The sequence below is a fragment of the Schistocerca cancellata genome, chromosome 4 (assembly GCF_023864275.1).
Source record: "Schistocerca cancellata isolate TAMUIC-IGC-003103 chromosome 4, iqSchCanc2.1, whole genome shotgun sequence".
Lineage (NCBI taxonomy): Eukaryota > Metazoa > Arthropoda > Insecta > Orthoptera > Acrididae > Schistocerca > Schistocerca cancellata.
In genome coordinates, this window is record NC_064629.1 from 521,431,800 (window position 1) to 521,564,514 (window position 132,715).

General features: G+C 39.5%; 1 protein-coding gene and 1 long non-coding RNA gene across 5 annotated transcripts; one reads left to right on the plus strand and one right to left on the minus strand.

The window, feature by feature from the left end:
- The first annotated feature begins 27,912 nt into the window (after positions 1-27,912).
- LOC126183370 (uncharacterized) lies at positions 27,913-31,377 on the plus strand. Its single transcript, XR_007536725.1, has 2 exons — positions 27,913-31,007; positions 31,083-31,377. It is a non-coding gene; the product is annotated as an uncharacterized LOC126183370 (long non-coding RNA).
- On the minus strand, positions 31,335-119,084 carry LOC126183369 (alpha-1,3-mannosyl-glycoprotein 2-beta-N-acetylglucosaminyltransferase). 4 transcript variants are annotated; one of them, XM_049925298.1, is made up of 12 exons: positions 118,826-119,084; positions 117,594-117,722; positions 108,399-108,507; positions 105,282-105,367; positions 103,372-103,599; positions 102,991-103,129; positions 75,201-75,441; positions 74,972-75,076; positions 74,708-74,798; positions 68,626-68,796; positions 50,752-50,882; positions 31,335-33,425 (listed from the first exon to the last, which is right to left on the minus strand). In XM_049925298.1, the coding sequence occupies exons 2-11, from the start codon at positions 117,699-117,701 to the stop codon at positions 50,769-50,771; spliced, it is 1,392 nt and encodes a 463-aa protein (XP_049781255.1). In that variant the 5' UTR covers positions 117,702-117,722; positions 118,826-119,084; the 3' UTR covers positions 31,335-33,425; positions 50,752-50,768. The 4 variants fall into 4 exon arrangements, with proteins under 4 accessions (XP_049781255.1, XP_049781254.1, XP_049781253.1 ...); XM_049925297.1 differs by having other exon boundaries at positions 108,399-108,510; positions 118,088-119,083; XM_049925296.1 differs by having other exon boundaries at positions 108,399-108,510; positions 118,826-119,082.
- Between the last annotated feature and the right edge of the window lie 13,631 nt (positions 119,085-132,715).

The following is a 132,715-nucleotide window of genomic DNA, read 5'->3' on the forward strand; positions in this document are numbered from 1 at the left end:
AGGCATCAGTCATCATTGCAACAAGATGGCGCAAACCTGTCTGATCTCTCGTGTGCTAGACGGTCACTCACAGCTGTGACTCTTGCAGTGTTGAAACATGTGGACATTCTCATTTGAAGTGACTGACAGATCAGAGCCAAGCACCTTGTTGCACAACTGGACATCTCTGTTGGTATTGCTGAAACCCTCATCCACTAGTTGGTGTGCTCAAAGGTGTGTGTCCATTGTGTTCCTCGATGTCCACCAGAAGACCGTGAAGAGCAATGAAGAACCATCTGTGCAGAACATCTTGCATGTTACAAAGCTAAATGTGTCAATTTTTTGTCAAATGCATTCACAGGTGATGAAGCATAAGTTCATCACTTTGAACCAGAAACACAGCCGCAATCAATGGAGAGGCACCACACCACCACTCCTCCAAGGAAAAAGTTCGAAGCTACACCCTCAGCTGGTAAAGTCTTGGTGATGGTTCCCTGGTACTCTGAAGAGGTTATTCTGTTTGATGTCCTCCCTTATGGTGCAATGACCAACTCTGAATTATATTGTGCTATCCTTACCCTTAGGAAATTGAAAAAATGATTTCAACATGTTCGGCCCCCCAGAAATTCAGACAAGCTTCTCCTTCTTCTTGGCAGTGCAAGACCTCACACCAGTCTGAGAACCTGAGAGGAACTCATAAAACTTCAATGGACTGTTCTTCCTCACCCACCTTACAGCCTGGATCTTGCACCTTCTGACTTTCATCTGTTTGGCCCAATGAAGATTGCACTCCAGGGGAAGCAGTACCTGACTGATGGGGAGATTATTGATGCAGCAAGATTTTGGCTCAGACATTGACCAGTAGAGGGGTACTGTGTAGACATACAGGCCCTCCCAATATGATGGTGTAAAACCGTTGCATTGAACGGAGATCATGTTTAAAAATAGGGTTTTGTAGCCAAAAGAATAGGATAGGATCAGAAAAAAAGTGTTGCATTACTCATTGAATGTCCCTTGTACAAGACACTCAAGACACAGCTCAGCTGGGAAATGTGTTCTTCCTGCCATTAGGACAACTGAGATGTGGCAGAATCTCAGAATATGTCTGGAAATTCATAATTGTCTTCTTACATCCTGGAGTAGCTAAGAATTGTCCTACTATTTCCACTTGATATTTCCTTGTCACTTCAATCTCTGGGTATCAAACCCCAGTCTTTGGATTTGTAGTCTAGTGCTTACTTATCATGACACTGAGCTACACCTGCAGCAAACATTTTCTTCCTCAATGAAGAACTGCTCCAGAATATGATTCCATAAGACATTAGTGGATGAAAATAGAAAAAGTAAGCCAATATTTTGATATCTTGTGTTTTATGCGAGTTCAGTGACAGTCCATTTGCAGAGAACTAATTAACAATTTTCAATGTAATTTTACACTTTTAAGTGTTGAACATCTCCAGCAAACAGAACTACACACAACAACAAAAAGTTTTGCATCACCTCGGTTCCGAGAGTTCCGGAACCTGTGCAGAAAATTGGAATAGAGATCAACATAAACTTTATTTCCGCCCTTTTTATTGCTCACGAAAACAACACATTGCATGTTGAACCACCATACAGCAAGACCTTCAGAGGTGGTGGACCAGATTGCCGTACACACCGGTACCTCTATCCAGTAGCATGGCCTCTTGCATTGATGCATGCCTGTATTCATCATAGCATACTATCCATATGTTCATCAAGGCACTGTTGGTCCAGATTGTCCCACTCTTCAACGGTGATTCGGCATAGATCCCTCAGAGTGGTTGGTGGGTCATGTCGTCCATAAACAGCCCTTTACAGTTTATTCCAGACATGTTTGATAGGGTTCACATCTGGAGAAGGTGCTGGCCACTCTACTCAAGCGATGTCGGTATCCTGAAGGAAGTCATTCATAAGATGTGCACAATGGGGGTTCAAATTGTCCTCCATGGAGACGAACGCCTCGCCAATATGCTGCCAATGTGGTTGCACTATCAGTTGGAGGATGGCATTCACATATTGTACAGCCTTTACAGCGCCTTGCATGACCATCAGCGGTATATGTCAACCCCACATTATGCCACCCCAAAACAGCAGGTAACCTCCACCTTGCTGCACTTGCAGTGTATCTAAGGTGTTCGACCTGACCGGGTTGCCTCAAAACATGTCTCCGATGATTGTCTGGTGGAAGGCATACGCGACACTCATCGGTGAAGAGAACATGATGCCAATCCTCAGTGGTCGATTTGGCATGTTGTTGGGCCCATCTGTACCGCACTGCATGGTGTCGTGGTTGCAAAGATGGACCTTGCCATGGACATCGAGAGTGAAGTTGTGCATCTTGCAGCCTATTGTTCACAGTTTGAGTCATAACACAATGTCCTGTGGTAGCACGAAAAGCATTGTTCAACATGGTGGTGTTGCTGTCAGGGCTCCTCCGAGCCATAATCCATAGGTAGTGGTCATCTACTGCAGTAGTAGCCCTTGGGCAGCCTGAGTGAGACATGTCATTGACAGTCCCTGTCTCTCTGTATCTCCTCCATGTCCAAACAACATCACTTTGGTTCATTCAGAGATGCCTGGACACTTCCATTGTTGAGAGCCCTTTGGCACAAAGTAATAATGAGATATGATCAAACCATGGTACTGACTGTCTGGGCATGGTTGAACTACAGACAACATGAGCCATGTACCTCCTTTCTGATAGAATGACTGGAACTGATCGTCTGTCGGACCCCCTCTGTCTAATAGGTGCTGCTCATGCATGGTTGTTTACATCTTTGGGTGGGTCTAGTGCCATCTCTGAACAGTCAAAGGAGCTGTGTCTGTGATACAATAGCCACAGTCAACGTCTATCTTCAGGAGTTCTGGTTACTGAGGTGATGCAAAACTTTTTTGATGTGTGTGTATTTCAGCTCCTAGGGTATACTATGGTACATTCCTGATGTATATCAGTTACTCTCATAGTGTAGATGATAGCACACAAGACTGCTCAGCCTTTGGCTTGAGTCCAATCCTTAATAGTGACTCGTGTCCAATTTTTGTATCACTCTCCTGTTTGGTTTTAGCAAACCAAAGAAATGACACATTTGGTGACACCATCTCTTTTATGTACTGATATATTCCTGTAAATGTTGTGTGACAGAGTGAAGAACTCATGCTGGCAGTGTACAGCAGTGGGTGGCCAGAGTGCAATGCTGCCTTGAAGCAGTCTGTTATCATCACCATGATGAGGCTGCAGTACCCACTACAGATCCGAGCTGCTTCCTACTGCACTCTGTCTTTGGAAACACTTACCAAGGTACACTGTTAAGTAACACAATCTGCTGCACATAAAAAGTAATAGCAAATGCGAGAGAGAGAGAGAGAGAGAGAAAGAGAGAGAACGATCATATAATGTGTGTAAAGAGTAAATCTCATAGCTACTCACTTTAGTTGACTGATGGTAGACCGAGTGAGGAGGCGCAGTGGTTAGACACTGGACTCGTATTCGGGAGGACGACGGTTCAATCCCGCATCCCCCCATACTGCTTTAGGTTTTCCGTGATTTCCCTAAATCGCTCAAGGCAAATGCCGGGATGGTTCCTTTCAAAGGGCATGGCCGTCTTCCTTCCCCCTCCTTCCCTAATCCGATGAGACCGATGACCTCGCTGTCTGGTCTCCTTCCCCAAACATCCAACCAACCCCAACCCCCAACTGATGGTAGACAGTGGGGTATCTGATGGTCAGTACCTTTCCATTTCTCTCCTACACATAAATGTGACCATTGGTGACATCTGCAACACACAATATTTGTCCACTTCCTGAGTGACAAACTGCAATCACAGAGAGTTGGAAGCTCTGGACAGAAAGAAGGGCCATGTGTCAGTTTTAGCCCAACACTATTATTTGAAGGAATGCATTCCTGACAAATGCTCATATCAAGTTTTCATAATTTTCATGGGACATCAATATTATATTACATTTTCATGTGTTCAACTTTCTCCATCAGGGCTGATTATAATACTTGTATCACCACCGAAGATATTTATGGATATACAATCGTAGATCATTTGTATAAGGGTTGGTCAGCAACAGTCTGAAAACTTTGTAAGGCTTATGCAGGATACATTGTTGTGAAAAATAATTGTTAAGAAAAGAATACTATACATTATGCTGTTTCTGAGTTAAATAGCATTGACGTTAACCAGTCAGGCCATTGCACACACAAATACAAGCAGCCCACCAAAGATGGTGTCACCAAATGTGTTATTTGTTTGGTTTTCTATGACCGAACAGGAAAGCGATACAAAAATTGGATGTAGGACAGCAGTGAGGATTAAACTTGAGTCAAAGGCTGAGCAATCTTGTGTGCTATCATCTACACTGTGGGAATAACTGACACTAACAGTACCTGGCGACCCACTTGAATTTGAGTCTGATTGCCTAACTTCGATACTAATTCAATTGTAAACAGCACAACATATTGATTTTTTTTCCTCACAGTTATTTCTCAGTACAGCTTACCATTCAATATCATTACAAGCTTTTCAGACTGTTTCTGACCACCCTGTGTAAGAAGAACAAGAGCACACTCAATATAAACTCCTGTGGTACTCCAGTAGTGATTACAGCGAAACCCTTACTTTACGCTTCTGTGCCGTCCATACTTAAAAAGCCCAAAATTGAGGAAAATTCAGAATTGAAGAATAAGTTAAAATCCCCCTAAAAACATGTGTAACTGGCGTATACAATTAAAAATGGCAATCCTCACTAATATTTTGTATAAAATCTGTCTAAGTGAAGGAAATTAAATGCACAATGCAATGTTTATACAATAATTTGTGATAATGAATTTCATCAGCTCTTAAAATGTCACAGATTGAAACAGCTGGTAAAAACTCATAAAAAATCGAAACTGGTATAAGGTAATCAAGGTATTTTCAGACTTGCTGCAACCACAAACTATATGTTCAAAATACACATTTTTGAGAGTCATCCTTTGTGGTCACCTAGAAAAAAGCAAAAATTGATGATCATGTTGAATTAAACCAAAAGCATCACAGCAGCTAAGTGGTTAAATCATGAGCATAAACGTAAACATCTGCTTAATGACGAACTTTGTAACTATTAATGTCATTGTTTGATACTTTTCTTACAAGCTGCATTTCATGTGCTCACCACTGTCAAAGTGTTATTTTAGGCTTGATGAGAGAAGCAGAGCTGTGAAAAAAATGAGTTTACTTCCCCAACTGACGTTACAACCTTATTAGAAGTTGGCTCAGTGAATTTGTGTACACTGTGTAAAATGTAAATTTGAAAGATAGCTCAGGTGCTTCATGCTTCATCACTGGTGCCACTCTTTACAATCTTCAGTGTGTGGTGCAAAGTTTATATGGGAGTAGTATATGTAGTTGTTGCAACTGTATTGTGTCGGATTTGAAAATGAAAGTCTTTAAAATGTGCTATCGCAAAACCCTTGTTCTATTTCCATGTGACATCTCTGTCATAGCATGTCATCTGCATAAAAAGCATATTTTCAGCACTGTAAGAATGCTTTCACCCCTACCTGCATTCCCATCATTGAAGGGCCAATACCACCTCTCCACACATCCAGTAGGTGAACTCATTTTAGAGTGTTAGTGTGGTGTCATGGTTGCACTGGCTGTTGGGTGACTTAACAGGTAGCCAACCAATAAAAGTTCACTAGATGATGTTTCCTTGATTATAACTGAGCATACTCTTCAAGATTCAGTGTCTGAATTTAAAAGGTTGACAATTGATCTTGTTGCTGAAATACATGAAAAAGATGAGACCGATTTATAAGTGGGACAAGGAAAGGTGGTGGCTGGGCCCCTTTGTCACATATTGTTTTGGTCCAGAACACTTAACATTGACTGTCTTGTTTTTCCATTACTGCTGAAACCTAGCAGTAGTTGTATCATAATTGCACAGTGAAGCTAAATGTTGCAAGCTGTGTTCGCAACAACGATTGTGGATGTAAATGTAAATGTCGTGTGACTTGGGCCTCCCATTGGGTAGACCATTCGCCGGGTGCAGGTCTTTTGATTTGAAGCCACTTTGGCGACTTGCGTGTGATGGGGATGAAATGATGATGATTAGGACAACACAACACCCAGTCCCTGAGTGGAGAAAGTCTCTGAATCAGCCGGCTATCGAACCCAGGCCCTTAGGATTGACATTCTGTCACACTGACCACTCAGCTACTGGGGGAGGACACGATTGTGGATGACATCAGCATTTCCTCTTTCATTCAAGCACTCAAAGTTGCTTTGCTGCATAATCAGGTGTGTCCTGTAATAACTATAACCACCTTTAGAGGTATTATGTTTACAGAAATTTTCTCTATAATAAAGCTAAACAGATACCAACTTCTTGAATATTTCAGTGAGGATAATTGCCCCACTGGTTACCTTTTATACATTTTCAGTTCACCTGTACCCAACGTAAATTCAATATTTTTAAGTACCGGGTGATCAAAAGGTCAGTATAAATTTGAAAACTGAATAAATCATGGAATAATGTAGATAGAGAGGTACAAATTGGCACACATGCTTGGAATGACATGGGGTTTTATTAGAACCAAAAAAATACAAAAGTTCAAAAAATATCCCACAGATGGCACTTCATCTGATCAGAATAACAATAATTAGCATAACAAAGTAAGACAAAGAAAGGTGATGATCCTTACAGGAAATGCTCAATATGTCCACCATCATTCCTCAACAATAGCTGTAGTCGAGGAATAATGTTGTGAACAGCACTGTAAAGCATTTTTGGAGTTATGGTGAAGCATTGGCATCGGATGTTGTCTTTCAGCATCCCTAGAGATGTTGGTTGATTACGATACACTTGCAACTTCAGGTAACTCCAAAGCCAATAATCGCATGGACTGAGGTCTGGGGACCTGGGAGGCCAAGCATGACGAAAGTGGCAGCTGAGCACACGATCATCACCAAACGATGCACGGAAGAGATCTTTCACACATCTAGCAATATGGGGTGGAGCACCATCCTGCATAAACATCATACGCACCAGCAGGTGTTTATCAGCCAGGGTGGGGATGGCATGATTCTGTAACATATCGGCATACCTCTCACCCATCACGGTAGCAGTTACAAAACCAGAATCATGCATTTCCTCAAAGAAAAAAGGCTCGATAATGATAGATGAGGTAAATCCAACCCATACCGTGACTTTCTTGTCGTGCAATGGAGTTTCCACAACAGTTCTAGGATTTTCGGTAGCCGAAATTCTGCAACTATGGGCATTGACAGACCCTCGGAGAGTGAAATGAGCTTTGTCGGTCCACAACACATTACTCAACCAATCATCATCTTCCGCCACCTTTTGAAATGCCCACACCGCAAATGCCCTCTGCTTCACTAAATCCCCAGGTAACAGTTCATTATGCCAATGGACTTTGTACAGATAGCATCGGAGGGTACGCCTAAGGGCCAACCAAACAGTAGTGTATGGAATGCCGGTGCGACGTGCGACTGCACGAGCACTATCTTCCCCATGCATAGATGAACCCGCTACAGTCTCCATTTCTTCCTGAACTGTCTCAGCAGCATTACGCCTTGTGCTCCGTCGGCCACTACGGGGTCTATCGTCTAAACAACCCGTGGCATTGAACTTTGAAATCATTCTTGCGACAGTTGCATTTGTCAACAGACCTTTACCCATTCGAATCCCCTTCCTATGGCAATAGGATTGTAGTGCTGAACTAGCACATTCCCCATTCTGATAATACAGCTTCACTAAAAGCGCCTTTTCAGGTAACGTCAACATGCTGCGACTGCTGGTGCATCTGATTCTCTCTCTCATTACAGCTCCTTTTATATATGATTGTAACACGCAGTCACTGACATTTTGCTGTCCAGTGCCATCTGTCGGACATTTTGTGAACTTTTTTCTTCTTCTTCTTCTTCTTCTTCTTCTTCTTCTTCTTTTTTTCTTCCCCCTTAGTAAAACCCCATGTCATTCCAAGCATGTGTGTCAATTTTTACCTCTCTATCTACATTATTCCATGGTTTATTAAGTTTTCAAATTTATACTGACTTTTTGATCACCCGGTATATTAACCTGACAAAATGACAACAATGTATCTATCATTTTTTAAATAATCCAGCAATGTCACATAATTTTTCACATATCAGTACATATTGCTTTGTTCACCCTCTCATCCTCAGACAGAGGAAAATCAGGGGCATTCTCAGAGAATTATTAGGCAGTTGGCAAAGTCACAAAAAAATATGTCACTCTCGGCTGGGAGAGTGAAATTTAGTTCATGTAATTGGAAATAATTTATTCCTCCACACACATTAGCTCTGTCTGTCTATGTGGTGCAAGTGCCACACATTAAGTGTTCTGTTTAGTGTATATGAGTGAAAACAGAGTGCAACGTCATATTTGTGTTGTTAACGGTGAAGGAGGGAGAGTGGAAACCTCTGTTAGCACATAACTTACTCTTTCAAACAGCTGCTGAGCTTTGTTTTTCCATTTATCTCCATCAACAATCTCACAGCCCTTGCATTATCAGACAATGAGGAGAGTTTTGGAAAATAAGACAGGAAACTGACACATGATTTGGTGGTGAGGATCTATAGCAACAACCTTTTCTCCTTTTTCTGACTAAATAGTTAAGATGAAAATAGTTTCCAACACCAGGAATAGAGAACATATGCTCCAGCTCATGCAAAACCACACTTGTGATGGAGGTAGGCGCTGCATCCACATGTTTATCCACTGAAACACATCCTTACCCCTGGCAATGCGATATGCATGAACATCATCCTTCATATTGCAAAAATTGTGAAAGCCAGCATTGAAGGCTACATTATAAATTGGATTTTGCCACTGGAATGTGTTATTTGGTCGTGCCAGAGACTGACTGAGATAATATATATTTATCAAACATCTGACATAGTCACTACAGCAGGACTTGACATTCAATACAAGATCACAAAGAAAAGTCACCTTGTGTATCAAAGTAACACAATACAGGTGTATATCATGAAATGAAAAGAGAAGCTGATGGAAGTTGTGTCATGAATGTATGCTAGTGTCAAGAGAGTCCATGAAGATGATACAGAACAGAACGCATCTTGTTCACCAAGTGGAACATGGGGTGAAATACCATTATGATGGAGTGATGAAAGGGAGTGAATGGCTTTGGGTGTATGGAAGATCATCTAGGGAAGAAAGTGGCAAACCACATTTTTGCCCAAATGTGAGTGACATTTGGATTTGTTTTTACCACAGACTTCAGGAAGCCTTTAAGAAGAAATTCATGCCAAAATCATACATATTCAATTGCCCACAATGTGCCTTACTGGAAACCTCTGAGATTATCAAGAACAATTCACCAAGTATGCAAAATAGTATCCACACAATCTGGATGAAATGTGTGATTTGTGGCAGGAATAGTGGGATGTTGATGTTTCCTGCATCCGAAAATTTGCACCAACAGTTCCACAATGATTCACAGCTGTCAACAAGACTTACACATTATTTAACTCAATATTCATAAGCTCGTTTGTGTGATTGCTAATGAAATTATGAGCAACAATTCTGTTGGCTATAAAGATATAATTTTAAACATACTGGCAGAATAAAACTGTGTGCTGCACCAGGACTTAAATCCAGAGGCTTTGCCTTTCAGTGGGAAATGCTCTGCCAACTTAGCTATACCTAATCTGCCAGGAAATTTCATGTGAGGGGACACTCCACTGCAGGGAGAAAATTGGTTCAGTATATATGATTTGTTTCCGTGTATGGCTACTTGATAGCCATTAACAGATTAATAAAGAGCACAGTGAGTCAAATTTAATGAAAATAAACATAGTAGTGTCTGACACTACTCATGTCAGTAGTGAAACAATCTTAAATTTAACAGTAAAAGAGTCCTTTTCATCTAAATTACACATGAAACTAGATTTTAATTTTAAAAATTCATCTTAGAATAGAAATAGTTGTCCAACATACAAGATTTCCACACCAGTAATAGGGAACTGAACTATTTTGTTTTGTGTCCAGTGATCATATTTCATGGCCTGTATGCTGCTGAATTCTCAGAACTGGAACAACACAGTAAATATTTAACTTCACAAGAAAAGAGAACAAAAGAGAAAAAAACTGTAGACCTATCAGTCTTTTCATTGTATGCCGCAACCCACTGGCTCCACAGGTGTGTGTGTGCTTGGAGGGTGGTCTCTCAGTCTTATATCAGTGGTTAGTAGTAGTCTGCCTTTGTATCACTGATCAAAGATGGTACAAAATGTTCATGTCTTTCTCTTTTTTAATATTTCTTTGTGTTTCCCTTTCTCTCTCTTAAGTTGAAACCATTCCCCCTGACATTAATAAACTACTTAGGTTATGTCCAGTGATCATATTTCATGGCCTGACAAACTTCACCTTCATCTCCATCTACACAAATTTCACCAACAGAATTTCACCTCAAGGTAACGGGGACAGTTCATAAACACTTCAGAGTATGATGTTGGCAGTGACAAATGCTCATTAAAATATTGGTGGAGTTTACATATTTGCGCCTTTGTCTAGATATGAAAATCTCCAGCAAAGATTGATTTCACTCACAGACATTGTATTTTGACTCCACCTTGGAGGAATCCCTAAAAAATTACATCGTTGGTTTAAGTATATACATTTTCCCTAAGTGTACTGTGGTTTCCTTTGGAGGAAATAATTGAATGATCAGCAGTTTATATCAAATTTCATTGGTTTCAATGTCTAGGATATGAACCATTTCTACTTAAGATTAGCCTGTGCTTACATATATTCAGAACACCTCTCAATTTGTTGACATGACAATGCTTTTTATATCATAACTATGTTAGGATGCTGCAGTACTATTCATAATGTAGTTATAGTCACAAGTAAGGTCTAGTCTTTGAATTTAGGTAGTTCACACAGGGCTACTTTAAGCCTCAAGCAGAAAAAGCTGCCACTTCAGGCACCAAACTGAGAGGATTGCCAGAGGCACCACAGCTGTAAGACTTTTATACAGGATGCATCACAACTAGTAGTGGCCACTTGGGGCACCAAGCTAAGAGGGATCCCAACAGTGATGAAGTGCAAGATTTTTATACAGTGTGCATCACAATTATTTGTGAAAACTAACATGGGTGAAAATCTCTGACAGGAAATGGGAGAAATGGATGCACCAAATGATAAGTCACTTAAGCTGCCAAGAAGTTTCATATCAGCGCATTCTCCACTGCAGAGTGAAAATCTCATTCTGGAAACATCACCCAGGCTGTGGCTAAGCCGTGTCTCTGCTATATCCTTTCTTTCAGGAGTGTTCTTTCTGCAAGGATTGCAGGAGAGCTTCTGTAAAGTTTGGAAGGTAGGAGACAAGGTACTGGCAGAAGTAAAGCTGTGAGGATGGGGTGTGAGTTGTGCTTGAGTAGCTCAGTTGGTAGAGCACCTGGCCGTGAAAGGCAAAGGTCCCGAGTTCGAGTCTCGGTCTGGCACACAGTTTTAATCTGCCAGGAAGTTTCACATCAGTGCACACTCCGGTGCAGAGTGAAAATCTCATTCTGATAAGTCACTTGCTTAGAAAAATGTTTATGAACTGGCCCTGATTTCATATGTCACAGATCAGGTGCAAAAGAGATTACAATGATGTAGAATGAGTCAGTTTCAAGGGTGTTTAAAGGAATTCAATTATATACATGTGCACATGCTGCACATCTACAGGGTGGCCCAGGAGGAATGGTCAGTATTCAGGGATATGACAGGAATGATCACTCAAAACAAAAAAATCTGGTAAACATGGGCTCCAAAATGCATATGTTAAGAGCTATGAGTACTTCATCTACAATGCTGTAAAATAAAACTCTTCTACTGCAAGCTCTTCCCTTTCCAAATTTTGAGATGTGGTAGTGTGAATGAAAAGAAGTAAGATAACATCCATTAAACATGAACCCTAAAGTGCATACCTTAAGAGCCATGAGCACTTGTTCATCCTCGCTACTATGAAACACATCTCTTCTACTGAGCAAGTGCTCTAGCTCTTTATGGATGCATTTTAGAGCACATGTTTACTAAACAAGTTTTTCTTGTTTCGGTCCATTCTACTTCCTTGAAAAATATGGAAATAAAGAGCCTGCAGTAGAAGAAGTTTGTTTCACAGTATCAAAGATGAAGTGCTCAGAACTCTTAAGGTATGGGCTGTAGAATCCACTTTTATTACATTTTTTTGTTTGCAGTCATTCCTCTCATATCCCTTAATGTTGACCATTCCTCCTGGGACACCCTGTATAAATGACTAGTGGCATACGAAATAGTGAGAAACCATGAAAGTCTCTTCAGGAGTGCTGCCGGATCCTAAAATCAACTTGACTTGATATTTCAGCAATCCAACTGGTCACCATCCTCAGGAGAATGCTGCTTCGCTGAAGAGTCCCACTGAGAACTGACACCAGGCTGCAAATCGACATCCTATATAGGCGACCATTCAGCACGCGGCGCGTGCGCCGCCCATCACTGTTGCTGTTTCCAAGATGGGAGTTGGCGCTGCCCTTAGAAGAACACTGGCAGCAATGATATATTGCACTCAGGGCTGCACTGAGGAACATTCAATTTTGATGTGGGATAGTACAGGATTCCACATCCTACTAAGATTAAATCCATTGTTTCTGTTAATTAAATTATCCGCCAACCTAATTTCAATCGCCTCTTTATAGACACTGTTCCAAAAACCGGAAATGTTGGCAACTACCACATTTTTGTCAAATTTCATACCATGTCCCTCATTTAAGCAGTTGTCTGCTACTGCCGATTTTTCTGGCTGTTGTAGCCTCGTATGACGACGATGTTCCACACACCTGTCAGGAACTGCACAAATCGAATGGCCAACATAAGCCTTCCCACATTGACACAGAATTTTGCATACACTGGGTTTCCTAAGCCCCAAATCATCTTTCACAGAGCCCAGTAGTGCCCTAATCCTAGAAGATGGACAGAACACACTCTTAATGCTAAAATTCCTTAAAATTCATCCAATCTTAAGCAATATGCTTCCAGCATAAGGAATAAAGGCCACTGATCTATGTTCCTGTTCATTCACCTCTAGTGATGGTCCAAACTCCATAGCCTGATGAATCTGCTTCTCGGAGTATCCATTTTCCTTCAAAACAGCTGTCAAATGCGCAAGTTCTTGGGTTAAGCTGCCCGTGTCGCAAATGGCATATGCTCTGCTTACCAAAGTCCTAAGGACGCCACTGCATTGGTGTGATGGATGACAACTCTTAGAATGCAGATAGATGTGCAGATAGATGTGTGTGTGGGCATGAACACAGTGTCCCAAAGTTCCATCTGGTTTTTTATAAACCATAATGTCTAAAACTGGAAGCATCCCATTACTTTCAACCTCCATGGTAAATTTAATGTGGGGACGAAGACAGCTGAAATGGTCCAAAAATGTACTAAGAGCATCACGTCCATGTGACCAGATGAGAAAGGTATCATCCACATACCGCGCGTGAGTCGTGCTTCGGTAGCTCAGATGGTAGAGCACTTGCCCGCGAAAGGCAAAGGTCCCGAGTTCGAGTCTTGGTCGGGCACACAGTTTTAATCTGCCAGGAAGTTTCATATCAGCGCACACTCCGCTGCAGAGTGAAAATCTCATTCTGGAAACATCCCCCAGGCTGTGGCTAAGCCATGTCTCCGCTATATCCTTTCTTTCAGGAGTGCTAGTTCTGCAAGGTTCGCAGGGGAGCTTCTGTAAAGTTTGGAAGGTAGGAGACGAGATACTGGCAGAAATAAAGCTGTGAGTACCGGGCATGAGTCGTGCTTCGGTAGCTCAGATGGTAGAGCACTTGCCCGCGAAAGGCAAAGGTCCCGAGTTCGAGTCTCGGTCGGGCACACAGTTTTAATCTGCCAGGAAGTTTCATATCAGCACACACTCCGCTGCAGAGTGAAAATCTCATTCTGGAAACATCCCCCAGGCTGTGGCTAAGCCATGTCTCCACTATATCCTATCTTTCAGGAGTGCTAGTTCTGCAAGGTTCGCAGGAGAGCTTCTGTAAAGTTTGGAAGGTAGGAGACGAGATACTGGCAGAAGTAGAGCTGTGAGTACCAGGCGTGAGTAGTGCTTCGGTAGCTCAGATGGTAGAGCACTTGCCCGCGAAAGGCAAAGGTCCCGAGTTCGAGTCTCGGTCGGGCACACAGTTTTAATCTGCCAGGAAGTTTCAGATGATAAATACTTTGCCAGGTTATAAGTGGGTGCACCCAAATTACTAACAATAGGGCATAGAGGAACCCCTTCCTTATGCAACTTAGGCAGACCATACAACCTAGGTGGAACGGCAGCACTAGAATGAAGTTTCTTATGTAAACCTTCAGACAACAAAATCTTTTTCAACTGTGAAAGTGTCTTGTGATTAATCCTTTCTGTGGGGTCACTAGATAGTCTCCTGTACACTGGGTCGTTGAGTAGTAAATCCATTTTTAGGACATAATCATCCCGCGTCATTACAACTATGGCATTCCCCTTGTCAGCTGGTAAAACTACTTCTTCATCATCATTCCTAAGGGAACAAATGGCTGTCCTCTCTGCAGAAGAGATGTTATCCCACGGTTAACAGAGACAGTGGGTTTCCTCTTAGCAGGACATGGAATCCTGTACTATACCACATCAAAATTGAACATTCTTCAATGTGGCCCTGAGTGTGATATATTATTGCCACCGATGTTCTACTAAGGGCAGCACCACCTCACAGTCTTGGAGACAGCAACTGTGATGGGCGGCGCATGTGCCATGTACTTAACAGTAGCCTATATAGGATGTCGATTTGCAGTCTGGCATCAGTCCTCAGCGGTACTTGTCAGTGAAGCAGCATTCTCCTGAAGATGGTGACCAGTTGGATCACAGAAATATCAAGTCAAGTTGATTTTAGGATCCAGCAGCAAACCCGAAGAGACTTTCATGACTTATTATGCCAGGAAAGCCTACAAAGTCACAATAGTGAAAAATGATTTATTTTAATAAATTATAAATTCAAATATGTCAATTCACTGCCTTGTTTGTCTTTCACATTTTCAAATATATGACATGCAAAACTTCTTCAATCTAGTTATTTCAGAAGCTTCAGCATAACCTTTTTTCAATTAAAATTCTCATCTGTATGTAAAGTCTAATTAGAAAGTTTTGATCTATTCCTGATGAACTTAAATAAATCCATTTTTTGCACGTGATGTAGCAGTTGTTATACATTATCAGTAATAATTATTCACAGTCAGCCACCTTAATAGTACTTGATACAATTCGACTATACTTTCAACTGTGTCAAGTACTATTAAAGTTGTGTAAGTTAATTGCCATCTTTAGCAACTGTAATAAAAGTCTTATTCAGACCAGACATGTTTCACTTTATTTTAAAGCATTTTCAGCTAAATGTGTCTGGTCTGAATAAGACTCTTATTACAGGTCCTAAAGACGACAATTAACTATATGACTTGTATATGTGCGACTGTGGGAAAAAAAGCCAAAAATCAAAGAAAATAACTATTAAAGTAGTTGAATGCAAATAATTATTACTGATGTTGTACTGTACTTATCAGTGCTGTCTGACTCATTGTTTTGCAGAACTAAATATACAGTATTCACCCAAAATCATGGAAAAGAACTCTATAGAATTACCTAGTCATTCTTTAAAAAATGTTACTTATCATTTCCTGTACAGTTTTATGTCCTTTGAGACAGATTGCAATATTTGACTCGTTTACAAAAAGGACTAGCTGTGCTTGTTGTTTTGGTAATAGAGAAGTTGTTCACTTATAAGGAACAGTAGCAGTTCCAGTATGAAACCCTGAGGGGCAATATTTATGATCTCACCAGAGTGAGCCTACTTTCTCCTGTTTCCTTTAATTGAATTACTTGAAGGTAAAACTTACCGTATGAAGCCATCAGTAGACGTCCGTCAGAAAATACATAATATAACTGAGGAAGCAGTAGCTTTTCTTGGGATAGCAGGCTTTCTTGTCATTAACTAGGCTACATTTGGCTAACAAAAATACTTTATCAAGCAAATCAAGCAATATAATGATATTTTATTGTTGTACAGTGTACAGATGAAGTTTTTGTTATTTGTTTGTAATTGTTAATGTACACTCCATTTCATACCACATCCCTGATGGGATCTGTATAACATGATGAATGAGTACATACATTTTCTCATTAAATGTAGCATATTGTAACTATTTCATGCACTGTCACTTTCAACTAACCTCAGTTTATCTAGTGAAATGTAATGATTGACACAGTTAAATGTCTTATGCAAGACAAAGGAAACAACACCTATTTCTGTGTAGTGTTTGTAGATTGAATATGTAAATCATGTTCTGTACTGAGTAACTCTTTTCAAAATCAAACTCTGATTTACAAACTAAGAAGTACCCCAGCTCATACAGTTAAAAGAGAATTTAAATGATTTTAAAATAAGGAGATGCATGTGTTCTAAAACTCATTTAGGTTATTTATCTGTAAAGTTCTGCATTTGAATACAACAATGTTTGATGGCTAATGAATTTAAAGGCAACAGATGCACAAGTTACTGAAGGAACAATATCTTGCAACAAACAATGATTTACAAGACTCATGAATCAGGTTTTACTTGGCATAAAACTAAACATTTGCTTGAAACAATATACAAAGTGTTCTGAAACTTTTCATCCAGATTAATACAGGAGAACATCAAAACAAATATACATATCGTCCCTGGCAGCAGTTTCTGATGCAACAGATGATTTGCACTGGAGGTAGTTTAGAATCCTAATTAAGTAGTGTCATCCACTGGGAATGCTTAAAAATGCGACCTTGTGTGCACACGTGGAGTACATTGTCAGTTTCAAGATTCCTGGCATGTTTGCAATAGTACCAGCAGTGACAGCAATTCTAGAGATGAGGTCTTCTTCCGTTTCCACAACAGTTTCATAGACCACCTCCTTCATGTGTCCCTAGATGAAGAAATCCAGACATGTGAGGTCAGGTGCCCTGGGTGGCCGATCCATTGATTCCCGAAGGTGGCTCTAAGATGATCCCTCACAGCAGCGCTGAAATGGGTTGGCACTACATCAAGCTGGAAGTAGATTCTTTGTCTAACATTCAGAGGTACACCCAACTGGTACAGACAACCATCCATATACAGAACAGTTTTCGAACATCAGTATACATTCCCACTCACTGACACCGACACACAGCGTACATCATTGGCACTATCAAAATATTCCTTAACATCACAAGTTGACTTCAGAGACCACATGTTCCTTATCCAAATATATTTGTTTTGATGTTCTAGATCTCCTATATTAATTTGAACAAATAGTTTTGGAACATCCTGTATGTTGACAAATGCAGAACTTGCAAAGTAATAGTTTCTAAAACAGAAGTTGCTGTGTTGTATGTTCTACCTTTACGGTGGACTGGAAAAGTATGAACACTTGATCAGTGCAACATGTGGACATAACATCACATCCGGTGTATCCACAATGCAGTAGTCCAGACTCAAAAGCCACAGTGAGCACATTACCCAAATCATTCCCTTGAGCTGTTGGTTGACTGCTAATGTTACTGCAATAGCCAGCATTTACTTCATTGATGAGCCAATTAATTGGAAGCCAATTAATATAATGGGTATAGAGCAAAAGGGGAAATGGGGTCAGGTCAGAAGAAGAATGTAGAGACACCACAGTTTTCATTATTTCTCCATTACTCAATACAATGTTGAGAAAGGGGGAAAGTTTCTTTCTCAAAGTAAAAACACTATTTTCTGTGTGTATTGCCTTGAATGATAGCCAGGTGCATTCTCTAACAGCTTATTTTCATTGATTAGCAGTGCCTGAAATCAGTGCCAAGGAAAATCGATAGAGCTTGGTAGTATAAGAGTTTGGGGTTGGATTAGGGACAAAATTGGCTGTGCTCTTTCAAAGGAACCATCCTTAAATTCCCCTTAAATGATTTCGTGAAATTGCAGGAAACTTACATCAGAGTGGCCATCCTCTTCACAAATGCATGTCCAGTGTCTTTATAGCTTCATCACCTCACTTGGTAATTTGCTCTTGTTCCCTTGTGCATGGCAAATTCTGGTAGAATTTACTTCCATTGCTTCATATCCTACAATACTTCTAATTATTGATTTCCTCTCAGAAATATTAGTTCTTCAAATATGGTGAGCATTTTAAAAATTACAGTAATTTTGATACCTTGCTTTGGGAAAAACTTGATAATAATTCATTGCTCATTGTTTTTGCTATTGATGATAGTCACATGTCACAGTATGACTTTTGAGAAGCCAAGCAAACATGTATTCCACTGTAATCAATTTGCTATTTGGTCACTATATACAGTGCAAGAATAATTCTAGTTTAAATATAATTCATCTCCATATTTCAGTCACTTGTAGGCTGAATATGTCATGCCTTACTCTTCAGGTCCTTGTACAAATGTGAAACACTGGCTGAAATCATGTTTGAAACTAAGAACATAAAGATTGTCATTCATATCTTTAAACTACATTTTTGGGTTGATCATGGAGGATAAGAATCATCACAGGTCCCATTCAGGACTTTTACACCCTACCTCTCACATAAAACCAAACAAAATCACAAAGAAAAAAGTACAGAACATCTACCATAAAACATTACAGTAAATTAGAGATAAGTATGTTCACTGTTGAAAACTCTTTTTCTTATTGCCATTTCTTACTATTCATACCATCTATAAAATTGTGCTGCAAGAAGATTATTGATAGCTAAGCAACTGATCATACTCTAAGGTTTTGGGTTCAAACATAATCATAAGCACGCAAATCACTTTCTTGTGAAGAAACTTACAATATCATTTTTACAGTGCCTACAGAGGCATAACAGTCATCAGCAACTGAAGACAGTAATACCATATAGAATACACAAACTGTAACTAAATTCTTGAGCTTCTGGAATCCAAGATTTCATTTTACTCACCAATAATGAAGATTCTACATTCAAAAATTAGTATCTACATTACCATTATTCCACATTGTCTGCTATGTTGATGAGAGCAAATGTTTATCTGTCCTTACTATTGTCTTATGCATACCTGCTGTATTTTGTAATTAATATTTATGTTTTTATTTTCAGATCCTTCATACATCTTACACATTTTTCACATTACTACGTCAAGTAAGTGAAACACAGTGACATCCAAAGTATACAAAGGGATATAGATTATTCTGCATAAAAAATCTTTAATTATTCTGCCAATAAAAGGCATAACTCTCTCTCTCTCTCTCTCTCTAACACACACGCACACACACACACACACACACACACACACACACACACACACACACACACACACACACAGAGAGTAGAACTTTTCTCTGAATAACACTAAAATTTTCATAAGACAGTATTGTATCCTGATGAAAATGATGCTTCAGAGCCACAAAATACATTATTACACTCATTTTTGCACTCAAGCATAGCTTTAGTTTGTCCGTAATTCTCAGTCTCAGCACTTAAAACTAAAGATCATCATGAGAAGTGAAGTACAAGAAGGGAATGCTGTTGGTTGAGTAGAAATAAAGGGGTTGGACAAAACTAAGGAAGCATTGGGAGAAATGAATGCTGGACCATAAATGCAAATGCTTACCAAGCCTACAGGTTGTGCTGTTGTTTTTTACCATGAATGGCACCTGTGCAATATCCTCAATATGTTGCAAGCACCAGTCATGGTCAGAACAGTGCTCTGTGTAGTTGTGAGTGCATTATTTCAGAGCTAAGTGAATTTGAAGGTGGGCAAATTGCTGGTGCTCATATGGTGGGTGCTTCCGTAACCAAAGGAGCCAAAGCATTTGGTGTCTCAAGAGGCACCATATTGAAGATTTATACCACATACAGGGAAAGCAGAAAAACATGACAATGCAGACAAAAGTGTGTGTTTTGTGATCATGACAGTCACTGAACAAGATTGTGACAAAAAATTTGAGGACGACAGCTGAAAAAGTCATTGCAGAACTGAATGTCGCCCTTGTGAACCCTGTCAGCACTAAAATAATGATTTTATTTAACCCTTGTATGTAGCACATGATAACCTAAGACTGGTTATATTTCTGTGACATTATAGATCAAAAGCCAGTAACCAGTAGCGTATGACATCAATACAAATCGACTACTATACACCCACAAATATGTAGGAGAAACATTGATTTTAAGAAAACCTCAACTGCTAATGAGACTTTTTGTAGGTACTATGTCAAACTAGGTTCTTCAGCTACCATAAATTAGCACGTGGGAAAATGTACTAAAAAGAAAGAACTATGCACTCCTCCTTACAGCTTTTTGCTAACTTCAATAGTCATATGAAACAGTAGAATACAGCAATTTAGTATAACATTCCTCCTATAGCAATAAACAGTAGACGTATATTTGTGAATTTCACAGTTATAATGTCATATCAAAAATCAGACTACAGGAATCAGGGAGAGATGATACTAATGACTGATCCCTCCCTGTTAATTTCCAAACTAAGTAACTTTTGGTTCCTATTTTAACCCTTCTTTAAACAAAATGTTTAATGAAAGTGGGCTATGAAACTTTGTACAATAGGTGCCAGAGTAAAACTGGTAACTCTGTTACAGGTCTGTTTCTCAGCCAACTTACATGATGGATTCCTGTTAGATTTCTCAAAGTCACAGTCACAGGAGCATATTTACATGGATAAAATGCCTGTAAGCAGTATAAATTAGGAGTAGTTGTTAGATACATACTGAATACAGTAAATACTTTATTTATAGCATATTCAGTAATGGGCTGCAATTCTCAGACAGCTTCAAGTGAAAAACTATAACACAAAGTGAGCTTGTGTGATTTACAGTAACTTTTTCTCTCATATTAGACATATTTCTCAACTACATATTTATACTGCTGCATAAAGATGAGACATTGTTTAAAATTGTTACTAAAAATCCCAAAAAGTTCTTGACCAACTTATTTCAGAATTTTACATGATATTCTAATAAATGTTTGGACAGAAATGAGCTGCATATTTTTAATAGAGCAATGTATAAGTATATATAATATATAAAAGGGAAACATTCTTAGCAAAAATCTCGAAAAGTCCTTGACTTATTTACTTCATACTTTTACATGATGCTCTAATAAATATTTGGATGGGCATATATTATTTGTTTTTTCTAATATATATAATATATAACACAGAAACCTTGTTAGCACAAATATCAAAAAGTTCTTGACAGATTTACTTCAAATTTTTACACAAAACTCGCACAAATATTCCAACAGACATAGAGCATATATATTTTTAAACACCTATAACAGATTTTCTGTTAAGATCAACTGCAAGAAAGAAAATTAAAACTACGCAAAATACTGTCATTGAAGCTACTATCCTCACCCATCCAGCAGCAGGAGAGGGTCTCTCTCGTACACCGTATACCAATGATCCCAACAGATTTACCCACTCATTCTAAGCAACTTGCAGTTCCCAATCAAGGTTTTGTTTGCAGTAACAATAAACAAGGCTCAAGGTCACACAGGGGGAAGAGGAGATGAACAGAGAAAGGGGGAGGAGGGGATCAGGGTGGGAGGAAGGAAATGGATGGGGGGAAGGGGGGAATGGATAGAGGTGGGGGGAGGGGAAGGATGAAATGGACAAAGGAGCAGGAGGAGGATTCAGAGAGTTGAGGAAGGAGGAGATGGACAAAGTGAATAAGGGAGGAGGTAATGGACAGTGAGAGGGGGGGGGGGGGGGGGGGGGGGGGGGGGAGGACAAGGAGATGGACAGGGAGATGGGGAAGAAGGAGATTAGGACATATATCTGATTCAAACACATATTTAGCTATTGCAAAGCATTGCCGGACTTGCTATATTAACATGCTGATTGTCACAATGGTGCCGCTGGCCACAGCACAGCATCACACTTGATGCCATGTGTCTGCCGGTGAAACATCCACTGCTATGCACGCAGCAGTCAACATGTTAATGACAAGGGTTTCTGTGCTAATCAGCAGCGGTCTCCAGATTAAATGTGTAAAATCACTTTTGAATCAAAGTTGCAGTTCATGCAATACATCTTTCATATTTCTTAATTTTATTTCATCTCTTACTTTATGTTAATCAACTTTTCTATTCCTTTATGCACAAAACCATGATGTTTAAAAGGTTTCTCGTACTCTAATAGGAGGTTGCTGGTCAAAGTTAGGACAGAAAAAAAATACCTTTTCAAATATGGGCAGTTACACTTGCACTGCAAAATTTCTGTACTTAGTGTCAAAATTTCTGTATTTAGTGGGGCTTCCTGCTGAAATTTGGTGCTGATTTTGTACTTGGTTAAGCTGGGTGTATTTTGTAAATTGAGTTTCATATTAATATCAGTTACAGCATTTGTACCAACTGTCTTCTACAAGGGAATACCCAAATGAAACTGAACTAATTTTTTGGTCGTCACAGCTTTTGTAGTACCATGTTTTGCCACTAGGGGCACCTAGTGTCAGTATGCCTGGTGTCATCACTGAAGGAGTTCAGTAGTAGTTTTGGCAGAGTTCATAAAGACAACTTTTTTGTGTCATTGTCGTTTTTGAAATGTTTGATTTTCATGAACAGCATACTGCAGTGAAATTCTGATTTATGCTCACAAAAGTTGAACAGAAGCTCTTGAAATGTAACAAACAGCTTACAAGGACAATTCTATGGGGAAAACTAAAACGTTTGAGTGGTTTTCCCATTTCAAAAATACTGAAGTGTCAGTTCTACATCTACATCTACATACATACACCACAATCCACCCCACAGTGTGTGGCAGAGGGTGCCTTGTACCACAACTAGCATCTTCTCTCCCTGTTCCACTCCCAAACAGAACGAGGGAAAAATGACTGCCTATATGCCTCTGTATGAGCCCTAATCTCTCTTATCTTATCTTTGTGGTCTTTCCGCTAAATGTAAGTTGGTGGCAGTAAAATTGTACTGCAGTCAGCCTCAAATGCTGGTTCTCTAAATTTCCTCAGTAGCGATTCATGAAAAGAACGCCTCATTTCCTCTAGAGACTCCCACCCGAGTTCCTGGAGCATTTCTGTAACACTAGTGTGATGATCAAACCTACCAGTAACAAATCTAGCAGCCCGCCTCGAATTGCTTCTATGTCCTCCCTCAATTCAACCTGGATAGGGATCCCAAATGCTCTAGCAGTACTCAAGAATAGGTCATATTAGTGTTTTATAAGCGGTCTCCTTCCCAAAATTCTACCAATGAACCAAAGACGACTATCCGCCTTCCCCGCAACTGCCATTGCATGCTTGTCCCACTTCATATCGCTCTGCAATGTTACGCCCAAATATTTAATCAACGTGACTGTGCAAGCGCTACACTACTAATGGAGTATTCAAACATTACAGGATTCTTTTTCCTATTCATCCGCATTAATTTACATTTATCTATGTTTAGAGTTAGCTGCCATTCTTTACACCAATCACAAATCCTGTCCAAGTCATCTTGTATCCTCCTAGTCACTTAATGACGACACCTTCCCGTACACCACAGCATCATCAGCAAACAGCCGCACATTGCTATCCACCCTGTGCAAAAGATCATTTATGTAGATAGAAAACAACAGCGGACCTACCACACTTCCCTGGGGCACTCCAGATGATACCCTCACCTCCAATGAACACTCACCATTGAGGACAACATATTGGGTTCTATTACTTAAGAAGTCTTCGAGCCACTCACATACTTGGTAACCAATCCCGTATGCTTGTACCTTAGTTAGGAGTCTGCAGTGGGGCACCGAGTCAAACGCTTTCCGGAAGTCAAGGAATATGGCATCTGTCTGATACCCTTCACCCATGGTTCGCAAGATATCATGTGAAAAAAGGGCGAGTTGCGTTTTGCAGGAGCGATGGTTTCTAAAGCCGTGCTGATGCATGGACAGCAACTTCTCTGTCTCAAGGAAATTCATTATATTCGAACTGAGAATATGTTCAAGAATCCTGCAACAAACCAATGTTAAGGATATTGGTCTGTAATTTTGAGGATCCCTCCTTCTACCCTTCTTATATACAGGCATCACCTGCATTTTTTTCCAGTTGCTCGGCACTTTATGTTGGGCAAGATATTCGCGATAAATGCAAGCTAAGTAAGGAGCCAATACAGTAGAGTACTCTCTGTAAAACCGAATTGGAATCCCATCAGGACCTGGCGATTTATTTATTTTCAACCCATTCAGCTGCTTCACAACCCCAGGGATGTCTATCACTATGTCCTCCATACAGAAATCTGTACAGGACTCAAACAGCAGTATGTTCGTATGATCCTCCTGTGTGAAAGATTTCTCAAATGCTAAATTTAAAATTTCAGCTTTCGTTTTGCTGTCTTCCATTCCAGGCCAGACTGATCAGTGAGTGACTGGATGGAAGCCTTCGACCTGCTTGATGACAAACCTCATTCTGGTTGTCCTTCCACAAACTGAACACATGAAAATATTGAAAACATTCATACAATCATCAACTAAGATCAACAACAGACCACTGAAGAAATTGTGGAGCTGTTGGGTGTAACTTGGAGTTCAGTGCAACGAATTATGACAGAAGATTTGGGAATGAAAATGGTGGCTGCCAAGTTCATGCCACAACAGCTGAATGAAAAGAAGGTCATATGGAAACATGCTGTGCTTTGAAAGAAGAGTCCAAAAATGATTCAAACATTTTTTTTAAAAGTTATCATAGATGAAGAACAATACTGAATCAAAAGAACAATCAAGCCAGTGGAAGACTTCAAGTTCGTATCACCCCAAGAAAGCTCGTCAGGTGAAATTACAAATGAAAACAATGCTGATTTTTTATTTCAATGTGAGAGGAGTCGTCCATTCAGAGTTTGTTCTGCAGAGTCAGACAGTTAATCAGGCTTTCTACTTGGAAGTTTTGAAAAGACTGCACAACAATGTTTGGTGGAAGTGGCCTGATTTGTGGCAGTTGGGCGATTGGTTTTATCAGAAATGTTATGACCCCTGTTCCTCTCCCCCACCCCTCCCTCCCTCCCTCCATACTCACCTGACCTTTTTGCTTCCTAGAATGAAAACAGATGCGAAAGGAAACTGTTTTGCTGATGTTGCTGAGGTACAGAAAAAAATGACGGAGGCGCTGTCATACGCCACAAAAGATGAATTTAAACAATGTTTTGAAAAATGGAATAAAGGATTAGACAAGTGAATTTGGGCAAGTGAAGAGTACTTTGAAGGGGATTCAAAGTTTGTGTTTAAAATGTCACTAAATAAGTTAAAAAAAAGTTTGGTTTCTTTTGGATACCCCTTCGTACATGAACCATTCCATATGTATCTAACTGAGGTTGTGTTGGTATCAGAACAATGTTAACAGTTCTGCGTATTGTAAAAACAGAAACACTGACTGAAATGGAATTCAGGGAAATAGCGGTATTGTCTGTCATACACACTAATTTAAATCCACAACACTGCATGCCATTAGAAAAAAAAAATGTTAAGCAATTTATTTCAGTGACTTGCAGACAATGGGTCATTTGCAGCAGGGAGAAAGGGTCACAACCGACATAACTCAGTTCCATTGCAGGGAGTGAGTGTTCAAAGAATAGAAAATATTCCTTTAACAACTGTGTGAAGAATTTCAGCTGCTGTGGGCATCAACATGCAAATGAAAATGAGACACATGGAAAAGAAGTTGTTGAACTATTTATTATTTCAAGAGTAATCATCATAACAGTTAACATATGTATCCCACTGAGAGACAAGATGATCAATGCCTTCATGTGAAAATGTTTGCAGTTACCTATGGAACCATGGTTGTATCATGGCTTGCCCCTCTTCATCCAAAGCAAATAGACAGTCACAAATGTCTTTCTTTAGGGCTCCAAAAATATGGAAATCACATGGAGAGAAATCTGAACTATATGGAGGATATGTAAAAGGCCTCCCAGTTAAACTTCTGCAGTGTACTAGGAAGCAATCTCAGTAACACGTGCACAGAAGCAAATGAATAGTGGGTCACTAACTTGTTGGTAAGTATACTTTAATGGACACATTATCAACAATTTGTTCACAGCAGAGAATGCTATCCTTGCACAGGGTGATTTATGCATGACACAACACAATTACACTTTCAACATCTCAGACGATGGTAGCACACCAAAACTTTTAATTGATGACAGATCCACTGAAGAGAAAGCAGAAATGGCTCCCTGTTTATATGACCTAAAGCCTTTGGATTTATGGCTATATGTAATTTAAAGACATTCATTGGTCTCTGACATAGATACAAACCACACACACCAAGTTCAAGATTATTGGAAGAAAACTGGATGATGTGAAAAAGAGGTAGTAACCAAATGGAACACCATTTGCAGTTTCCACAGGTTGGCCCACATATAACCTAGTTTTCGTTTCCAGGCAGAAGTTTATTTTTATTTTTATTTTTTTTCTGTTGCTGACCATAATAGTTTTTGCAAGAATACGGGGAGCTTTTTAAACATACTGTATGTGTGTATTTCAAAACATCATACATCTACTACACAGAAAAAAAGTATATTCCTTCTTGCTCTACCCAACAATACAAGGTAGCCCATTAATGTAGGCGTAAGACACTCCAAAGAACGTATCAACTTTCAAGTGGATTACCATTGACAGTTAAGGTCCCCTACTGTTCTAACTGGAAAGACATGAATGACATCATAAAATATTCTGCAGTTATCCTCTCACTTCTAAAACTGGAAATTCTGGACTGACCCTGGACCCTATTTTCCTGCACAACAGAAACTTTCATAAAAATAAAAAACTAAATCCCTTACAATTCATTCTCTCTCTCTCTCACCCCCCTCCTCCCCCTCCCCCGACACACACACACACACACACACACACACACACACACACAGAGAGAGAGAGAGAGAGAGAGAGAGAGAGAGAGAGAGAGAGAGAGAGAGGGGGGGGTGGTGCAAGGGGGGGGGGGGGCAGGGGGGATGAGTTACTTCAACCAAAATGTACAGAACAATTTGCTGACTGTTGTTGACACTGTTCTTAATTATACTCTTCCTGATGATGAATTGAACAATCTCATATCCTCCGGCATCACTTTCTTTAAGTCAGTTTTTTCTGATAATGTAGTACATTGTACAGAACTATTTTACTTTTAAATGTATCAAGTCTCCAATGCCCTACACAAACGTTTGCAGACATGCTATGGAACCAAAAGCTACAAAGTGGAAAAAGTATCTCTTATTTAGGAGAGAATAAATAATCTGATTTAGTTCAGTGTTTTTGAAGCAATATACAGAAAACCGATAGATACAATTATGTGTGGGGTTCTCACACATACATTTTGTTTAAAAAATGATTAGCCACACTTTGAGTATATTTAATCACTGATGAAATTTTTTATCAAGAACCTATCAGAATTTGAACAGTATTTACAAACACAACATTAGAAGGAAAATTGACAGGGTTACCTTCTAGTGAATGTAATGTTGGTACAAATAGGCAAGAAACCCAGATCTATAAAACTCTTTCCAATCTACCAATGGAAATGACATCCTGACGGGCAGCAGAATTATTTTTAAAATCAGACTGAAGTTGCTTCTCACAGCCCCTAAATTCTTGATTAAAAATTGGTAGTTAGTTAGAAGCATGTCAACAGACAATATGTAGCCATACAAACATATTGGTTTTAGAAGTGTGTGCAATAGCTGTTCCACTGACTTGCTGTACACACAACATTTATTGTTAATGTTATCTATGAAACATGATTTACTAATTACACCAGATAACCCTTGAGGTCATCAATAGCACTGAATCTTAAATACTAATAAATAAACTGATGTGGATGAGAGGATAAAGGACACAAATAAAACTGAGTAAAAAAATTACCATGAACTGTTTTATTTCTGATTCACTTCACACACAGTGGATATACCGTCCAACTAATTCATTCACAAATGTAGTTTCTCCAAACACACACACAGTGATCACTGCAGTAAAGATTCTTAAGTTTAGTGCCTTGGATTAATGACAAGTGACTTGTACAATGGCCCACAGCATTTACTGTTATGGTAATAAATATAATGTTCCTTCCCCACAAAATTATGGAAAAAAGGTAAAAGAAACACTGCTGAACCTTAAAATTCTACAAGCTTTGTAGCTCCTCCAACATTTTATTTCCTGGAGCTGAACAAGATAATTTTAATTATTTTGTTTTTATCTTTAACGTAACGTAAAAAACATTTATAATATCCAACAGCACACAAATGAATATGATCATCAAATAATAACACAGCAGAAGTTACCTAAATATTGCTTTTCATAACTGCAGCATTTCTTTCTTTATATGCAGGATCTCTCTCATACATTACAAAAACAAATCACACACAAAAAACAATGAAGAATTATGTAAACACAATACACTGTTATAAATTTGACTGGGTAAACTTACACACAATTTTAGACCAACAATTAAATATCTGAGCCATTAATCAAAGGGAAACAATAATTACTTAGTGAAAAGGATAACATAACAAAAACTCAGCAAGCAACATGAGATCATCAGTAACCTATTTATATAAGGTTTTCGATAGTTAATGTATTCATTTTATTTACAATAACAATTTTTAGAAAAATAAATTTATGCAATGATAACCAACAAGAAATTCATTATAGCAGCTGTGAAAATGATATGTCACACAAGAATTTATATTCTTGTTTTGGAAGTTTTGCACTTGCTAAACATACAAACAGCAGACACCTGTCTGATGACATTGCTGGTAACAGAAAACTTCACAAGGAACTATCACTCAAGAAACATAGCTCTGCTGTTCTTGTAGCAAGAAAGATTGTTAATAAACATGACTGAAATAATGTTTCACAAATACAGTGGTGGCTATGACCAATAGCACTGGCTATTACCTAGTATCAAATTTTAATGCAACACTTAATCCAAAGTTTAAAGGTGGTGACCTGAATCATAGTACACACATACAATTCTTCACACTAGTGGTCCACTTTTCCCAGAAAATGACAATTTCCAAAAATACTGGACAAGCATACAAATTATAAAATGACAAATGAAGATCTACAAAGATATTTCTCAATCAGTATGGAAAAAAAATACTGAATACCGCTGATGATCATCATCAGAATATTCTCCATAAACATCAATTACATGAGATGTTAAAGAAGCTCTAAAAGTTATTGTAAGAGTACTTTGCATTTCCAATACTAAATGGTGATATATGGATGGTAAACAAACAATATATTTACTAATGCCTAGCAACACAATTTTTGTCATTAAGAACTGGCAGAGAGGAGAAAGAGGTGAAAGTAGCTCAATTATTGCAGTATTAACAATGTCCATTTTTGTGATGGACATCTGAATGCCAAAAAGAGAATATATAAAGAGATGGTGACACGGAACACAGAGATTTATCCGTCATTTATAAAACTAGGTAATTAACAAGGAGTGATGTAAAAGGTAACAAAACATTCCAGGAACGCCCATAAGTAATTGTAACAAACAGATAACCTGAAAAATATCATGTCATTAGAAAGAAAGAGAGGAAGGAGCAATTTACAATGGGCAGATTATAAGGATGGTAAATGAACCTCAACAATTGTGTGTTCTGTGATTCTTTAAGCTGCTTTCTTTCAGCAACAATATTTAAAATCTGAATGAATTAGGAAACTTTATATGTGATGTTTGCTGCAATTTTCTTTTCTTCCTGTGTTTTCTTTCAGCATGTTATTAATGAGCCATAATTCACCATTCATAATATAATACAATATAACCCAATATTTATAACATATTTGCACAGTTTTCATGGAAACTCACACACACACACACACACACACACACACACACAAAACCAACCACCTATAGCACAACTGCAAATTCAGACACAAAAATAATAACCAATAACAATTTAATAAAGTCTTCATTTTGCAAAGTACTGCTACTGAACAGACCAGTCTTATGTTTTACCAGTTTTCACTAGACCTATTGTCAAGATGAACAAAGTAGCTGTAAATGCACTACTATGACCAAAACATGAGAGCACACACAATGATGTGATACACATTCAATATTAGTACAGGGGAATAAAAGTAAACATAAGAGAAGACAACTTCTGAGCTTAAAAGGGAATAATGTCTCACCATCATGTGTGTGTGCATACATGGCTAGGAATGATTTTGATATGCAACGCAAAAATTATATTACATAATAAGGAACTGTAACACCACGTGTTGTGCACAGTACCACTACCAAATTAATGAACATGGGTGGTCACAGTCAAAAAGTGATAAGCTTATTTCTCTAGGTGCGACATACATTTTCTTAAAAACTGAAAGTGATGTTTAACAGTGCAAATATTCAGCCCACACTTGGTAACACTGATGAAATAAAAATGTTTCCTTTTTCATCCATAAAAGGATAACGTCATGGAAGTTTTCTGTAGCTAATTTTAAATTTAAAGGTACAACTACCTGAAAAATAATAGCTTATCAACTACTATATTGCACCAAACCAAACAAGCAAACATATAATGTTGTACCATTAAGTATACTTAAACCACAAGACAGGTAACAAATGAATTACTATGAAGTTTGCATATTACCCTTTGCTGCACTTTTGTGACAATTTTACCCAACAATTAACACAGTCTCTCCCACCGTTTTCCATGCCTTTCCAAGCTGCCATCTCTTAGTGAGTGTAGTGAACATATTTTTCAACATTTGCTCCTGCAATTTCTATTAATTGACATTTACTTTGAACAGTCTGCTGCTATTTCTTGTTAGTTTTAATAATTTTCTCTGTGTCTGAAGTGAGCTTTGGTTAGTTCTTCATGTCAGTCTTGTTAGCCACAATGAAAAAAGAGTGCTCAAGAGTGGAAAATGACAACAAAAAATTATATCATTGACAAAGGGAAGAATTCTCTGTGGCACTACAAAAATCAGTATGGGACATACTGTTTCTGTTCAAACTACAACACAGCTAAACATTTAGAATGTGATTCATTTAAGGTCTCATTCCTTACATGGAGAGATATAGTTTGCCACTATCTTTATTCAGCTACAGAGTTCCTATTGTATTAATGATGCCTCTGTCAGATCTGTAAAAAAATCACCAAGGAATCTATCAATCTCCTGTTGTGTGCACCACTACGCATTCTAGAACTGATGTGTTGCCACTGGAACTGTAGTTATTACCTTAATCATTACACTCCATATACAAATGAGATTTGTTGTCTCTCTTGCCAAATAAAGTTTTCAATTCAATTTCTTTACATCAAGTTTTAGTGTGTGTGTGTGTGTGTGTGTGTGTGTGTGTGTGTGTGTGTGTGTGTGTGTGTGTGTGTGTAATGATGTCATCAGGCACTCAGCGACCCAGTCTGAATGCTTACTAGTACATGAAATGTGTGCCAAAATATATGACATTTCCTTTCTCTTCTTCTCCTTCACATTCTTATCACATTGTACATCTCCTCCTGCCAAATGAAGGAAAGCAAGGATTCCTGTATAACACCATCATGTAGTAGAAAAGAACTCTGCTCAAAATGTTCTGTTTTAATTTTGAGAGGATCCTTTCAGCAAGTAACTGTTCCAATTGGCAGATGCATTTAGAAACATTACTATGACACCTTTGTACCTCTGACAACAAGCAGAACTTCTGTAACTATCCAGAATAATAGCAAACATAAGGAATGTTTTGCTTCTCTTTATGTGCTGACATTAATTTAAAATATTTACAATTCCTAGGTAAACTGACACCCAATCAAAAGGCCTTTAGTGGATTACACATTTTACATCAAAGTTTGAATATCCCTGTAGCAGTGTTCATTAAGAAGTATGATACTTTAATGTAATGCACAGGCTTCCTGTATGACCCACATTAATAGCACTACTCAAATTAGTCCCAAAGCTTGCGAAAAAATAAAGACCAAAAACTGCAGTGCAGCCTAACTGGTCTATTGACTGTTTTGGTCTTCTACATATATGAAATGTGAAAAAGAACAGGGAGACTTGAAGGAATTAAGCAGCAACAAGAGTGGAATGGAGACACGAAGGAGAGGAGGCAGGGGGCCAGTATGAATTACAGTGAGATATGGAGGGGTGGAGGGGGGAGGGGGGGGGGCGAGGGTAAGAAGGAGGGAAGGCGAACAGAAGGAGGATCTAATGTATTCAAAAATACATGTGGTGTGGTTTCATCGAAGGATAATCATACTGATTTACATATTTAGCAAGCCATACTGATAGGTAAAGTTTATATCCAGAAAGTGAGACTGTATGGTTAACTTTTGTACTCAAATACCCCTAAAAAAGCTACATTGTAAATTACAGCACAAACTGAAAACGATAAATCAGTTTGTTAGATCTGTTGTACTATCATTTCATGGAATCACTCAGTATAAGAGATGACATATACATGTTGTATTTTCACATACATAGATCAGATTATAGAGCTGACCAGCAGCCTCTCGTGCAGCAAAGGTAATATGACACGTACATCAGTAGATTTTAAATGCAGTATATGGCAAAGAGTTTTAGTCAGTTTTCTGGTGGACATCAAAGGCTATTAAAAAAAAAGTTTCATGTTATTTATCATGAAGAAGCACATCAGATTCTCGAAATCAGAAACTGAGGTTATGGTTACAGTTACTCAGACATCAATTTTGTCAAATGACACATCATTAAATAATTCTGCAAAAGTTACAATGTAGTTCATACCTTATTTCATACGTGAATTAAAAAAAAACTCAATGCCAAAATACTTACAATCTATTTTAAAATATTAACACACTTTGCTAAAACCTTTCGCAATCTCCCTGCCCACCCCGTTTCTCTCCCTTACTTCATAGTACATTCAAATTTAATGTAAGTACAGATGACTCTACTGTTGTCACACAAGTTTTCTATTAGAAAATAAGCTACCCCACTAAAGCAAAATGGCAGGTTAATGATGTACCTAAGTAGTGTATCACTGAAATTCCGTCATTACAAAACTCATACATAAATAGCAACCCACAGGGCCTAGGAATAACCAGATTCTGAAAACAGCTTGTTCTGCAAAACAGAGACTGGTTTAATAGAGAGAATGACAGCACCTATATGGTCTGAGGGACAATTTCACATTACATATCACAAGCTTTTAGCTCCACAAAGCATGAACCACATGCCCTTTTTAATTATTTATTTACTTGTCTCCCCAGCACATTGCTTTTAAATTTACAAAACAATCATTTAGGCTCTGTTCAACATTCTTCATCTACTGCCTGCAAGCAGATCACCACCACAGTATAATTCTCGGAAGAAACAGCATCAGCTCTGAGAAGCCACGTCAGGACCTGGAGGTGGACTTCATTGTCGACCACAATTTTCTCTATAAACCAGCCACCTGCAAACAAAATTTTTACTTTTATAAGTACAATTTTGTTTATGTATCTACATAATGGATTCAAATTATATAGTCAGCAGTCATATACAGATCAAGCAGAACAATGAGCACTCCAAGGTCAAGTGGAGAGCATGTGATAGAGTAACTGTGACTTCAGAGCAAGGTGAAATGTGGCAAATGACAACCTGTATGTCTATTACTGTTTAACCTATGTCATTATCAGGTCTATAAGATATACAAAAAGTTCTATCATAAAGTAAGAAATTGTGAATCCCTACCACTACAAAAGCAAATTTAAATGTACCCCATTATCCACTTTTTCAGCAAATTATCAGAGTATCTAGACTCAGACTGAAAATTTCAGTGTTTGTTATAAAGCTGTAAGAAAAGTAATAATGTAATATAAAGAGCACTCAGTATTTATAGATGTAAAAAAGTTTTCTCTGAAAAACAGCATTGTAATCATGTAAATCTTAACCTACTAATAGCAATAAACAACAGCTGTGTGATAAAACTGAGGAGGCAACAGCTTTTGTCAAAGTAGCAGCTTTCTTATTAATTTACTTAACTAATTTTAGATAGCATAAGCATGAATAGCACTAAGCTGTAGAGCAAGAGTTTATTGTTAATACAGTACACAGATTATCTTTCTATGGTGTCTTCATCTCATGTTAATGTATACCTTGACACATTCCACATCCCTGAAGGTGTTTCTTCTTGATGTGGACCACAGAATATGATGGATGGATGGATGGATGGATGGATGGATGGATGAATGAATGAATTAATTAATTAATCTCAGATACAAATGGAGCATGCATGGGAATATTGTGATTTGTCTGTAGAACACTGGAAATGATTTGTTTTGTGCCAGCTTGTTGATAGTCAGTAGACACATGGCTTTCAGGAGAATGCCTTCAAGACACATGTACACATGTAGGAGCTGTATTGCTAGACTACCGAGGATTTTTATATGGGCCTCTTTAAGATCTGTGGTTGTTACACAAAACATCATAAGAGCTGTGGTTTAAGTCATTTAGCACGGGGCAACTTTTACAGAGGCAGAGCTTCTGTGCCATTTCAGTTGGAGACTCCAAGTAGCTCTGGTTGAATGGGGAGTGAGGGAATTTCAAACACTCAGCCTCTGTGGCCCCAGGGTGGCATTGTTTCCCCAAATCCCACATACATGGCCAGGCATCTATTTCACTTTACATACTTTTTGATATGCTAAATATAATGATAATTTGTCACTATGGCCTCAAAAATAGCAAACAGTGTGTTATCATAACCATATTAACCAATAAGATACAGGTATCAAATTTTTTCTTCTATTTTAAATTAAACTGTGCTGTTTGTTGGTTTCAAAACAATAGCTGTAGACAACTTCTGCTGCTCTTTATGCATTCTCAGTAAGTTAGTACATTGTCAACTAATTATACATTAATAAAAATCACTGCAGTCCTAAAATTCATCTACTCATACAAATTTATAAGACTATCATACTAAATATTTTGTGATCAGTATAAATTAAATAAATTTTTGTACTTCGCTCAAATCTACAAAATGGAAATGTCTTTCTTGGCGAAGGATTTTATTCTGGAGACAAACGTCAGATTCCAGGTGGTGCATATTCAACCCACCATAGGAATAACAGGAAAACTTAACAATAAATACAATTTTACTAAATAATTTATTCACAAATATTTTCACATATATGTATTCATTTTTCGTACTTCAAGATTTCATTATTTTCTTGGCCCCTCATCACTATTATAATCTTTGTAACATTTCTTTACATAATTGTGGAGACTACACTTTCCTCCACCTGTGTCTCAGGACCCCACACTGGCTACATAGTTTGTTTTTGGTGCTCTTCTTTCTCAAAAAACTGCCATACAACCATTTTCATATTTCACATGTAGAAAAATTATTATTTTTCAGTTAGAGATGGAATAATATTCTCAGACTTGATCAAGAAGAATCTGCAAATCAATATAAATTTCAATATACATGCTTCTCTCTGTTCAATACATTCAGCATATGAGAAAATAGTGTCAATGTCCATCTGCTGTCTTTTGTCAAATGACTGCCTCATTTCTTTCCCCACTGCCTCTTGCAGATAACTGCAGGGAGCACACTAGTTGGCAGCTCTAATTTACTCATCCATTAACCAAATCAGCTATCTAGCTATATTTAGGTCAAGTAGCTGTCATTTTATTTGCTCTGGCTGGACCCAGACTGCTCATCTGCATCTACAGCAGCACCAAAAGTAACCAGTGGGCACACAGTACCTGGTACTCCACATTACTCGATGGATAACTGAATCCACTGACCAGCTCTAATGTTAATATCATTGTTGATCACGTACATCTCTCTCTGACAGACTCCTTCCTCATCAGTCACTTTATTTTTAAGGACACCTATCTATATCATAGGCCCAGAATCACACTACAGAGATTTGAAGAGCACTGTGATGAATTTGAGTTTATGCTCTATGTAGTTTATGAAAAACACCCCAAATCTTTTTTCTTTTTTTTCCTGTCCATCCAGTTGTTATCTTAAACTGCTTTACATATCAGGTTATCAACTGGTTACATGACTTCAGAGTCACTTTGTACTACTTTATACTCAACTGTTAACTGTACATTAGTTTTGTCAAATTATAACAGATCTCAGGCCTACTTCCAAACATACTCTATTACATTCTTCCACTCATTGTTTAAGTTTATCTTACCTCCCCTAGAGGTAAACAGCATGTTATCTTGAAACAGTGCAATCTAGAATCTTTCCATCTGTTCTTATGGCACCTCTACTAATAATTCATTTTTTTCCCATTTTGAAGTTAGTTACAATCATTGGGTACAAGTAGTAAATGCCCAAATCTGTCCAAACACTATTCACTCTATCACACTATATTTCTTGCTAACTCAATTTTTCCTATGATAATTGTTGGTCAACTGGTTCCAACAGCATATTTAGTTTTATTGGAAACTTTATTAATTAAAAGTAATGAATAATTGAACTTATCGTAAAGACATGTAAGGATAGATTTTGTATGAACTAATCAGTCACTTAGACACATAAGTACTACTCATTAGAAAGACTAGCATCCAAACACTGTAGTAACATAATTTTAATTGAAACTAATTAACTTATGAGACAATTAACATTAAATTTTGTAAGCACCTAGAGTTTCCATTGTGAATTTAGCAATTGTACTTGTTACATTCCAGCTTTTATCACTGTACTTTTAGTGCTCAAACTCTGCTGGCATGAACATCATCCTCCATTAAGAAGAGTAGGACGTCAAAAATTTAAAAAAATTCAATTTTTCAAAAATATGCCTATTATGTAGTGCACATCTTCCTGAATAGTTTGATGTACAAAACATATATATCTGAGAGATTATAAGGCATGTTATTTGGTCTTAAGTGTACCAAGATGCAGCACCACACCCCTTTGCACAGCATTCTTCCGTCGTTCATAAGTGTATTTCGCTCTGTAGAATTTGAATGTTTATATTTGCGCCAGAGATTGTCATACATGAAACAAAAGACTATTGATATTGATACTTTCTCTGCTGCTATCGACGTGCATTGTTTTGATCATTGATTTTGTTTGTTCTCTGTTTTGAAAAGCTTGCAGTGTGGTGTTGTGAATTTCAAAACAATTTTCATTTGGCTGCGTTGTTCATTTGTGGCATATTATCACACAAGATGCCTAGAATTCATTGCTTCAACCGTAATCAACGTCACCAGGGCAACAGATACACAGTAAAGGGGGCTATAACAAATGTTACACCAGTGTCTCAAGACTGCAACCTCTCAGAGCCAGTAAAAAAACCACTGCCGAGTACTTCAAGAAGGAAACTTATTTTTGGTGCAAATGGAAATGGAGTCTGTGAATCTGAACATTCATGTCATATTATTGTTGATGTTAACATACTGTCACAGTTAATATTGGACAACGTTATCTGCAAGCATTGCTTTCGTTTGCAGTGTGTTTCTGTGGTGGAAGATGAGAGTGCCAGGAAACGCCTTGGTATGAACATATCTGTGATATGCAGCAAATGCAACATTTGTGCATCTTGCACAACATCTAAAATCATGAACAAAGGTTATGAATGAATTTGAGAGTAGTATATGGCATGTGTTGAATCCTCCACCTCCTCCAGCAAGTTGCAGAATCATCAATGAAAAGTGTTGCAGAAGAATCTATTATCGAAAATGATGGTGACAGGGCCATAGTGGCCACTTTTGATGGTACCTGGCAAAAAAGAGGGCACACTTCATTGAATGGTGGTGTTACAACATCTGCTGACACTAACAAAGTACTACATGCTGAAGTGTTGAGCAAATTTTGTAATAGCTGCATGAAAGGGATTCCAGATGATCAATATAATATGAACTATAAAAGCTCAAGTGGAAGGGCAGTTTACCAGATCTGTTGCCTCCCGTGGCCTGCGATATGTGAAGGGTCTTGGTGATGGTGATAGCAAAGCTTTCCTTGAGTTTCAGAAATGTGATCCATATAGAGCTGAGACTATTGTGCAGAAGTTAGAATGTGTGGGATGTGTACAGAAAAGACTTGGCACTAGACTTGGAAGGTTGAGACAAAATTTGTTAGGAAAAAAATTATCTGATGGGAAGGGAATAAAAGGGAGAGGGCGACTGACGGATGCAGAAATTGACAAGCTACAGACATATTATGGCCTGGCAATAAGAAGAAACACAGGGGACTTGAAAAATGTGAAGCAAGCAGTTTGGGCCTTAAACTTCCACAAAATGTCCACAGATTATAACCCTACCCACAACTTTAGCGCAAAAGGAAGTGAATCATGGTGTGTGTGTGTGTGTGTGTGTGTGTGTCTACCAAAGGTCAACTACTGGTGGTGAAGAATATCATCACAGGAATTCTCTACCAACTGCTGTAATGGAAGCCACCAAACCTATATTCAGGGACCTTGCAAATGAAAAATTATTGAATAAATGTCTTCATGGTGGTACCCAAAATCCAAATGAAATTTTTAACCAATGTGTATGGGATAGATTGCCAAAAGCCATTTTTGTGGGAAGAAATGCACTTGCTATTGGTGTTTACGGTGGAGTTTAATGTTTTACTGATGGTGTGCAAAGCAGGAAATATGTTTTAAAGAAAATGGGAATTAAGTCCGGAGTGCATTGCATCAAAGCTTTGTATGCTATCGGCGGAGAGCTTGTAGTGGAAGCAGATAAATCATTTTTGGAGGTGATAAAATCAAGAAGAGTGCATCATAGGAATGTGAAAAGAAAGAAAACTGATTTAGAAAATGAAAAAGAACCTGCTTATGGTGTTGGGCTGTACTAAAAGAATGCCAAATACAAGCAGAAACTTTATCAGCCATTTTCTGCAAAAAACAAATTTCTGTGCTTAGGTAAATGTAACATCCAAAATAAATATCCTATTACTTTCAAACTTGGTATGCTTATTAAACACAAACTCCTTAACGCAAAACTCTAGAATTTTCCAAATCCATTAAAAACTGTGGTAAAAATTAAATAAATTCTAGAGTTTCACACACCTGTAAGTGTGGTTTGTATATTGTGCAAAATTCATTGAAGAATATCTCTTACTTATGAAGAAAAGTATACCTATAGCAACAAATGCAGCCAATAGTAAATGAAACAAATGATGAAATTTCACATGTAAAAAAAAATTATTTTATTTCTGGACTTCCACTGCTATGAGTGTGAATCCTGAATCCCTTCTGGTCATATTGACAAAGTTTTATGAATTTATTTGTAAAATTATAGACAGTGGAAATTAAAATGTCCTGTGGTGCCTTTCCTGATCCAAGTCGGCCTATTCGTCTGCCTACCACCCTTAATCAATCAAGCAAATAATTATAAATGTGCATAAATGCTTAAAAGTCTGCAAATGGTGTATGTACTAGTAAATGATTGTTCCCAATGTTGACAGATAAAATGGTTACATGAACTTTTACAAGGATGTTCTGAAAAGTAATGTCTCCAATTTTTTTTTCTTTTTTGTTATAACTTAAAATGGTTACATGAACTTTTACAAGGATGTTCTGAAAAGTAATGTCTCCAATTTTTTTTTCTTTTTTGTTATAACTATTAAGGCTTTTTATATAAAATGAATGTTATTGATATTCTACATCTTTATTCTTCATGTTTACATATTCATTTCTCCAAATAGTCACTCTGGTGATGAACACATTTCTCCCAAGAGACCAATTTGTTGATACTGTCACTGTTCAGTGTTTCCCTCTGCTTGCACCACTTCATCACTAACAAAGTGAAGCCCTTGAAGGTGTTCTTTATGTTTTGGAAACAGATGCAAATTGGATGGGGGCAAGTCGGAACTTTATGGAGGGTAATCACTGACAGGGAACCCAAGGCATCAGACTGTTGCAGATGTCGCAGCACTTGTGTGTGGTCTGGCATTGTCATGCTGAATGGGAGGTTGCTCCAAGTGTGGATGAACTCTTCAAATTAGAAACTTGATTACAGCATGCTGTTTCTCAGGCACCAACATAGTTGCATTACACACTGCTGTGTTACACACTACAATTTGGACCACAGTAGTGTTAGAGGGCTACAAATATGTGTACATGTAGAATCAAGATGTAGAATGTTAATAATGTTTGTTTTATTTTTAAAAAAGGTGCAGAGTTTTCACATAAAAAATTTGGTGGCATTAGTTTTCAGCATACCCTCCTACATTTTATTAACTCACCACATATCTACATCTACATCGTTACTCTGCAATTCACACTTGGTGCCTGGCAGAGGGTTCATCGAACCATTTTCATACTACTTCTCTATCATTCCGCTCTTGAATGGCGCATGGGAAAAAGGAACACCTAAATCTTTCCGTTCAAGCTCTGATTTCTCTTATTTTATTATGATTATCATTTCTCCCTATGTAGGTGGGTGTCAACAAAATATTTATGCATTCAGAAGAGAAAGTTAATGATTGAAATTTCATAAATAGATCTCGCCGCAAAGAAAACCGCCTTTGTTTCAGGGACTGCCACCCCAACTCGCATATCATATCAGTGACACTCTCACCCCTACTGTACAATAACACAAAATGAGCAGCCCTTCTTTGCACTTTTTCAATGTCCTCCGTTAATTCTACCTGGTAAGGATCCCATGCCGCTCAGCAATATTCCAGGAGAGGACAGACAAGTGTAATGTAGGCTGTCTCTTTAGTGGGTTTGTCGCATCTTCTAAGTGTTCTGCCAACAAAGCGCTGTCTTTGTTTCGCCCTCTCCACAACATTATCCATGTGATCTTTCCAATTTAAGTTGCTCATAATTGTAATTCCTATGTATTTAGTCGAATTGACAGCCCTTAGATTTCTGTTATTTATTGTATACCCAAAATGTATCGGATTTCTTTTAGTACCCATGTGGATGACAACACCACACTTTTCTTTGTTTAGTGATAATTGCTACTTTTCGCACCATACAGGAATTCTCTCTAGATCATTTTGTAATTGGAATTGATCGTCTGATGATTTTACTAGACGGTAAATTACAGCGTCATCTGCAAACAATCTAAGGGTGGCTGCTCAGATTATCACCTAGATCATAGCAAAGGGCCTATGACACTACCTTGCAGAACGCCAGATATCACTTCTGTTCTACTCGATGATTTACTGTCTATCACTATGAAAAGTGACCTCTCTGAGAGGAAATCACGAATCCAGACACACAACTGAGACGATACTCCATATGCACGCAATTTGGAAATCTAGGAATATGGAATCGATCTGAGATCCCTTGTCGACAGCACTCATTACTTCATGGGAATAAAGAGCTAGCTGTGTTGCACAAGAACGATATTTTCTGAATCCGTGTTGGTTATGTATCAATAAATCATTCTCTTCAAGGTGATTAATAATGTTCGAGTACAGTATATGCTCCAAAACCCTACTGCAAATTGAGGTCAGTGATATGGGTCTGTAATTTAGTGGGTTACTCCTATTTCCCTTCTTGAATATTGGTGTGGCCTGTGCTACTTTCCAGTCTTTTAGGTACAGACCTTTCGCCAAGTGAGTGGTTGTATGTGAGTGCGAAGAAAGGCACTATTGCATCTGCATACTCTGAGAGGAACCTGATTGGTATACCATCTGGACCGGAAGACTTGCCTTTCTTAAGTGATTTGAGTTGTTTCGCAACACCTAAGATATCTACTTTTATGTCACTCATGCTAACAGCTGTTCTGGTTTCGAATTCTGGAATATTTACTTTGTCTTCTTTCGTGAAGGAATGGAGGAAAACTCTATTTAGTAACTCCACTTTAGTGGCATCATCATCGGTGACATTTCCATCGCCATCGCACAGTTACGGTATTGACTGTCTTTTTTTTTTTTTTTTTTTTTTGCCACTGGTGTACTTTACATACGACCAGAATCTCTTGGCGTTTTCTACCATATTTTGAGACAATATTTCATTGTGGAAACTATTAAAAGCATCTCACATTGACATCCGCACTAAATTTCGAGCTTCTGTGAAACTTAGCTAGTCTTAGGGATTTTGCGTTCTTCTGAATTTGGCATGCTTTTTTTTTTTGTTGCTTCTGCAACAGTGTTCTGACGTGTTTTGTGTACCATGGTGGATCAGTCCCATCTCTTATTAACTTATGTGGTATGAATATATCTATTGCTGTTGATACTGTATCTTTGAATTTGAGTCATATCTGGCCTACACTTATATAATTAGCTGGGAAGGAATGGAGACTCTCTCTTAGGAAGGCATCAAGCAAATTTTTGTCTGCTGTTTTAAATAGATATATCTTGCATTTATTTTTAGTGGTTTTGGTTGATATGGTTTTGAGCCTCACTACAATGGCCTTGTGTTCACTAATCCCTGTATCCGTCATGACGCTCTCTATTAGATCAGGAATATTTGTGGCTAAGAGGTCAAGTGTGTTTTCGCAACCATTTAGTACAATTACGGAAGAAGTTTTCTGTCGACCACCGGCTTTGAACATGTATTTTCGCCAACAAATCGAGGGTAGACTGAAGTCTCCACCAATTATAACTGTATGAGTGGGGTGCTTATTTGTAATGAGATTCAAATTTTCTTTGAAGTGTTCAGCTATCATATCATCTGAGTCAATTATTATTTTGGTACAGATGTTGAGTATAACATCTACCCATAGTAATTTGCAGGAACTATCTATTTCAACTTCACTAGAAGATAAACTACTACCAACAGACACAAACACACCACCACCTACCTTATTTAATCTATCCTTTCTGAACACGGTTTGCACCTCTGTAAAAATTTTGGCAGAATTTATCTCCGGCTTTAGCCAGCTTTCTGTTCCTATAATTATTTCAGCTTCAGTGCTTTCTATCAGCGCTTGAAGCTCTGGTACTTTACCTACACAGCTACCACAATTTACAACTACAATACCGACTGTTACTTGGTCGATTTTCGTTGTTTCTTTACCCGGTACCCTTTGAGACTGGAGCCCTCTTTGATCTTTTCCCAGACCGTCTAACCTAAAAAACCACCCAGTCCACACCACACAGCCCCTGCTACCTGTGTAGCTGCCTCCTGTGTGTAGTGGACACCTGACCTATTTAGTGGAACCCGAAACCCCACCACCCTATGGCGCAAGTTGAGGAATCTGCAGCCTACATGGTCGCAGGACTGTCTGAACCTCTGATTCAGACCATCCACTCAGCTCTGTACCAAATTACTATCTTTACATACAGCTCATCCATTAACAAAATGTAACCTATCTGTTTTCCAAATGATTATGTAGTAACCAAAATACGACAGTGTTCATACACTAGTCTTTATAACTCCTACCTCACCCCAAAATCCTCAGTCTGCACCTGGTAATCTTAGAGGCAACTTCTATGCAAAAGTTCAGGAACTTGAAGCTAGTTAGTATTGTGTAGAAGCCTGTGCCCACTTATTTTATGAGCAACATCTTGGTTGTGTTCTGCAATTATGTACTCAGTTAACATATATGTGGATGTTTGTTGCCAGTAATCACACATTCAGTATACCTGTGTGATCAATTAGCATCTGAACTGTATTAAACATTATGAATTTTACCTTGAGCCAATACTGAACAATACAGTGTTTTAGGTAACATTTGTTTATTTGTGTCACCTATCATAAGACATGGAGTACTGGTAGCTTATGTACATACTGAAGTCAATATGCTCAGCTGTACGTTGTGTCGGAGTCTAGCTGTGACTGTTTACTGTAAATATTCTGCCACTGCCATACTGATAATTAGCACAGCGAAAGTGCCTACTTGTAAAAGTTGTTATTTCCTGTGAGAAATGGAACTGCCCATCTTATTGTATACATTGATGATAAATGTGGGAAAAAGCACATTAGTTAAATGTTGCCCAATGTACATCAATGGAATATTTCCCATAATATCAGCTCTACAGCAATCAAATTAACTTACTTCAATACAACTCCAAGTATAGAATACGGTTTTGCAGTTAGGTTAACTCACACTCAGCGAAAGAGTGGTGGTTCAAATATGTTCATGTAACTCATTCCTCCTCCTTTTTCCCAGTTTAAGAATCTGAAAACTTCCTCTAGCACTTCTGAGAATGGTTTTGGTAATATGGAATTTTCAGGCTTCACCTACAAACAACAACAACATGGTACAGCAAAGAGCACCCCTGCATTGCACCATCCTATGCAAACCTATACATGGGCCACCTAGAAGAATCCTTCCTAACCATCCAGAACCCTAAACCCATCACTTGGTTCAGGTTCACATCTTTGTGATCTGGATTGAAGGTGAGGACACCTTCTCCCCCATTCACTTCAGCTGGTCCTCCTCAACCAAACAAGCCACCTTCCTCTATGCTGACCTCCACCTCAAAGATGGCTACATTAGTACCTCCGTACATATCAAACCTACCAACCACCAACAATACCTCCACTTCAACAGCTACCACTCATTCCAGACTCTGATGTCCCTTCCACACAGCCTAGCCACCCATGTCTGTTGCATCTGTGGTGATGAGCAGTCCTTCTCAAAATACACCAAGGGTCTCACTGAAGCCTTCACAGAATGAAATTACCCTCCCAACCTCGTACAGAAAGAGATCTCCCATGCTTTATCTCTTCAGTCACCCACCACCTCCCAAAGCCCTACTCTCTGGCCACAAAGGAGTATTCATCTCATGACTCAAGACTGGAGCAACTGAATCGCACTCTCCACCAGGGTTTTGTCTGCCTCTTGTCGTGCTCTGAAATGAGGAATATCCTACATGCTCTTCTTCCCACCCCTCTCACAGTAGTAGTCCGCTGCCCACCAAATCCACACAATATCCTCAACCATACTTACTCCACCTCTGCTCCCATCCCCTTGCCTCATGGCTCATATCCCTGTAGTATACCTAGATGCAATACCATCCTTCTACCACCACCTACTCTAGTCCAGTCACAAGCATCACCCACCAGATCAAAGGCACGGCTACCTGTCAAAGCAGTAATGTGGTCTAAAAGCTAAGCTGCAACCACTGAGCTGCATTCTACATAAGCGTGGCAACCAACAAGCTGTCTGTCCGCATGAATGGCCACCAACAAATTGTGGCCAAGAGACAGCTAGAACACCCAAAGGCTCAGCACACTGCTCAATGCAATGTTCTTCACTTCAGTGACTGCTTTGCAGGCTGCACCATCTGGATCCTTCCTGCCAACACCAGCTTTTCTGAATTGTGCACGTGGGTGCTCTCCCTGCAAAACATCGACGTTCCAGTAATGCCTCCCCCCCTCCTCCCCCCCCCCCCCCCCAATCCTGGACTCAACCTTCGTTAGTCACTGTCCTTCACCCACCAATCCCCTTCCCTGCTCCCACTACAGCACTACACAGTCTTCTATTCCACCAATGCATCACAGAATCTTTACTTCTCTCCTTTTCCACTCCCTGTCCTCCCTCCCCTCTCCTCCCAGTCTGGCCCCTGACTGCACCTACCTGCTTTACCCTGTCCCCATAATGTCCCTGTCTGCTCCCACAAGCAGCACTTTACAGTTCCCCACTCCTACCATGCTTTCCCTCCCTCTCCCTGCCCCAGCCTCCTCCTTACACACACCACCCAGATTGCTTCTCCCATCAAGCTTGTCCAACCTCTGTAGCAAAACAGTGGTTTTTGTGTGTGTGTGTGTGTGTGTGTGTGTGTGTGTGGTGTGTGTGTGTGACTAAAGTTAATACAACACAATCTATAAAGCTATTATGTACAATGTTTCTGAGGGAAATACGATCGGAATTTTTTTTTTTTTTTCTTTAGAACTCATTGTTCTTTGATAGTATCTTTCTGCACCTGGACACTTATGGCAATACTCACATACATTTATTGCATTACTCCATGAGCTTGGTGCCTCTCTGACGATGAGGAGATTAGTATTTAATGCTCTTTCAACAATGTGGTCATTAGAGATGGAGTACAAGCTCAGATTGGGGACTGATAGGGACGGAAATCAGATGTGACTTTTTGTAGGAACCATCCCAGCATCTGCCTTACACAATTAGGGAAATCACAGAAAACCTAAATCAGGATGGCCAGATGAGGGTTTGAACAGTCATCCTCCCGAATGCAGGTCCAGTGTGCCAACAACCGCACTACCTCACTTTGCTCTCTCAGCTGGGTCATTTACAAAATTGTTTAATAACTAGGTACAGAATGTTGAACATCACAGAAGTTCTTCTTCCGTATCAGTGCACACAATGCTGCAGAGTAAAAATTCATTCTCAAAACAATTCCCCAGGCTGTGGCTAAGCCACCTCTCCACAACATCCTTTATTCCACGAGTGCCAGTCCTGCAAGTTATGCAGGAGAACTTCTGTAAAGTTTGGAAGGAAAGAGATGTGGTACTGATGGAAGTAAAGCTGTGAGGGTACGTCACTAGTTGTTTTGGATAGCTCAGACAGTAGAGCACTTGCCCATGAAATACAAAGGTCTCAGGATTGAGTCCTGATCCGGTGCACAGTTTTAATTTGCCAAGAAGTGTCATCTGTAATATTGTTATTAATGTTCTCATTCACACTAAAGTCTACACCTGAGTTTCCTCCCAGTTCCATCCTATTTGGTGCTGATGACATGCCAGCACAGCCTTCAAGGCTTCAGTCAATATTGTTGTTTCATAGTCAGCCAGTCTTTGTATCAGTGAGTTACACTTAGTACAGCTGTCTGGAGTGTGTCTTGGTAAGCAACCAATTTGCACTATCGGTAGTAAATTATCCTATACCAATTGAAAAAAGAATTGTTATCCAGTCACGAAGCTTTTTAATGTGGTTTTCACATCATTATTATGAAAGGTTTGGACAGTGATGATATCTAATCAGCAAAAATGACAGTCCTTTCTTGATGTTATATCATGGAAATACTATGAATGGGTCAATAGTTCCCATGAAAAATCAGTTAAATTTTTTCCTCATTACTGCAGCAGAATGAAATCTGGTGTTACCTACATCAATAATATCTTTATGGGCTACAGCCACTGGTCCTTTGTTGATGAGTTTCCCTCTCAGTCTATCATACTATTCACAACAGAGGTCAAATATTCACTGTCTGGTTATGTGCAAGTATTTTGCACAGGCTATTCCTTTTGTAAAATCTAATCACATTTTTTTTAAAATCTGTACAATATGCTGGTCCCTTTTTGAAGTTTACAGGTGTACCATACCTTGATGAACTGCCACTGCTGCACAGTCAACTTCTGTGGGCCGCATGTTGATGACTGGGGTTGCCAATGACTATTTGGATTTTAATAGTACATATATGGAACTCAGTGGAGCAAATCCCCTGTCAATTGAGTGCTGCACAACCAGTGAGCAGTCATACCATCTAGAACCCTCTGTCTGTCATGTCTACCTATGCTTACTACATAAAGCAGAGCAGAGGGAATAGCATGAGTACAAAACGCTGCCATTGAATACCAAAAGCATCAAAAAAGGCTCATATGAACTGATAAATCCTATCACAAGGTGGTACATAGTGGATGACAGTGTCAGAGTAACTCAAAATCCATGTGTAGAAGACATCCCATTTGCCAACAGGTCACTGTTCAGCCCTGTGTAGAGGTATTCACACACAAAAAGTACTTGCAAGGGATGAAATGGTATCCTTGAAACACCCATAATCACCTCTTACTGGCACATTATACAAAATCTACTGTCCAATCAAGTACATTTGGGTGTTTGCTTGGCGTACCCCACAGATGAGAAATACCTTCAACAAAGTAATTAAGCAATTGTGTCAGAATGGTTTGAAGAACACTCCACGGGCATGAGGATGCTGAGTAGATGTATCCAAAACTGAACCAGGCACATATTCACCCCCAAACTTATCAAGATATCGTGTGTGGACCTGTAACTTTTCTGATCAGTGTATGTTTTGGAAAAAAATACCATCATTTTTTAATAGAAGAGTCCTGTACAAAGGCACTTAATTTTTGTGGATGGCTGTGTTCAATCCAAACCTATGATCATTCTTGATGTGAAATGCAGTAAAAATGCACAAAATGGAAGATATAAAAAGTACGAAGGGGAAGTATTCGAGGGAACAGGTGAGAAGAAAAAAAAAAAGAGACATTTGTCTGTGTGTGTCATGGGTTTCTACATTTCAACTATTTATGCATAGTGTATATCAACTGTGGAAGCAGCCATGTAGTTGCCTAAATTGTTGTAGGAAACCACATCACATTCAGAATGGCAAGTGTAACAGGCCAAGCATCATTTGTCAGGCACATGGATTTAACCTGAGTCTGGTCATCTCCTTGTTTCACAGGTTAGTGCTTCATATGTTAACAGCATATGAGCACCTGGCCTAAAAGGTTCTCCTGCTTAAGCAACACACATAACAACTTATTCATACTGCACTTGATCTAATTAATTGAATGTCTGACATACTTCTGTTACAGGCTTCCATCCAGTACTATAAATATATTCGGGCATCTGCTAATAAAGTTTATTTCTCAACAATATTTGAGATACATCCTGTTATTTCCAGCAAGATGATAAGCTGTGTTCGGTCTTGCAAGGACAATCTCTCTAAGTAACAAAATGATATAGTCATAGGATTAAGTAACTATCTAGCGTATGAATTTTGACTTGTTACATTCCACTCAATCTCTTTCACTCATCTCAGATAATATGCCTACTTTTGATCATGTAACAGGTTTCCCCGCCAAGAGTCAACAGGCGACTTCTCCAAGGTTTCTAAATCTGTTTCAAATGTTGTTTTTATGTTGTACATAACAAAAACTGTTCATATGTTTCAAGTGACACCCAGCGTCAACTGAAAAAGTAATTTTGATTCTCATTTCAAACAAAATGCTGTGTTAATTGTAATTTGGTGTGTTAAATTAATACTAAAACCTAAACTTGGTCTGGTGTCATAATTCAGTGCAAGGATATTTACTGAGACAGAGAGAAAACATTAAGAATATTGATTGCATCCAGCACTAACCATGCTGTGCAGCGCTAACCTGTCAATAATTATCCTTCAAATGAATATAACAATAGACCAATCTGAGGTTGCTCCATCAGTTGATAGACATAAAACCATAATTTAAGGCAACATCTTGTTTGTTATAATAACCAAAACAAGTTTTTTCTTCAACATTGGGCATCACATGCAATACGCATGAGCAGTTAAGAAAAAATAAGAAACTGCCTCAGAGTGCAATTAGACTCTCTTCATTTTGTTACACCACAATTTAACATATTTGTTACATCACAGGACAATGTCTCATTGATGTTAGTTGTCCTTCAATAATTTGCACCATCAAACCAAGGGCTTATAAAACCAGTCAAAATATTACACCCTCAGTAGTAAGGGTTTCTTTTCGTGCGTGGTACAGTGTGTCCTTGGTTTGTCAAAACACACTGTTGAAGGACAACTGATGTCAGTAAGACATGGTCCAAAGATGAACATATTACACAACGATTTGATGTATATGCATCAGTTACATCTTATGAGGACACTAGAAGCAGCCTTGAAATCAATCATGGCATAATAAAATTAAGAACATTAATTGCAACCTGAGACAGTTTTTCCTTTTTTCCCAATAAATTATATGACTGCAGTCCACATAGCCCCAACAATGATGGAAAGTTTAAACATATAAACATACTAAATAAATTTTGTTTGGGCTGGCTCTATCTATACACTGCAAACACAAAATTGGATATATCAACAAAAACACCGGAGAAAAAAGGCGTACAATGACTGAAAGAAGGGCTCTTATAGTCCGATTTGTGAACAATGGTGGTCTGTGCAGGTCGATGCATGGCTGCTGCATGCAGTGTTGCCAGTGCCAAGTAAGAGTTGTGGTACATGCAAACAGGGGCTTTGTGCTAGAAGAAAGCTCATATCCTGCAAACTATGTCCCTCATTTGCTTAAATAGAATTTATCACTTATCCCAATCATCTCCCATAACAACTTGTAACTAATGGAATAAAAATTCACTAAATAACTCATTACGATCATGTTAAACATTCACATTGGCTACTACATTCACAGCAGCACACTGAAAACACTACTCAATGCACACTGGCTGCCAGAGAATGTGTGACGTCAGGTGCACAGAATGAGACTGAACTCTACCATCCCAAGTTTTATTATGTATTATTTTGTTAGATGCCTATTACCCCATTTACAGTTTTTTTACAACACTTACTTCCATATCCTGTGCTTTAAAGACGTTTCAGTCATCTCCAAAAATCTCATTTTTAGCTTCACACAATAACGTTGCATCTGTTACAGGCACGATTTCCTTTTCTCACAATGTAGAGTGGAAACATTTCTGTCATCCTCCCAACTGACATACTAACAAAAAACCTTATGTGTTCTTGCTCCCAATCCCTGCCAATCAAGACTGACCACCAACTGCCACATAAGCATCCCAATGTAACCTTCCCACAATACAGCACCTCAAATTTCAATTCAACTTCCTTCAAAAAATTCCATGACACAACACCAATATCATAGTGTTGAAAGGACAGCTGAAGAGCTTTATCATTTTCAGCACTGCCATGTGGTCACTTGCAATCATTATATGGCAGAAGCTCTCTAATAAAGAGTTTCATGAATGATCCTCACCTCTTCTGGTCTCCCTGTCTCTTATATTATACAACCTGTTCCATTCCTGCTTAGGATTCCATAGCATGGCCTATCAAACCCGGCCTGCATAGCCTTCAGCTTCACTTATGATTGCTTCAGCTTCAAAGTGTAGTACGTCAGACATACAGATTCTCTGACAATGTGAATTCAATATCAGAGTCAAAAGATATTCATTTAAGAAATTATATATTCCACACTCACCTACAGTCTCCCCTATGCTAGCTCCACGTTGGATCGTAACTTTTCCAGTTGGCATTTGGTGCTAAATATACTCTCCTGCCTTTGTACATGAAGCTCACAACACCACGATATCCAGTACGTGGGACACCACTCTGCATAAACATAGTTAAGTGCATTAACAAACCTTCAAATATCTGTCTGGAAATAAATTCCAATAAATAACTAAAAACTTCATGTTCAGGCAGCCACTCATTCAATAAATATAACTAAGAAGGAAAATGAGTTAGATTTCTCTGAACATTTATTAACTATGCTGGTAGTGAGCAACAACAAATATCAAAACCACAAAGCTAAAATATAAGTAACAGATACTAAGCTATAGTGTTTTCATTATTATATTACAAATACAAACCAAAGAATAAAAATTGTAAATAAAAAGTATTGGATAAAAAACAACATGTTCAGATATGATACTGGTCAAAGTATTGAAAAGCCAAAGGAAGGAGAGTGGCTCTATTTAGATACATAAACATTCATGAAAACTGTTCAGGTAACCAGCTGAATGGCAGTGTAAAACTGTTATGCTTCAAAATGTTATTCTAACAGGTATCCGCAAGGAGGGGCATGTCATCCCTACCCTCCCCCAACCCCTCAACCTTGAGTCTGGAGTACAGAGGTTTTAGTCATTGCATAATTATCATACACCATGGATAACTTTCACGTCTCCAGTATATAACTTTTTGTGTAACTGCCAAAATTTAATTCTTGTGGCATAACATCTCTAAACAGACCAAAGACCAACTCATTTATACCACCCCCCCACCCTGCTTTCCCAGGTAAACTTCTGCAGAGAGCTACAGTCACACTCATCACCTTCTGGTGAAATGTCAAGGCAAAAACATGACTTGCAATTGCCCTCTCTCCTTGAGTGCAAGCAGTAACCCAAGATACAGTGGTCTGCCCCCTGTCAAAATTTTCAGTTGGTTCATACAGAGCCTGAACTATCTAGGTTCCACTGCTTTATGAGAGCCACTTTATTTGTGACATTTTTCTACATTTGCCTTTTCTTCCTTCTGAGATTACAGATACATGGCAGTTGTGGGTTTAAAGGAGGGACTTGTTGGTTCCCTTCCACAGACTACTTACTCCATTACCTCCAGGGATGAGTCCTCTTTGGACTCATCAGTCAACCCAAGAGATGACCTAATGGCTTTGAAATTGCACTTTTATATTTTTGTTTATTTGTGTGATGAATATCTTTCAATAATTGTCATTTTGGCATGCTACTTGTATTTTATGACACACTTTTGTTGTAGTGAAGCTCTCTCGATATGGACATATTTGTATGGGCACACGGCAGCAAGGTCTTTAGCACCTGCATGAAAACAGATTGAGACGAGTGTCAGTAAAATACACAAAACAGGAAGATAAAACAGCACGTAAAACGTAGGTAACAAAAGTTGGAAAACTATGGGCACACCTGCACAGAACCATGGAAGGAAGTATTGCATCGGTAGTAAAACATTAATGACACAGGAAGAAAGTGGTTAAGGAGCTACAACAATACAGCAGATGGACAAGGATGGCTGACCACAAGAATAAAAAAAGGAGAAGCCAGGCACCCTGCAACTCACTAAAACCTCCAGCCTTAAAGTTTAGGCCAGAGTCCAGACACATCATAAAACTTTAAAACCTTAGTCACACTCCTCTCATCATCAGCTAAAATAGAGAGTAGATCCTCCCAATATTTGCTTCTGCCCTTGCATCACAATATAAAATGCACTCCATTAAAATGTGGTGAATAGAGATGTGCACGCCACAAGCATCACAAAATGGGGGATTGTCTCGTAGTAGTAAAAAGCTAGTGCCCAATTCTAAGACACGTGAGGGTCACTTCATCCCACCTGAGAAACTGGCAGGAGGAACGCCACAGTCAGGTTGTTGACTTAACTAAAAGCAGCTTATTGGCCATCACCGCCAGCCATTCCTCATCCCACAACTGCATGCACTCCCTGTGCAGTGCAGAAACAACAGCCTGCAAGGGAATGGGAAACTGTGCCACGTCCTGTCCTCTGTAGGCCTCCTTGGCAGCCCGATCAGCCTCTTCATTTCCCCATATACTTACATGACCTTGCATCCAGCAGAATGACACATGCTTACCCTGCCATTGGAGGAAGTGCAGTTGGTCAATATATCAGCCAGACCAACCCCTCAGCTGGGTACAGGTTCTGTAACGATTGTAAGACACCAAGGGAATCTGAGTAAATGAGAAACTGTTTGGCCCGAATACGACACATCTGCTCCAGTGCCTTCAGGATTGCATGGAGCTACGCTGAGAAAATAGTATACTCGTCAGGAAGGCAAATCCTGGTGACATAGTTGGGGAACACGACAGAGCAGCCAAGGGAATTCCCTTGTTTGGAGCCATCAGTGTACACTACTGTGAAACCTAGATGCATATCTAAAATGTTAAAAAAGAGAGATTGAAATGTAAAATCTGACATACAATCTTCCTTAAAATTCATTAAGTCTAAAATAAGCCTGGGCCTCTGGAGAAGCCAAGATGGAAATCTGCTCCCATTGCGATGTAAAACATGAAAACCGGCCACACCATCTCGAGAAGGAAATCCTGTGCACGAATCCCATTGGGCCTCACTGACTGTTGCTGGTTACGAAAAAGCCTTTCCAGTGGAGGTTGGGCAATGGTATGGTAGGTGGGTGTGTAAGGTATGGGCAGTAATTATATACCTGGCGCATGGTAAGTAGCCCTTGCCTGATGTCAAGTGGTGGTTCACTAGCCTCTGCACAGAGGCTACGTGTGGGGCTTGTTCTGAATGCCCCAGTGGCCCACCGAATCCCTTCATGGTGCACTAGGTCCAACATCTTTAAATAAGAAAGTCTTCCAAACCCATACACCGCGCACTCATAATCGAACTGAGATCGCACAAATGCCCTGTAAAACAGGAGCAGACAAGTCATATCTGCTCCCCACGTACTGTGGCTAAGACGTTTTAAAATACTTAAAGCTGTAAGTGACCATTTTTTTCAGGTCCTTAAGATGTGGTAATAACGTAAGCTTAGAGTCAAATATCAGACCCAGAAACCTCACTGTATCTTTAAAAGTAAGGACAGTGTCCCTCATCCCCAATCCAGGAAAGTTTAAAATAGAATGAGAATGGTTAAAAAGAACCCACACAGATTTCTCGGTAGAAAACGTAAAACCAGTTTTCTGCATCCATTCATCCAAATGTCGAAGAGCTTGTTGCAACTCAAGTGTTGTCGGTTGGTTTGTGTCGGGGGGGGGGTCATCCACAAACAAGGAACACTGGACAGGGCTTTTCACTATGGACGTAATGCTATTAATAGCTATGGCAAAGGCAGTCACACTTAAAACACTACCCTGAGGGACACCGTTCTCCTTTTCAAAGCAATCATGCTTGGTACCTAAAATATCATGGTGAGAGGAAGGGCTGAACAAACATGGGAAGACAACCACAAAAACCCCATTCATGATGTTGCTCCAGGACAAGATGCCTCGAAGTAGTATCATAGGCCTCCTCAATGTCAAAAAATATGCCTACAAGGTGATGCCGGCATAGGAAAGCCTGTTGTATAGGCGCCTCCATGTGGGCAAGATTGTCAAAGGTGGAGTGATACCTACTGAACACACACTGAAAGTGACTAAGGAGTTGCCTGGATTCTAAAGATCCAGACAAGGTCGGCGGTTGACTATCCACTCTACAGTCTTCCCCATGCAGCTACAGAGGGCAACACTATGGTAACTACTTGAGCATGTACAGTGTTTCCCATGTTTTAAAAGAGGAATTAAAATTGCCTCACGCCACAATTCGGGAAAGTGACCTTATGCCCAAATGGCATTACAAAGTGCGAGGAGGATATCTTTCTTTCACCTTGTGAGGTGCCAGAGCATACTGTAATGGATTCTGTCATGACCAGGGGATGTGTCACAAGCCACAGACAATGAAGAATCCAGCTCCCACATGGAAAATGGGCAGTTTTAATCTTCATCACAGGTGGACTGGAAGTCCAAACTGGAAACATGGATCCCGATTGGCTGTTGCAGTAACTGTAGCAAAATACGCCATCATAGTCTGGGCAATGTCTCATGGATTGGTTTGGAGAGTGCCGTTCCCCATTACAGCGCCATGGGGCACCTGCTTCCTCTCCCAGAAATTCTCCTGATGGCCTCTCACACAACAGAACTTTTTCAAATGATTAATGGTGTTCAGGAACTGTTGCCACGACCTTTTCTTGCTCTCTCAAATAATTCAGCAACACTTTGCCCTCACCACCTGAAAGGCTGCAAGATTTTCTGCAGTTGGCCGATACTTGAACCTACACAGAGCTGCACACTTGGTACTGATTGCAGAGCAGCATTCGGCACTCCACCAAGGGATAGGTTGCCTCATCTGTTGTTGCGTGGACTGTGGAATGGATGCTGCAGCAGTGCGGAGGATCATTTTGGTAATATGATCCACCCATGCCCAAGCTTGTACAGGATAGAGTAGCATGGAGAGCTGCATCAAACCAGTCTCAGGACTGAAGACCACAACAACAACAACAACATGCCTCGGCATTCACACAATGTTCAGACTGGGCCAACTGGCTATAAAATGTCCAGTCAGCTCTGCCCAGCACCCATCGTGGCAGTTTCCTTTCGGGTTCCACCCTGTCTGGCAGGTGAATCTAGATTGGGAAGTGATCACTTCCACGCAAGACATCAACCACTTCCCATTGAGCAGTGTGAGCAAGAGCTGGAGAGCAAAGTGAGAGATCAATAGCAGAGAACGACCCAGTTGCTGTACAAAAGTGAGTGCTCTGTCCCACATTTATGCAAGTATGCACAAGATGAAAGTAAAAGAAACATATTGTCAACAGATGACACACGTGCGCTGATACAGCGACTGCTTGTAAAGTCATTGTAAGTGACAGAGGCGAGGAGTGGTTGTCGGTACTGAGGAAATTACATACGCTTCCTTTAGCTCTGTCCCCCATCAGGTCGTCCTGTTTGAGGAATAGTAGTATAGCCAAACCAATGGCTGTAAAATTTGCTGGCATCATTCATACATAGCAGAAAACAACATGCCTGCGAATGCAAGAAAACCTGATTTAATGGCACCACAGTATCATTTATCAGAAAAAGTGCAATTTTGGGGGAGGTGGGGGAATGGGCATTGGCATAATGAATGAATGTCAAACTCCGACAGAGGTGACCACATGTATAAATATCCATAGTATTTGTCCTCTTATTTATAAGACAGTAGCAACAAGTTATAATATACATTCAACAACCATGAGGTTCAGACAAGAATGGCCAGTGGCTATGAAAGGCACCAAAAATCAATATTTGGAGTTACACAAGGAAAGGAACATGACCTAAATAAAGCCCGCCTAAACACTGGGCAAACCTTGCTTCAGCCACCAAAAGGATTATATCATTAACTACTGTTTTGAGAAGACTTCATGAAGCTGATATGTATATGACACAATTAACTACACGAGTGCATTCACAGCTTGCTGAAGATCTGCAGCGGACACACCAAAGTGGGCACTGGATATCTGACCAATGGAGGACATTATGCTACGCCAGAACCAATTATTATCTGACAAATATCTGTGAAACGAATGGTTTTAAAATAAACTTTGCCTCTGTGGGAGGCAGTATGTCATTAGATGTCTTTTTAAATGGTACTGTGACTGTGTAGACTTGACATGAATTATGTAACATTTCAGTCTAATAGGTGACTATTCCATAGTACAGGACAACAATGCTTCACCACACAGGGTTCACCTGGAGAGCAAACGTCTTCAACATCAAGAAACATAGTGCACAGAATGGTCATCATTATGAGCATCATCTGAATCACACATAGGATATTTGAGATGCTGTGGGAGGCATGTTGGTGTTTGCAGTCTTCTCCCAAAGATCTCTGGCACACAGAGAACAGTTATACAAGACAACAATCAGTTTTTATTAATCTCATAATCACCATAAATAATAGCTTTACGCATTGCTGTATTGCTCCTTTCAATAATCACACACCATATTTAAAATGCTTCTGCTACATCACAGTGATATATCCACTTTCAAAACTTTTTGAAGTCTTAACATAAGTTCTTTATGTCTGAATTACGTTTCTGGGGTCTCGCATATTAATACCATCTTACCGCCAAATCACACAATTGGCAGTGGAACATCAACTTTCCATGCAATGCCGATAGCGGTCATGTGGGATCCAGCAGATCCATTAGAGCACACCCACTGAGCCACACCTTCAGCAACTCAGTACTACGAGTGCCCTCTGCAGCCGCAATACTGGGCAGCTGGTGGCAGCTGCTCAGCCCTGACAAGATCTAGATCCAAGGCACTGTTGTCATTTTCAATGAGGAATTCTGGAGCAAGCAGTCTCTGTTTCTCCAGGAAAGGTAGCTATGTCACGAGCTGTGGTGTACACACTGCAGTGTAGCGATTAGCGCCACTGGCTGGTGTGTTGCTGGTAACCGGCACAAACCTAACCACCTGTAGTTATTTGCTATTTAGTATTTATCATTTCTGAAGCTTCTTGAAATAAATTACATTTGGAATGTTTGTACATTCTGTATTATTCAGTGTTTGTATAAACAGTGGCACTCTCCGTCCATGAGTTCAGTTTTGTTCTGGCTGTACACTGGTGTTTGTAAGAAACGTGCTTTCAGTACAAAGTGTTGTACTTCGTCAATGACCGTTTTCAGGTTTGGACCCTATTGTAGCTATGATGTGACAATATCCTTTTAAGCAAATTGTTATGTTATGGTGTAACAGCAAATGTCACACATGATTCATATCATATGTGTTCGGCACGAAACATAGGGGTGTGAACAGGAAAGAGTTTTGTATTAAGCTATTTGTTAGCAGCCAACTGAAAACAAATTACATGGAGTGTCACCACAAGATTCTACCTTAGGGCCATTATTTTCTCTTGTGTATGTTAATTATCTTTGATCTTTAACATTACTAGACATTGAGTTTATTCTGTTTTCCGATGACACAAAAATTGCAACAACCAAATCTAGTTTTAGGAGGATTGGCTCATGAAATTTTCATGAACAACAAAAGGTTGCCAGCCAACCCTTTGTCACTCAACACTGAACAGACACACCATATTCACCTCATAAGTTTTAAGATATTTCTCTCCAGAATATGTATAAAATATGATGACTATCAAATAGAAAAGGTTGACAATGTTGAATTCATAACTCATGAGGAATTCAGTTGGGAGCAACTGCTGCAGCACCTAAACATGTCTTTATTTACAATGCAGATGATGACAGACACAGAAGGCATAAAAATTAAAAAAGCTTGCGTACTTTCACTGCATAATATCATATGGGATGATTTTTTGGGGTAACTCACCATGCCAAGCATGTAGTTTGCATTGTGTGTGTGGTGAATTCAAGAATGTCCTACAGAGGCCTGTTAAAGGTACTAGAGATACTAAATACAGCTTCCCAATAATGAGCATGTACGGACAGTAGTAGAGAAAGCAAACGGCTGACTTCAGTTAATTGGGAGAATTTTAGGAAAGTGTGGTTCACCCGTAAAGGAGACCGTGTATAGAACACTAGCGTGATCCATTCTTCACTACTGTTTCAGTTTCTGGGATTTCCATTGGGTCAGATCAACAGAAGAAATATGAGAATTCTGAGGTTTGCATCTAGATTTGTTACTGGTAGGTTCAGTCACCAAGTGAGTATTACAGAATTGCTTTCTAATCTCAAATGCAGAGGGGAAATGATGTTACTTTGGTGAAAAACAGTTGAGGAAATTTTTATAACTGACATTTGAAGTTGACTGCAGATTCCACCGCCATCAACATACATTTCAAATAGCAATGCGTCATTTTTCCCTCAATCTATTTTCGAAAGCAACAAGAAAGGAAATAAGTAGTAGCGGTACAAGGTACTTTCATGAACCATACACTGGCTTTCAGAGTATGTATGTAGATGTAGAATATATTTCTTCCTTAATAAAGTATGTCAAATAATGTATCTCTTTTGCAAACTAACACCTCAATTCATTGAATCAATACTAGAAATAAGACTAATTTCCATAGAAATTTAAAATCACTTACTTTGGTAGAGAAATGTGTTGATTATTCAGGAATACACATTTTCAACAACTTGTCAGCAGCCATACAAAAATTTAACTTCTAATAAAGTTCAGTATAATAGGAGCCTACAGTACTTATTAGTGGGCAACTTCTACTACACTGACAAATTTCTTAGTAGAACTGCTTCATGTATACATTATTATTAATGTCAAATACAGTGTTACACAAGATCTGATTTCTGCAAATAGTGCAGTAATGTGATCAACATGAATAAGTGCCATAAACTGATTTTCTGAATGGTGATGTGCAGCTACAATAGCCTAGGAATTATCATAGCCAGCACAGTGTATTAAACATTTATGAGATTTGTGACAAGTTTGTTATTACTTCTTAAATGAAAATACTGTGGCACCAAAACATACAGTAATGAAATTTCTGGAGTAAATTTGTCTAGATAACATACTTAAGTGATTAACATTGCAAGATAACAGGTTAATGTAAGCATGAGATAAGCCACTGCAAATGTGAAATGCTGGTACATTAAAAAGCGGTGTAACTGCCAGAATGTTGAATACAAGCATGCATTTTGTTGTATAGGTGCCACATGTCAGTTCCGAGGATGTAGTTCCACGCCTCTTGCACTTGATTGGTCAATACAGGTATGGTTAATGCTACTTGTGGATGACACTGGAGTTGTTGTCTGATGTCCCATATGCACTCAACTGGAGACAGAGCTGGTGTTCAAGCAGGCAAAGGCAACATGCTGACACCCCATAGAGAATGTTGGGTTACATTAGCAGTATGTGGATGAGCGTTATCCTGCTGGAAAACATCCCCTGGAATGCTGCCCATAAATGGCAGCTCAACAGGTCATATCACCAGACTGACATACAAATTTTCAGTCAGGGTGCGTGGGATAATAACGAAATTGTACCCCAAACCATAACTCCAGTTGTAGGTCCACTGTGTCTAACATGCAGACAGGTTGGTTGCAGGTCCTCAACTAGCCTCCTCCTAACCAATACATGGCCATCACTGGCACTGAGGCAGAACCAGCTTTCATCAGAAAACATAACAGACCTCCACCCTGCCATCCACTGAACTTTCACTAGACATCACTGAAGTCCCAAATGAAGGTGGTTTGGTGCCAATAGAATGAACACTACAGGGTGTCTGGTTCGGAGCTGTCCTTGAAGTAACAAATTTGTAACAGTCCGTTGTGTCACTGTGATGGCAACTGCTGCTCAAATTGCTGCTCCATGTGCATTAATATGCACCAGAGCCATCCACTGAACATGATGGACTTCCCTCTCAGTAGTGCCATGTGGTCTCCGGATCATGGTCTTCTTGCGATCATACATTCTCGTGGCCACCACTGCCAGCAATTGTGTACAGTGGCTACATTCTTGCCAAGTCTTTCTGTAGTATCGCAGAAAGAACATCCAGCTTCTTAAAGCTCTATTACAAGACCTTGCACATACTCAGTGAGATGGTGATAATGGCATCTTCATCACCTTAAAGACTTTCTCGACTCACATCAAGTCTTCCAATCTCAAAGGTAGCTACCGCTCATGACCATTACAGCATGTATTTAAAGCAAATATGATCTTCATTTTCATAGTGGCACTACCTGTGCCACTCACGTGTGACTGGCGTGAAATTTGAATTGAAACAATCTTTCAGATGCAGAAACACAACAACCAATTTTCATTTATGTCGCACAACTCCTCCTTTGTGTTGCGATTCTTTTCCATCGAGCATGTCACTTAGGCATTGTTGAATAAACATTAGCACTTTTTTTTTTTTATAAATGTGTATTACGTATTCTTGTTTATGACACATTCAACGTCTCCTCACTATGGATCTATGGAATAAAATGTGTATCTAATCTACTCTAATCGGCAAATTCTCATCATGAATGGACACAAGGACACTGGAGTAGAGTCCTGTTGATGGATGAGTATCAGTTTAGCAAGTTTAGTATCCCCACCAGTGGACATCGTTATGGGAGCAAGTGAGCTGGAGTGGGTCACATGGCAAAGTAGCATGGCATGCTGCCATGGACAGCACATGTGAAGCATTGTACGGGCAGGACAATTGACCCAGGTGTTCACCTGTCAGCCACGCCCATCAGTTATGCTTATTTCAACTACCTCGTACCTGGCTTTTGCTCTGTTTCCATGTGACAAGTGTTCAGTCACTCACATTGATCATGCTTGTATTTATCTCCATGCTCGACTCTGTGTGCTGTTTGGACACTCTGTTCTCCTGTAGAGTGACTCACCCATCAAATGTCATTCCCTCTTCCAGGGTTCATCTCTCCAGCTTTGTTGTTGAGCCACCATTGGATAGTATAGTTACATTTGTACTGACAGCAAGCATTTCATTTCATGGGATTGTCACGCCCTGTGCAGATACAAAAGCATGGAAAGATGTTCTCATTTTTGCAATGCTGGCAGGAGTAGGTGCAGCAACAAAAGTTACAGCAGGACCAGATGCAGGAACTGCTCAAACAGAATGTAGACTTTCTCCACTCTCACAACATGCTGCTAGTGGGCCAGACACCTGAAGGGAAGCCTTCTCCCATACTGTTATTAGCCGGTTCCAATGACTCTGCAGAATGGTGGGTGAATTATCTGCGCCAGTTGGCGCTTCACTGCCAGGTAGGATTTATCTTCAATACCACTGATAAGGTCACATCATTATTGTCAAGTAGTGTGGGGTTCTACAAAATCAGGCAAAATTTGAAACCCTCCACGAAGCACGAGAAACGTAACTTTGATGAGCTCTTGTTGGCTGTTGTCACAATATTTTGGATATCAAACCCATGTGGTGGCAGTACAGTTGCAGTTAAATCAGCACCACAAGTGCCCCGGGCAATCATAAGCAGCCTGGGTTGCTGGCCTGCAAGGTCTGTTGTGCAAGTATCAGTCCGAGTGTCCCCAATGTGTTATCTTACATGGACTTGCTAATTAGGTACATGATTGTTTGGTTAGCACCTAGCACTAAAGTCTGAACTAAGGCACTGGCTAGTCAGACACCTCCTTCAGCGAAATTACACAGATCACCGAATCACATAAACTTACTGCTGTGGAAAGGGATGTACTTTCCAACAATTGGCACATGTGGAAGTTAGCCATGTGTGGTACACAGCCCCTGGTACACTGTAGTGTTGGCCAGGTGACTGTATCTTCTGATGAGCCACTCTTTGATGCGCCATTGATGATTTGAGCATGGTGCTATCACGGTGTTCCCTGACTTTGCCCGCAGAAAGCCTGGAGGGTACACATAAGTTGAAGAGTCATGATCCTCACTCGCAAAGTTTTTCGGGTTCTAGGCATCCCTCCACATCTGAATCCACTCAATGGGCAATTTGGCGGTCCTGCCCCAATTGCCATGTGGTCCATATTACCTGGGTTTGTCCATATTTAAACGCTGTGTGTGGGATATGTTGGAAAGTCTGCCATTTTGCATCAGTTTGTCACAGTTGACAGACCACAGGATGGCTCTCAGAGGGACCAGTGTTTTTCCTGGACTTAGAAGCTGTTTCTGAAACCCTACTAGCTTTGCCCCAGTGTGTTCTGCTAACACTGGTCATGGATGACTGATCTATTGAATTTCAGCAAGATATGGGTGCAATTGTCAGCCTCATCAGACTAGACACATACAGGCTCTGGGGCTGTCCTGCACTGCAATGGCCCAATGTCAAGTTGTGTGTTATAGCAAACAGTGTATTCCTTTGAGGAAGCAATTCTCTGTATCAGCATGCTGTAAGAATGTGGAATGGCAACTTGTGTAGTAAGTGGTTAATTCACTGTTGGTGCAAAATATTTTTGCGTTAAACACCACTTTTGTTTTTGGCTTCCAGACTGACATACACTTAGCATTTCAATTGGTCACCTTTCAAGATTTGGAATCTCTACTACAGTTGCATGATAAACTGTTTGAGAATAACTTGGATTCAGCAGAAAATTTTGAGACACTCATCATGCTTAAGCTGTCAATAACACCTAAACTTTGTTACCCCTCAACCTATTCTCTTTGCCATGCGCAATGTGGTCAGGGTCAAGTCGCAACATTGGCAGGACCTCAGAACTGTTTCTCCTATTTCATCAAGTCAATGGGCACTGTTTTGTTCGTGATTCAGAAACCGGATGGGTCGCTGCACCTCTGTGGCATTTGTAAACGAAGAGCCAACATGCAATGTGTTGCTGACTCATATGGTATTCCACATCAGGAGGCATTCAAGAAGTTGCCAGGGAACCAATATTTTTCAGGCATCGATTTGCCTGACATTTACCTCCAGTTGCCGTTTGGCACTGGTTCTCAGAGTTTCTTGGTGGTTGACAAGATCTTTGGGCTTTACCAGTTTAATTGCTTGCCTTTTGGAATTTCATCTGTGGCAGGAATTTATCAATGGTATTTGAAGCAGTTGATTTAGGACATTCCCTGTCTTGTAAATTACCTCAATGACATCTAAGTCACAGGCTCTACACAAGAGGAGCATTTATGAAATCTTTATGCAGCTTTCCAACACTTCCTGGAGAACAGACTTCGCTGGAAGTCGGAAAAATGTAGTTTATTTCCCTACAATGCATCTTTTGGGTTATGTGCTTAGTAAAGATGGCCTCATGCCTACAAACAAGCACAACACCTGAAGGATATCCCATACTTTTTAGACCACAAACATCTGCCTTCCTCTTAACTGGCTTCACCAAACAGATGTCAGATTTTTATTATTTATGGAATGTTACAGGCTTTTCAGTTCCTCAAGGAGTGTTTGTGCTCTGTTTGTGTTTTGGCTTCTTTTATGCAGGATAAACCATTAACTCTGGCCACCAACGCATCCCAGAATGGCATAGTGTGATCCTCTCACATTGGAACCCAGATGGCACTGAGAAGCCTATTGCTTACCCATTGAAGATACTTTCAATGGCACAACATAATTATTCACAGGTGGAAAAGTACACCTTGGCTATCATTTTTGCATTGAAAAATTTTTCCATTTTCTTGTATGGAGCGAAGTTCCTACTTATCACCAACTACAAGCTAACGGATAGGATACCTACAGATTGCAGTGGTGGTGCTCTTCCCCAGTAATTATCACTATGACATTCATTACATGTCCACCATCCAGCATGCTAATGCGGATGCATTATCACAGTTTCCAGTGAAACCAAATCCAGAGTTCAACCGGCAGAAGGCTCTCATTTTCACATTGGATGATACCTTGGAGAAGACATTGCTTGATTTTCCTTTGACAGCACAGGAGCTCATGGCCATCGCATCCGCTGCCCCACTTTTTAGGAAATTTGTTTCGACAGTCCAGAAGGGATTGCCCAAGGACATCCCTATGGTAGTGGGGTCAATGTGGCATACTTTTTTGTCCTACATGGGCACCTGAACATATTCCAATGGTTTTTCAAGTTTGCCATGGAGGAGCAAAGCTGTCAAGTGGTTGTCGCTCCAGCATTGCATCCTCTAATACACCAATTGTGGTGTGCATTGTACTGGGGTACGTCTCGTATGAAGGCTTTGGCAGAGTGTCCCATCTACTGTCCGGCAATTGATCATGATACTGAACATCTGGTGTGGACTTACGTGGCCTGTGCACAGAACTACACTGGGTCGCAGCTCCAGTTTTTCCCTTGGTCAGTCCCAGAGCATCCTTTGGAGAGGGTGCATCTCCATTTTATGGGTTCCTTTTTGGGAAGCATGTGGTTATTGATAGTAGATGATTTGTCCAATTTCCTGGATGTTGGCAAATTGAGTTCCAAAATGTCAACAGCTACCATTCATCCACTGCCTTTCATTATTGCTACAGAAGACTCCCCTTAGAGCCTCGTATTTGATAATGGTTGGCAATTTGAGCCACAGGAGTTTGGAGATTTCTGCATTTGCAATAGTATCGAGCATCTGACTACTGACCTGTTTCACCCAGCTTCCATCTCAATGGCGGAATGCTTCTACTGAACGCTCAAGACCCAGATGAAGTCCACGTCTGCCTTGTTCCACAATAATGCACTGTCTAGTTTTTTCATCACGTACTGGGCAACACCAGGAAATGGCTGAACTCTGTAGGAGCATCCACATGGGCACCCGCCTTGAGGTCTTTTCGCTTTGTTGCAAACCAAGTTGCATTCCCCAGACTGTCACGGCCCACAGAGCTTTCCTGATGGGTATGCCACATAAGGTCTTTCGGCTGCCAGGAGGGGTGGCTCCCTGGTATAGTGGTGAGCCACAAGGCTCAGCATTTGTTTGTCGTGGATATCAGTTTGGAGCAGCTGACCCATCATTCCAATCAGTTTCATCTGCAATCTGTTGGACCCACGGTGCCACCACCTCTGTGCCATTTGGACGATTGGGTCGGTCATGGTGTTCTCTCAGTAGGAGGCTCCAGAGTGTGGCAGCATGCATGCCCACTGCAATCCCCACTACGCTCTCCACTGTCCTACTTTTGCCTGCAGAATAGGACACTGGCGACAAACACTACTGTAATTCCAGCTGCGGAGCCCATGGAACTGGAACCAGTACCTCCTTCCCCCACTCACCCGTGGCTGTGGCCTTACCCCTAATGATGCAGATGGAATAGCCATTCAGTCAGCTTTCACAATTTTCCACCACTCCAGAGGCATCAGCATTGCTTACTTCAGGGATAGATTCAATGCCGGGGAATGTCACGCCCTCTCCAGTTTGATAGAGATCATGGCACAAATGGGGCTATTTTCAACCCTATGTGTCCTTAAAGGATGGCAGTATTTAGTATCCCTGCCAGCAACCATTGATATGGAATTAGATGAGTGAGTATGGGTCTCATGGCAGAGCAATGTGGCACTCTGTCATGGAAGGTGTGTGCAAAGTATTGTACGGGCAGAACCATTGATTCTGATGTTCCCTATCGGCAGTGATAAGCTGTACCCATCAGTTCTTACAACAATTTCAACTACCTTGGATCTGGCCTTCACTTGACCACGTACCGTGCTATGTTTACATGTGCTAGTGTTCAGTAATTTATGCTAGTTGTGTTTTGTGTTTATCACCATGCTCGACCATATGTGATGTTCGGACACTCTGCTCCCCCATAGATTGACTTGCACGTCAAGTTTTGTTTCCTCTTCTGGGGTTTAGCTCCCTGGCTATTTGGTTGAGCTACCATCGACTATTACAGTTACATTTGTGCTGACAGTGACTGTTTCGCAGCATTGTCATGCCCTATGTAGATAAAAAAAGCACTTAAAGCTACTGTCATTATAAGTACATCTGGTTCATGCAGAGGTGATGTAATGGAAAAGGTGATATTTCAATCCCAGTGTTCTTGCCCAAGGCAGTGGCATGTACACTGCTATACCTGTTTTCTGGAGATACTGTAACAGTAGCAGTCTACAGGCATAACCATTCAGTACTGACATGGTGCACACATACTTGCAATATACAGACATACAGACTTAACACATCTAGAGTGGCCGCCTTGCTCCCCAGACTTTGATTATACGTGGAAGAAACTGAGCTGAAGGGTTGCACCACCACCATGGGCCACTACTGACTTGCAAAGAGCATTTGTCTAGCAATGTGAGGTGTTACCACAGTAAAAGTTGGATGGTTCCTTCCACAGTATCAATCTCCATCATAATGAAACAAGTCACAATGTTCCCAGGGCACCTTCTAGTGCACATATTATCACTGCATTTCATGATGTGTGGATTTCTAACATCTCTTGACTCATGGGTATGAAAGTATGTTACCTCATGAGGTCCAGCTTCTTGAAATACTGGACACAGTGCGACAGTATAAATGAAAGCCCACCTTTCTCAAATCAAGATAAAGTACAAAACTCTCAAAACTTTTTGACATATTAGGAGAATAATTAGCTATATATGTACCCGAATATCTTCTATTTTATGCTAATGTTATTTGTTTAAAAAAAAAATCCTCACCAGTTTCATCAGAAGTGGGCGTTATGTAAGCATTTCTATATACAACAAAATTACTTTCTCTGAACAGATTATCTACTAAGCTGTATGCAAAGAAACAAATCTGCAGTAAGTAGCTAAACTGGACAACTAACAAGAACAAACTTGACAGCCTGCTGGCACGATATGCAGCTGAGCATAAAATGCTCAATTTCAGTGGCAGCTTCACAAGACCTGGATCCTTCCCTCCACCAACAGCTTCTTTGAACTATACAGATGGGAGTTTATCCTCACATCTTTTGCTTCTATGATTGTCCTGGCCTCAGTCTCCAGTAACTCACTGTCCCACACACTCCACCCAAGAGTTCCCCCTTTCTCCGCTCCACTACCCGCTCCCAATTCACATCCTCATGTCACCTTCAGTGGGTGCCTCTCCCCACCAGCTGTGACACACATGCATCACATGCCTTGCCCGTGCACATACCTCCCTCCCCCCCCCCCCCCCACCTCAACCACACACCCACCCCAAAACCTTCAGCACGCAAACCTGCTGCCTCCCTCCAAACCACTATCCACCCACACCCACCTACCTCCCACCTTTCTCCTCTACCCATCCCACCTGACACAACCCCCACCCCAACCTAGTCCACTTGCCAGACTGCAGCACTGGCACTGTGCATCCAGCCAGTGGCATGTAAAAGTATTGGCACACACACCATCCGTAATGCATGACATTCATTTATTAGTAGCAAAGATGATAGCCTTTATTCTTTCAACTTATAGAGTGAGATGCCTGATGTATTACAACTACAGAGCTTATTCTTTGCAAGACTGCAGACCAGATCTTTGGGATTTAAGTCTGTATGGTAAGGCAGAAGTAGGTAGGGAACAACTTTCTTGCAAAATTTTGCCAGTGGAAAAAACAACAGTGATTAAAATTTCTTTTGTATTTGTGGGGATCCACAGCCTCCAGATGTTTAATAAATATAAATGTGGTCTGTTGTATGGTATAATGTGATTTTTATTCATTACAGCCTACTATGGAATATGTTTATGTTTGTTAAACAGCAGTGGGCTGGTGCTCCTTCAGTATAATGGCTTTCCTTGCCTCTATGTATCTTTAATTTTTTCTCTCTCTATTTCTACATGATAATCTGTTTTCCTGTTATAGCAACTGAGAGGTGAACAAAAATTGAAACTGTGCATTCATAACAATGAAATGTTAACCAGCACCATTGTTAGCCAACAATCTTCGGCACCGTCACTTTGCAATATTCGCAGTGCAGGTCTTATGAATCCACAGTTAGTCTGAACGAATCACTGGCCACTTTAATTCTAATACGTTAAGTTCTCATAAAAAGTCTACTGCAGAATGGTCTTTTGGCTGGTACATTCTCCCATCTGCACATAATGACTTAGTTATTGTGGAAACTTTTAGAAGCATCATCACTGAAATATTTATTGTGTGCAGTTTACTTATTCTACTTTACAGCAAATACTTGAATGCTGTGCCACTCAGTGTCACGTCCCACCTTCTGTAATTTGCACACCACTGACTTCCTTCAATTTTGTTTATCAACATTTGCTTGCACCTTCTGTTGCCTTCTCTGCTGGCACTATCACCAATACCTCATTCTCATTGTCATTAATGAATGACGTTAACAGAAAGTTGTCATGGCTTCCCACGAAGCTGTTTTCCAAAATCAAAATTTATGCTCACACTGCAAGATAACAAGTGCTACTTTGAATTGGAATGCGATTGTACCTCATCACACGACCAAGTTAATTCTTGCAACAGCCAGATGTCCACTTTGCCTTGCCGAGTAACACAAACCAGATAAATACATCATATATGATGAAAATAAGTCACTCACTCTAAAATCATCCATTAATCCGAGTAATTTTGCTGTCCTCTTGTAACTATCCTTCGTGTAATATGGTATTCGTACTGGACCATCATGTACTATGGGCCCATTCTTTAGTTCTTGATAAGTTACAACTGGGCTGCCATACACTTCCTTTACAAACTGGACATCATAATTATCCTGTAAAAAATATTAATATATGGAAGTGCCTCACAATATAGCCATACAAAAATAACAACGTAATATAACCACCAGAAACATGAAACTTATAATACAATGTATTTTAGTGCAACAAAACAGTTATTAAACTTCCTAAAACGACATGTGTAATCAGAGAACACCATAAGGGGATGCAGAGAGCACCATAATCTTTGGCTTTCAAGACTCAAAAGAACAGACAGCTGTTGGCTCAGAGATAACAAGTAAATAAATACCAAATAATTTATTTTGATTTTTATTTAACTTTACCAAAGCAACAACAGAAACTATAGGAACAGAAAATGAACACATGAAGTATTACTGAGTAAAGGCAGGTTTTAAATACCTGCTTAAAAGTAGCACCCAATACAATGCAGAGGTACTCTTCTCACCAAACAAAATATTGAAATCATCTTTGCACTCACTCTCTCTCTCTCTCTCTCTCTCTCTCTCTCTCTCTCTCTCTCTCTCTCTCAAGAGACTCACTCATACTGACTATAAAGTGGCAAGCTGATGGAGAATGAAGTTCCTAATGTGACTAAACTAAGCATTGTTATTAACAAAACTGGCAAAAGAAAAGAATATACACAATGGTTTTCTGAATATCATTAGATATGAACTTGCTGGGTCAAAAACTAATCATAATCCTCATACAAAAAACCTTGGTTTTAAAAATAGTTTCACACATTGTTCCACTTGGTTACAACATGCCTACATTGCATCTCAACAAGACTAGGGCTTCAGCTGCTTGTATCATGCCTGGAAATGAGGAATATCCTACCCAAAGCCCTTTCTGCCAAATTCCCCCTCCCACCCAAAGTGGTAGTCCACCATCGACCCAAACTGCACAGTATCCTAGACCATATGATCTCTCATGTTTCCAAGTCATGAGTGATTAAGGGTGGGCAACCAGACCAGCTGGAGTTCAGGCAGTGAGTACATGTAACAACTGGCACCATCTGAAGAGAACCACTGTCACATGTGTCATGCCACTGTGGAAGTCCCAGGCAAGACCTGTCCGATAAATCCACCCAGCACATCTTCTCCAATCCTGTTACAGGCCCATGCTATCAGAAATAAGTCCACCCGAGCAAAAAGTCATACAATAGCTCTGCTGTAATTTCTGCATAGCATTTTATGTGGGAGCGACCACCAATCAGTTGTCCACCCATACGAATGGTCACCACAAAACTGTGACCAAGAGAAGTGTCGACTACCAAGTGTTACACCCAAATGCTGGCTTTCTATGGCTGCTTCACAACCTGTGCTATATGGAAAATATAAGATTCTCTGCAGCCAGAATGAGCTCACAGGAGCTACATTCCTATCCCAGGCACCTTCTGCCCCCCCCCCCCCTCTCTCTCTCTCTCTCTCTCTCTCTCTCTCTCTCTCTCTCTCTCTCTCTCTCTCTCTCTCTCCCCCCCCTCCCAGGTCTCCCTTCTACTCCTCACCTCCTTTCTCCCTTCGCCCACTCCACTCAACACAGCCACTCCACCTCAACTTTTTCGTGAATTATTCAGAGAATTGTTATTCCTTGAATTATTTATATGTAACCTAGGACAACTGATTACCATTATATTTGTTTTTGCAAACTATGGAGCGAAACTTAAAGAAATATTTCTCATTACTCTAAAAAAGACATTCATTACTTGGAATCCATAGAAAGAACTGATGTTCATTTTCCTTTGAGTGCTTATATCCTGAGGAATCAATCATAACCTCTATGAACTCCATTCTTGTCACATCCTTCATGAACTCCTCCACTGCTCAGGAGTTTTATCTTTCAGATCAGTAATTTCATACAGTTACATTTTTGCCAATTTTCAGGCAAACATATTTCTTAAAATCTATTCAACTTCCACCTATTATTTAAGAAAGTAAATTAAATGCACTTGTTTTAGTTAAATTAAAAACTGATTCTAAATTAATTTGAATCACAATTTAAAAATCTAAACAGGTCAGATGAAACAAAAACAAAGATTTTCTTGAAAATCAAAATTCTTCCAAGCTTATACTTTTAGAATGAAAAGTGAAACTTTCAAGACATGAAGTGCTTCTGGCTGATGAGGACTTATGCTTTATGAAATGTTAAAGGTAAATTATGCCAATCTGCCCTATACACGTTTCATTTTGTTTTCAGTACATACAGCAATGTAATTGTGAGAAAATATGTTCTTTAGCTCAATGTACAAATCAACGTATTAACTCAAGAAGGGTTTACTAATGTTTTCTACAATGTAAGGACAAGAGGAGAAGATTAGTCAGTTGCAATGTACAAGATCTTTAATATTGTTTGGAAGTCACAGAAAGCACTCTTATGTTTGGCAAAAGGTTGTACCACAATCAAGACAACCTTCATGATGCCATGACAAAGACTGGCAGATCTTTCTCACATGACATACTGAGGTGCGACAAACTGACAGATCTCTGTACACAATATACACACTTTTTTTTTTTATAACATACTGAAATCGAGGAGCTCCATATGCCAAGGTTGCTCAGACTGTTCTACTAAATAAATGCCCAATTAATTCCATGAGGAATGTACAAAGTACCCTGGGGAATTTTAAGTGTCAGTTAGCAAAAAGAGATGAAACCAGTAAGCAGGGTCCAACAATATGATGACTGATTGTCACACCGCCTTCTGAATTGCAACATTCTACAGAACTGCTCTAGTAAACTTTAAGTTGTTTATGAAACATCTAGATGCACCATTGAGCGTCCTGTCAGACAAGAAGAAACAGTAAATAGTTTGTGGAGATTTCAATGTAGATTTTTTACAAGATACGTACAGGAATGAATCATTATTTGGGTGTTTCAATCTCATTTCAGTAGTCAATTTTCCAACTCGTATGCAGCAAGATAGCTGGACACTGATTGTTACCATTTTTATATGCAGTGCTCAGGCAGAAACAATTAATGTGTACCCAATTGTTAATAGACTATCTGATCATGATGCACAATTGATGGAAATAAACAATATGATACCTTATAGCCCTGAGGCAGGTTCATACAAAGCACGGAGGCTTATTAATGAAAACACGATGCAATATTTTAAAAGTATGTTTAAAGAAGTGGTATGGGATAAGGCATACACAGAAAGAGACTTATTCAATAGTAAATGTGTGTCAACAGTTGAAAGCTGCTTTCCTAAAAAGTTATCCAGAAGATCCATAAAAACAAAACACAAAAACAAAATAAAAAGAAAAAAAGACAGCAGTAGTTCACTAAGGGAATTTAAATCTCATTTAAGAGGAAAAGGGAAATTTATATAAAGGCTAGAGTATGTCAACATCTGGTATCATTTGCATACTACATAAAAATACTGTAGTATTTTAAGGAAGGTCATTAAAATGTCCAGATGTATCCACATCCTGACAGAAATAAATAAACCAGATAATAAGATTAAAACTATATGGGATACTGTGAAACAGGAGAAAGAACAGCCTGTCAGTGTACAAGATACCGTAACAATTAAAGTAAATGACAATGTTGTGACTGATAATTCAAAAGCTGCAAGTATTTTTAACAACCACTTCCTATATGTAGCAGCAAAAATAGAATTAAATGGTTCAGCTGAAGAAGCAATAGAATAAATTAATGTCAGTCCAGAAAACTTTAAGCGACTACTCATAGCACCAAAATTCCTCACTGAAATTAACAGAATTACAAAAATTCTAAAAAACAAAAGCTCACGTGTTGATGATGGACTTTCAAACAGAATTATGAAAATGTGTACCAACTTAATAAGTAATGTCCTTAGTGATATATGTAATGCATCACTGGCACACGGAATTTTTCCAGACACATTAAAATACGCAACTGTTAAACCTCTTCATAGGGAAGATGGTACAGCTAACTTAGATAATTATTCTCCAGTTTACTTACTAACAGCCGGGCGGGATAGCCGCGCGGTCTTAGGCGTCTTGTTATGGTCCATGGGGCTCCCCCCCTTGGAGGTTTGAGTACTCCCTCTGGCATGGGTGCATGTGTTGTCCATAGCGTAAGTTAGTTTAAGTTAGAATAAGTAGTGCCTAGGCTTAGGGACCGATGACCTCTGCAGTTTGGTCCAATAAGACCTTACCACCAATTTCCAATTTCCTTACTAACATCTTTTTTCCAAAACATTCAAAAAAGTAATGAACTTGAGAGTAGTCTCATACTTAAGTATAAACAATTTACTTAACATATTACAGTTTGGATTCCAGAAGGGTTTCTCAACTGAGAATACTATTTATACATTCACTCATCAAACAGTACAAGCCTTGAGTAACAAAATATCCCCATTTGGTATTTTTTGTACTCTTTCCAAGGAATTTACTCTCTGGGAAAAACTGAAGTTTTACAGAATTGATGGTTTTACACACAGTAGGCTGAATCACAAACAAATAAAACAAAAATAAAGCTGAATAATTCAAAAAATGTTGGCAGAGGAGAAAATTTTTATGACCAGGGAGAAATCAAAGGAATTCCCGAAGTGCTCAATTTTGGGTCCATTCCCATTCTTTATATGTGTGAAAGACCTTCCACTTAACATTCATCAAATGGAATGATACTAGTGGTATAATAAATCGCATTAGAGAGAAAGCAGCAGAAGACATTGTTAATGATGTTTCCCAAAAAATTATTAACTGGTTCTCTGAACGTGGACTTTCCCTAACTTTCAAAAGGACACACTATATTCAGTTCTGTACAACAAGTAGCCATACAACAATTGATGTAGCACATGAATAGGAGTCAGTAAATCATGAAGAGTGCTCCCAAATTTTTGGGTGTTCATACTGATGAAAACTTTAACTGAAAGAAGCATATTACTGAGCTTCTCAAACAATAAGTTCAGCTACTTTTGCTCTTTGTATAACTGCTAGCCTCAGAAAGAAACGAATTAAGCTCCTGAAATATTTTTGCACATTTCCACTCAATAGTGTATTATGGAATAATTTTCTGGTGTAAGTCACCACTCAGGACGAAAGTACTGATTGCACAAAAGCGAGCAATAAGACTAATATGTGGTGTTTACCCATGGATGTTGTGTAGACACCTCTACAAGGAGTTAGGCATTTTAACTCCGCCATCACAATACATATATTTACTAATGAAATGTGTCATAAATAATCCATCAAAATTTGACAACATCAGTGATATCCATACCTACAGCACTAGAGGGAAAAATGACGTTTATAATTCAACATCAATGCTATGTGAGGCTCAGAAAGGAGTTCAATGTGCAGAATAAAAACTTTTTATCATTTGCCCAATACCATAAAATGTCTAACAGGTAGCAAAGCAAATTTTAAATCTAAGTAAACATCACTTCTGCTGGACATCTATTCCACTGTTCCACCAATGATTTTTGATTTTCTATTTAAAAACTGGTAGTCAGAAAAGATTGGTAGGTAGGAAGACACACACACAGAGAGAGAGAGAGAGAGAGAGAGAGAGAGAGAGAGAGAGAGAGAACCTAGTTTTTAAGTGTAGTTGCACGAGTGGGACCAAAAAAAAGTAATGTGTTCATTAATGTTAATACTAATCATGCACACACATCCTGTAAACTGACTCATTCCACATAATTTCAGTCAAAGAATCATTCAAATGGTCTATGAAACATGTAACTAACTGATTCATTTTACATGTCAGTTCAGGACAACAGCAGGTGTTTTTGAATACTGATATGCTTTTTGCAGGTTCATGTGTATATATAAATGGATTTTTTTTTTTTCAGTCTTGACAGAGTCACACTCATTGGGATTTCACCATTAAATATTCTAGGGCACTATTTTCCCTAAGGAGTGAAGTACGTTACCTGCAGTTTACACATTTTGTTATGCCATACAGTACATATTTTGCTAAGATCTAGTGTCAGGGAAATGGTAATATTGGTGAAATATCTTACCTTTAAGAGGTAGTTCAAATTCATCTTAGTAAAAGGCACAAACTTTTCATTAAGTTTAATGTATTTCAAATGTTTTTCATAGAAGTGGCCACTGAAAAATAATAACACAGAAAAATAATAATATTAATTGCTCATGTTGTATAATAATATTAATTGCTCATGTTGTAAGTGTAACACTATAGTAAAACTAAATTTTCCAGGAAAAAGAAATAGAACACACTTTTGAGATAACCCAAACAGAAGCATATAATTATGACAACATACTTGCTAACTCCAACTTTGCCAAATGTCCTCGTTCGAGATATTTCTGGCCGAATACAGGCCCTGTTTCTTCGCTGATCAGGTTGCCTGACCCAGTCATCCCAGTAACTGAAAAATTAAATAGTTCAAACTCTATTACAATTTCAAAACCGAAATCAAATCATAGTTATCATTTCTTAAATGTGTTTGTCTCAAATAGCTTGCAAAGATGAATAGAGGAAAAAGAACTTACGACAGTGGCCATTTTGGAGCCAGTTCTTTCCACAGTTCTTTGGTCAACATCCATCCCAGACCTGGGAAGAAGTCTGTACGGTACAAGAGATCAGGGGCAGATTCATTTACAAGACCAGCCTTTCCATTATCATTCCAGGCTGACACACACCACAAGGTAGGATCCATGTGCAAAAGTGAGTAAGTACCCAAGAAATACTCAAAAAAATCTGGAGCAACATCGAGATCATCTGCAATACAAACTGCATATGTTAAAAGTAAAAGCTATGGACAATTCTCAATGTAATTTTTCATAAAACTACATTTTCCATAAAAAACTAATACCATGTTTAACACCACTTTGTAAATGTATCCTGACACAGAAGTTATCCACAGAAGTTATCAAGAAACTAAAATGCAAAGATAAAAAAGAACGCAAGCATCCTTAAGTCTATGAAGTGTTCCTCAAACCATTCTGAAATAAAATAATGCAGAAATAATAGGGTAGTGCACTATCTTACTGTAGGTACAGACTGGCTGCAGGATTTCATAGGTGAATAAATGGACGCACATTATGAGTCAGTAGGCTCCTTCGCCATTCACCAATAGGAGACTATGACATTTATCAAAGGTCCCTAAATCATCCCGTGTAAACATCCTCCACATGAGAATACTTTCATCCTCTGCCTGAATGGTTCTCTGTTTGCAAGCTGGGTGATTCACCTCATGTAATTTTCAACATACCCATACTCTGTGCCAATATGAAATTTGAGTTATCAAAACAGTTGATTTTTCCCATGCTTCTAATATTCAATGGCAGTAGTCCTGCACACAAATACTAATTTTTGTGCTCTTTTGTATGCAGCAAGAAGGGATACACATGTAGGACAGTGGTTTCTGTATCCCCTTGCAAGTTCTAGGTGGTATGGTTGCTCAACCACTTTTTGCTGTCCAGTGAATTGTTATTTGGTGCACTGTATCCCACCTATCCATAGTTAAAATTTGTGATAATCAATAGCACACCATTAAAAACACATTAGTGTCTATGATAGCTGGTCAGGATGCAGTGGTTTACCTGAATTAGGGTACTCTGTGGTCAACTTTGACAGGGAAGCATGTGAAAAACCCTGTGACAGCATGAAGCCTGAAAAGCATGAAGTAAGGAAGATTATGGGTTAACATCTTATTTGCAGTGAGGGCTGAGCAAGGACAAGGATGTGGCAGGAAACTGATCTTGTCTTTCTCATGGACCCATGCTCAAATTTGTCTTAAATTAGAGAAATCACAATTAACCAAAACCTACATTGCCAGACTGCAATTTGAACTCCATTCCTCATTAAAGGGATTCCAATGTATTAATCCTCAGCTACCTTACTTGGTATGATCTCAGCAGTGACTACAATCTCTGACAACGTCACACTCACAAATCATACTGAACTATTTCATATGTTGCAGTGACAAAAGTTCTCTCTTTCCAACAACAGTTGTCGCTAAGTCAGTTACTTGTAACTGTAACTGGAGGAATAAACTGGAAAGTTAGAATTTCTGGTATTTCTTTCCTCAAATAACCATGTCAAAATTAATGGAAAAGAAGATTGTACAGTTTCCTATCGTCCAAAAATGAAGAGGAGCAAGGAACATAAATCACACTTGCTCCCCAATTGATTGAAAAACTTTTTCCACTTCTTTTTCTCTAAGGAAGTTAATCAGTAATCACTTATAGTGATTATAAGGCCAATCTGTCCTGCTAACGAATGCGCTTAGCTCAAACATTCTTTCAGCTGTCCCATTCACTTAGCTGTTGTAAGAATGAATCCAGTTGACGTACAACATAGAATACAATGTCTTTTTTAATGTTAACTAGTTCATCTACGTGATGGAATATGAGGATCTGGTTACAAAGTGTTTTATTTATTAAAGCAAAATGCATCAACAATCCTCAGGTGCTCCTTAGAATCATAACATACTATTACTTAGGTTGTTGAGCATTTCAAAGCCTGTTATCACAATTCCTAAATTTCTAACAAACTACTTTAAAATATTACTTTGTCAAAAAATAAAAGTGAAACTGCTCACATTATTAAGAAAATATTTGTGATCTGCGGCTTTCCCAGCTACATGCTTCTTCCATGGTTCTAGGTATACTGCCAGATCCAATCACCCAAAGTTCATGACATTTTGGCAGACAACCATTCCACCCTCATCAGGTGGTGCTGATGGAATGAAATGCCTTGCGCAGGCTCAAAGTATTTATACCTGCCAGTCCAGAGTTTAGGTCTCGCGGGCACCGTGCCATGCTTGGTGTGGGGCTGTGTGCGGCTGCAACAGTGGCTCCCATCCCTTGTTCATTTGGAAACCAGTGTCTTTGTTGATTAAATAATCAGTCACATGAATTTCAATTGCCTCTTAGAAAATGAAGTCCCACCATTTATCAGAGGTAGCCAGGACTTTTGTTTGCTGTTAATTCATTTTATATCCATTTTAAATGTAGTATTCTGCTATTGCACACTTTTGGGCTGAAGCAAGCGGGTGTGGCACTCACATCCTATACATCAATCTTCAGTTGCATGGATCATTTGTGCAATATCTTCTCCAACGTCTTTTCCATTCCCACAGAACCTGTCACATCCCTGTTATTCTGAGACCAAGGTCATATTTCTCTGTTCCTAATAAAGCTTGTGTTTTGGCTGGCAGGCAGAAAACTGGCATTTTATTTTGTCAAAATGCTGGCAGACTAATGTGTATGCACCACATAATGACAGTTTTCCACCTGCCAGTCAAAACATGAGCTTTATTAGGGACAGCAAAAGATGATCTGGGTCTCAAAAAAGCAGGGGTGTACCAAGTTTTGTGGGAATGAGGAAAAACTTACATTGGGCAAACAATCTGCACGACTGAAGATCGACCTATAGTACACGAGTGCCACATCCATACACTGCAGCCCAATAAGTCTGCAATAGCAGAACACTGCACTGAAAATGGACATAAAATACATTACCAGTAAATGAAAGTCCTGGCTACCATCAAGCAGTTTTGAGACTGTATTTTCAAAGAGTCTGCAGCTCATGGTCTCACGGTAGCATTCTCGCTTCACGAGCATGTGGTCTTGGGTTCAATTCACGGTGTGGTCAGGGATTTTCACCTGCCCCGAGATGGCTGGGTCTTGTGTCATCTTCATCATCATCATTCATCCCCATTACGGTTGGAGGAAGGCAATAGCAAACCACGTCCATTAGGACCTTGCCTAGTACGGGGGTGTGGGTCTCCCACATCGTTCCCCTACGCTCTGTCATTAAGCATGGGACTTCATTTTCATTTTTCCATTTTCAAAGAGGCAATTGAAATTATAATGACTGACAATTTAATCAGTAGGGACATGGAGCTAATACTAAGCACCATGAAAGCAAAAAGTGACATCTGGACGCAAGATGCACAGAGATGGTGCGTGGAAGGCAACTGATGCTCTCCGCTCCACCATCGTAGCTGCACGCACCCCCCACAATCAGGGCCGGCAGGGCCTGACTTCTGGACCAGCAGGTATAAATACCGCAAGCTCGCAGAAGACAATTCATTCCATCACCACCACCCGATGGTGGAAGGACAGCTGTCTGCCAAATTATCATGGACTTTTGACAGTTGGATTTGGCAGTACATCCAAGAACCATGGAAGCAAGAAAATACTTGCCATGCCATATTACTGCACAATGGTTTTTGATTGTGTTCTATGTCCTTACAGTGAAAGAAGTTTCATCAAAATGAATCAGTGTGTGTGTGCGCATGCATGCACAAGATTCGTACTCTTGGATGTCAACGACTGTTAATAAAACATATCTGCTAAATACCCAATTTGCAGTGTAAGTAACATTGCTTTTGTGTCAGATGTAGTGCCTGACATTTTCTGGTAATGCTAGAAAATGTCTGCAGTAAACAGATCTTCCACTGTCACAGAGTCTACTACTTTTGATGAAACTTGCAAGGTGTGAAGGCAAAGTTCAGGGTAAAAAGAAAAACAAACAGTTCCATAGTAATGAAACCATTTCAAGCCAATATACTTTAAATGCGCAGCAGAAAGTACTCATTCTGAAGAGTGGCAGCTTTGTTTTTATACTCTTTTAATGTCCCAAAACTAAAATATGTATACTGTTTTCCAATTATTGAGTGATGTTCACAGCAAACATGTCAAAGAAGTACTACATAAACTGCTGCAAAGATTTTCTTCCATTGTTGTTTCCAGAGCTCATATACAACAGTGTGCAAAATTTAAGGACAAAAGTAACTTTTGCATGATGCTTCACTGCCAAGCTTGATGAAACATGGACCATTATACGAAGAACTGCTGCAGTATGACACAGAAAGTAACTGAAAGAAATACACAATGAGGCAAACAGAAATAATGCTTTTATTGAGAGTCAATATTTACACTGACGTCACCAAAATTCACGATGGTCTCCTGGATATAACAAAAGGCGCAACATGGCTCATAATAAGGCATGTGATCACCACGGGTGGCAGTGCATGCTCTGCAATGTGCTTCCATACTGCCACCAAGGTTGGTAGAGAGTTCTTGTGGCAGGGCATTCCATTCCTCCGCATTAGTGCACATGGAGGTGCCACAATGCATCTCCCTAGTGCATCCCACATGTGCTCAATGGGATTGAAGTCGGGGGAACAGGCAGGCCACTCCACTTGCCAAATATCCCATTGTTCCAAGAACTACTCCACCCGTGCTGTTCAATGCGGGTAAGTAATACTGCATCTACCCTGAGGCGCCAAAGAAACTGGAATAGGCATGCATATTCAAATACAGTGATATGTATACAGGCAGAATACGGCACTGCGGCGACAATGCCTATATAAGACAACAAGTGTCTGCCACGGTTGTTAGATCGGTTACTGCTGCTACAATGGTAGGTTATCAAGATTTAAGTGAGTTTGAACACGGTGTTATAGCCAGCACACACGCAATGGGACAAAGCACCTCTGAGGTAGTGATGAAGTGAGTATTTTCGTGTACGATCCTTTCATGAGTGTACCGTGAATATCAGGAATCCAGTAAAACATAAAATCTCTGACACTGTTGCAGCTAGAAAAAGATCCTGCAAGAATGGGAGCAATGACGACTGAAAAGAATAGTTCAACGTGACAGAAGTGCAACCCTTGCACAAATTGCTGCAGATTTCAATGCTGGGTCATCAAAAAGTGTCAGCGTGCGAACCATTCAACAAAACATCATCCATACGGGCTTCCGTAGCTGAAGGCCCACTCATGTACCCTTGATGACTGCATGACACAAAACTTTGCTTCTCGCCTGGGCTCGTCAGCATTGACATTGAACTGTTGATCACTGGAAATAAGTTTCCCGGTCGTATGACTCTCGTTTCAAATTGTATAAAGTGGAAGGACATGTATGGGTATGGAGACAACTTCATGAATCCATGGATCCTGCATGTCAGCAGGGGAATGTTCAAGCTGGTGGAGGCTCTGTAATAGTGTGGGGTGTGTGCAGTTTGGAGTGATATGTGATCCCTGATAGGTCTCAATACAACTCTGACAGGTGACACATACACAAGTATCGTGTATGATCACCTGCATCCATTCACGTCCATTGCGCATTCCAACGGACTTGAGAAACTCCATCAGGACAATGCGACACCCCACACATCCAGAATTCCTACAGAGTGGCTCCAGGAACACACTTCCGAGTTTAAACCCTTCTGCTGGCCACCAAACTCCCCAGACATGAACATTATTGAGCATATCTGGAATGCCTTGCAACATGCTGTTCAGAAGAGATCTCCACCCCTTGTACTCTTACGGATTTATGGACAGCCCTGCAGGATTCATGGTGTCAGTTCCCTCCAGCACTACTTCAGGCATTAGTTGAGTCCATGCCACACCGTGTTGCAGCACTTCTGCATGTTCGTAGAGTCCCTACATGATATTAAGCACATGTACCAGTTTCTTCGGCTCTTCGGTGTATATAAATGAACTCAGGGTCAAATGTTCTACTGAAAAGACTCATATGGGAAAGGAGTACAGTGTCACAATCACATTGACAGTTGAGAGGACCATGTTCAAATATTTAAATGTCAGCATGTCCATACAACATTATTCCTCCATACACCCTAACACTTTGGCCACCAAAACCATCTTGTTCGACAACATTCTTGGGTGCACTGCACGTTCCCACCTCTTGCCATATGAAGGTACACCAAGATTCACTATCCGGACGTAATCTACTCTCATCTGAGATGAAGATGTGACTACTCCTCATTGGTCCAGTCTCTATGCTCCTGGCATCATTCAAACAGTGCTGCTGATGTACGGGTGTAATTGAACGCTATGATGCTGGTTGTCGGGCACAGAGATCACCCCCATGCACTCACTATGTCACTGTGGAGCATGAGATTGCATTACCTGCAGCCTTATTAAATGTGTTTCCAATTGCATCCACTGTTTGTTGTGGGTCCCTTCTTGCCTGCTGCACTATGTAGCAGTCGTCTGCTGCTGTAGTTGACCATGGTCGACCACCTCCTTTCCTGTGAGCAGTAATACCTCGAGTTCAGAATGCTACACATGCATGTGAAACAATGCTGAAACCAATACCAAATTCCTGTCTACACACATTACACTTTATCCTTCTTCCAGTTTTCCAATAATACTTCCCCATGTGAAGGTATCTAAACATTGTCTCGAGGCCATGTCGTGAGGAACACCACCACAGTGCACTGTGACTGCTTGCTGACTGACAAATACTGCCTTTTCCTGCTCCTTCTACTGCCCCATGTTGTGGGGCCACTCCCGTATGGCACTATAGTCACTGCAAGCCAAGTGTAATCCAGCTTTCTGTGCACGAATTGGATACCTCTGGCAACAAACTCCTCTACTTTCAATCTTTTCCACAGAGTAGTTAATATGTTATGGTACTTTATCGATCCCATCCTTCAGTTTTACAGAGCATTGTGTTATTGTTCGACTGTTATAAGAGGCATTCAAATGAATATAAGATGATGGATAAAAAGTAAGTAAACTGTTTATTATTTCAAAAGTAATTGCCATATCTGTTAATACATTTGCTCCACTGTGAGACAAGATGGTCAATTCCTTCATGGAAAAATTTTTGTGGTTGCCTATGGAACCATGATTGTACCCAGGTGTGGCAGGTTTGTCAAATGTGTGGGCCTGCCCACATGGTGCCAAGGTGGTATAGAGTACGCTGCAGAAGTTTGGCTGGGAAGTCCTTACACATTCTCCATGCAGTCCTGATCTCTCCCTATGCAATTTCTGTACTTTTGGAGCCCCAAGAAGACATTCATGGCAGCCGATTTGCTTCAGATGTTGATTCATTATAATTGTCACCCAAATACAGTGATTTTCACAGAATTAAGTATTTTGTTATGTTGACAATGTATTTTATATTTTTAGCTTTTGGTTAAACTATGTAGCAATGAGATTAATATTGTTAGACAACACAAACAACTGCATATTCCTTGAGGAATAAGTTTTCTCTCAACATAAACTTTTGTCATGCCTATGTGACCCAAGCTGCCTGCCTTTCAGAACCAAGACAGTTCTGTCCAGTTAAAGCCACTGACAAGAGATGCCTTCAGCCATGCTGGAGCATGGGGAGGAGGGAATAATGTTTGGTCATTGGAGAGTTCTGGAGAGCAAAACACAGTCACTTGATTCTCTTGTAATCCAGACCTTGACTAGAGCAGAAATCTCTCTTGGGAGACAGAGCCTCTGGCTCTGCACTCTGTGAACTACCACCTCTCCCTCTTCCTATTCCCATAATCAGGCCCCAATCTGAGACTGGCAGCCACCCTGTAACTTCCACTCTCCAGGGTGAGCCCTCTCTGTATACCATCATTTTGAATAAATCCGAATATTTCTAAGTAGCTCTTTTACTTTTATACATCTTTCCAATGCTGACATCAATCCCACTCCACATCCTACGCAAATGCAAACATAATGACATCAATCATGTCAACCAGCATGGATTTCGAAAACCTCGATCGGGTGAAACCCAACTCGCACTTTTGTCACATGAATTCTTGAAAGCCATGGAACAATGCAGTCAAGTAGATGCAGTATTTCTCTATTTCTGAAAATCTATTGACGTGGTAACACATCTATGCTTATTATAAAATGCACGACTGTGTGGGCTATCAAACTAAATCTGTGATTGGACTGAAGATTTCTTGGTATGGAGGACAGAGCATGTTAACATGGATGGTGATTCACTGACTAACTAACGCGTTAGTTCTCACTGTTCCTGTTGTAGATTAATGACCTTGTGGACAATATTAATAGTAACCTCAGACTTTTCACAGATGATGCATTTATCTACAATGAAGTAGTGTTTGAAAAAAGTCTCACAAATATTCAGTAGGATCTAGTAAGATTTCAAAGAGATGCAACGACTAGCAACTTTCTTTAAACATCCAGAAGTGTAAAACTGTGCACTTCACAACTGAAAAAATTTAGTATCCTTTGACTACAGTATTAATGAATCACAACTGGATTCTGATTGTAGGTGTACAAAATGGAGCTACCACATAGGCTCATGAGGCCATTGTGGTCTAGTGGGTAGCTGGCACGGTAGCTCAGCGAGTTCGGTCAGAGGGTTTAGCTAGTAATAAAAAACTGAGTGAACGGAACAATGAACAACATGAACTAGTGTCATCGGACATCTGGCACGAACAAATTCAATGAACAATATAGACGAAATAAGATAAAAAAAGGGTTGAACACTAGACTCTAGCTCTGGAGGTCCCAGGTTCAATACCAGATAAAAGCAATTAATTTTCCTCGTTCCAGTCTCTCCAGGACAACCCCAGGCCCACTCAGCCTGCCATTACACGAGTACTGCAGATTTTTCTTGGGAGTAAAAGACTGTCTCAGCAATGGGCCTGCCCCCCTTACATTACATTACATTTATAGTTTTCCATGGATCCCTTGGAGAGAAGTCTCTGCGATATGGAAGGAGTCAAAGGTTTTTTTTTTTCTTTTTTTCCTCAGATATATGGATATTGTTCAATTCTAATGCAGACAGAGTTATGAGCTATAATCATTGTGAAGATATTCATCGATGGAGTAGAAGGAGTTGGCCAACAGGAAGTTCTTTAATTCACTCTGAAACCAATCTTTATCACTTACAAAACCGTTGATATGCTCTGATAAGTTATTGAATATATGAGTACCCATGTATTTGACTCGTTTTTGTACTAATGTTAAGCTTTTATAGTCCTTATACAGATTGTTTTTGGATCTGGTATTATAATCATGTTTTGCATTTTTTGTTGTAAAAAAAGACATGTTGGAAATGACAAAGGACATCAATGAGTATATGTACTGAGAAGTAGTAGTTAGAATACCAAGTTTTTTAAAGAGGTCTCTGCATGATGATCTAGGACTGACACCAAATGTAATTCTAATGACTCGTTTCTGAATTTTGAAAATGTTCTCTTTGTGAGATGAGTTTCCCCAAAAGATGATTCCATAACTCATTATTGAAAGGAAGTAGGTTGAATAAAATAACTTCTTCATTTTTAAATCACCTATTTGTGCTATCATGCGTACTGTTAATGTTGCTGAACTATGGCATTTCATTAAGTCTAGAGTGTGAGTTTTCCAATTTAGGTTGTGGTCAATTTGTAGCCCTAAAAATTTGACACTGTCTACAGCTTTAATTTCATTGTTTGAATACATTATACTTATAGGGCCAGGTATTCTTTGTGAGGTACTGAACTGTATGTACTGGGTCTTGTCAAAATTCAGTGACAATCCATTTGCTGTGAAACACCCATTGATACAGATATTTCATTAGCTGATTGCTCAGTGAGATCACAGGTACTATTTTTTATACCAATACTTGTATCATCTGCAAATAAGACAAAATTTGCATTTTGTGACACTGCGTATGGAAGGTCATTAATATATAATAGGAACAACATGGGACTTAGAATAGAGCCCTGGGGCACCCCTTGTCTGATGGTTTCATATTTTGAATGACTAATGACTATTGTTATGTGGTAAGCCTGACACACACACACACACACACACACACACACACACACACACACACACACACACACAGAACCATGAGCCTGCTACTCTTGTTATCCCATAATATTTTAACTTTTGTATAAGGATATCATGCTTAACACAATCAAAAGCTTTAACCAGATCACAGAATATTCCAAGTGGTGGTAACTTTTGATTTATTGATTCTAATATATCATCTGTAAAAGTGAATATAGCTTGATCAGTTGACAGTCCTTTCCAAAATCCAAACTGATTGCGAATGAGAATATTTTTCTGTACTAAGTGTTTATAAAGTCTATTGTATATAACCCTTTCAAGCACTTTTGAAAATATTGCCAATAATGAAATGGGAAAGAAGTTTTCCACTGATGATTTGTCTCCTTTTTTGTGTAATGGTTTGACAATAGCATATTTAAGCCTATTTAGAAAAGTACCACAGTGGAGGGATTCATTACATAAATAATTCAGTCTGTCACAAAGTTCTGAGGAGCAACATTTAATTATGGTAGTGCTGATTTCATCATAACCACTGGAACATTTGTTTTTAAGAGAGCTAATAATATTAGAAATCTCTTTTGGTGAGGTAGGTTATAGTTGAATTTTGCCAAACTTCTGCGGAAATGCATTTTTTTAATATTTTAAGCTGTCTGCTAAGGAACTATGCAAACCTAAGCTGTCTGCTACTGAAAGGAAAAAGTTGTTGAAAGTGTCTGCAATTTTTGAGGCATCTCTAATCAACTCATTATTTACATTTAACATAATTTCCTCATTTGCCTGATTAGTTTTTCCTGTTTCACCTTTTGCTATGTTCCATATAATTTTTATCTTGTTATCACAGGCATTTATTTTTTCTTGAAAATAAATACATTTTGAGGTTCTGATTACTTTGTTTAGAATTTTACAATATAATTTGTAATGTGACTTAGCTCTGTAGTCATCATTTTCCCTTGACATTAAGTACAGTCTTCTCTTTGTTTTGCAAGATACTTTTATTCCATTTGTAAGCCAAGGTTTTGAAACATTTAATCTATTTGCTTTGATTACTTTCTTAGGGCAGCAGTTTTCAATGTGACTATTTTTCATTTATCCCAGGTGAATTGTATAAATCTTTCCAGTTTGTATTCCTCAAACAGCTTTTTATACCTTCAATTCCTGTTTCATTTATTATTCGTATAATTTCCCACTTCCTGTTATTAGTTGAATCAGATCCCACTATATTAAATGTAAGCAACTGGGCATAATGATCTGAAAGGTCATTAAATATTGGATTTATACTACGATTTGCTAATGTGGTAGTATTTATGAAAATGTTATCAATAGCAGTGCTGCTGGTACCCATAACCCTGGTTGGGAACTGTACTAAGGGAATCAAATTATAAGAAGTGGTAAGATACTAGTATGGATCTTGAGTAACTATCCTCCAGAAAATTTAAATTAAAATTCCTTCCTAGTGCCACAGAAAAGGTTAAATCGTGGGTAAAGTAGGTAGCAGACTATGGTTTATTGGTAGAATACTAGGGAAATGCAGTCAGTCTACAGAAGAGGTTACTTACAAATCACTACTACTAGAATACTGCTGAACTGTATGTGACCTGTACCAAATACGACTAACAGAGGATACTGACTGCATAAAGAGAAGGGTGGCATGAATGGTCTCAGGTTTGTTTGACCTGTGGCAGTGAGACACAGAAATACTGAAGAAACTGAACTGATGTACACTGGAAGACACTATCCAGAGCAAGTCTATTTACAATGTTTCAGGACCCATCTTTAAGTGATGAATTGAGGAATATACTACGACACCTTACATATCACTCCCATACGGATCACAATGACAAGATTGGATTAATTACAGAACACATGGAGCCATTTAAACAGTCATCTTCCTGTACTCCCTATGTGAATGGGATGGGAAGAAGTCCTAATAAGTGGTACAATGGAAAGAATCATCTGCAACACACTTCACTTCACAGTGTGTTTGCGAAGTTTTTAGAAACAGATTGTACTACTACTGCTACTACTACTACTACCACCACCATCATTTCACCCTACTTTGGATATATTAAATCAGTTTTTAATGTTCTGTGCCTTTCAATTATCCCACTATTGGTTCATTCTTTCTGATCTTGCTTTCCTTTCTTTTTCAGTGATTTGAATTGTTTGTTTGGTTTTCATTTTGACTTGGAACTTCTCTTTCTTGCTTGCCTTTTTTTCTCGCCCCCCCCCCCCCCCCTTTTCCTCCACGAGCATATTTTCTGTGATCTGTAGTTCTCCAAGTCGTCCTCCATTTCCTTACACCAATTCTGGTTTTTTTTGTGTAAGTAGACAACTTTTCTTTTGTTAATGTATTTGAGTTCATTCTGAAGATGTGTCTATAAAAATCAATTCTCCTTTTCCTCATTATGGCTGAAAATTTTTTGGTACTTTGGTAAAGGGTTTCATACTTGATTTCAATCAGTTCGTCGTTGTGGAACCTGGGGCCAAGGATTTTTTAAAAATATCTTCCTTTCTTTGATTTCTGACATTTCAACTAGGCCATGGTTTGTGTCTGACTATGTTTCGGCTGCATACAGGGCTTCCGGTTTGATTACTGTATTGTATTGTATTGTCTTATTTTTGCATTTCATGACAGGGACTTTTTGTTATGTGTGTTTTTGGTGAGTTGAAAGGCCAGGTCGAATTTACTTCTTCTAGATTCATTACCTTTTTCTCATAGGCATTCCAGCTGATCCATTCTCCAAGATATTTGAATTCTTTGATGATTTCAATTTTTTGTTCTCCCACTTTAAAATGTTTTGGTGTTTTTTTTTATGTTTGTCGTTATCTTGGTCTTTTCAAATTAGATTATGAGACACTGATTTGTTCAGCTTGTTTTTGTAGTTTGAGGGTCTGTTCTTTGGCTTCTTCCCAGGTCTTGGCTAATTATGGCCATCATCTGCAACACGTATTGTGTTCGAGTATAATGACTTTCCTGGAGACTAGAAATCTACTCTGTAGGAATCAGCATGGGTTTCGAAAAAGACGGTCATGTGAAACCCAGCTCGCGCTATTTGTCCACGAGACTCAGAGGGCCATAGACACGGGTTCACTGGTAGATGCCGTGTTTCTTGACTTCCGCAAGGCGTTCTACATCTACATCTACATCTACATCCATACTCCGCAAGCCACCTGACGGTGTGTGGCGGAGGGTACCTTCAGTACCTCTATCGGTTCTCCCTTCTATTCCAGTCTCGTATTGTTCGTGGAAAGAAGGATTGTCGGTATGCCTCTGTGTGGGCTCTAATCTCTCTGATTTTATCCTCATGGTCTCTTCGCGAGATATACGTAGGAGGGAGCAATATACTGCTTGACTCTTCGGTGAAGGTATGTTCTCGAAACTTTGACAAAAGCCCGTACCGAGCTACTGAGCGTCTCTCCTGCAGAGTCTTCCACTGGAGTTTATCTATCATCTCCGTAACGCTTTCGCGATTACTAAATGATCCTGTAACGAAGCGCGCTGCTCTCCGTTGGATCTTCTCTATGTCTTGTATCAACCCTATCTGGTATGGATCCCACACTGCTGAGCAGTATTCAAGCAGTGGGCGAACAAGCGTACTGTAACCTACTTCCTTTGTTTTCGGATTGCATTTCCTTAGGATTCTTCCAATGAATCTCAGTCTGGCATCTGCTTTACCGACAATCAACATTATATGATCATTCCATTTTAAATCACTCCTAATGCGTACTCCCAGATAATTTATGGTATTAACTGCTTCCAGTTGCTGACCTGCTATTTTGTAGCTAAATGATAAAGGATCTATCTTTCTGTGTATTCGCAGCACATTACACTTGTCTAGATTGAGATTCAGTTGCCATTCCCTGCACCATGCGTCAATTCGCTGCAGATCCTCCTGCATTTCAGTACAATTTTCCATTGTTACAACCTCTCGATACACCACAGCATCATCTGCAAAAAGCCTCAGTGAACTTCCGATGTCATCCACTAGGTCATTTATGTATATTGTGAATAGCAACGGTCCTATGACACTCCCCTGCGGCACACCTGAAATTACTCTTACTTCGGAAGACTTCTCTCCATTGAGAATAACATGCTGCGTCCTGTTATCTAGGAACTCCTCAATCCAATCACACAATTGGTCTGATAGTCCATATGCTCTTACTTTGTTCAATAAGTGACTGTGGGGAACAGTATCGAATGCCTTGCGGAAGTCAAGAAACACGGCATCTACCTGTGAACCCGTGTCTATGGCCCTCTGAGTCTCGTGGAGGAATAGCGCGAGCTGGCTTTCACATGACCGTCTTTTTCGAAACCCATGCTGATTCCTACAGAGTAGATTTCTAGTCTCCAGAAAAGTCATTATACTCGAACACAATATGTGTTCCAAAATTCTACAACTGATCGACGTTAGAGATATAGGTCTACAGTTCTGCACATCTGTTCGACGTCCCTTCTTGAAAACGGGGATGACCTGTGCCCTTTTCCAATCCTTTGGAACGCTACGCTCTTCTAGAGACCTACGGTACACCGCTGCAAGAAGGGGGGCAAGTTCCTTCGCGTACTCTGTGTAAAATTGAACTGGTATCCCATCAGGTCCAGAGGCCTTTCCTCTTTTGAGCGATTTTAATTGTTTCTCTATCCCTCTGTCGTCTATTTCGATATCTACCATTTTGTCATCTGTGCGACAATCTAGAGAAGGAACTACAGTGCAATCTTCCTCTGTGAAACAACTTTGGAAAAAGACATTTAGTATTTCGGCCTTTAGTCTGTCATCCTCTGTTTCAGTACCATTTTGGTCACAGAGTGTCTGGACATTTTGTTTTGATCCACCTACCGCTTTGACATAAGACCAAAATTTCTTAGGATTTTCTGCCAAGTCAGTACATAGAACTTTACTTTCGAATTCATTGAACGCCTCTCGCATAGCTCTCTTCACACTACATTTCGCTTCGCGTAATTTTTGTTTGTCTGCAAGGCTTTGTCTATGTTTATGTTTGCTCTGAAGTTCCCTTTGCTTCCGCAGCAGTTTTCTAACTCGGTTGTTGAACCACGGTGGCTCTTTTCCATCTCTTACGATCTTGCTTGGCACATACTCATCTAACGCATATTGTACGATGGTTTTGAACTTTGTCCACTGATCCTCAACACTATCAGTACTTGAGACAAAACTTTAGTGTTGAGCCAACAGGTACTCTGAAATCTGCTTTTTGTCACTTTTTCTAAACAGAAAAATCTTCCTACCCTTTTTAATATTCCTATTTACGGCTGAAATCATCGATGCCGTAACCGCTTTATGATCGCTGATTCCCTGTTCTGCGTTAACTTTTTCAAATAGTTCGGGTCTGTTTGTCACCAGAAGGTCTAATATGTTATCGCCACGAGTCGGTTCTCTGTTTAACTGCTCAAGGTAGTTTTCAGATAAAGCACTTTAAAAAATTTCACTGGATTCTTTGTCCCTGCCACCCGTTATAAACGTTTGAGTCTCCCAGTCTATATCCGGCAAATTAAAATCTCCACCCAGAACTATAACATGGTGGGGAAATCTACTCGAAATATTTTCCAAATTATCCTTCAGGTGCTCAGCCACAACAGCTGCTGAGCCAGGGGGCCTATAGAGACATCCAATTACCATGTCTGAGCCTGCTTTAACCGCGACCTTCACCCAAATCATTTCACATTTCGGATCTCCGTCAATTTCCTTCGATACTATTGCACTTCTTACCGCTATAAACACGCCTCCCCCTTCACTGTTCAGCCTGTCTCTGCGGTATACATTCCAATCTGAGTTTAGGATTTCGTTACTGTTTACGTCTGGTTTCAGCCAACTTTCTGTCCCTAGTACTATATGGGTGTTGTGATCGTTTAGTAATGAGAGCAGTTCTGGGACCTTTCTATAGACGCTCCTGCAGTTTACTATTAGCACATTAATATTGTTATTCCCTGTTGCATTTTGCCTACTCCTATCTTGCTGCGTCTCAGGAGGCGTCTTGTCGGGCCTAGGGAGGGGATTCTCTAACCTAAAAAACCCCCATGTGCACTCCACACGTACTCCGCTACCCTTGTAGCCGCTTCCGGCGTGTAGTGCACGCCTGACCTATTCAGGGGGACCCTACATTTCTCCACCCGATAGCGGAGGTCGAGAAATTTGCACCCCAGATCTCCGCAGAATCGTCTGAGCCTCTGGTTTAAGCCTTCCACTCGGCTATAAAACAAGAGGACCGCGATCGGTTCTGGGAACGATACTACAAATAGTTAGCTCTGATTTCACCCCGCGAGCGAGGCTTTCCGCCTTCACCAATTCCGCCAACCGCCTGTACGAACTGAGGATGACCTCTGAACCCAGACGGCAGGAGTCATTGGTGCCGACATGAGCAACAATTTGCAGTCGGGTGCACCCAGTGCCCTCTATCGCCGCCGGTAGGGCCTCCTCCACATCTCGGATGAGACCCCCCGGCAAGCAGACAGAGTGAACACTGGCCTTCTTCCCCGACCTTCTCGCTATTTCCCTAAGGGAGCTCCATCACCCGCCTAACGTTGGAGCTCCCAATAACTAATAAACCCCTCCCCCCGTGTGCCTGCTCGGACCTTGCTGAAGGAGCAGCCACATGTCCCCTCACAGGCAGAGCGGGCGATGCCACACGGCCAGCCTCCACATTGACCTTCCGCCTCGTGCGCCGCGAACGCCGCTGAACCCGCCACTCCCCTTGGGGAGAGGGTGGCCCAACCGCGCCCGGTACCCGCGAAGATGTCTCGACAGCAGGGACAGTGGGTGAAGCATGTAACACCTGGGGTGTACCTTGCGACGCACCAGATTCCCCACTGCCGCTACACTCTGAGGCAGCAGCCTGAAGACGGCTGACCGCGGCCATCAACACGCTCAGCTGTTCGCGAACAGTGGCCAGCTCCTCCTACGTCCGTACACAGCAGTCACACATCCTATCCATCCTAAGGAAACAATTTACTGAAGAGAGTTAATCAACCTTTAACTAGACTGCTAATTCACTAAAGGCGGCTGCTTATTCACTAAACTGTGGTTGCTAGCCACTTCTTGTAGAAAACAATGAAAATAGCACTACCTGTCTCTGGACTGTATTGAAAACAAACTCTAGCACTACTGGCACTATGGTTGACTACAGGGACACTCTCTGACTGTATTCAAAACAAACACGAAATCTATGGAACACTATTAAGAGCACTCGAAAATTAAAGCTTCCTAAAAGCAAATACACACGGAAGAAGAAGTGACAAGTAAGAAAAATACAGTTAATACTTAAATTAAGGTAGCTCGCTGCACAGCAGACGTGAAGCAGACGGCAGTTACGACGACACTGACACTGACTATAGCTGACTAAAGGGACTCTCTCTGACTGTATTCAAAACAAACACGAAATCTATGGAACACTATTAAGAGCACTCGAAAATTAAAGCTTCCTAAAAGCAAATACACACGGAAGAAGAAGTGACAAGTAAGATAAATACAGTTCCCCACAGTCGTTTAATGAACAAAGTAAGAGCATATGGACTATCAGACCAATTGTGTGATTGGATTGAAGAGTTCCTAGATAACAGGACGCAGCATGTCATTCTCAATGGAGAGAAGTCCTCCGAAGTAAGAGTGATTTCAGGTGTGCCGCAGGGGAGTGTCATAGGACCGTTGCTATTCACAATATACATAAATGACCTGGTGGATGACATCGGAAGTTCACTGAGGCTTTTTGCAGATGATGCTGTGGTGTATCGAGAGATTGTAACAATGGAAAATTGTACTGAAATGCAGGAGGATCTGCAGCGAATTGACGCATGGTGCAGGGAATGGCAATTGAATCTCAATGTAGACAAGTGTAATGTGCTGCGAATACACAGAAAGATAGATCCTTTATCATTTAGCTACAAAATAGCAGGTCAGCAACTGGAAGCAGTTAACACCATAAATTATCTGGGAGTACGCATTAGGAGTGATTTAAAATGGAATGATCATATAATGTTGATTGTCGGTAAAGCAGATGCCAGACTGAGATTCATTGGAAGAATCCTAAGGAAATGCAATCTGAAAACAAAGGAAGTAGGTTACAGTACGCTTGTTCGCCCACTGCTTGAATACTGCTCAGCAGTGTGGGATCCGTACCAGATAGGGTTGATAGAAGATATAGAGAAGATCCAACGGAGAGCAGCACGCTTCGTTACAGGATCATTTAGTAATCGCGAAAGCATTACGGAGATGATAGATAAACTCCAGTGGAAGACTCTGCAGGAGAGATGTTCAGTACCTTGGTACAGGCTTTTGTCAAAGTTTCGAGAACATACCTTCACCGAAGAGTCAAGCAGTATATTGCTCCCTCCTACGTATATCTCGCGAAGAGACCATGAGGATAAAATCAGAGAGATTAGAGCCCACACAGAGGCATATCGACAATCCTTCTTTCCACGAACAATACGAGACTGGAATAGAAGGGAGAACCGATAGAGGTACTGAAGGTACCCTCCACCACACACCGTCAGGTGGATTGCGGAGTATGGATGTAGATGTAGATCTGCAAAGGCTAGATAATTGACTTTGATGCTTTTGTTTTTTGTTCCTAGTCAGATTCCATTATGGATCTTCATGTTCCACTCTCTGATTACTTTTTCTATGGCACAGTTAAATAGCAGTGGAGAGAAACCATCTCCTTGTCAAACAACAATTTTAACCACAAAAGGGTTGGAGACTTTTCCCAGGAATCTGACTTTGAAATATGTGTTTGTTATGTGTTTCTCTGATTAAAATTGAGATTTTGTTGTCTAGGCTTAATTCTTTTATTAAAGAGATGAGAGATTCCCAGTCTACTGATTCGTATGTTTTCTGAAAGTCAATTAAAGTGATAACATATGATTTTGCTCTTGGTTTTTGGTAGGGCATAAGGTCTTTAAGGTTTAGGATTTCTTCTGGGCAGGATTTCCCTTTTCCTGAAACCTGCTTGGTATTCTCCAAGTTGATGGTCTAACTGCAGTTCTGCCCTGTTTAGAAGGACTTTAGAGAATATCTTGTATGTTACATCTAGGAATGAGATCCCTCTGTAGTTGTTGGGATCTGTCTTGGACCCTTTCTTATGGAATGGGTGGATGAGAGCTGTCTTCCATTCATATGGGATTCTTTCATTTGCCCAGATTTCTTCAAAGATGTTTCAGAGAGAGTCTATGGCATTTTTGTTGACATTTCTATAAAGTTCAGCTGTGATTAGGTTTCCTCCCAAGGCTTTAGAGTTTTTAGGATTTGAGATGACTGACTGTAGTTTCTCAGTGGAGGGTGGTTCAGATTTAGGACTGGTTATTGTTGAGATCCATTTTTTCTATGGGTTCTTTACAGTTAAGAAGGTTTCTCAAATACTCTGCCAATATTTTGTAATTATCCCTGTTGTTGTGAGCAGTATTTCCATTTGTATTTTGGAGCTGTAGAGTCAGTGAACTGTATTCGTTTTATTTTTTTTTTTAAAGCAAGTTCTTTGTGTTGTTTTTGGTGAAGTCCTCATTGACCTGAAAGAGGAGGTGGTCTTATTGGGCTTCTTTTATTCTTTTGATTTTTTTCATCACTAATTTTATATTCAAGAAGTTTTGTCTGTTCTGTTCACTCTTCTGTGACTTTCACTGTTGCCATGCTTTTCTTCTTAGTTCAAGCAGTCTATCACATTCTTCTGTCCACCAGGCATTGTTTCTGACTTTGATTATGGGAGCTAATTGTTTGGCTCTACTTATTAGGCTTTCTTCCATTTCACCCCAGTTTTGATTTTGTGTGTCTTGTGTGCCATGTAGATTCTAAATGGCTGCACATTGTGACCATTTCTGACATGCTGCATTCTTGTCGATGAGAAAGGTAATGTCAGTAGGATGGAGACTACGATGTGGTGCTTCTATGTGGCAACTGATCTCTCTCATTCCACAGAGGACGCTGATAGTATTTATTTCTCAGCACAGTACTACTGTAGAGTAAAGTCCTCTTACCAACTTTGAAGATAGGGCTATGTCTTATTTTTATTCGTCTTACACAATCATTTTCCTTCTTGCCCATTAAAAACATCAGAGCAGGAACTATATAATCAACAGGCTTCAGACATTTTGTAGTACCCCTTCTATAGAAACTACCCTTTCCACATTGAAAGGGAGGCATCATTCAGCCAGTTGTTAGTTTGAATGCTAAAATAGTTTATTAGGAATGGTTTTCTCTTCTCTTGATGTATGAATCCTATTATCTAATGTGTTATGTAAAGATATAGGGTTTAAGTTGGTGTCTGAACAACAATCAACTTAGCACACATCACACAAAGTTATCAGAGGTTTAAGTCATATAAAGAGGCATAAATAAATCCTGGACGTGACTGGGAATGATACGTACGGCTTTAGAATTTTTAGGCTCACACACCTGTAGTGTCAGTCTTCTCCAATGCATGTTTAGAACTTGTCATTTGTGAGCTGTAGCCAAGAGCTCAAGCTGCTCCTATCAGTTTTTTCAAAGCTGTTGCTCAATTACTATAAAGAATGTGGTACTCTGAGGAATGAGGAAAAGATATTGGAAGTGCAATTTTTCTTGAAGGCTGGCAGTGGAAAAGCACCTCAAGGGAATCCTACCAAGACATACCTATCTTCCAGAGTTCTTAGAAGGTTCCTTGAGCTTTTGAACATCAGCCCTGCTGAAAAGTTAGAGTTCCACCCTTGTGGGTCTATCGTGTAGCCTCCATTGTTCATTGCTTTCCTGCAGTTAGCCAGTACTGCAAATGTGTTGGTAGTGGCTCCATTGCTGCCTATAATTTTGGTACAGTGCATGTGTGGCAGACAGTAACCATCACTGTACAAGGATATACGCTGACCTGTTGGAAGATAGGTGACAGAAGACTGTGAAGAAGAACAATGATGAGTGACCTCAGACAGTTACTCGTCTAACTTCTTGTGTTTTTAGCTCTTCAGTCTCACCTCATCTGTGCCTTTTTTTCTGTATTGTGTGTCACTGGTCAGAGGTAATATACTATTCTGCCAATGATGGGAGCTGTTACTTGTTGTTCAGGCTTCTTACTTCTTCTCAGTTTATCAATAATTCCTCTTCCACCATGAGAGTTCATTGTATTTTCATTGAGTGTAAAAATAGAGGGGGCACCATAGGTGGCTTTGCGAGTTCTCAGGAGTGAAATATATCATCTGAGACAGTGAACATGAGCTGCATTCAGTGCTGTTTCAATCAACACAACACTACAGGAGGTATATAGCAGGCAAAAGAGTGGGCTAGGCTAGGCTTGTATTGCAACACACAGCATCAATTGTTGTGTTATCTGCTCACTAAAAGCAGTTCAAAAGGATGAGTAATGTAGCAAATATTTGCTTATGTAATTTATTTTAGAACATCATGGTATTTTATAGGTATGAAGGGGAGTAATACTGATCCTGCTGGCAGACACCAATTTTATGGTTGCCTGTCTGAAGGGTTTATGGCTGTCTTGCTAAAAGCAGGCCTCACACGACACGGCAGGGATCACAAACAAAATCTGCAAAATAAGGTTGCACCTGTCTCAGTACATGGGTTTTACTGGGAGACACCTGCATCAGCACAACAATATTCATACGTACATAGAATTATCGGAATCATTTACATTTCTAGGAACATCTGACAGTCACTTTTTTTGTTAAAATTACATTATGACACTGCAGATTTGTAATCCAGAAATGCTATAAAATTTCTTGTAGCTGTTATGCAAAATTCTTCCATTTAGAAAGGGACAAGTGGATCCCTAACATGACTAGATGACTGGGCTCATGCATTCCAAGAGCCTTTTCGGCAGAGTCTACAATTTGTGTGCCACATTCGATACATAAATTGGAGTTTAATTAACTGTTGAGTACATGCAATAAGAACCTACAACCATTTTAGAAAGTGTTCTTCACACTGTTTTCAAAAGATGTGCAATAAACCTCTGCACAGTTTTATTCCCAGGGCAAAATATTGTAAACCAGCACAGCACACTATATGAGCATTGCTCTTAAGTATATAACATAGAGCGTTGTAATTTGGTAAAATTAACAAGAGCTACCTGTCTACAGATTTACCTCATGGAAGGTAAAGTGAACACACTGTATCCCTATATGCAATACACATTGCAATAAAATGACAATTTTACACTCTCAGTATCATTCATGGATGCTGAATGGAAAGTACGGCACTCAGTATAGCTCCACATATGCCACATCTCCTCTCAACTTTACTGTTACAATTTTTAAGTGAGATGTATGTATGAAATGTATGAAAATGCGATACGTTTCTTGACTTGCCATGCAATGGGACCTCTCAATACTAACAATAAGCTTTTTTTATGATACACACCTTTCTTTAGCTTGACTCATTCTGACTGACTAAACCTGTGAACTTTACAGCTCTTCTTAGATATTTCCCTCTCTCTCTCTATTTAACCTAACTCATTGCCAGACACATGTAAATAATTTAGAAATAAAAAAAAAAACATCTCACTAAACAGTAGAAGTGTCAAGTCACTGACAGGCACATGGTTAGGGGAGGAAAGAGGCAAGGAGTGAGAGGGGGGGGGGTGTTTGGGGAAGCACGGCTGATGGCTTGGAATGAGATGGCAGGTGCATAAGAAGACACAAGGTTACTGGAACTGGTGTGTTCATGCAATCTACACTGACGATGACATGGTGGAGTCGATTGGAAAGGGGTGACCAAACAGAGGAAGGGGAGAGTGTTGGGAGAGGGTGTCTGTGAAGGATGCTAGCGGAGAATAAGACCAGGATGACTGAGGGAATGACGGATGTGTTGTAGGTATAACACCTATCTTTGTAGCTCAGAAAAGCTGGTGCTGGGGGAGGGGGGATTCAGAAGGCATAGGTTGTGAGGCACCCACTAAAACTGAGCAAGCTACATCTTCCCAGTGACCATTCATTCTGGTGGATAGGTGGTTGGTGATCATGCCCACACAAAATGCTGTGAAGAAAGTGCAGCAGATCTGGTATACATCATGGCTGCTTTCACAGGTGGACCTGCCTCTGATGGGATAGGATAAACCTATGACAGGACAAGAGTAGGATGTGCTAGTTGCATAAATCTGTCAAGTCTTTCACCTGGGTCCTCCACAGGCATATGACCCCTGTGGCAAAGGGTTGGGAGTGGAAGTGGCATATGGATGGACTATGGTGGTGTGTAGGATAGGCTGGTGGTAGAATACCACTTTAGCAGAGGTAGGAAGTACTGTAGGTAGGGTGCCCCTCATTTCTGATTTCTGGGCACAATGATAGTCAAAACATGGTAAAGGACATGGTTCAGTGGCTTCAGTCCAGAATGATACTGGGTGATGAGACCGGGAGGAGGGGGTGGGTGGGCAGGATCCTCTGCAGCTGGTTCTTTGGGGTGATGAAAGGATTAGGGATGTGTGAGGATATGGTGCATGAAATCTGTTTGCAGGCTAGGTTCGAGAGACAGTGCCTCTATGTGATGGCCTTTGTGAGTCCTTTCACATACTGGGCAAGGGAATTCTTGTCATTGCAGGTAGACCATCCACAGGTGGCCATGTTGTATGGGAGTAATTTTTTGGTGTGGAAGGGATGACAGCTGTCAAAATGTACTTACTGATGGTAGTTAGTGGACTTGATATTGACAGAGGTATGGATGGAGACATCAGAGAGGTGGAGGTCGACATCCAGGAAGATCATGTGAAGTGTATGGTTGGTTGGTTTGGGGGATGAAAGGGACCAGACTGCTACGGTCATCGGTCCCTTTTTCCACAGACAAAGAACACCCTCAGAGAACAAAAAATAACGAGGAACAGAATAGATCACAGACGATACAGAACAAGAGAAACTGAGACAAAGACAAGACAAAACGAACTAAAACCACACAGAGTGTGAAAGTGGGTGGCCGACCATAGAAATAAAAAAAGGAAATGCCAACCACTTAGAAACACATTAAAAAATCAGTTTAAAATCATAGGCCAAATGCCAGAATCAGCACAAAACAATAAAATAAAACAGAAACACTCAGATTAAATGATAAAATCCCCCTGCCCGAATAAAACGTAAAACTAAGTCAGCCATAGTGGAGTCGTCTGTTAAAAGGGCAGGGAGTGTATCAGGCAGCGCAAATGTCTGCCTGACCACAGCTAAAAGGGGGCAGGCCAACAAAATGTGGGCCACTGTCAAAGCCGCCCCGCAGCGACATACAGGAGGGTCCTCCCGGCGCAGTAAATAACTGTGTGTCAGCCGGGAGTGGCCAATGCGGAGCCGACAAAGGACGACTGAGTCCCTGCGGTTGGCTCGCATGGATGACCGCCACACAGTCGTCGTGTCCTAAATGGCATGGAGTTTATTGGCCGTGATCCGATCGTGCCATTCAGCGTCCCAAAGCGCAAAAACTTTTCGGCGGAGGACTGCCCGCAAATCAGTCTCTGGGGGCGGCCAACATCCAGAGACGGTTGTCTCATGGCCTCTTTCGCCAGGCGGTCAACATGTTCATTGCCCGGGATACCGACATGACCGGGGGTCCACACAAAGACCACAGAGCGGCCGCAACGCGCAAGAGTATACAGGGACTCATGGATAGCCATCACCAGACGAGAACGAGGAAAACACTGGTCGAGAGCTCGTAAACCGCTCAGGGAATCGCTACAGATAACGAAGGACTCACCTGAGCAGGAGCGGATATACTCTAGGGCTCGAAAGATGGCGACCAGCTCAGCAGTGTAAACGCTGCAGCCAGCCGCCAAGGACCGTTGTTCGGAATGGTCCCCTAGAGTTAGCGCATACCCGACACGACCAGCAACCATCGAACCGTCGGTATAAACAATTCCAGAGCCCTGATACGTGGCCAGGATGGAATAAAAGCGGCGGCGGAAGGCCTCTGGAGGGACCGAGTCCTTTGAGCCCTGTGCCAAGTCGAGCCGAAGGCAAGGGCGAGGAACACACCACGGGGGTGTACGCAGAGGCGCCCGGAAAGGAGGTGGAACAGGGAAAAACCCAAGCCCGCAGAGAAGCTCCTTGACGCGTACAGCGATCGGACAACCCGACCGGGGCCGACGGTCTGGCAGATGGACGACCGACTGCGGGAACAGGACACGATAATTTGGATGCCCGGGCAAGCTTAGAACATTGGCAGCATAAGCGGCCAGCAAACGGTGGCGCCGGAACCGCAGTGGAGGTACACCTGCCTGTGAAGTGTATGGGAGAAATGCTGTTGAAGCTGTGGAAGAGTGAAGATTGGTTCAGTTATGTTGACACGTACAAGCATTACAGCACAATCATCATACTATCACACATTTGCTGCAACAGATGTTGTAGCAGCAGTATGGACTGCTTTTACTCTAGTGGAGCTTCCAGCAAGACTGGAAGAGGAAAATCTCAAATCTGCAAGATGTATATAGCTAAAGGAACACCTCCAGCCATGTTACAAATACATGACAAAATTTATACTCTGTACCTGGATCAGAATAACAAAGTGATTGACAACAAAGTACAAGTGAGTGTGGAAAGGGGCGATGTTGTCAGTTTGCCAGTGCAATTGCCCGCAGTATGGCAACAGTCAGCTAATGCAATAGGACATACTGCCTTCAGCACATCAATTCCCAGGGTTTGCGCAGAGTCTTCTGCTCACACTAAACAGTAGTACAGACTTCTGGCACAAAGATGTGATGTGACATTCACATTAAAACTGTAAGTGATGAGACAGTTGTGAATGGTCAACATAATGCAGACTAATAAAGTAGTAAGTATATGCTACTAGCAGTATATGAACATATTAACAGCAATGCAAAAAAGGATTATTTTTATATAGTATGAGAACACGGAGAAAAACATTCCACCTGGAATGTTTTTGGTACTGATATGAATTAATTCACATTTTAAACAGATCTGCAGAGAATTTTTGTTCATAAGGCATTTTCAAGTAGTTTTTAGTGTGTACTTTGTTCAAATAAATAAACTGGAAAACCAAACTGTCATAACATATTTTTTTTTTTTTTTTTACCCTGCTGAAACTTATCCAAAGCTGGCGAAATATAATAGAAAGTGTGATGCTTCATTTTCAACAGTTCAGAAATAAGTAGCTGAATTGAAATATAGATGCATTTCCCTCATTGGAAGAAAGAAAGGTTAGGATCTAATGTTCCACTGAAGATGTCATTGGAGACACAGCACAAGCATGAACTTGGGAAGGATAAGAAGGAAACTGGATGTGTCCTGTCAAAGGAACCATCCTGGCATTTCCCTTAAACAATACAGGGAAATCATGGAAAATCAAAATCTAGATGGTCAGACAGGCATTTGAATCGCTGTCCTCCTGAATGTGAGCCCAGCTAGATTTATTATGTGGCTTAGAAGGGAACTGCGTCATCTACATGTTTGTTAGCATTTAAGAAGAAAGGAGAAAATTCTTAAGTCAAATACAAAGAAGGAAGAAATTGCAAAGTGGCTTGAAGAGAAACTTGTTTCAAGCTTGGGTTGCTATGCAAAGTCAGAGTTGGAGGAAGTCATGCGTCACAAGCACTTTTACAATAAATTTGAACCAGACAGCATAGTAACAGAAATGGGCCATGAGGGTATGAGGTTTCCCCCCTCATCACTGTCAATATTGTCCAACGGAAAATTTATGATCCAGAAATTGTACATCAAAATGAAAGATGTGCTGAATTTACTTGAGAAAGCTACTGATTACGTTGTGGTGGAAGACTGGATTAAGTATGTATGCCAAGCTGGGAAAAAAAAAACACCTTTCTGAATGAAGGTATCTGAGAAAAGCTAATTAAAAGCTTTCTCACTGGTTCAAACGGTTTCTCAGATACCAGGCCTACAGAACATGACAATTAAACAGCAATAAATTGCATAAAATGTTATATTTCATATTTATTTCCCTCCCCAAAGCTGTTCACCCCCCCCCCTCTCAAAAGCAATACCACCAGGTGATTTCACAGCCATAATAATGTTTAAATAAATGATTGTTTACTTCCAGCTATAAAATATTTATTGCAATGTGCTATCTTCTGAATTTGGGTATCACATCATTTTCAAGTGATTGCTTTGTAATGCATTGTGCATACATGTGACAGACAGCAGTGTCTAATGGAACAGTTTGCCAGGTTCAGCTGGACACATGCAGGCTGACAGCTTCCTACTTCTGGAGACTAAGGTGTAAAGAGAGGCTACCAGTAGGACAAAAAAACTAGGAGGTACCTACACTTGCTCCTCCAGGCATCACCTTCACTGCTCCCTCGTACAGTCTGTACACTTTTTTTTTTTTTTTTTTTTTTTTTTTTTTGACAGATTTATCTGATACTGATATCCATTGTTAGTGAAGACACACAGACCGACAAAACGATAAAAGTAATTAAACTATTCCAGACTCATAGCAGACCATTCTCTGACAAACACCTGAGAGGTATAAATATCGAACACAATCATTTATTTCAGTTTACCACTGGGTTCACACTATCTGTGTCCTTGCGAGTGCTAATAGAGATACGCATGCAAAAGTTCAAGAGGAATTATGTAGCTCAAAAATAAACTTAATATACAGATCAGATATGGTGGAAATGTTTTGCATTCACACTACAGTGGCTGAGACGATGTGCTTTCAGTAAAAATAACAAATGCAATTTTTAGTTATGCCTCAGTTATTCATCCAGTTGAAGCTGCAGTCAAGTCCCACAATATACTCTATTGTCCACAGACTGTAAAGAACACAAACTACATTGAACATTGCAAAAGAAGAAAAGACAGAAAAAAGAAGGTGAGTAATAATGCAATATGTTACCTTCCACGATGATGACTGTGTTGAACCCAAATCTGAAAAAGGTTTCGTTTAGTGCCCAGCCGTAATGCCGTGCGATGTTGAAATAACCTCTAAACTTTTTCTCCTTTGGAGGTACTTCAATCTCTGACTGATCAGGTTGCTAAGATAAAGTTAAACAAAATCTTAAATTAACTGGCCGGTGTGTTTAGTCAACAACACAATACAATAATACACCAACACTGACACTTTTCAACGAAGATGGAATACCAAATAAAAGGGTAAATACTAATAAAAGGTACATACATTTGTTTCAGAAGATTTTTTACAATTTGAATAACATAATGAGATATTAAATATTGTACATAATAATCAGCACACAACAGAGACGAGAAAGTAATTTACCTCTATATGAAAAACTTCATTGCTATATGAATCAATAACATCAGCTGTGGCTTTATGGCGACAATCTTGGCTCACAATGATAGGAAACTGATGGCGTGATGGACGGTAACGCACCAACTGATCAATACACTTGCTGACGGTAATACGATTGCATGCAAACACAACTATAGCAATGACAGGGCCGCCGTTTGGTAGTTTCTGTTGCGCAATATCTTTCAACTGTTCAACCTAGAACAGCAATGGAGTTAGCCTTATTCAGTCAAGTTAGATCTTAAGATAAAAGAAATATGTAACTAAAGCTTTTCCATGCAGGCAGACATACAATTCTAAATTGTGAAGCTCACAAACAGATAATTATTATATGAATTATTAAACCATACATTACGTGCACTGTACCATTTCCACTACAGGACGTGTAAAATAAGATTCTTCATTAGAAAAGTACAAACTACTTTACAAATATCATGCAGACAGAAATAAGAAGACAGATTTAGTAACAATCATCAAATGCTAAACATCCTGTGCATATCCAAAGGTATAATTATCATTAAGCTAAGCTCTCTGTATAGAAACCATAACACTGATGTTAAAAATATGAAAAATAATGATGCAACTGTGCAAAACCCTGAAACAGGTCAGTTATTTTGGGATGACATTATTTTTGGCACAAATGTTGAATGAACAGCTGTATGCTCATTACAGATAGCTGATAGAAGATTAAAATTATGTGGTATACTTTCCATTTATTTACCACTAGTCTACTTTACACACACCTTGTTACAAAGTGTAAGTCATTTCATTCCCAACTACAGCTATACAAAATGCTTGCCAAAGTTTTCAATTTCTTGTCAATAACAAAATTCCTCAAACAATTAAAGAAAAATTATGTCCTGAATATATTACAATAGCCCACACAGAAATTCATCATGACACTCAATTGGCCTCTTATGTAAAACTTTGTTCTGTCATTTCACTTAAAAAAAAAAGTTTTAGATAGGGATCAAGTTGAAATAAAACTTGTCCAACATACGCATTTGACACGTTTATACACCACAAGCCAATTCCCAGCATACAATTAAAGGTACCTGGTACCAGCATCATTTGGTCACCTCTTTGTTTCCTTCATGAATGGTGTATGATAAAATTATAAAATGATTCTCTCTGTGTCTTTGTCTCTCTAGTGTGCATGTTTAATGATTCCATACCAGTTCCACATGACAAAATATCACATACATTTTAATTACAACATGCTATTTATAACGACATACTTCATTATAACTTTGTCACATGTATGATTCAACATCATATAAGAAAATGTTCTGCTTCTTATGCAATTACTTAAAGGGCTCACAGAAACTGGAAAACATAACATGCCTGAACTTCGAATAATGAGCCAGTCATTGTTGCAAATAATTTTTTGATTTATATAAGAGAGAGAATCTCCGTCTCTGTCATCTAGGAGAAAGACACCAGTCTTGTCAGTAAAAGGAGAGTTTAAGCTTTTAACTATCACATTACTAGCTTCTTTTTCATCCAAAGTTAGAGTGAATACACAATTTTGACTTCAAATTGATTTTACAACATATCAAATATTTTTCAATTTTTTTAACCATTCACAGGTCAGAATTGCAGTTTAAACCACATTAGTGTCTTGTCACTAACTTTTGTTCCATAATTAGTATAGTTTTGTTCAGAAAACTGAAAGTATTCATTATAATAAAATGAAACATGATCTACAAAATTCAATTGCTTGCTTCGCAACTAATTTAGAAAAAAATGGACTATGTAGCAAAAACTATTAACTTCATATAAAAGAAGACTACTGATGAAAAACTAGTAAATTAACATACACAAGATACCTAGAATCTGAATCCGTGTTCTAAAATCACCTGTGCCAATATGAAACCAACCTTGCTATTCTTCTGTCGACTTCCCAGGACTTCATTCTGAGCTTCATTCCCAACAAGTGAGTTTTCTCCAATGTGGTTGTTTGCAGCTAAAAAATTACGACATTTTTATATATTGCTGAGATAAATAGGCACTTCTTCAGTAACTTATGAAAGTAGCACAAATATGATGAGTGATTTACTGTGTTACTTCATTATAAAATTTTAATTCCAGGCAAGAGTGGGCCCATGACAGTACAATAAAAACTGCTCTCTTATGCCACTACGATTCACAAAAATGTGTAATTCTATGCAATGTGGGTTTATGCCCATATTTAAAATGGCATTGTGTTATGTAATAAAATGCACATGGCATGCAATTATCATTATTGTTTCAGGAAGCAGCCGTATGCTACAAAAAACAGAAATAAATAGCACCATTGATGGAAGTCTGGACCTTTACATGTTTTACATACTGTGTACAGTTTTCAGGGTAATGTAAAAATTATAGGTGCATTTCAAGACAGTCAGAAAAATGTAAACAAGAGTTCAAAAATTGAAAACAAACCACAAAAACAGTATAAGCATGTACTGATTGCTACAAATTTTGAGTATATTGTTATTAGCATCATGTTGTGCCAAACCATCACAATTCAACTGGTGATATTGCAATCTGCTTTTATCACTGGTACGTAACAGATAACTGCGTAGTATATTACAGAGTAGAATGACAGTCAGTGCTACAATAGGGAGGGAGTCTACCAGAGAGAAATAACTTGGTAGAATCTACATTTATGATTTCAAGTATGATTAAGGGCCACCAAGATGTTAGAGACACAACAAACTCAGATAGGTGTGGAGAGTCAATTAAATGCTTATCCTTGTGCTGTTGATAAACTACAGCATCAATTTCTAAACATAGGGTTGGCATCCGAAAAGTTCAGCCAATGTCTACGACATTAACCAGTGACTAATATTTGCTGTTATGTGGTTTTAATCGTGATCTGCTCTTGTTACAAGAAGTCTGATGGATTGTATCACCGAGTACTCTACTTAGAAGACATGCTTATAAGACAGCGATGCGTGCATCACTCATCACAGGAAGCAGTATTTGCAGTTGTATGTCAACAATTCCACTCAACTGTGCATCAATGGAGAGGACCATTCACTATACAAATGAGTCTAACTTCTAACTGTGAAATGACAATATTTGTGTTTCAATTTGACTAGAAGCAATATTTTATTATCACCCATCCAATGTCTGTGATACAGATTTCTTCACGTGAGGTATTGTCTGTGTAAGGGGAGCAAGTACATGCAAAAACATCCACTTCTTTCCACGTGTAACTGTGACAAGGCAGTTGTATGCAAATAACAACTGTCATGCTTATGTTGATATTTATGCCTGTACAATAACCAATAAATTTATCCAAGAAAATAATGACACTTGAGCAACAGGGCACATCTCGTGAACTCATATCCTCAACAATGAACAATTCTGTGCACGAAGTAGCCAACTCAATAATCTGACCCAAATTCTATTAATTTTGGGGAGTTCTTTGGTGGTATTTTGTTGCTCACACACTCCTCATTAGCTCATTGTCATACTAAGAGTGGCCTGCAGGAAGAGTGACACCCATTTCTCATAAAAATTTAATTCCAGGCAAGAGTCAGCCCATGACAGTACAATAAAAACTGCTCTCTTATGCCACTACCATTGATGCCAGCTTCTTAGTATTTGCTGATCATGGTAATGGTAAACAAACCCCCCCCCCCCCCAATCCCCTACTGATACTATTAGTTTTTTTATAAAACAAACATATCCATTCTGTAAATTTCAAACATTTTTTAAGTTCAAACATATTTTCTTTGTTTTGCAAACTGCTTTCACATTTTATTTATGCTGTATTTTGAGTTCAAGAGTGATACACTTAAAATGTTCAATACAACAACTTCACAAGTTATTATTCTTGGTATTTTCCCTTGATTTATGAAAACAAATGTCCAACTAGGTTATGGTTTGGATGTTTGGTTAACAGCCATCTGCAGCCTGTAAAACCTTGGCAACAGGGTAGATGTCCAAATACCAAGTACCTTTAAAAATGCTTCACTGAATAAGCAGGTATTAGAAGAAACCAAGCTACCACTCTTCTTTTGTTAGTGTAGAAGTTTAGCAGCTACATTACGAATTTAAAATAAGTTCTATGAACACTTTTCCAAGCTTACATTCAAACCCTGTAGCTCTTTTTTTCCTATTCCCATTCATATTTTTGGATATAAAAAAGAAGCATGTCAAACAACACTCAAGAAAGCCTCTCAAAAATGCCAGCAAGCAAATGGATATAAGGCAATGTAAATGGCAACAAATGAGATTCTCAGATTGGACCAGTTATCCTGATCAAAAAGTCCTGAATATTAACGAAACAGTAAAGATATACAAGATGTGGTGAGAAACAGTCAGGCACAAAATGTTAGGTGTGACAGCAATATAGGAAAAAGTGACAGCAGTAGAGGAGGAGGAGGAGGAGGAGGAGGAGGAGGAGGAGGAGGAAGGTGGGTGGGGAGTATTTACAACACAAGCAAGTCCCATCACTGATGGCAATATGGTATTGTAGGAAAGAAAGTGATGAGATAGGAACATCTGTCACTGTTCTGTATCCAATTCGTCCTCCTGATCTCTACCTCTGTGGGACAGTTTCCCATCTCGCTCCAGTAGTATAATCTATTTCCACATGCCTATGGGATATGTTACGTTTCAAGATTTCATGTTAGTTATACAACGATCTCTCTAATTAGCTTGGCTTTTCATATCTCTTGACCCCCATTTTGTAGTACAACTTTGTAATTAATATTGTTGATTAGTATTGCAAACATTCTCATATTTAAGCAATGCAAAATATATGAAATTTGAAGATTATAAAAATATTTATTATTAGTATTATTATTATTTTTATTTATACTAATTATTAAAAACAATATTATTTGAACAACAATAATTATGTAAATGTCAACTTAAATACGTTTTTCTTTAAAACTTGAGAATCAAATGGATATTTGTGATTTCTTCAAACCATAGCTAAATATTTAAAATCACAACAATATGAAGCCTTCAAATATTTGAAATAAAAAAAATATTGTTACCTTCCTTAAAAACAAATTCCTGTATTTCTCTGAATAAGTTTTTGTTGGCTTTTAAATGTTCCTTCAACTTTTTTTCCAGTCTTGCTAAAGGGTCCTCTACAACAGATGCCTTCTGCAACAGAATCATAAGGCTATGATCTCTTCATGCATTTACTGATTTACATACGTATGCACGAACGTATGTGTGCATCAATTTATAGTTGTTAGAAAACAGCTCAGATATAAGAAGTATCAAACATATTTATATTCAAAATTAATCATACACAAATGACATGACACACTATTCTCAGCCTCGCTCCTAATTTTACTAAGCATATGGATCCTGAGTCAAATCACAATTATGAGTATAAAGGTTATATTACAATTTATCATATACACAAGTTCACAAAAATGTACGTCACATGCGGTTTATGGTGCACAGTTGCTTCAGCTTTCAAATTTTCCAGTGCTTTCAAAGGGTGAGAGGCTGATGCTAGAGTTGTGCACAGTTTAGGTTTCAAGCTGTCTACCCCATGTAACATGCAATGGCACATACAAACTCACATGCTACAGTTGTGAGCCAAGTGCAGCTTACCACACCATAGGTGGCAGGATAGTATCCAACCTACCAACTCAACAGTGCACTATGCTGTGCTTGCTGGTTACATACTAATCACTCTAGCTCACTGCATGTGCTGCAGAACATCTTATGTCTATCTGCAACATCCCAAAACTTATGGGGAGAAAATATGAGATTGTGTCATACTTGATTCCTACTGTGTGTCACTGGTTTCTTACATTGTGACTATCAGTAATTCCACACTACAAAAATGTGGTGTCTTTAACTCCATCAATGTATGATATTCTTGATATGCACTATTTGGATTATTAAAAGTAGACTTATAAGAGTCTATCCAAGTGAAAGATATTCTGTGATTATTGTTGGTATTATATACTCTCTTCTGAGCATAAAAAGAGCTATCTATGTAGATAATGTGACTGGGTGGATATGAAAAGACTGGATAAACTGACACTAGAGCGAAGCTCAAACATTCACTGAAACTGCTGCCCACATAAAACTGTACAGTTAATTGAAATAATAATACACAAGGATAAATTCAGGGCATTGTAGAGGCATGCAGAATGAACTGCAGTAAAGGCAACAGGTTGATCCAATGAGTAACTTCAGTGGGCTGAGGAAGTGACTAGTTGACAAAGCATGTCATCCCACTGGGCTGGGCCAGCAGCTTCACAGTGCAGTGAGACAGCTGGGCTGGCACATGTACCATATGAGCAGGCTGCAAGACAGGTGTAGGCAGACTGAAACCTGCACTGTGCTCGACTCTAGCTGTAGAACATGAACATGAGCTACACTTCTGCTATTAAGCGAACTGTGTTTAAATCGTATGTTTTTGAGGAGCGTCCCATCCCTGTACACTTTTCTCTTGCCTTCTCTTAATAACTTGCCATTTTAGCTTCAAAAATGTACATTATTTACATCTGTTATGCTTGCCACACAGCTGCGGGGAGTTAAGCACATGGATATCCTGTTTATTTTTTCCATGTTTGTGACTGGATTTTCCAAAGAATTCTAGGGTTGCTATTATTCTGTAGAATGGACCCCTCCCCCCCCCCCCTCACAACCCTCTCTCTTCAAATGTTTTACAGTAATTTATAGCTGGAATCTGGAGGGGTACTGAATATATGAGATGAACAATTTTCTCATGCAACACTAAGACTGACTGCCACATTGGTTCTATAAAATTCACTCTTCTTCACTGTGCAAATGTCAGCGAAAAGAACTGAAACAATCGTCACGCCCTGTCATTACCAGAACAAAAATTATATGGCAACTGAAACATCTGATACAAGACCCCTTTGACCAAAAGTAGCACTATACTACTAACACAAACCAGACGGTAGACATGCCGATTCCTCTACTTCTTCACTAATACTATGACAGTTGCTCGATCAGTCTACCCAGTAAATTACTTAGCCTATATACCGTGAACAGTTCAAACATTCATGCAACTCCATATCGAATTTGTTGCAGAATATTACTCAAAAATATAATTACACAGTTGTTTCCAGTTATAATACTGAACTTACACACTGAAATGTCACATTTTAGTACGGCATATGATTTATTTGGAGGCCCATTCTTTCTTTCCTCCATTTTAAATGCTTATTCAGCCTGTGATTCCACAAATCACATACCATCAACTTACTAACTGTATTTTTCTTCAGCTACTTTCTGCATAATTTTGGTCAACTTTTAATGGAATACTTGTTTCGTGCTTATTATTTCCCTTTATGATTTCCTTCATTAGTATCACTAACTTTTGTTCTAGTTTAATCATCTCCACAACTGTCACAGTTCCAGCAATTTTTTACCCATTCTCTTTCTGCACTTCTTGGCATAAAACTATGCCAAGAAGTGTAGCAATAATGGGTAAAAAATTGCAGCAACTGTTTCTCTACAAATACACTCCTGGAAATGGAAAAAAGAACACATTGACACCGGCGTGTCAGACCCACCATACTTGCTCCGGACACTGCGAGAGGGCTGTACAAGCAATGATCACACGCACGGCACAGCGGACACACCAGGAACCGCGGTGTTGGCCGTCGAATGGCGCTAGCTGCGCAGCATTTGTGCACCGCCGCCGTCAGTGTCAGCCAGTTTGCCGTGGCATACGGAGCTCCATCGCAGTCTTTAACACTGGTAGCATGCCGCGACAGTGTGGACGTGAACCGTATGTGCAGTTGACGGACTTTGAGCGAGGGCGTATAGTGGGCATGCGGGAGGCCAGGTGGACGTACCGCCGAATTGCTCAACACGTGGGGCGTGAGGTCTCCACGATACATCAATGTTGTCGCCAGTGGTCGGCGGAAGGTGCACGTGCCCGTCAACCTGGGACCGGACTGCAGCGACGCACGGATGCACGCCAAGACCGTAGGATCCTACGCAGTGCCGTAGGGGACCGCACCGCCACTTCCCAGCAAATTAGGGACACTGTTGCTCCTGGGGTATCGGCGAGGACCATTCGCAACCGTCTCCATGAAGCTGGGCTACGGTCCCGCACACCGTTAGACCGTCTTCCGCTCACACCCCAACATCGTGCAGCCCGCCTCCAGTGGTGTCGCGACAGGCGTGAATGGAGGGACGAATGGAGACGTGTCGTCTTCAGCGATGAGAGTCGCTTCTGCCTTGGTGCCAATGATGGTCGTATGCGTGTTTGGCGCCATGCAGGTGAGCGCCACAATCAGGACTGCATACGACCGAGGCACACAGGGCCAACACCCGGCATCATGGTGTGGGGAGCGATCTCCTACACTGGCCGTACACCACTGGTGATCGTCGAGGGGACACTGAATAGTGCACGGTACATCCAAACCGTCATCGAACCCATCGTTCTACCATTCCTAGACCGGCAAGGGAACTTGCTGTTCCAACAGGACAATGCACGTCCGCATGTATCCCGTGCCACCCAACGTGCTCTAGAAGGTGTAAGTCAACTACCCTGGCCAGCACGATCTCCGGATCTGTCCCCCATTGAGCATATTTGGGACTGGATGAAGCGTCGTCTCACGCGGTCTGCACGTCCAGCACGAACGCTGGTCCAACTGAGGCGCCAGGTGGAAATGGCATGGCAAGCCGTTCCACAGGACTACATCCAGCATCTCTACCATCGTGTCCATGGGAGAATAGCAGCCTGCATTGCTGCGAAAGGTGGATATACACTGCACTAGTGCCGACATTGTGCATGCTCTGTTGCCTGTGTCTATGTGCCTATGGTTCTGTCAGTGTGATCATGTGATGTATCTGACCCCAGGAATGTGTCAATAAAGTTTCCCCTTCCTGGGACAATGAATTCACGGTGTTCTTATTTCAATTTCCAGGAGTGTACATCATACATTTCAATCATCATTCACATTTGATTGGGCTACTTTAAGCTTCCATGTGGAAAATTTGTATTACGGGGCATTGGTTTCTTATTAATTTGTGTTTGACAGCCTGGGCACTTACAAAATATATATATAAAAAAATAGTTAGCTGGAAACACCACATTCAGATGTAATTGATACACAAACTAATGAGCTTTTAGCAAGCAGCGAGCTTCACAATCCACATTACAAGTAGGTACAGTCAATATGATGAAACCTTTGATTAGGAATTGTTTCCATAGAGGATGTGTAAAAGTGACACTAGATAGGCATATTAGGTTGAGGGGTTATTCTTCCAAGAGAGAACCCATGCTCATAAATTAATGGTTTGGGTATTAAGGAGTACTGAAGTTTCATTAGAGTGACTCCAGTGTCCTGATAAGTAGGTATGGAACACATTACTAATTACCAAAGATTGACTGACAAAGCCTAAACTTTAATTTGCATATTCTGGGCTCAAATCATAGTCAACAATGTACTGTGTGCCAAAAGATCTGTTGCACGCATACAGCAAGTTTGATGCAGATATGCAGCATGACTGTACTCAGAAAGATTTCCCTTCAAATATTCTGTGTCAACTGACACTCAAAGCAATTGAGAGAAGAGCAGAAAGTTGCATGATGGTATCAAGTTTTCAAAAATTTTTCCATGTACATGCAGTTAATCATATTTTCTGCATTTGTTACATTTTACTGTATGTCAGTAGTACCATGTGGTATTGAGAAATCTACTGTACATACAGAAGACTTTCAGAATTCTGTATCAATTATTCTCTATTTCTATCCAATAGCAGATGTCAACAACAGATGTAGGGCCATGCACACTCGAAACAAACCACTCCCAGCACTCACAAAGAGTTGCAAACACTGAACACATGTCATTCTTATGTGTGAAGAGCTGTCTGAACAACAGTTACATCCACATTCTTATATACCTGAAGACAGCAGTGGTTCAGACATCAGCTACAAGAAGATGTAATATCACAAGATTTCCAGCAGGAAGTGTGTATGAAGAGGTAAGTCTTTTTAATTGCCACAGCAGGATACTCAAAGATACCGCAGAAAAACTGATCTTTAATGGCACTGCAAAGTGGTATGCCATTCTTATCACTCATGGACTGACCTGGTTGCACAGGAGAGACCAATATAAGTTGAACTGCCAGCTGAATTGTGGCTGGAGTTCATAGTACTGTTGTGGGCACATGTTCACAACTATTGCCTTGACTTTCTGCAGATGGTATGTGAAGGACCCACAGATTTATTGCTGGACACTACAGTGTGCAGCATTTATTGACAATCATGAACAGTTCACACACACACACTCACTCACTCACTCACTCACTCACTCACTCACTCTCTTCACTGTGCAAATGTCGTCATTACAGCATGCGTTTATAAGTTGGTTGTATTTGCAGGTGTGTGTGTGTGTGTGTGTGTGTGTGTGTGTGTGTGTGTGTGTGTGTGTGTGTGTGTGTGTGTGTGTTTTTGGGATGTCTGATCTACTCGGCAGCGCCAAAATTTGTTGATGGTAAGTAATTGTTTTTTTGGGTCTATTTTTCTCGAGCTGTAATGTTTTGTGTATTTATTGTGTATTGAATGTGTCTTAATTTGCGCAAGGGTGTTTGACTTTTGAATTTTTGCATGGTTTTGGTTTTGTTTTTCGTAGTTGTAGATATTGATTTTTTCGTATCAATAGTTATGGTTGACCTATATAGGTCATGGGAAAAGACCGATTCCAATTTTCGTAGTTTTATATGTAGGTATTGGTGGTTTGGTATTGTCAGCTGTGGTCAAGTGAAATGTCTGATTCCAATTTCCGTAGTTTTTGCTGTAGGCGTTGGTGTTTCTGTATAATCAGATGCAGTTGACCCATATAGTTCAAGGGAAGTGCCAGTCTTGGTGTTTTTTTTTTTTTTTTTGTTATATTTACCTTGTCCCCTGCCAAAAATCCCAGTTTCCCGCAGTTGTCCCGTTACTTTGATTCTATTTTGGGAGAGAGATGTTATTGTCTTATTTATACGTATTTTCGTGTTGTTGCTGTGTGTATGTAGTGCCATCATAGGTGCCATATTTGAGACGATCAGAAAAGCCATTTCCGCCACATTGATGACGTCAGGGGTCAAAGCAGACGGGTGGAATCTGACACTTCCATAATTCCAAACGAAATCAAAGTAAGCAGCGTGGCCTATCAGCACAGGCGTGCACAAAATGAAGGCCTAAAAATTTCTACTCAAGTCTGTAGCCACAAGCCTCTCCTGTCCTCTGACACACAAAGAAATGAATCATCAGGCTTGGGATCCAGTGGTAAAGAAATCCATTGGTGGCTACTGCTGATGCACAACTATTGGGCATTGCCCCAATGGCAACGGGGATGCAAGTTTTCCGACCTGAAAAACAGCCTGCAGTTGTTAAGCCACCATGAACCAAACAACATATTTAAATAATTTTTAATCAGATCACACAAACCACAAACTATATGAAGAAAAATATGTTATACTTTATACACTGAAATTAAACAAGCATGCCAACAGCATTTCATAATAAAAAAGACATACTAAAAATTCTCTATAACAAGAGTCTTTACTAAAAATGTCAGTTAGACTATTATGAACTTCCTCAAAACTTAATGTGACAGTGGTGTAAAACTTGAAGGCACTTTATACAATGTCTGCTGCACTTGTTATGCAACAATTTTACTACCATAATGTCCAGCACCTTGGTAGTTACAGTTAAATTGTGAAGTGCATAACCAGTTTGATTCAGTGGTTATCATAACAGAAAAACAGGCTGAAATGTGTCAAGATCAGTTGTGACAAAAGATACCTCTTTTTTTTTTTAAGTTTTTCCAACTCAATCTCACTTCCACCTCATTACCTTCCCCCAAAAAGTACTAACCAGCTGTAGAACAATAAAAGATGTCATATTTAATTTGAGGACCAGTGGAATATTGGCATATTTTAAGTACACCTCCATCTTGTTGTCGTGTTTTAGGGCTTTATATGCTCGCATTGCAAAAGCAAATTTAGTTTTTAAGAACGTGTCCATTCTGATGAAAACATTTTGAAAAAGTTTTCGGGAGAGACCCTTTTTTTTCCAAAAGATGGGCTACAAGCAGCCATTTTTGACATTTTTACAAAAATATTCAAATTTGCCCTCAATTTGTAAACTGTTGGAAAGCAGTAGGGGAATGAAATTTTATATTCTAAAACCTTGTATTGGAGAGTTATAACTTGCAAAGTTTCAGTCAGGTTTATCCTACAATTACTTCCGGAGGTATAAAAAGCTAAACTCCACATTTTTTCAAGAGTCTCTTTTTTTCAGCCCACTTTGCTTCAAATGATCCATATGAAAATTGCTCAAGAAATATTTTTTTTATTGTTTTCATTAATAGAGTGCAATGGATTGTACAAGATGGCCTAGTTTTGTCTCTTTCAAGAAAATATTGCCAGAGATGACAACCTGCTCAAATTAGCTGAAAACTCAGGGCAGTACTTTACATAGCTGCACTATGGGGTCAAACAAATGACTGTCTCTGGAAATATTATACTGACCAATGTGAAACTTTACCAATGCTCACTGGGAACATGGGCAAATGTTCACACACAATTTCAGCAAAATCGGTGACGGCCATGTGGGAACCTTTTCCCGAAGTTAGACGGCTTGGCATGGAATGGCCCTACTACTCAAAATGTAACTTTATCCCAATTTCCAGAGTTACTCAAACAAAGTCCAACTTTCCTGTTTTTCTTTTCATGTTATCTGCACAGCTCCACTGCATCACCCTTTAGGTATGAAATATTTTCTCCTGTGTTATCAGAAAGACTTCTCATTTCAGTTTTTAAGCAGACATGATGCATTTACTTGTAATAAAGTGATTGTGAGCACAGATAGTTCCAAATTTAAAAAAAAGGTAATTCTGTGTCACTTTACAGCATCACAAACAAACAAAAATTCTAGTCAGTTTCAGGGTACAATGTAAAGACAAGTACCAAAAATTACACATATGGTCCTGCAATGAAATGGCTTTTGCTTTAATCTCATACATAGCTGTGTCTCCATTTGTGTGAACAGACAAACATTTGTACATTACCTGTACACTCCAATTGAAACATAATGGTTTGTATAGTTTAAAACAGTAAATAATTCTGTGAAAGCTTCCTTTGAATACAGTCTCTCTCCTACAGATGAAAGGAATAAAATTTCATATCAAAGATACTGGTACCAAGTACCACCATAATGTCTGTAATCAACTTGTTGTGTACAAATTCATGAACTGCAACATAAACACACTCCACAAATGGGTATGTGGATGCTGGCAATTCTTATCAACTTAAATGTAGATTTGAATAATAGTGATGTAGTAGAGGAGGCATTAAGTTGCAATGGGCACAATGAAAAAGAATGGACTTCCCACTGTTTTAATGGAAAAAGGCATGATTGTGATGTTTCATTAGGTTAAAATTTGCTTCCCCCCCCCCCCCCAATCACAATAAAGACACTTAACTATACAGCTTTTGATATGTAAATATTATGATTTTCATATTTTTGTTATTTTGAAATAGTGCTGGAGTAATGACTTCTGCATGATCTCACAACTTTACTTTTATCATACCAAAGGACATGACCACTACATAGTAACAAGATTTTTCTTAACTATCAATATCACAATTTCAAAACATCTACAACCCACTTTTAATAACATGAACTATGCTTATGCCTACTGCACTACTAATAGATGGAGGGCAGGAAAGTGACTGAATCTCAGAACTTCTGAGATCACTAAAAAAAAATGTAGTTCAGTTTGGCAAGGAAGGAGAGTTTTACATCATGTCAAATTTATAATGATACACAGTTCTCTCTATTGTACCAATATGAGAGAGTAAGCCTCAGTATTTTAAATTTACAATCCACTTTGGTTTTCATTTACATGATGGTTATTTAGGCAGATTCCTACAATCCCTGTATCATTTAGAAAGTGAACCCACCTTCCAAGCCTAAGCTAACGACTGTGCTACAACACTTCTCACAATAACTGTATGGGGTGCCACAGGCACTGTCATAACAGGTTGCCATGTGCGTTTCATAAAATGCCCACACCATATGAGGTCAGTATCAAGAATGTAAAGCATGGATACATCCACCAAAGCTATAACACTGAAGTTATCAAAAAATACAAACACTGAACACATAACAAGCACAGACATATCAAAGCATAAACATTTTTCATAGCAAGAACACAATGTTATTACTGAATCAATGCAATACTTACATCTGGGAAGCGCGTTCCGAGAGGTCGGTGTTGGAACAGATAATATGTCACTACAGTCCACAAACAAAACGACACAAACACAAATGCAAAGAATTGATTTTTGCGCATGGCAATTTGTCGTCACATCATCTGAAACATAATATAAAAACCACAACCAAATTTACTTGTGAAAAAGTCGCATAAATTTCTTTGGAGGTGTCACTTGCAATTCTGATACCAACAACTAATAATCGTATGCACTACAAAATGAATTAAACGAAATAAAATAAGCCTGCTACTGACAACATAAGTATAAGCACCTAATGTACATAAATACTACATTACTTCACAGAATTATACACAAAAACAGCAACAAATCTTGATTCAAACCTTTTGCTAATGCTATATGTACAGTTTCATTTGCTACATCTTCAAGCAACATTATGCAAAGAGGATTACCACATTGATTGGGCATAAAGGTTTCAATACTTAATACAAGAAATACAACAACTAACCTTTAACGACACAAACAAGAGTTTGAGCTGTGGAGAAACTGTCGTAACAACGTTCAAGCAGGAAAGCTACAAAGTATGCATCGTGCAACATTCAATTCTTGCATGCGGTTTGTGTACGATATCCAGGATGTCAGGTTGCAAAAGTGTTGAAATTTTCTCGGAGACCTCATTTCGGTGACTGAGAATACTGCCGGTTGCAACAGATATCTTCACAACTTTCCTCTTCATCCATTCCTCCAGCATTCGTCGTCCATCGAAAACATGTTCTGTTAACATACCCGGGTGCAATGTAACACTTATGGGACTTTTTGACAGATCACAACTCACGTTCGAGGACAGAAAAGCGTGGTCTAAGTATCTGCACACGGTTCACTTCGGTGTTGTTGGCATATATTTCATTGAAATACAACAAACATTGTCAATTTGAAAGATTGGACGAACAACAATATTGACGGAAAGTCATGTCTCACGCAACTGCAGAAGTGAAACACGAAGTACTAAAACAGTTCCGATGCATTAAACGTTGTATAGAATAAAAGCAGGTGAAACCGAATGACAGGTACTGCTAACAAAAAACGCTGTCATCTGTTATTTCCAACTGCATACAGTGTGTAGCGCATCCTTCTTCGGTAACTATGGGCCGGAAAGATTGTACTACCGCTCAAACTTTGTCTTCCCGTTATTTATTGCCTTTGCCATATACGTGCAAATCAGCTGTGAACAGAAAAAAATACTTACGCCTGCCAGTTTATGCGTCAAACGCGTTACTTTTCCGCGTACGCACAAAAGTATAGTACGTGTGCATATCTACTGCTGACGTCTCAAAGCAGTTCATCTAACCACTAATAACATCATGCACAGATGAAGAACTTGAACAAGAACACACCGAGTGTATTTGTAAACAAGTTACCAGTGGTACCTAATATTTTGATTTATCAAACGTAAACAATTTATACGCTAACGCAGAACACAATTTTTTACATTCCATATCATGTGTGCAGCAAACTTCATGATTCACCTTAATACCATTGACCTAAACATTATTTCTTATTTGAGGCGGAGCTGCAACAATAATAACAACACTGGATTTTTCAGACAGATATTTACTAAAGTGTTGGGGTCTTCAGTCCGGGAACTGGATTAGCCATACGAAAAGAAAATCAATTCAGCGCACGATCTTTCATTTTACGTTTTTCTTTTTCCATTTTACGTTTTACTTTAGCCCAAAAGCACGATATTTTTAAAGAAGTCGGAATATCATCGGCCCACTTAATGCTACTTGCTAACTGCATAAACAAGAAAACGGATAGAAATCAAATCACATCAATATTTGTTTCATATTTTAAAAATTATGCGTGACTTGACTCAAAGTATGCCTACATGACTGAATCAAAAGTCTGCTATGAAACTGTACAAATATCTCAATAAGTTGTCTCAATGTCAGATGTGATGGTTTTAATAAATGAACACACTATTCGCCTCGTATAGGCAGGTAAAATCACAAATAGTCAATATTATTCTCTTTCTGCTGTTCGTTGAACTAGTGTAGTAGCATGCATAGCCGCCCGTAAGGCATTAGTTCCTTAACAAGGATTAGAGCTTAACGCCCCATAGACGATGCCATTTTCTTTAATAGTCTGCCACAGGATTGTTTCGTACCGAGAAATGGAACCACATTCATAAAGTGCATACGCATGAGCGTTATTGTAATCTTGTCCTCACCGTTCTACATCTACAGCCATACTCTGTAAATCACAGTGAAGTGCTTCGCAGAGGGTACGTACCATTGTACAAGTTATTAGAGCTTTTTCCTGTGCCATTCGTGCATGGAGCGCGGGAAGAATGACTGTTCAAATACCACTGTGTGCGTTATATTGGGTTGGTGAGTAACGTTTTTCTATGAGTTCAATAAACACAACAGATACACATAATAGAGACTTTAGTCATAAATAATATATTCTCCTTCACTATTTACAATAGTCTGCCAGCTCTGGGGTAACTTTTCGATTCCGCAACTGTATAAATCATGTGGTTTTGAGACGACAACTCGTCGAACCATGTCCGGTGCGTATTTTCATCCGGAAAGGAAGTTCCTCGAAGGTTGTTCGGTAGAGAGCGTAAAAGGTGTAAAATCTAGACGTTATCGTGAAATAGCGTCACTTCACACAGTCCTCCTGATCATTGTTCTTGGATTGCGTTAGCAATACATCTCAGTCGTTGACAATAAATGTCAGCAGTGATGGTTACACCTACGGGAAGCAATTCATAGTGCACCACACCGTCGCTGTACCACCAGATGTCATACATTATCTTCTGTGGATTCGGGTAGGTCCCTGTATGGGGAGTTGCTGCTTCGTTTGGGCTCAATCATTCCTCGCTTTTCCTTATCTTAGCATAAAGATACCAATTCTCGTCACCAGTAAGATACAGATGATCACATTTCATCAAATTTGCCAGTTCTGGAGTACTCTGACTTGGATCACTGTGCATTAATGCATTTAAACTATCTTCATCAAACCCCGAAGGTCTTCCTGAACATGAAGAGTCACTAATACCATAAAGATCTTCCTCAAAAGGAGAAAACCATTTTCTTGCCGTGCTGCATCCAATGGCATAATCCCCATACACGGCACAAGTTATTCCGCCTTCTTCCTCTGCTGTCACCCCTCAATTGAACTCAAACAGAATAATATGTCGTAAATGTTCCGATATTTCCACTTGGCACTCCATTTTCTAGCTTTCACGGCTCCACTCACAATCTCAAAATGACAATATGTAAACGGAAATAGCAAGCGTGAACTACAGATAAAAGAATGGCACTAGATAAATAAACCCATAGCAACCGGAATACCAGCGTGCAAAACAAAAAACGCTAAGAACATATGTACCAAACTAATAATTATCCTTCTCCTCACAATTCCTATGGGAGCAATATGTGGGGAGTTGTAGTATATTGTCAGAGTCTTCATTTAAAGCCAATTCTTGAAACTTCATAAGTAGCCTCACTTGGGATATTTGACATCTACCTTCAAGAGTCTGCCATTTCAGTTCTTTCAGCATCCATGACCCTCTCCCATGAGCCATACAAACCTGCGACCATTCATGCTGGTGTTCTCTGTATACATTCAATGTCTTCTGTTAGTCTAGTTTGGTATGGGTAACACACACTTGAGCATTATTCTAGGATGGGTTGCATGACTCCTTTTTAAGCAATGTCTTTTGTAGACTGACTGCATTTCCTTAGTATTCCACCTGTCAACTGAAGTTTGCCATCTGCTTTACCTATGCCTGAGCCTAGGTGGTGATTCCATTTCATATCCCTACAAAGTCTCACACTCAGGTATTGTATTAATTGACCGATTCCATCTGTGACACATTGATACTATAGTCATAGGTATTACGTTGTTTCTAGTTTTGTGAAGTGAACAATTTTACATTTCTGAATATTTAAAACAAGTTGCTATCTTTGGAAAATTTTACTGAATAATTGTGCCATTTCTTTGAGATGGTACCTCATTATTGATGACTTTATCATCTCCAAAACGTCTGAAGTTACTATTAATATTGTCCACAAGGTCATTAACGTACAATAGGAACAGCAAGGGTTTCAATACACTTCCCTGGAGCAGACACAAAGTTATATCTTACATCTGCGATGACTCTCCATCCAACATAACATGCCGTGTCCTCCCTAGAAAGAAATTCTCAATCACAATCCGAATTTTGTTTGATGCCATATACAGTCGTACTTTTTATAATAAGTTTAGATGTGGTACTGAGCCAAATGTTTTTCGGCAGTCGAGAAATACTGCATCTACCTGACTGCCTTAATCCATGGCTTCCAGTATGCCATGTGAAAAAAGTGCGAGATGGGCACCATATGATCGATGTTTTCGATATCCATGCTGGTTAGCACGGATAAGGTCTTCTGTTCGAAGTAATGCATCATGTTTGAGCTCAGAATATGTTTTCAGATTCTACAAAAAACTTATGTCAAGGATACTGGACAGTATTTTTGCAGATCGCTTCTGCTACCCTTCTTGTAGATAAGATAGTGTTTAAAAAAGTGTCAAATACTTTGAGAGATGGTAGTACTCATCGAAACAAGAAAAATAAGTCCAGTGAACATGGGTCTGGAAATGCATACTTTCCGAGATAAACGCGTGTTTATAGAAAGGATTGCGCGACTCTTAGTTGTGGATACTAGCATAGTCGTTCCATTGGCGCTCTGTCAAATGTGTCAGCAGGGTACTATGATGTCTTATTCACAGTGTTGTACCTACCATTAGGTGGCCTGCAGTCAGCTGTGTGGTCTGAGTCGTGTTGTAGGGTACATTAGTTTTCGTCGTGTTTGTGTACCTTATTGTACAGTACTATCAATCCTTGGTACATATTATGGCGTTTGACCTTCTCCTAAACACGGATTCACATATGTGTTTACTGTTATTGCGCTGATTGTACGTATAAATGGTGTGGTGCACATACATTTTCTCTCTTCCCCTACTTGTTAGCAATGGAAGCGTACTACTTAAAAAGTGAAATGGTGAATTTGATATTCTGCTATGGTTAAGCAAATGAACATAGCCTGCGAGTCCATGCCCTCTACACTGAAAAGTACCCACAGTGCAGGTTGTCCTCTGATAAGCTGTTTGGCAGACTTTTAAAGCGTCTGAGGGACACAGGTACCCTTGCACCTCAGAAGACTGACAGAAGAAGGCCCACACAGTCCGCACACCTGACATGGAGGAGCATGTGCTACGTTCAGTGGAAGGTAACCCGAGGACCAGTGTGCGACTAGCAATAGAAGATGTGTCCCACTCTCTTATATGGAGTAGCTTCACGAACAATTCTTCTTATTTCAGGAACAGCATGTAGAAAGCTGCATTAGGATGTTCAAGCAATACATACAGTGAAGACATCGTTATTTTGCGATAGATATATATATTTATCTTGTTTTTTTTCCCATGCCTGCAAAACGCCACTGTAATCAGATTTGCAGCTTAATGAATACCACCGCCCGCCCGATTACGAGGAAAAATCATCAGCTGCAATCACACGACCATGGGAGCAGAGCTCAGCGTTTCACCAGGACTAGCCAGCTGCCGTCGATATCGCGACCATCGTCACAACACACAAGATAAGATTTAAAAGCAGCGCTCTCCTCTCAAAGACTCAAAATTATTGCAAACTATTTTAATTTCCTTTTGGCTGACATACACGTAACATTTGTCTTCTTTAGAATAAAAGTGTTCCCCACGAAGTGGTGTGTGCTATGTAGACATTGTTGAGTTTCATTAGCAGTAGCCATTTCCCTTTTAATTATTTCCATTTTTATTTTCTTTAACATTTTAAATCCGCTGCCGCTGCATGTGTATTTTTTTTATAACTTTTCGAGGGTATGTGTGTAAATTCGTGTGCCGTAGCATTTACCAGAAGTATTGTAATGCTTTGCTACTTGGACAAGGGCGCCCGCCATTAATTTCTTAAACGTCGACCAATGACAGTGAAGCTCGCTTGCTATTGGTGCTAACATTATATAGTGGGTAATTCAAAGGTGGGTAGCTGTCAAACCTTACGGTTTGTGATTACTTTGAATGAGAGTCGTGTAAAAAATTGTGGGTTCATCACTCAACTTTGGTATTCTTTTGTTTATTGATGTTAGAAACAAATTTTTTTGTCAATGTCCTTAAATCTTATTTAATATGGTTATTCTACGCTAAAGTGGGATCAGTGCACGGTCAGATATTGTGTTGGGAAGTAAAATTTGGAGAAACGTCTATTTAGATACGACTTGATTTGGACAGCGTTAGTTAACACGGCACTTTTCGGGTATTTTGGCGATACTTAGTGACAGGGTAGAATCACAGTCGTCACAATACTTATAGGGATGTCATGTCACCTACATGGGCAGAAATCTGTAGAGTTCAGTCATGCACCAGTTACTTCCCTAGACCTATGTCGATGACCTACTATGGTATTTTATTTTAATCAAGAAGCAAAATTAATTTTCTTTGCAGCTGATACAATCATTATCGTCAGTTCCAGCAAAGAACCACCCACAAAGAGAACGTAACATTCATTTTAATTCGTGACCAGTTCAAGTTGTCATAATGTGGTTTCTGGCAAATTATAGAACACTGAGGGGTATGTAATTTTGTTCATTAATTAAAGGAGATGTTATGTATCAGGTAACTCATACTGTGTGTACAGCAGGCTACTGACTGGTTTATAATTGATTTCTTATATTTAGTCTGTACAGAATGGGTTATTAAAGAGAAACAAGTTTAATCTCGATTGGGTCAGTTACATGCTGGAAGACTAATAAAGATTTTGTTACATTTGAAAACACTTCTGCTCGCTGCCAGACATTTTGTTTCAATTGGCAAATTAACAGTTTTATAGCTGTGAATTTCTCCCTATTCTGTGTCAAACTGGATACAGTAGAGGGAAATGCAGAACATTTTTCCTTCAAGTAAAGTATTGTATTTTGACTCTTACTCTGTAAATGTACTGTGTGGCTGTGATTAGTCTTCTCAGTTTCTTAAACAAATGCCAACAATCTTTTCTTGAATAAACATGTACCACAGCATAGATTTTATCATCAATATGATCTATTGCCTATGGATCACATTAATACATAAATCGAAAATCTTTGGTTCACCTCTCTTCCACTTTCGGACCTCCAGAGGTTCCCCTACAAACCCTTCGAAGTTTACAATTTATGTTGGATAGTGAATTAGGAACTTGTAAAGTATGAATATAAGTTAAAAATATCTTGTCCTTTTAATAATTAATCTACAAAACTAATGAGTTGAATAACTATGTCTTTCTCAATATACCATAACCTCCATTGCCTCTCTTGCATTTTGTGTGCATACAGATTGATTCATTTCTTATAATGGGTAATAATTGTGCAATACAAACGTTGACCTGTGTGGCTTTGGATAGTCACGCAGGAACAATTTTGATAATGGGCCTCAATGTTTGGTGTAAGCTGCTGCCTTAAAAGATAGGTATCTCTGTTGCCTTTTCAGTTTGCTCACAGTATGACGTTTCTGGCAGAACCCACAATTTCTTCTCCGGTTGTTTTATTAAAGCTTTTTGCACTGGAATAATGTCTTATCGCAGCCGAGTATGTTGAATATGTCACATATCAGACGAGCAACCAACAGGATTACCTCGCTAATTAGAACACCGGGTCGGCACTGCGGCTGTTGTAGTGATATAGAACCGGTGCACTTGCCGCAGCTTCCCAACGGAAACGTATATGAAAGTAGTTCGGGAAACTCTCAATGTTAATCAGATGGTGTCAAATTGATATAAAATCCATATCAAGTACAGTTTTAAGCCCCCTTCATATCGAAGCGAACATTATCAAACGTGAAATATGGAACAGCGAACTAGAATTCTCTTTGCACATGTATGCAAACGGCATTCAGTCATGCAAGGGTCGCATTCACAGGTGTTCGCTAGTGATCTGCTGGTTGTTGGTTTTTGAACCAACGAGGAAAGGAAGTTCGCGCCTTCTCCGCTTCAGCGCTAGTGGTACAGAAAACTTTTGCTTGCTATCTTGTCTACTTCTGTTATTGAAATAAGTCATGTGAGCGACAGGCTGAGCTGAAGGAAGTGTAGTGTTGCTGATAGAAGAATGTAGATAAAATACATGCTTCTTTGCTTGAAGAGATAAATAGCGAAAATGTCGAAGAAAAAGAAATATGATTGATAGAAAATTGCTGAAGCGCTCGAAGGTCTAACTGGGGATGTGAAAAAGACGATAAATTGATTAGACGCTTCCATCCAGTGGGAACGAAGTGAAAAGACACAAGCTTTGTAATGCTTTTTATTAAAAAGTAAAACCACTATGAATTTCCGTAAAGTAAACAAATGCGAATCTATATCTATTATGCTGATTGAAATTAAAAATATGCGAAAGACATGATCATGTTCGTTGCTTATGGTCATGCTATCTGAAACTGTGTGGCTGATTTATCACTGCTAGCGATGTTTGATGATAAATAAAAATGATCACGCTATCTACATCTGCAACACACTCCCCAATCCACCTAATAATGTGTGGCGGAGGGTGCATGTAGAACAAGTAACTGATTTCCCACTTGTAAATGGCATGTGGGGAGAATGATTGGCGGTAAGCCTCTGTATTAAGTGGTTAGACGCTGGACTCGCATTCGGAAGGACGACGGTTCAATCCCGCGTCCGGCCATCCTGATTTAGGTTTTCCGTGATTTCCATAAATCGCTCCAGGCAAATGCCGGGATGGTTCCTTTCAAAGGTCACGGCCGACGTCCTTCCCCGTCCTTCCCTAATCCGATGAGACCGATGACCTCGCTGTCTGGTCTCCTTCCCCAAAACAACCAACCAACCAACCTCTGTATTAGCTCTAATTTCTCGAATTTTCTCGTCATAGTCATTTCTTGAAGTGTATGTGGGAGGAAGTAACATGTTGTCTGACTCTCCCTGGAAAGTGTTCATTCGAAGTTTCAATAGCAAAGCTCTCCGTGATATATAACTCCTCTCCTGTACCGCTTGCCACTGGAGTCTGTTGAGCACTCCTGTAATGCCCTTGCGCCAACTAAACGATCCCAAGAAGAAACGCATCACTCTTCGTTCGATATTTTCTCTCTCTCTCTCTCTCCCTCTGTCTTTTATCAGTTCTATCTGGCAAGGACCGCAGTTGATAGTCTAGAATCGCTCGAACGAGCGCCTTGTAAATCACTTCCTTCATTGGATGAACTATATTTCCTTAAGATTTTTTCCTATGAATCCGAGTCTTACATGTACTTTTCTTACTATTTGTTTTATGTGCTGATTCCAATCAAGGTCGCTCTGGATAGCTAGTCCAAAATATTTTACGTATATATTGTTTCCAGCAATTTGTCAGCAATAGTGTAGTTGTAGAGTGGTGGATTTGTTTTCTTATGTATGTGCAATATGTTACATTTATTTACGTTTATGTAAACTGGCAGAGTCTGCATCACTCATCAATCCCCTGTAGGTCAATCAGCAAATAGATATGTTGCTACTTTCTTATAGACAACTGCATCACATGTGAACAGTCTTAAAGAGCTTCCAACACTTTTTACTAGATCATTTATACAGGGTGTATCATAATTAATGGCGTAAACACATACAGTTGAAAGTACATGATACTAGAAGCAAAAAAGTCTCAGTAAACATGGGGTCGAAAATGCATACCTTAAGAGCTATGAGCAATTTTTCATCTTCAATACTGTGAAACAAATCCCTTCTACTGCAAGTTCTTTGCTTTCTATATTTTGGGAAGTGGTAGTATAGGCCAAAATAAGTAAAAAATGTCCAGCAAACGTGTGCTCTAAAACGCATATCTTAAAAGTTACGAGCACTTGATCATAAGAAGAGTTGTTGGAAAGCAAAGAACGTGCAGTAGAAGAGATTTGTTTCACAATATCGAAGATGAAAAATTGCTAATAGCCACGGTCGCCTGTAATACAGGCGGCCGTGTCATAGCTCTTAAGGTATGCATTATCGACCCTGTGTTTGCCGAGACATTTTTGCTTCTAGTATCGTGTACTTTCAGCTTCATACATTTACGCCATTAATTATGATACACCCAAATACATTGTAAACAGAAACGACCTCTTCCATTTCCTTGCAGTACTCCAGAAATTACCTTTACATCTGTAATTTTTATTCCGTTAAGTGTATTGAGTTCTGTCTGCAAGCAAGTCTTGAGATCAGTCGCAAGTGTAGTCCAATACTTGGTAAGTTCGTGTAATTTTTTCACTAAACGGCAGTGCAGGATGATGTCAAATACCTTCCTGATGTCAAGGACATGCCATCGACCTGATCGTCGCTGTCTGCAGAGCTATGACTCTCATGAAGGAATAGAGCGAGATGAGTTTCGCAAGATCTCTGTCTGCGGAATCCATGCTGATTTTATATAGAGATTTTCGTTCTCCAAAAATGTCATAATTCTTAAGCATGAAACATTTTCCGTAGTTCCACAACAGACTTATGTCAGCGATATAGGCCTGTAGTTATGTGGATCTGTCTAAGGCGCTTCTTGAAAACAGAAATGACCTGCCCTTTTTTCCAGTTGATAGGTACACTTCGTTACTCCAGCAACCTACGATAAACTTCTGCTAGAAGGGGAGACAGCTATTACACATAATCTTTGTAGAATCTTACAGGTATCCCATCTGGGTCATACTTTTCCACTACTATGTTCTTATAATTGGTTTCCTGTTTCACGTTCAGTTATCTCAATATCTGCGATTTACACATTCATACGATGACTGAAAGGAAGCACCACAGTGAAAGAATTTCGGAAGAACGAGTTCAGTATTTCGACATTCCCTCAGTCATCTTCCATTTCGGTGCCAGTGTGGTCACTGAGTAACTGAATAATTCGAACCACTTACTGATTTTACAAATGACCAGAAAATCGTAAGGTTTTTAGTCATATCGGTTGCCAAAATTTTTCTTTAAAAGTCATTCTCTCGTTGCTCCCCTTATGCTCATTTTCGCTTCGTTCAGCATTTGTTTGCAGCTAGATTGTGACTTCTCTTTAAACTGCGATGAAACTCTCCCTGTTACATATCAGATTTCTAAGACAGCTATTAAACCATGGTAGGTCTTCCCCATCCCTTAACACCTTGATCGGGGAATACTTGTCTAAGGCATATTGAACGATGGTTATATTCCACATCTTCGGCATCAGCACTGAACATTTGATGCTGACTACTCAGATACTCTGCAATTTGTATTACTGATACCTTCCACTACGTTAACAGATTCTACAGGTTTAGCTCTGTTTGTAGCTAGGATGCCTAAGACATTATCTTGATGAGATGATTCTCTAAGTATCAGCTCGAAGTAATTTTCATTGAGAATAATGTTACACGAATCCCTCTCACTGGAGCCTGTGTTAATAGCATAACTTTCCAAATCTATACCTGACAAGTTGAATTCAACCTCTATTACAAGCCTGGCCAAACAGCAGTCCGTGAGTGCTCTGGTCACGCTCCTGCTTAGAGCTCCAAGTGCAGTGGCGACTGTGGCTGAGGGGTAAGGAGGACAATGAAGGCTGCAACCAGACGCCGCTAGAGCTGGAGAGTTGGCTTATCAGAAGCCAAACAGTTTGCTGACTAACTGGCGTTAATTTAGATTTACGTTCTGCATTAGTGCATTAGCTATACTATGGGATCTACGCACTTGTCTAAGAAAAAAAGAAAGTGGAGAAGCCACTCGTTCATTGCTGAAACTGAATTGCCCCTTAAAGACCAAGGAAAGGGTTTAATATGCAATCACCCTATTATGGGCTGGAAAATTATTTATTGGAAACTCATTACAACACCAGCCACAAAGATGATACGCTGCGCTTGTTGACTGATGAACGATGGTGAATACTTCCTGAACTGAAGGCAGCCACTGGGGAATAAACCGGAGTTTGGAGTAAGTAGAATGGTGACAAAATCATTTATTGTTGATATACCAAATTGTTTGAATTCATTAGGTGTCTTAATGCAAGAGGAGAATCATTTGATATCCCATATGATACACAAGAGTGAGGCTGTCAAACAAAAACTAATCCTATGGAAAAATTAGCTTCAAGTTCATGACACGAAACATTTCCCTGAACTCAAGACAGTCATTTGTGGATCAGACGTTACTGAAGTCACTGAACCATTTCATCATGAGTTCTCAAAGAGAGCTATCGCGTTTTGTTACTGATGTACCTCATAACATCTGACTTGAGTTGGTAGATTAACAGTGGAGCAACCAGCTCAACCACCTGTTTGTCCAGTCCAGGACAGCTTGCTCTGGGAGCACAAATGTTGGCTAGGCCTGTCCTATTACAATAGCATGATCAGGAATGTAATTAACAGTATTCTGCAAGTTCTCTCTGAAGTGCTCTACCACTACAGCTCCTGAAGCAGGCAGTCTATAAAAACATCTGCTTACCATTGTCGACTGACCTTTGATACTTGATTTCACCCAAATTAATTCACATTCAGAATCTGTGATAATCTCACTAGATATTATAAATGTGCCACCACCATTGACAACTAACACTGGAAGCAAAATAATGTTATGAGTAGACTTTTGCCAAAAACCATTTAAATTGTGAATTCTAACTGATTTTTTTAAAAATATCTTTAACCATATACAACAATCAGTTAAATATTGAGAGGAAATGATTGAATATTAGTTAAATCATAATTTCTTAATTGAATATTATAAATTAAAAAATTCAAGCATTAAAATACTTAATTAAATTTTTTCAGTAATTTAACCGATTTTCAATCATTTTGAATTATTCGTTACATTTTTTATTGAAATATATTTAAAATGTTGCACACATTGCTAGTCAAATAAAAATTTTTAGTTTTAAAATTGTATATTGAATTTCTACAAAATACTCAAGGAATTAATGTAGTGAATTCTATATAATGAGTCTAACTATCTTTATATTCTTTCATCCCTTTATGTTTTAATTTAATACTTCCATCTACAAAATAATTAAAATCATATGCAATAATTAATTTATTTTATCTATTTCGCAAAACAGTTCTAAACAAATTATTAAGCTCCCATATCTAGTAAACAAGTATTCACAGCCAGTAATATTATATAAAAAGTTAATTCTAAATTATTATTTTTTTGAAAGAATTAGAATTGTTGAACTTCTTAAGAAATGTCTCAGTCTATATATATATATATATATATATATATATATATATATATATATATATATCATAATTTATTTTAGAGAATATAAACTTTAAAAATATTAACTTAATAAAATTTTTTAAAAAATACGAACTCTTAAAAAACATAAGCCTAAGAAACATACATTCGTCTTTTATCATTTTGAAATATCTAATATGAATTAGCTGCAAAAATAAAGTATTCAAATATTCACAACCTATACAAATAGAATAACTCGTTTCTTCGTTTTTTAAAAATCTAATAATTTTTTGTCTCATAGATCAGAACAAATAAAATATGACTAATATGCAGGATGAACTTAAATTTGACTAAAATATTTTTGTTGAGAGAAATAATAAATTAAAAGAAGAACAAGTTGTATGTAATATTTGAAATGTTATTTTAAACAAAATTTAATTATATAATACTTGAGAACTTTGAAACATAAATATGCTGTTGATTATTTTAAGAGAATTTTCAAAGAACAAGCATCCTACTTATTGGAGTGGGTTTTTGATTATTTTGTGGACACAGATGTAGTTATTTCGGAAGAAATTGAAAAATCAAACGATCTCTTTTCTATGACTGACAAAATAATCGGCTTTATGGATATCCTTATTATTTAGTGGAAAATTATAGTTTATTACTAAATAGCGTATCACAAGTATTACAAAATTACAATTTGCCAATAAATAATTTACCAAAAATATTACAAAATTATATTATGTATATATATATATTATATTTAAACGTTTCTCTCTCAGTAACCAAAAAACATAAATATTAATTTTATATTAAAAATTTATCAAAATAAAATTTTTCATATTGATTTAAAAATTCACAAATAACATTCTATGTTGAGCATGGTAGTTAAATTTTTTTTCGATAAAAATTATATAAGCCAAAGTATCATTACGAATTTTTACATCAAAAATAGAATGTAATTACATATTAGTTTTTTTGTGCCACAATATTTTTCTTCTACACTCATAATCAAAAATCAAGGATAATGATGATACAGGGTGAAACAACGCTCTGGTGGGCGGTTTGCAGGTTTAAATCACCTCAGGGAATGACCATACAGTGCATTTGACCTGCGGTCGTCGCACGGTGGTGCTGGCAGCAGTCCACATACGCAGAGGTGTGTTGGTGCATGTCAGAGTACGCTGCAGCGAGTAAGTGTCCAGACGTTTTCAGACGTGCTAAAGGTGACTGTGTATTGAAAATGACTCAGAGAACATATATTGATTACGTTATGAGGGGTAGAATACTAGGGCGACTGGAGGCTGGTCAAACACAGCAGGTCGTAGCACAGGCACTCAGTGTGCCACAAAGTGTGATCTCAAGATTATAGTAACAATTCCAGCAGACAGGAAACATGTCCAGGGCTGTTCACAGTGTACAACACCACAAGAAGACCTATATCTCACCATTAGTGCCAGCAGACGAACATGGAGTACTGCAGGTAGCCTTGCTCTGGACCTTACCGTAGGCGCTGGAAGACTTGTCTCCAGATACACAGTCTACAGATGACTCAATAGACGTGGTTTATTCACCTGGAGGCCTGAAAGGTGCATTCCACTGACCCCTGGTCCCAGGAGAGCCCTTAAATCCTGGTGTCAAGAACATGGTCATTGGAACAGTGGTCCCAGGTTATGTTGACGGACAAGTTGAGGTATAGTCTGAACAGTGATTCTCGCCGTGTTTTCATCTGGCGTGTACCAGAAACCAGATACCAACCCCTTAATGTCCTTGAAAGGGAAATGTATGGAGGTCGTGGCTTGATGGTGTGGGGAGGGATTATGATTGGTGCACGTACCCCCCTGCATGTCTTTGACAGAGGAACTCTAACAGGTCAGGTGTATCAGGACGTCATTTTGCATCAGTATGTCCACCTTTTCAGGGGTGCAGAGGATCCCA

Excerpts from the sequence above, each read along its gene's own strand:
- LOC126183369 (XM_049925297.1), bottom strand. The coding sequence starts at position 117,701 with ATGCGCAAAAATCAATTCTTTGCATTTGTGTTTGTGTCGTTTTGTTTG. Across the intron at positions 108,511-117,593 it reads TCGGAACGCGCTTCCCAGAT|AAGGCATCTGTTGTAGAGGA; the intron begins GTAAGTATTGCA and ends ATTCTGTTGCAG. Across the intron at positions 68,797-74,707 it reads ATTTGAACTACCTCTTAAAG|GATAATTATGATGTCCAGTT; the intron begins GTAAGATATTTC and ends TATTTTTTACAG.